Source organism: Phyllostomus hastatus, unplaced genomic scaffold, assembly GCF_019186645.2.
Source record: "Phyllostomus hastatus isolate PE091 unplaced genomic scaffold, TTU_PhHast_1.1 phas_scaffold_78, whole genome shotgun sequence".
NCBI lineage: Eukaryota > Metazoa > Chordata > Mammalia > Chiroptera > Phyllostomidae > Phyllostomus > Phyllostomus hastatus.
The window spans coordinates 34,920,836-35,065,014 of record NW_025334041.1 but is presented as its reverse complement, the minus strand read 5'-3'; the positions used below and the strand labels follow the sequence as shown (position 1 = coordinate 35,065,014).

Here is a 144,179-nt window from a genome sequence, read left to right as displayed (position 1 = left end):
GCCGGCAAGGAGACAAAAGCTTATCTTCCTGGCAGTAATGCTGTTTCTGCTGCTGAACCCCAAAAGCTTGGTCGGTTAGCCAAAGACGGGTAAGATTCCCCACGGGGGAACAACCCAAGCCAGGCACGATCACTTTGGGAGGCCCCCCAAAAAGAAGGACTTGGGGGGGGGGCTGCAGCAAAAGGGGGTGATGGACCCTCACTCCTCGGCTTTGACAAAGTCTGAGTTCTCAGCGTCCGGAAGAAAATCTCCTTATCTCTCGGTGGCCTTAGTTCCCGCGCTCCACATAAGCCTGAAACAATGACGGGGAAGTACAGCTCGGTACTGGGAAGTGCGGATTTCCCGGGGGTGATCAGGCCTAAGAAAGAACATGTAAATTACTGTGAAACCTTCTTTGTTCAAGAATGCTCTCAGTTGAATGAGGAGGGTCTTAGGAGGAAGCTAGTTTGTTCCTCAGCCTTACAGCTCTTTGACCCCCCAACTCAATAGACCGGCAGAGTTCTTTGTTTTATATATTCCTTACTTCCCCTAATGAGTATTGTACGTTACCTGAGTTATTATGCAAAATGAGCCTAATAAAAGCAGGTATGGACGGTAAATCAGCGCGCTCCCCACTAGGGGGGTGGCCATTCTGTCCCTACTTCCCCACAGAAACTGGTTTGTCTCTGTGCATGTGTGTTTTTTCTCGCGTATTGTCGAGCCATCCACAGTGTGCCGTGGTCACTGCTGGCCGGTGACCCACGCGCAACAGTGCCCCAAGTGGTTTTTTATACATGCTAAAATCTACAAATCACCCCTCTAAGTAGCTCAGTGAACTGGCATGTTGACTTGGTGGGTTTATTCATGGGCATTTAAACCCTGGAAAGTTAAAAAAAAAAAAGGCAGTGAGGAACAAATACCATATGATCTCACCTTTAACTGGAACATAATCAACAAAAGAAAAAAGCAAACAAAATATAACCAGAGTTATTGAAATTAAGAACAATCTAACAAGAGCCAGAGGGGAGGGGGGAGGTGACAGTGGAGGGAAGAGTTTCCAGGAACTACTATAACGGACACATGGACAAAACCTAGGGGGAGGGTGGAAGCAAGGGAGAGAGGTGGATTTGAATGGGGTGGGGGGAAGGGGCGGGGAGAAAATGCAGACAACTGTAATTGAACAACAATAAAGTAATGTATGAAACAAAATAAATAAATAAATAAAATAAACCCTGGAAAATGCTCATCAAATTATTTATGCTATTTCTTTAATAATGGTTACTCTTCTTGATGCTCATTAGGCTAATAGTTTCTTTTTTTCCTACAGGATTTTATTTTATTTGCAATGAGTTTTTTGTTTGTTCTGCTTCATCCCCTTGACTTTTTCACCCAGCCTCCCAACCCCCCACCATCTGACAGCTGTCAGTCTGCTCTCTGTATCTCTGAGTCAGTTTCTATTTTGTTTGTTAGATAATGTTGTTCATTAGATTCCACATATGAGTGAAACCATTTGGTATTTTTCTTTCTCTGATCATCTTATCTCTCTTAGCATAATGTTCCACGTCTACCCATGCTGTCACAAAGGAAAGTATTTCCTTCTTTTTTACAGCCAAGAAGTATTCCATTGTGTAAATGTACCACAGCTTTTATCTATACATCTACTGCTGGGCACTTGGGCTGCTTCCAAATCTTGGGGATTGTAAATAAGACTACAATGAACACAGGAGTGCATATATTCTTTTGAATCAGTGTTTTGGGTTTCTTCAGATAAATTCCCAGAAGTGGAATTGTGGGACCATAAAGGCAGTTCCATTTTTAACTTTTTCATGTAACTCCACACTGCTTTCCACAGTGGCTGCACCAATCTGCATTCCCACTAACAGTGCAAAAGGGTTCCCTTTTCTCCACATCCTTACCAGCACTTGTTGTTTATTGATTGATTGATGGTAGCCATTCTGACAGGCATGACCACTTCTACTCTGAGGCAATAAAACCTGGTTGGGTTGGTCATTAGAGTATAGCCTAATTCAGCTAAGTAGTTAAAAATACAAGTTAAAAATAGATTCTTAAGAGGCAAAAAAGTGGGACAATTCAAAATGGTCATCGGTCGTTCAAAGGATAGACAAAATGTATATATCCACTCAATGGGACATCATTGCACCATAAGAAGGAATGATATTCTGATGCATGTGTCAACATGGATGACATAGAAAACATGATACCAAGTAGAGAAGACCAGTAAAAAGACCACATACCATATGATTCCACTGACATGAAATGTCCAGACTAGGCAAGTCTATGGAGACAGAAATTAGATTAGTGGTTGCCAGGGGCTGCGGTAAGAGTGGAATGGTGAGTGACTGCTAATGGGTACAAGGTATCCTTCTGGGATGATAAAAATATTCTGCAATTAGATAGTGGTGATGGTTGCAAAACCTTGTGAATACACTAAAAACCAATGAATTATACATATTAAGAGGGTGAACATCATGGTATGTAAATTATATCTCAAAGTTTTAAAAAAGAGCAGCCATAAAAATTCTGAAAAATTTTGATGAGAGGGGAATATCTCTAAATTAAAATATAAAATGCTACAACAACTAACATAGTAAAATCTGGGGGGAGCTATCACACGAATAGGCAATTTGACCCACAGAACAAAATGGAGTCCAGAAAGAGATATAAAACAATTAAGAATTTGTATATGATAAATACAGCATTATTTATTAATAGGGAAAAGATGGACTATATAATAAATGGTATTGAGCCACTTGTGTAGCCACCTGGAAAAAAATAGTGTGATCTTTCAACTTCAGTCCTTGGTCTAAAATAACTAGATGAATCAACTGTGTTTAAATAAATATAAAAGAGTTAAGCCATAAAAAGGAAGACTGGAGCACAGCTCTACTGGATGTTTTTAAGGCTGTTCTTTGATTGTTAGTATTCAGGTGCCAAAGAAGCATCCATAAGTCTTTAATGATGTGGCTTGGTCCAAAGACATATAGGAAAAAACATGATCATTCTAAATATATTCATGATACTAACAGTGATTAATAAATTTTTAACAGTGGCTATGTTATCATTACGGTAACAGGTTGATGTTATATCAATACCAAAAAACAAAAACAAAAACAAACAGACTGAAATCAGCTTTGTGAGTGACTAACTGGTGTGCCAAATACACAAAGCATATATTTGTGAATTTAAGTTAGTAACTGTCACCCCTGACCAAAAATTTCTGGCCAGAGTAGAGATTTGACACAAAGAGATTTTTTTCCCTGGCTTCTCAGACACCCTAACGATGACAACACATTGGCAAATAAACACCCTAGATTCAAAGACACCCACTATTAAGAGATTTGGACCTTGTACTAGTTTGGGATGTGCAGGTGAAAGGCAGGCCCAAACAAAGGGGGTACTAATCCATTAGCCTTTCTGGAACTTCTGGGAAAAAAAAAGCATAAAATGAAACCTTTTGAAATTGTTTCATAAAATCACCATGGAGGCTAACTGTTGGCTCTTTTCTTACCCCTCCTGCATGGTGACGCTATGAGTAAGAGAATGCATGCAGGTATGAAACTTTGTGGTTATTGATTTACTTGAAAAAATCAAAATATCAAATTTTATGTCTGCTCTTATATTCTTTAAGATCTTATATTTAAAAACTTATTTTTTGACAAATAGTTGCCATCTAGTCAAAGGCTAAGATGGTCATTCATCTTTCTTTTTTACTGCAAACATGAATTATCTTGATGAGCTGGACCATGGTAATATTTATTTAAGCTCTACTATGTGCAAGGCACTGGACTGAGTGTTATAAAGATACAAATATGAACAATTTATTAATTTTGTCCCTTAAGGGGCTTGTTCTTTCTGGGTCATATAAGTAAATAGCTCACTATGGTAAGCTATTGGTATCACATGAGAGGTACTGACTGATATGTAAAGGATCCACAAAAGGAAAATGTTATTTTTCCAGGATAGGTAATCAGAGAAGGATAATGATAGATATAACAGTGATATGTCTTTATACTTCAGAGGAAACATAATAAATTACAAAATTCAACTTTCCAATGTTAAAAGAAAGTTGTTTTGTAACTTAGAATGACTGGCCAATTGACTCACTATAACCATCATGGGGAGTACAGTAGTAAGGATTTCCCTTTCAGAGATACGGTTTATTGTCTGCAGAATACATCAGTTTAATTATCCTGCAAAGCATGGAGTCAGTTAGGTAGATTATAAACTATTCATAGCAACAATGGTAGATTAAACATGGCAACAAACATTTTACAGCTACTCCCATCCAAAGGGAGAGTCTATTTCTCCACCTCCTCAAATCTGGGCAGTCCTTGGGACTTGTTCTGACCAGAGAAGAATGTGAAGGAATTGATGTTTGTTTAATTTCTGGAGCTGAGCCTTCAAGGGGCCTTAGAACTTGTGTGTTTGCCACCTTTGAACACTACCTTGAAACCACAGTGAAAGGAAGCTGGTCTGGTCTACTGGTGGAGGAGAAGCCTCGTGGAGGAGAACCCAGCTGCTTCAGGTGACAGCCATCATCGGCCGGGCACACGCTTGAGGACGTCTTGAACATTGAAGCCCAGCTGACCCTGAGCTGAAAGTAGCTGCCTGAGTGAGATGAGGAAAAAACCAGCAGGGGCACCATACCAGCCAAACCACTAAGTTTTGACTTAAAGAAATGGATATGAAAATGGGTAATTAGATTGGGGCGCTACTATAACAAAAGTCTAAAACACGTAACATTGGCTTTGTGATTGAGATCTGAGTGGTAGGCAGTGGCTGAAAGGAGTTGATGATATTGTTAGCAGAGAAAAGTAAGGAAATTACTATTGGAGGCTGGAAAGAGGGTGGCTTGTGTTATGTAACCTCGGGATAATTGGAAAAATGATTCCAGCAGTACCTTGTAAGAAAAATATTTTATCTCATGAACTTGTACATTTAGCTAAAGAGATTCTAGAGATCTCTAAACAGAATGTTGAAAGTACCAATTGCATTCCACTGGCTGGATACAAGGTATGGGAAGAGAGTGATGAGCTAAAGAAGGAGCTATTTGATTTTCAAGGAGAATTCAGAGACCACATAGAAGACCCAGAGTATTTGCTGGGTAAAACAAAGTATTAATCATCAGTGAAATTAGGTCAAAGATCAATTCAGAGTGTGGATATGAGATTTTTTTTTCTTGTTAAAATCTCTAAAAGATTGAGGGCAGATTGTAGTAGACAGTCTCAGCTTGATAAAAGGGCTTCTACGACTTATAAGTAAGGATTTTCTCAGAGCAGTTTCACATGCAGCCCAAAACAGAGAGAGGCTTGTCTTGAAAAAAATCATGGGTGTAGCGTTACGGGCTTGAGTAAACCATAGTCATATTCTAAGAAAACTGAGTCTTTAAAAGGGTCCATCAGCTTGGACTAAAGGAGACTGATAAAATTAAAAATGTTAACAGGCTTCTGTGTCCCAAATTTCTATGGGCAGAAAGCATGCTGAGAAAACTACTCAGCTACAGACGCAGGTCATTTCTTTTAGAAAAGGCCTCTCAGAAGGAGGATCCAGAGGATGGGGAGCCCAAACTAAGGAGAATAATGGACTAGGGAACCCACTACTGGGGGCAGAATTGGCCTTAATCAAGGAACATTCTCCTTCCCTGGAGAAGTGGGATAATTGCAAATATGTACCCAAAATGCATTTAAGACTTGTTAGGGACCACCAACTGCTATATGTTTCCCATTTTTCTGAAAAGGGAAAATGGTAGTTATGATTATCCTGCCCCTCCATCACCATTATGTGTTGAGCATTTGGGTGGAGTATAACTTGTCTCTTTAGTCTATAGTCTCTGGATCAAAATGAGCTTAACATGAAAAACCTCATCCTTATCAGGACCACATATGGATCTTCAGAAACTAAACTTTTGAGCCTGATGTCATAACTTTGAGCCCAATGTCAAAATGTAAAATTTTGAGGGTTGTGGAAGAGGTCAGTTTATGTTGCATGTGGGAGCAAAACGTAAATAATTGTGGCAGAGGGTGTGCTGTGGAAGATTAAATATGGTCACAGATTCTTTGTTTTTTAAGATTTTATTTATTTATTTTTAGAGAGGGAAGGGAGAGGGAAAGAGAGAGAGAGAGAAACATCAATGTGCGGTTGCTGGGGGCCATGGCCTGCAACCTAAGCATGTGCCCTGACTGGGAATTGAATCTGCGATGCCTGGTTCTCAGCCCGCGCTCAATCCACTGAGCTACACCAGCCAGGGCTTGGTCACAGATTCTTTACAGTTCACCCATCAAGAGGTGGAATCTATTTCCTCCTTTCCTTAAATTGGACTAGCCTTGTGACTTGCTGTGACCAAAAGAATGTAATAAAGTGATATCGTACGAGTTCTGGAGTCTAAGCCTTTAGATATGTTATAGCTTCTGCCTCTGGGGCTCCTGGCCTGAGACTTCTATGTGAGGAAACCAGGAAAGCCTATTAAACGAGTACAAGTATGAGCACGAGAAGCCACATGAGAGGAACTGCCAATAACCAGGCGTGAAGCCATCCTGGACCATTTTATCGACCCTCCAGGACAATGCAGCCATAATGCGCCAGTGAAAACAGCAGATCCACCCAGCCTATCCACAGGTTTACTGGCTTACACCTGAATTTGGAATGGTTTGTTATGTAGCAACAGGTAACCAATTTAGTAATCAATAAAGTTAATAATAATCATAGTAATAGTAATCAACATAACAGCAGCTAACAATATCAAGGGTTTCCCATACGTGAGGCATGTGCTAATAATTTTACATGCAGTATTTCATTTAATCTTTTCAATTGTCATTATTTCTCTTCCCTCCCCAATCACTTCTGTAGTATCTTAGGGTTAGAGAGGTTGATTTGCTCAAGGTCATGCAGCTAAAAGAGAATAAATCCAGAACTCCAACCTCAGCCTGCCTAGCACCAAAGCCTGTGCTCTTAATCACTGCTCCAAGTTGATAATGGCTTTTCTTGGGGGTTTTAAAAAATTATGAATGATTCATCAGCTATTTTTATTTTATATTTTATTTACTTACTTTTACAGAGGGTGGGGGGAGAAAGAAAGGGACAGAAACATTGATGTATGGTTGCCTCTTGTGCAACCCCTCCTGAGGACCTGGCCCCCAGCCCAGGCATGTGCCCTGACTGAGAATCAAACCAGCGATACTTTGGTTCACAGGCGGGCACTCAAACCACTGAGTCACACCAGCCAGGGCTTCATCAGCTATTTTTAAAGTGGATACACAAAAGGTTATTGACTGAGGAGTGGACTATAATCTTACAGAACACAAATTGCTAAAATCGAGTGATGTAACTTGTCCAAATACAAATTAAAACCTGCAAGGCTACATTCAGGATCCAGATAATAAAAAACAACAACTCGAATGATATTTTTCTTTTAGTACAGCAAGGGATAATATACGGAATATCTATATCTTACAAAGTATTAGCACCTAGGCCTTAAGGTTGAATGGGACTATTTTTCCCCCCACAAATATCTCTTATTCTCCTGAATTTATGCTAAAAAGTCTATGTCAATACATGAATGCCTATTTATATATTTTAACTTAAAATTAATTGTTTAATTTATGCATGTTTAAACAATTTCTTGTTTTAAGTCACTTTTAATTAACCAAATACCATTCTCCTATATATTATAGTTTGGTTCCTTAGCAAGACTTTATGTACATGAAAACAATGTAATTCAGTGCAAGAATTTATGAGGAATAATTATCATCTTCTCATTAATTATCATTAAATTCTATAAGATAAGCCAAAATACTAATCTGATAAACCAGGAAGCATTAATTAACTATAGTTTATAGCACACAAGGCAGTTGGGTTTACTTTGGATTCAGGAATAAATTTTCCTGAGAAAGTTAGCTTCCCACAGCTTATTTCTAAAATTGTAGGAGGGACTTCCGGTCAAGATGGAGGCCAGGTAAACAACTAGACTTCCACCAGCAACTATGGCAAAAAATACAACTAGACTACAAAACAAATATGACCCAGAATTTTCAGAAAATCGAGCTGTGCAGAAGTCTAACAACCAAGGATTTAAAGAAGTAACATTCATCCAAATGGGTAGGAGGAGCAAAGACACAGATTAGCACAGAGAGGCATGGAGAGGTTCGGAGAGGTGGAGGGTCATGGAGACACAGAGTGGTGCAGAGAGGTGTAGAGAAAGGAATGGGTGGTCCCACATCCACATGTGCTAGGTAAAAAATGGGAAGGATACCTCAGGAGCAAAGGATCCTAGCCCTAGTCCAGACCACCCTCAGCCCAGGGTTCCACCAGAAACATAAGTACCCATAACTTCTGGCTGTGGAAACCAGTGGGGGTGGGCTGTGGAAGAAACTGGGATTCTCAAGAGACGCCTCTTAGAGGGCCCGCAACAGACTTTGGACTCATGTTGACCCACCTACTCTGGGATTCAGCACCAGGGCAACAGCTAGGAGGGCACCAGTGGCATATGGGGAGAAAGTAAAGTACAAGTGTTGGGAGATAGCTTCCTTTCTGGCAAAGCTGAGGTCAGGCAGCAGCATTGTCCCCTCTTAGAGCCTTTCCCCACACAGAGGACCAGAGAGATGAACAGGTTTCCCCAACCCTGGGACTACCTAAGGCTCCACTCCATACAACTTAACAGGTGTGCTTTTCTACAATAAGCCACCCTACTGAGACAGGGAGTCAAAGCAGCTCTATCTAATACACAGAAAGAACCACAGGGAGGCTGTCAAAATGAGGAAACAAAGAAATATGGCCCAAATGAAAGAACAGAACAAAACTTCAGAAAAAGAACTAAATGAAATGGAGATAAGCAACCTATCAGATGCACAGTTGAAAACACTGGTTATCAAGATCCTCCAGGAAATCATTGGGTACTTTGATGGCATAAAAAAGACCCACGCTGAAATGAAGGTTGTATTAAGTGAAATAAAGAAAAATCTACAAGGAACCAAGAGTGGAGGGGATGAAGATGAGAATCATATCAACAATTTGGAACATAAGGAAGGAAAAAGCATTCAGTCAGAACAGCAGGAAATAAAAAAATTTTCAAAAAAACAAGGATAGGCTGGGGAACCTCTGGGCCATTTTTAAATGTACCAACATCTGAATTATGTGGTGCCAGAAGGAGAAGAGGAAGAGCAAGAAATCGAAAACTTATTTGAAAAAATAATGAAAGAAAACTTCTCTAATTTGGTGAAAGAAATAGACATGCAAGTCCAGACAGACAGAGAGTCCCAAACAAGATGGACACAAAGGGGACCACACAAACACACATTACAATTAAAATGCCAAAGGTTAAAGCTAAAGAGGGAATCTTAAAAGCAGCAAGAGATTTGTAGGTTCGATTCCTAGTCAGGGCACATGCCTGGGTTGCAGGCCATGGCCCCCAGCAACCGCACATTGATGTTTCTCTCTCTCTCTTTCTCCCTCCCTTCCCTCTCTAAAAATAAATAAATAAAATCTTTTAAAAAAAGCAGCAAGAGAAAAGCAGACAGTTACCTACAAAGAACTTCCCATAAGACTGTCAGCTGATTTCTCAAAAGAAACTTTGCAGGCTGTAAGAGATTGCCAGGAGGTATTCAAAGTGATGAAAAGCAAGAACCTATAACCTAGATTACTCTATCCAGCAAAGCTTTCATTTAGAATTGAAGAGCAGATAAAGCGTTTCCCAGACAAGGTAAAACTAAAGGAGTTCATCATCACCAAGCCATTATTATATGAAACATTAAAGGGAATTATATAAGAAAAAGAAGAAGATAAAAAATATGAACATTAAAATGGCAATAACTTGACAATATCAACAATTCAATATAAAAAACAAACTAAGCAAACAAGCAGAACAGGAACAGAATCATAGATATGGAGATCATTTGGAGGGTTATCAGTTTGGGAGAGGGAAGTGGAGACATAGAGGGAAAAGTGCAGGGATTAAGAGGCACAAATTGGTAGATACAAAATAGACAGGAGGATGGCAAGAACAGTATAGGTAATGAAGTAGGCACAGAACTTATATGCATCACCCATGGACATGAACTAAAGGGTGGGATTGCTAGAAGGAATGGGGATATCAGGTGGAGGGGGGCAAAGGGGAAAATTTGGGACAACTGTAATAGCATATAAATACATTTTTAAAAATCAATAAAATGTATTTAAAAAAATAAAATAAAATTGTAGGAGGTAATCTTGATAGAACCTGATATTTGAGCATTTTATCTCTGAACTATCTCAAATCAAATATATTTATGATATTTATGTGTTTGAAACTCATTTATATAGTGTCATCTGACTCTGGTTTTTACACTTTGTTGTTATCACCGATGACATCAGCACTGAAGCCGAAAGTGTCCTAAGATAAGGTTCTTTTTTTTTTAATCCTCACCTGAGAATATGTCCATTGACTTTTTGAGACACAGAGAGAGAGAGAAACATCAGTTGGTTGCCTCCTGCATGCACCCCAATCACGGATCAAACCCACAACCTAGGCATGTGTCCTGACCAGGAATCGAACTGGCAACCTTTTGGTGCACAGAACAATGCCCCAACCAACTGAGCCATGGAGCCAGGGCCTAAGAAAAGGTTCTTCTTGTGAAGTTTCAATTTAAAGATGATAGTGAAAGATTTAGAATACATGAGCCAGGCACATGAGCTCAGCATCCTTAAAATGTGTTGCTTCTTTTTCATGTGCTTAGAAAAAAGAAGTTGAACTTTATTTCTGGAAAATCATCCATTCGCCCTTATGAATAAAGATGATATTCCTACCTACAAAATAAGGAAGTATCCTGACTGTTCTGAAGTGAGACCAGTGTCTAGATAAAATCTACCCAGATTTTTTGGGTAGATTTTTACACAACTACTTTGAATCAAAGTAATGAGCTATCTGCAAAGAAAAAAAGATGAGTCACTCATTGCATAGCCATGGCTTTCAGCTCCCTTCACCTTAGTCAAAGCAAGCCAGTTGATGAAACAGCCACCTCTGCAATTTGACATGATAGGATGGAGAAATCAATAAAGCCCGCAGAGGGAGCTTCATTTGCTCTGTTTTTCAACCTGCACTCACAAAGCATTAGCAAGAATTTTCATGAAGTTTCAATTCGGTGGTTCTTCAGGTGTTTTGTGTCTACTGACCTTATCCAAAGCCGCCTGAACCTCAGCTTCACTCTCAGTGTCCAAGGCAGATGTGGCCTCATCCAGCAGGAGGATCTTGGGGTTGCGGACCAGGGCGCGGGCGATGGCGATTCTCTGTTTCTGTCCACCACTCAGCTGGGCCCCTCTCTCTCCTACCAGGGTGTCAAATTTCTACAACACAGAAAGCATGGAAGAGCTGTTGGAGTATTTCAAATAGAAAAGGCTATGGAGTCTAGAAATTCATGAAGACAACATGAAGCTTCATTATGACTATTGCAATGAGTCAATTATAATAAAATAAATGAATACTGAATCCTAAAAAACTACTAATACACTCTGCATAAAATTTTACACGATTTATGTACCAGGCCGTAGTCCTTAAACCTCCAACTGAATAATTCAAGGGACTTACCTAGCAAAGTTGGACAACCTTGTCTCGCAAACATTATTAGCTTAATCTTTGAAGAAAGAACTTAGTCACATGAGAGGGGACTTTAATTTTGCCAGCAACTACATCAACAAAACTTTACCTGAGGTAACTTCATGATAAAGTCATAGGCGTTGGCTTCTTTGACAGCTTTCTTTATCTCATCCATGGTGACATTTCCACGGCCGTAACGAATGTTTTCAGCAATTGTGGTGGAAAAGAGCACCGGCTCCTGACTCACTACTCCAATTATTTCCCTCAGATACCTTACGTTAAAGGTCCTAATATCCTGCCCATCGATGTTAATCTGAAAAAAACATTGAACACTTTCATCAAACACTTTAAACCATCTGATATCTAAAGCATCAAGGCTCTTTCATGTGTTATGAAAAAAATCTTACATAATATTGAACTTATTTCAGTGGTTAGGAATGAGAATTGGAAATAAAGAGCAATGTGCAAGAATAGAAATAAAAAAGCATATGCTCTTTTTTGATATTTATCACCTTACATATATAGTTTTTTCATGGTTGGATAATTCTACATAACTGATTTGGTTTATATATTTTTGACATATCATTATTTTTTCTTACCATTATAAATTTGAATAAAAATCTACACTTTCCTACTTAGTCTACATATTATTTTGATGGCATTATGGTGTTTAACTTTATGTATTTAATACACCAAAATTTACCTTAGCATTTGCCACCTCCTGGATATTTGATTTCCTTCAAGGACTATGGAAGGAGGATCACTGAAGAAGTAGAGAATTACCAGGATGGTTTATTTTTTCTTTTTTAGTAACAAGTGCTTACCTTTACAATTAGTAGTGTATGTTGGGCATTTGTTATGCGCTGAATAAAAAGGTTGAATAAACAAGCCTCTAAAAAGATTTTAATAATGTCAGCAGGAATATGTAAATGTATTTGCTTCATTATAATTTACTAGCTCTGGGCTTTATCATTTTAATCTGTTTTTTTCTAATTAATAGGTATGAGGTGGTAGCTTATATTTGTTTAAATTTATATATATTTATAGATGAGGATGACCATTTCTTGAAACTTTTTACAAATTTGTATTTATTACGGAAAGATTTGCATGCTCACATCCTATTTTAAATTCTTATTAGAACTGACCTCTGAACAATGTGGGGGTCAGGGGAACCAATCTGCCATGCAGTCAGAAATCCACCAATAACTTTTGACTCCCCCAAACCTTAAATACTCATAGCCTCCCACTGACCAGAAGCCTTCCCCATCACATAAACAGTTGATCAGTACATGTTTTGTATGTTATGTGTGTTATATACTGTATTGTTGTAATAAAGTAAGCCAGAGAAAATAAATTATTATTAGGAAAAGTATAAGGAAGAGAAAATACATTTACAGTGCTCGTTGAAAATTACCTGCCTATAAGTACACCTGCACAGTTCAAACCTTGTTGTCAAAGGTCAACCGTAATTTCTCAAATATTAAATAGTTTTCCCATGATTATATATCATTAATCACTTGTCCCAATTTATTGCTTTCCTTTATTATAGTTTTTGACTTCTATTGGAGAGAGGTTTAAAGAACAAGTGAATTAACTGACTACACCACTGGGCATTTCCTCCACAGTTTCAGTGGCAGAAAACCGTTACATCATGATGTGAACCATGAATTCTCTGAGTTACTGAATTTCTGAGGGCTTTTTTTTTTCTGCTGACATGTGTATTTTCTAAAAATAGATGTAATACTCCAGGAATAATTTTTAAAATAAAATGTTTTCAAATGCTTATCCTCAATGGTTAGTATTTTGCTAACCAAAATACTTTTGGTGCTTTTTCAAAAAATAAAGAAAAATGTTGACACTTGAAACAACTTAGTTTGCTTTAGTAAATGAGGATGGGCCTGTGTTCATCCTTAGTAATATCAGATATTTCCAGGAACATTAATAAAATGTATTAATTTTATTAAATAAATAAGTAATGTATATGTCCTAGAAAAACTTTGTATTAATTCCTATAATCTCTATTTAATGCCTTTTTAATATATTTTTTTGTAACTTGCAATTATCTGTTTCCATAATACACTTTCATAGCACATAAACCCAATGTATTAAAGTTGGTAAAATTTTAATATATACATCGTGGGTTAGTATTATATTAGTGTTAAATTACTACTTTTGATCATTGTTTTGTGGTTATATAAAAGAATGTCCTTCTTTTTATAAAATGTACTCTGAAGTATGTAGGGGTTAAGGGGCATGATGCCCTTACCTTACTTTCAAAGGTTCAGAAAAAAAATACGCATGTGTACGTGCATAATGTGTGTCTATGTTTTCCATGCAAAGAGAGAGAGGACGATAAAGTGAATGGGTCAAAATATAAGCAATTAGTAAATATGGGTGAAGGCTGTAGTGAGTACCCCTACATGCAACTTTTTTGTAGGTTTAAATTTATAATACAATTTTTAAGAGACAAAGAAAAAATATACCCATATACCCTAGGCTATTACTGTCCCCCATGTTCCCAAAATTTCTTATGAGGCTATTCTACTTTCCCCTTTAGACACTCCAGCATTTAAGAAAACTCAACTGTCTTTGTCTTGATTACCAAATTGTCAACAATAGTGATATGAAACATTTTTGGCCAAACCCAATAATTCCTTAAAAATAATTTTCTCAGTGGTTGGAGGATGGTTTCTGGTGATTTAGTGGGTTATGAAGAGCTTAGTTGTAACAGAAAGGAGTGTTGTGTAGATTCTTTGGCTTTTATCATCTTGAATACTCTTGTTAAAGCAGCCCCCAAATTGGAATGTGTTATGCAGATACATTGCAATTCCATAGCCCTTTGACCACAATTTCATTCACGTGCAAATTTGTTACTAAAACACAGTTCCCATGAGCTAAGTGGTACCAAGCTTCCCAGTTTGGAGGACTTGGTTCTTCCCACTTACCATACCCTCATCAGGGTCGTAGAGCCTCTGTATCAGCTGCACCGTCGTGCTCTTCCCACAGCCACTGTTCCCAACCAGGGCCATAGTCTGCCCACTCTGGACCTTCAGGTTGAGGCCCTTCAAGATCTGTGAGGAAAATGGAGAAAAAGAACACTTCACAACAAAATTCTAAAAGGGGAATCATTTGATTCAATTTCAAATGTGACAAACTATCAAATAGGCTCCACCCCCAAGGACCCAGTGTGGCTGAGGAGCTGGGTTGCCACCACCAGGCCACACACTCCTGCTAATGTGGCGCAAGGAGCAGCACAGAGCCACAGAGCCGGTGGACTGCAGCCCTGGGGCCTGAGGGCAGGCGCTGTCAGGAGGCTGCGCCCTGGCCCCCCGCCCCATCTGCTCTCAGGGAGTGACACGAATGGAGAACAACCGATAATGGTATCAGAATAGTGGGAGTCAGCAATTTTGCACAGGAAGCATTGGGAGATGTTTACTGTAGTCTGCCTGAAGTTGGGACAAAATTGAACAAACTAGATAGGTCTGGAGCTTTGGAAAGTGTGGAAGCTGCTGGTGAACACGATTCTCCTCTATCAGAAGTACCTGAAATTAATGAGGCTCTTGCAAAAAATCCAGGACTTAACAAAACTTGTTATGATTCGCTGATCAAGATGACACTGAGTACTCCTACAGAACTAGATGAACTAATGTGTGGAAAGAAGCATGAGAAATACATAAAATCTATTGAGGATTGAAAATGGACAACCTCTGCCCCCCCCCCCCCGCAAAGAAAGTAGTATGAAACAATCTAATCTAGCATAGTTGTCTTAAATTAGTGGAGGATAGAAGATTTAAAATAGCAGCTTTTGGTAATACCAGTGGAAAAAGAAACTGTTTACAGTGCTACTGGAAGAAAATAACCTTAGCTTTTAAACAATTGCAGATAAACACAATATGCACCTTTTTCTAGCACCTTATGATTTTTAGGTTAGGCTACAGTTATAATATTCAGGATTCCTAAAATTATCTGTTGTAAAATTTAGCTGTAGAAGTTATAAAATTCAAAGATAACATTGTTATTATAAGCCTTATATAATACAATGTGGGGCAAAAGTAGGTTTATAGTTGTTCATATGGAAAATAATACAACAATTAATAAATAATAATACAAGAATAAACTCTGTTTTACACACTCATAACTGTACACTTACTTTTGCCTCACCATGTATTATAACTTGCTTACAACTGTCTCTGGATTTGGGTCAAAATACTGAATAATCTCATTGGAAATAATTGGCAGTGAAGAAAAGTTTGTTAAGTGTTACAGTGTCAGATGATTCAACACACCGCCTTAAATTTGCAGTATACTGCTTTTGTTGGTGCGATTTTTATATGGTGAAGCAACAGCTTTATAGGAAAATAAGGAAAACTTGCAACTTCTTCATTAAAAATACTATCAAATAAAGGAATATAACCTCAAAAGGAAAAACCACATAAATATCAGAATATTAGAGTCATTAAATTACTTAAGATGATTAAACAATAAATCTGTTTTGGAAATTCCTATAAATACTATTTACAGTACCTTGACATTAGTGCGAGCTGGGTAAGAAAAGTGAACATTGTTGAACTCCAAATTCCCTTTAATGTTGTCTGGTTTGTGTCCTCTCTCTGAAAAACTGTCAATTTTAGGATTCTAAATAAAACAAAATTCAATGACCATTCTATAACAGAATAAACAATTGCATTTTCTTAGGAATATGATTCAGCAAATCCCAAAAATAAGGCCTGGAATGGTACAATCTCCCTCACAAAATAGAACCCAAGGTAAAGTGTGTGTGTGTGTGTGTGTGTGTGTGTGTGTGTGTGTGTGTGTGTGTTTCAGGAAATGTTCATTCTCAGAAAACAGGCATTTCCTTAAAAGAACGTAAGGGATATACTCATTTTATTTCATACAATATTTCAGTTTAAGATTTTGGCATATCCTTATAAATTTTCTAAGTGGTCAGATATGCATGTTTATATAACTGCAATAACAAAACATACTATAACTGATATAGCCAGGTGTTTCATCATTTAGTGAAAATTAGCTTTTCCTAAAATGTAATGGATTGGCTTGCGAAGACTGACTGAAGAATTGGTTGGAGCCAAGTTATTGAGGGTCAATGTAAACTTTCAATGAATTTGGATTGCTGAGTACTTTCCCATGACTTAGATCAATGAAGCAAGAGGAATCACTTGAATTAAATGATCAAATTTCAGTTATCTTCTGTGGAGTTCGTGCATAAACAGTGACATATTTTAATGCATCAAAACTACTTTCTTTATTCCACTGCAGTCAGTACAACTTATTCAACATAATTGATTCAAAATTATATCAAACATACAGAGATCATTTTCTTTTTATGGCAACCCAGCAAAACATACTGTCGGTTTTGGTCCCACTGATAATTTTTCCACCCACTCATCCTGTATAGAAATCATAATATTCTCATTCTGGCTACAAAATGAAAGAGAGAAGGGAAAAAAAAACTAGGAAGACAAAAATCTTTGCTCTGAACTCTAATAATAACGCAAGTACAGATGTACCTTTCCAGAATGAGGTCAGGATTATTATATTACTTAAAGATAAACTTTTAGAAATATTAATGAACTTTTTATTTCATTCATTACCAAGAAAAGGTTGTTAACTTCACATAATTAACTTTCACTTCATATTTAAACTAAAGCCAGATTTAATTACTCCAACCTCAAGGAATTTCTCAGCGTCAAAATAATCAATAACTCACATTATCTATAATAGCAAAGATCACGTATGCAGCTCCTCTTGCATTGGCAAAAGCATCAACACACGGGGCAGCCTGTCCAACGCTGAAAGCTCCGATCAGAATTGAAAAAAAGACCTGAGCAAAAGAAGGATAGGAAAAGTTAACAGCCCCATGTTGGTCTCCATTATCTCAAATATGATTCATTGGAAGCACATATTATACAAGGGATTGAGTTCAAGTTTAACCTTTCAAATTTTTTTAGCAAAAAAGCAAATTTTTGAAGGTTACTCTAGTATTTCATTGCACAAATGGTTTTCTTTTGTCTAGCTGGCCAAACTATTTGTCTAGCTTGCCAAACTATCTATTCCTCTTCTTCTGAACTTATAGGGTCAGAAAGAGTTTTCAACCCTATTTCCATGATGCTATTTGGATGCTAATGCAACCAGAGGGAAGCATTTTCCATCAGGATTACTATTCTGATATTTTTGAACTATATATAGAATAAATGGAATGCTTAAGATGAAACATGGTAGATATTGACCCCATGGAATTTTCCTGAAAAAGTACCATTTTACATACATATTTTAATAAGCTTTTAAATATAAGAATTAGTCCACATGTTATAAAACACTAAATTACACCTGTGTGCACTGATTAATAATTCCTTTACACAATTATTCTGTACTATACCACACAAAACTTAACACCTTTTCCTTTATATTTTTCTACTAGGAAAATAAATTGATATAGAAAAGCCAAGGATATAGCCTCAGGAATACAGATTATTAGCATAATTCAACTGAGGAAAACAAATGAAGAGAAATTACTCCTGCCTCTCTGGGCATGGTGAAACTTTTACATATAATTTGGCTTTTCTCAGAAGACAATAACAATACTACCCATAACCAGAACTCAAATATCCCTCACTACCTCTCCACTGTCTGCACTATAGATAAGGACCAGTAAGAAAGCAAAAAAGCCTCTGTCAAAATAGATGTTATCAAATCAATGCACTGGAGAAGCACAGGGTGTTGCTGGGCCCCTGCACCATGGAGAGAGAGCACTCTCCAGCGGAGCTGCCACTGCCCACAGGTCGCAGAGGAGGAGACAAGGCCAGAGAGGCACACACATCACCGAAGGTGCACAGCCAAGTCAGGATTCAGTCTCCCTTCTTCATAAAATTTAGAAAGCAAGAAACTGAAGAAAAGTGGAGAGCTTCTAAGCTAACAATCAGAGAAGAAACCAAAATGAGAAAAAAGAAAGGCACAGCAATTCTGAATGTTCATCCAGCCCTCAACAGCTCAATGGAGTCTGGAGCTAGTGGTCCAGGAAACGGTTCAAAGTGATTAATCTTCAGAACGGCCCTGCGTCATCAGCAAAGGGCCTTTCTGTGCTCAGTGTCTTTTGTTTGGAAAAATAGGGAAGTTCAGGTTTTAAAAGATCTCTATTTGAACGGTCACATGTTGTTCTCATTGTCACCGACATGGAAAGATGGTCACAAAATATTTCTAGTTTATAAAAAATGTTACAAAATTATATCCATAATACCATCCCAGTTTTGAAAGAAAAAATTGCATTTACATATAGAAAATGAACTAGAAGATATATAAAAGTTATCATTAACTATATATGAATTATTAGATTATAAGTAATTCTAATTCCTAATTTTTAAAATTCTATATCCTAATCATTTTGTAACTAGTATGTATTATTTTTATAATCCTAAAGTAAAGGTATTTTCATTTTGAAAAAAAGAAGCTAAACTAACTTTTCATCTCATATTTTAGATAGCTTGTGTTTTAGGTTATGTAAACTTAACATTCCCTCACTATATGGCCTATCTATAATAATGTTTACTTTCCCATATAATAAAAACCAAAGGCAGAATGAGGATAATTCCAATTCATATTTGTTCATTCACAAATTTATTCAATTTTCATTTCCTTTTATATGTTGTATATGTTTTTCAATAGGCCTTCCTTCATGCTCTTCTCTTGTCTCCACCCATAATTACACCTTGTGTATTCTAGAAGCCAACTCAGCCCACAGGACAGAGCAAAGATTCACCAAAAGAAAAACTCCTATAATCATGGCTCATCCTTCAAAAAGGAGGAATACGAAAGCAAAGAAAAGGTATAAGAATAAACAATGTTTTCGGATTCCTCATGCACATGGAAACTACTTACTGTCATTGCGTTTCCCAGAGTGTATTCTTTTGATATGACTAGAGTGGATCCGTACCAGAACGCCAGTGCATATGACGCATAGATCAACAGGAAGGCAATGCCCATGGAAATGTTTGCCGAAATAGCTTTTTTAATTCCAATCTTTTTGGCATTTTCTAGATGTTTCTGATACCTACCAGAAAATGAGGGGAAAATGTCATAATAAGTAAACAATCCATAATTTGTGCCACATTCACATCCTGTATAGTTGGAGGTTTGAAAAACAAAGCCATCAAAGTTAAGAAACCCCTAGGGGAGACCCAGCCTCCTAGAATGTGAACTAACTCAGGACCAGACAGATGGGGCTAGACAGGGCTAGAACCTATCTGTGCCTGCTCTTTGCTGGCCTGGACCCATCTCCCTTGGTCCTCACCCATCCAAACAATGTTCCCATAGCTGGGATATGGAAGAGCATCACCATCACCTTCACAGCCAGCATCACACATCAAGGTTAAGGTGGAAGTTGTGAAGCCAAGCCAACTAAGAATCAGAGAAAAATGTAAATACTTTTCAGGACTCCTAAAATAGTTAGATTCTTAATACAACTCAACTTCTCTTCTCTAGAGAAAATAAAGTCCTCCCTCTATTGCCCCAGTGGGTGAGAGACAGGAATTTTACATGTTCTTAAACTTAGGTCTTTATTTTTTGTTATTTTTTGGGGGGATCAATTGACCTTGAAGTGTCAAGCCACAGTACAAGGTTATAAAGTGGTCCTTACTTGCGGGACATAGGTTCTTACTCAATTTTTCAATTTCTTACTCAAATTGATCAAACTAAACTCAATTTTAGTTTGATCGTCTGTAAAATGAAGTTAATAATACCTGCCTTGCAAGATAATTGTGAGAATGACAGGTACTTAGAGGAAGCAGTTAGTATAGTGCTGGCATAGCTGGCAAATGCTGACAATTCCTATCCCCACTATCATTAGCACTATCATTCTTGAGTTTACCTAACCTCTTTCTGGATATTGCTCATTGTATTATTATCATATTTTTGCATAGTAATTAAAATTCATATTACTGGCTTCTAGGATTTGATACTAAGGTACAAATGTCTAGAATGGTTCTGTTAAACTGCAATTTTTTTACATCAATTTAAATTAAATCCACCTCTCTATGCTAGACACAGAGAGTGTGTAAATTTTACTTTTGGCTCCCTAAATTCAGGGGGGAAAAGCACCAATGGATATACAATGAGTCTTTGGGGGAAATATCACATAAAATAGAATGTTTCTGCTTCTAAAAAAAAACAAACATATTTTTTTAGTTAACCAAATGAGATGTTGAAAATTTATTAGTTTGTACAGAATATATGCTGCCACCAAAAAGTGTTTGTCTTTTTAATTACTTGAAGCCCCAACTCTTCAGCGTCCTTTCCTGGGACTGGGTGCTGCCCTCACCCAGCAGAGCCGCGTCCCTGGGGAGACGGGGATCAGGCCAGGCCCAGCACCAGCATTAGTCCTGGGCTGGCCTCCAGGCAATGCAGGCATATTTACATTGGCCCCAGAGTGGCACAAAGCTCCAGTGACAGTGGTGGATACGCTGTAATTACCTTCGCTTAGGCGGCTTGCTTGCTGCAGCTAATGGAGCAGCACTGATTACACTCACATCCTGGGGTCCAACTGAGAGTTAGTGTGGCCTGTGTGGGCTATTGTGTACAGGAAGCAGCAGTAAGAGAGAAAAAGGGAGAAGTTAGAGAACTAGGAACTCGGTGGTTTCAGAGAGGTCTTGAGGGTAGAATAATAGAAAACGACATGGAAGAAACTGGAAAACCTTGGCTTTTAATGCTGGAGAATGTCCAAGATTTCTATCTCAGAAGTGTGGGTATCAGGCATCCCACAGAACAGCAAAAGAAAATACTTTACACAGAATTATACTTTGGCTATATCAGGGGATGCTATTATTTAGAGAGAACTAGTTGGGGACATTTGAGTGAAGTAGAGGGAGTACCCTTTGGCAGTGGCCTTTGTTCTGATATTTAGGTTTTTTATGTATCAAGTTCCTTCAGAGCAGAGGTACTTGACCTGGGAACTTGAATGGGGAAAAAAATTACATCTTTATTATCACTAACCACTAACTGAAATTTAGCATTTCCTTTTATTATCAATGCAGGCAACAAACCACTGTAGAATTAGCAGTAACGGTGACTCTGTTGCCAATAGAAGTCCCAGATCATTTTTATATCATGTTATAATTGCCACAAACATCTTGAAATATCTCTTACCCACATCCTTACTTTAAAAGTACAGTAGCTATGAGAACCATAATTAGCTCTCATTACCTAATATGTCAACAAGAAAGATACATATTTACTATATCACAGTTTAAAAACATTATGATAACTGGACTTCAATACCATTAGTTTCCTTTGTTATCCTATGTATTTTGTTTTATGCATTTGAAATCACTATTCTAAGGAGGGAGACTGCCAAAGGAGTCTGTGGAACATAAGAGGGTCAGAACCTGTTTCAGAGTGACATGAAACTCTAGCCATCAGTGAAGAGTGCCTGTGTTTTGTGGGGGAGTTTTAATATTAGAGAAAGGAAAGTGATGAGCACATACCACAAAAGAATGAGCAACAAAACGTAAAAACAAAATGTGAAAGTGGGCTCTTTGACCAGTGGACAAAGAACCTTCCTGACCTTTCCAGCTCTTTGTTCTGGCCCCCAAAAGCTATCACAGTCCGGATGGCCCCCAGAGCCTCCTCTGCCACAGCGCCTGCTTTCGCATATGCGGCTAGTTCTTTGTCACTGAATGCCGAGAGTATCTGGACAGAAGAGAAACATTCGTGATTTTGTATGGGGAGAAAAGTTAAAAGGCAATCTGGTCAACCCTTAAAGTCACTTTTTCCTGCCCAACCTATCCTGTACTAAACACTGAAGACCTGAAGCAAAGGACACTCGGTGTACCAACTGCAGTGGCTTCTCCCGCCTCTACGCAGGCTGGACCCAATCTGCCCTCGAGACATGCTCCCAGGGGTGCACAGAAAGAGGAAATCCATGCACAATTCTCTAAATGGCATTTTTGGGAACAGTTCAAGCTCCACGTCTACTATGCCTTTTTCTTGGTTGATTGCAAAATGAACAAAAATAAAATTTTCCTGCTTTGAAAGGACTGACCATCCTTCCCTTCACTGTGTCACAATTTGAATTACTGTGAAAAAATATTTCCAGATCTATTCATGGGCATTCTTCTGAATACTAAGATGGTTAAACAAAATGTTGCAAGAGGAAGAATCAAAACAGAAGAGCTACAAGTAGTTTGTTAAGTAAATCATCAACACCAGAGTGAGCAAAAATTGCCAGTAAAATCTCTCAACTCTGCAATGTTGACTGAAGTAGAACTGGTTATATGTATCTTACTTTCAGGCAAAATTGGCAGAGTGCCACTTAACTATCATGGTAACAATTAAAAATAAATAGAATAAACCCCAATTTTTTTATATTCACATGATGGTTAGGAGAAATGACGTATTTTAAAATTGTGTGTTTCCTTAAATACATAACCATATATTTAACTTAAACTATTACGCCAGAAGATTTACCCAAAGAAATAAAAGCAGTGTAAAAAATCTATAACTCAGGTAATAACTGTGATATTTTGAATCACATTTAAAGTAAATTTCCTTATTAAAGCACCATACTAACAATGTGCTTCTGAATGTGGTTTTACCTGACATGCAGCACCGATCTGCACAACTCTAAGTACCAGAATCCTGCATCTTAAAGACAACTCTGCGTATGTGGGTTAGCACACGTGAAAACCCCCGAGTGTCACACACCTTGGCCCACACAGCTGCAGAGAGTCCCAGGATAGGGCTGATGGCCATTATCACAAGGGTGAGCTTCCATCCTCTGATGAACCCCACTATGAATCCTGCAAAAAACGTGGCTACTGCTTGAAAGAACATTCCAACCTTGTCACCAATTCCTTCACTGATTTTGGAGATGTCACTAAAAAAGATCACACCTAAGTGGTTACAGGCAGGAGGTCGTCAGTCAGCAAGGTGAAGCAGACATCAACAAACACATAGACAGACAGGTAAGACTTGTTCATGCACTGCAAGCCTCTTTCAGAGTCTTAGCCTCTGGAGTGATATTTTCCCCATGTAAATACTATACAAAGGAAAACATGGATGCTAATACCATTACAGTTGACTCTATTAAATTTTGTTAACTCTATCAGAGGAGCATTACCATTTCAAGCATGAGTCAATTTGTTTAAAAGCAGAAGCTAGAAAGAAGGGCATTACAGCTGTAACAGGGAAGCGCTCCCTACTTCTGTTGTTGGTCCTTTTCTCAATCTACTCTATACTCAGTATGGCAGCCAAGGTGACCTTTTGAAAACGGAAGTCTGGACAAGCTACTCCTCAGAAGAAAAAATGTGCCATCGCTGCCTATTTCACTCAGAGTGAAGTCCTGACTGAGGCTGACCGGGTCCTAAATGCCTTGACCTTCCCTCATTTTTGACCTTGCTTGCTCACTGCACCCTTGCCAGACACTCCAGTGAGAAAAAGTCCATCATCTAACTCCCCCTGATGGAACATAAGCAACAAAATGACAGAACTCTTTGTCTTGGGCACTGGTGTATCACAAACATCCAGACCAGTGCTTGGCACGTAACAGGCCCTCAAATTGATGAATAAGTGAAGAGTCAGCAATTACTAAGACAAGTCTCATTGTGAATTCATTCAATCATGAATTCATTCATTCAACCATCTTAACTGAGTATACAACATCTGTCAGGCCCTGTGGTAAGCTCCATGAGAGACAAACAAGTGTATTAGATGTGAGCTCAGTCCTCAAATAAACCTACTATATAACTGGGGAGAGAAAGTAACACATAAGAAGATACACTGTGGCAGAGGCTGTAAGTGCTAGAAATGGCTGTCAGATCATCTATTCTCAATACTATCAAACACTTAATCTAGTAACTTTTTCATTTAAAATCCTCCCACTACTAATTTTCACACAGTGGCTAACCTCTTCATCCAAGTGTAACATTAATAATACACTTACTCTGTTAGCCGCGTGTTGAGTTCAGTAGTGTCACTGACGTCAAACCAGCCTATTTCTTGTCGGAGAACAGCATGAAAAAACTCTTTCCTAATTTTCCTAATCTGTCGGCCTGCTGCCAAAGTCCAAAATGAAACTTGTATATAAGCAGCAACAAGAACTCCGGCACCTAATCCTGAGTAATAATATGCATATCTGGAAAACAAATAGAAAGGTTCTTTTATATACTGTCCTTTATTCATCTTTCAGGAATAATCTTCAGAATTGGGAATAAATAAATTTACTGAACTGCTCACAGAGATTGTGTAAAACATTATAACAAATATACATTAAATTCTTTTCTCTTTTCTTAAATTATGAGAAGATGATAGCAAATTGATTTACTTGAATTGGGCCAAAGAACCCAGATAAATTTTTGTGGCTAGCTGCAAAAAATAGTGATGCTAACGAATCATTTTAAAACTGATATTGACAACTTATAGATACAATTTGATTCTTCTTTCATAATTAATATTCTAGACTTGTACATCTTGAATTGAAAGTTTATACTATTCAACATTTTGCAAATATAGGAATAAACAGGTTGAGCATGTTAAATGTTTCTTAGTTAAGTCTCATATTGTTTCTATAAAGAATAAAAAAGCCCTCTTCTTATTTAGCAGAATTTGAAAAAAGTTTAAGTAGTATGCTAAAATTTCATGAATTCAAACTAAGTTGGAGTGAAGATTTAACTAAATTAGAGGAAAGTGAGTATCTTTAAAAATAATAAATTCAGACTTCTGGTCAAGACAGCAGCAAAGGCAGACATGCCTCACCTCTTCACACAACCACATCAAAATTTCAAGTAAAATATAGAACAACCATCTCTCAGAACCATCAGAAATCAAGTTGAATGGAAGTCTAATAACTATGGAATTGAAGGAACCACACCCATGCAGACTGATAGGAGGGGTGAAGATGCGGAATGGGCCAGTCCCACACCCATGTACAGTAGATAGAAATTCGGAAGGGATATCTCAGGAGCAAGGAGTCTCAGCCCCACACCAGGCCCCCAAGCCCAGGGTCCCAGTGCCAGAAGATAAGCTTCACAACTTCTGGCTGCAAAAACCAGTGGGGACTGAGTCATTGGAAGGAACTTCTGGAGGCCCAAACAGTTCCTCTTAAAGAACCCACACATGGACTCACTTACTCAGGCTCACTCCCTCTGAGCTCCAGCACCAAGGCAGTAGCTTGAAAAGCACCGGGGGAAACCAAAATATCCGGCATCAAGGTGAACATAGACCATTGTCCCTTTTCTTAACCCTCCCCCAACAGAGCCAGCAAGCTGGTGCCATATCTGAGAGTCCATCAATCTAGCTAACACTCTTTGACCTGCCTTAGAGATAGATCCCCGGAGACTCAACCCCACCCAACTTACAGGCCCACACAAGCTCCTTTTCCACATGAATGGCTGGTCTTGGCTGTGCTTCACAACTTTGTAAATCCTATTAAACAAGCAACAGCTGGCCTCAGTGAGCCAGGCACTAGCAGCAGCCAGCCTAGATTCACAACTTGTATTCACTTGGGAATCTCTAATTCCAGCACAAGTAGCAGCCATCTCTGATTGCTTTATAGTTCAGGTAGGGTGGCCCCAAGCAAAACACAGGTTGGGGCTGACTTTGGCCTGCACCACCTGGGAAACCCCAGGGCCAGGACACTCAATGGACAGCTACAGACCACATTGGAGCACCACCACCCTGCCCCTGCACAGCTGATCCTTCACGGAGGGTGGAAGTTGGTGGTAAGTGGTCACAGCCAGTCCTTGCAGCTGACTGGCCTGGGTAAATCCTTCCCATTGATCTGTCAAGAGTAACCAAGGCTCAACTACAAAAGGAGGTGTACTCAGCCCACACAATGGGCACACTTTGAGTACCCAGCTTGGGTGACAGGGGAGGCTGTGCCACTGGATGCTATAGGACACCTACTACATTAGGCCATGCTACAAAGACAAGGAGTCATAGCAGCTCTACCTAATACATAGAAGCAAACACAGGGAGACTGCCAAAATGAGGAGATAAGGAAACAAGGCCCAAATGAAAGAACAGATTAAAACTCCAGAAAAAGAATGGAACAAAATGGAGATAAGTAATCTATCAGATGCAGAGTTCAAAATACTGATTATAAGGAGGCTCAAGGAACTTAGTGAGGACCTCAGCAGCATAAAAAAGATCCAGTAGGAAACAAAGAATACACTAATTGAAATAAAGAACAATTTACAGAGAAACAACAGCAGAGTGGATGAAGCCAAGAATAAAATCAATGATTTGGAGGGTAAAGAAAAAAAAAAACAACCAATCAGAACAACAAGAAGAAAGAAGAATAAAAAAATAAGGAAAGTATAAGCAGTCTCTGGGGCAACTTCAAGAGGTTCAACATTCCCATCATAGGGGTGCTAGAAGGAGAAGAGAAGGTGCAAGAAACTGGAAATCTATTTTAAAAAATAATGAAAGAAAATTTCCCTAATTTGGTGAAGGAAATAGATATGCAAGTCCAGGAAGCACAAAGAGTCCCAAACAAGATGGGTGTAAAGTGGCCCACTCCAAGACACATCATAATTAAAATGCCAAAGGTTAAAGATAAAGAGAATCTTAGAAGTAGCTTACTGACAGGGTAAAGAAGTTAGTTTCTGATAGGGGTGTCCCCCTAAGACTATCAGCTGATTTCTCAAAAGAATCTTTGCAGGCCAGAAGGGACTGGCAAGATATATTTAAAGTCATGAAAAGCAGGGGCCTACAGCCAAGATTACTCTAGCCAGCAATGCTGTCACTTAGAATCAAAAGGCAGATAAAGAGCTTCCCAGAGAAGAAAAAACTAAAGGAGTTCATCATCACAAAACCATCATTACATGAAATGTTAAAGGAACTTGTTTAAGAAAAAGAAGAACAAAACTATGAACAATAAAATGGCAAAAAATACTTATCTTTCAACAATTGAATCTAAAAAACAAACTAAGCAAAGAAGAACAGAGACAGAATCATGGATACCGAGAGCATTTTGATGGTTGACAGGTGGGAGGGGAGTTTGGGGATATGGGTAAAGGGGTGAAGGGATTAATAAGTACAAATAGGTAGTTACAGAATAGCCTTGGGGATGTAAAGAACAGTACAGGAAATGGAGTAGACAAAGAACATACACATGACCCACGGACATGAACAACGGTGTGGGGACTGCCTGAGGGAGTGAGGGGTGCTGGGTGGAGTAGGGCAAAGGGGGAAAAATCAGGACAACCATAATAGCATAATGGTAAAATTATAGCAATATAATTCTACAAAAAGAAATAATCCAATGAATTGTGAGGCAGGTCACTGCTGAAAATGAGATGGGGAGGAGGTGTTGGAAAAAATAATAGTAATAAAATCAGTTTCAGTATTTTCAAATATATTTCTATATAAATTTTACAAACTTCCTCTATATAGAAGCCTTTCAGGCCTGCCATAATACACGAATGGTACTCATTTATATCAGCAGTGTTAATTGATATGTAAACATACAAACATTATGTTACAGGCTTTTGAGATTTCCATTAAGGAGGTTAAAGTAGGGGAGAAATGCCATTAATGACTTTATTGGGTCAGCTGACAAAATTGGAATACAGGTGGTAGATTAGGTCAGAGTACTATACAATGTTAAATTTACTGAAGTTGATAACAGTACTGGGGTTTGAAGACAATATCCTATTCTTAAGAACCACACTGAAGTATTTGTTAGTAAAGGGCCATGATGTATGCAACTTACTTTAAATGGTGGGGCTGGAGGTGGTATAAATGATAACAATAGGTTAAAGAGTATAACAAAAGGCAAAGAGTACATATATATTAGCTAATTACCTAGTCATTTCTTCTTCCAGAATTCTGCCTGGATTTAACATTGACAATGAAAAATTCACTAAATAAAAACAAAACAAAACAAAAATAAGACATTTTTGAAAATTTGAACTGTTAATAGACATTACTTGTTTTAAAAATATTTGCTCTTTTCTTTTCAAATTCAAGTGCACTCTTTTCTCTCTACTCAAGTAAAGAACCCAGTGGGTTTAGGTGCAGGACACCTAGGGTCCAGATGGGGGAGGTACTCTCTCTCCGGTTCCTCTCCCATCCTGTTGGTCAGCCAAGCAGCTTCCTAAGGCAGAAGAGAGGAGCTACAGAAAGCAGAGGAGGAAAAAAAGACATTATCCGAATAGAAAATACAGGACTTAGGGGGCACTTTTTTTCAGTGGCTCAAAGTACTAGACAAGACAAGACAGATGCTTGCTTCTGTAAATTTTATTTTAATATCTATGTGTTTTCCTTATGATCTAAGTAATAGAAAGGAAGAAAAGAAAGAAAATAAAAAGGAAGAAAAATTAAAGACAAGGAAGATAACTGAGTTGCTCAGAGGCAAGTCAGTGGATAACTGGCAATTAGTCATCATCCTGAGTTTCAAGTCTTGTTTACTAGCAAAACTCTATCCAGCGCTTTTAAAGCAGTATTAATTGGAAGGAAATATATTACCTATTAATTTGAGCTACCATATTTTTCAGACCATAAGACACACCTAGGTTTTAGAAGAGGAAAATAGGGAAAAAATTTTTGAAGCAAAAAATGTGGTAAAATATTTAATAACATAAATAACATAATATTTCACCAATGTAAATGTAAACAGAACTCAACAGCAGCATTAACAACCATTATTCCTCCCAAATTTCATTGGGGAAATGCATCTTATAGGTCAAAAAATACAGTGATTTAATAAAAATATCAGTGTGCTTTTCCTGGTTTTCATTACAGCTAGCATTTGTTGAGTATTTATTATATGCCAGGCTCTGTTCTGAATGCTTTACAATACATGTATTAATTCATTTAATTTTCACAACAACCCTATGAGGTAGGGCTGTTTTACAAACCCCCATTGTAGTGAGGCACAGTGAGATAACATAACTTACCAAAGTCACACAGCCAGCAAAAGCCTGAAAGTCTTAATACTGTACTGTAAGGCTCCTAACACTATACTATACTGATTGATTCATGTGGTAATCACTTACTTTCAGCTTTCTAAAAAACACAAAGTGAAAAAATAAAAAGGAAACAGCCCATGTCTACTACATTTACAGAATAATAGGATAAAGTATCACTGAGGTATTGGTGAAAAAACATACAACGGGTAGGTATTTCCCATTCACTGTGGTGCAAGGAGAGAAACTAGTTTATCTTTCTTCCTTTATTATGTGTAAATAACCCAGAGGTCCTGTTTTCCAGTGCTGTGTAACTTCCTTATCTTCTTTCAAAGGGAGATAAGGTTGAAATTGATTTAAAACTTAAACTGCTATAAGGATAAATTGCCGGGCATAATTTTCCCTCCAGATTGTAATTTCTGCTGATGCTCACAGTAAAGTGCTTATTAATATAGCTTTTCTCAGCTATCAGATCTTTGAGGAACCAAACACTATTTTACTTCTGTTCTTATCAGTTGAATTCTGTGTGTTCATTTCCTTCCTGAGTTCTTAAATGTGCACCTCTGATATGCCAAATTGGAACTGTTTGGAATTAGAGGCAGACAAGCTATCCTAAAGCTGTGGTATTTGTAGAAATCATTGTTCAAAACCTTGGGAAACCTCGAGATTGATGTGTACAGGGCTAGTTTTTCCTTGAATTTAGAAACCAGGTGAAATCTTAATTAAATGAGTTTTACTCTCCTCCTATACCTACCTCAGACTTCTAAATTCTCTCAGTGAGGATATTATATTTCAGATTGATCTTTCCTCCTAGGAAATAAGAATTTATGGGTATTCCAAATTTGACCTGCTCCTTTCTAAGAGTCCCAGGCCAAGAATGACAACCTAGTTCTGGGTTAGTAACCCCAGGAGCTTCAGAACCCCCTGGAAACCAATTTCTGCTGCCTGGGGACAAAGGTGAGACAAATGTGTTGCTGGGACTGTAGACCTGGACTTCCAGATCTGGAAATATGGGGTTCTAGAGCTGGTGTTCTAGATATAGACCATTCGTGGGATTCTCGATCTGGAAAGGGTGTAATACTGCTCTTCTCAGATGCTACTTCTGCTCCAATATTAACAATCTCCAGAAGGTTATCCTAATGCTATCTGCCTGTTAGAATCACATGGGGAGCCTGAAAAAGCACAGATGTCCAGGCTGCACCCAACACCATAAATTAGAACCTTTGACTGAATGTAGACATATTTCTAAAAATGCCTCAGCTTCATTCTAATGTGCCAAGATGGAGAAGTCCCACTCTCACCTGCCTGCATGCCTCTCACAACAAGGCAACGGGGGAATTCTTGAAGCTGCCTATTCACTTCAGAGAGCTCCCAGAGAATGCATCCCATTTATAGATTATTAAGCAGAATTTTATAGTAGTTGTGTCATTTCCAATTTCTCACAGCTAGTTTTCCCCAATATTTATTGGTGATTTACTATGTTTCAGACACTTTACTTAAATCATCTTATTTAATACTTTATGCAAATCATCTCATTTAATTCTATCAGTAAATCTATGATTACCTTTCAAAGATGAGAACATGAGAACAGTAAAAGTTATAGAGGTTAAGTGACTTTCCCAAGGTCATACAGCTGGTGGGTGAAAGGTATGAATAATAATGGTATACTTGAAGGATTACTTAAGGAGACATTACACAGGGAGCAGCGCTGGATTGTCACGTTTGAGTCTCAAAGTCAAGCAATGTCTGTCTTTCTCCATCCTGTCTAAAATTTCTTTTGTCATATAGAAATACTCAGCACCCCTGGCTGGCATAGCTCAGTGGATTGAGCGCGGGCTGTGAACCAAAGTGTCGCAGGTTCGATTCCCAGTCAGGCCACATACCTGGGTTGCAGGCCACAGCCCCCAGCAACCACACATTGATGTTTCTCTCTCTCTCTCTCTCTCCCGCCCTTCCCTCTCTAAAAATAAATAAATAAAATACTTTTTAAAAAAGAAATACTCAGCACAAAACAATGAGGTGGAGTACAATCTGGGAGCTTAGGCAGCATGGGCAGCCAAATAAGGTAATAGGGGGCTCAAAATGCCTTTTCCTCTCAATCCTAAGACAAGCAAGGACATGCACTGTTTATCAATTTCCCCACAGAATATCCTAGATCATTACAGTCACAGAGACTTGGCATAAAATATATCAAGTGCTTGATACTCTGCAGAAAAACTGTTTTTCATAACTCTGTCCTTAAGGTTTTGGATGCAGAATGTATTATGCATAGTTTCTGCACAACTGAGTCATTGTGAGGGGATGACCTTGTCAGGGAGTAGCTTTGTTCTGTTGACAAGGATGGGTTCTTTTCACAATAAATCATTGTCAGACCCTCTTGTAATTTAAACTGTTTTTTCTTCTAATATTCCCTTCTCATTTAGCTGTCCAAGAATCCAATAGTTCTGAAGAGTGGACTCTAAATAAACATGATCTCTACAAGATGGGCTAGGGAGCTCAGCTAAGTACAGCTTAGTACTCTGTCTTCTCTCAGCTTCCATAACTGCTGCTACCCTCTGCAGCTCTAAACATGCCAATGATCTCTCTGGATTGAGAGTGAGTATGAAATTTAAAGGTTTCACTTTCTCAAAGAGTTATAAGAATATTACTTTTATAAATTGCAAAAGAGTGGACATTAGAAATTAGTAACATTGAAGGGACTTCCCTTTCCAAATCCTCCAAGATAGTCAACAACAAACGTGGCTATCAAAGACCAAGGGTCATATAATTTGGAGGCTACAGAAAATAAGTTGGCAACTCTGGTGAGTTTAGTACTCCAGCAATCACAGGTCTGTAAGTGACTTGCTTGTGACATCCCCCAAAGAGACCTTGAATTTGGCCCTGGGCACAGCACGTGGCACCTGTCTGCCACATCCAGCTTCAAAGCCATTCAGTTGTGTAATTAGAAACAAATAAAAAACAAGCAAACTGCTCCAAATAAGGAAGTTGTAGAATTATTCTGGTATTCTAAAAACAAGGCTAGTAAAATTGGTACAAATGCTAATTTATCTGTGATAAGTGATTTTTTAAAAAAGTTTAGTTGTGATAAAACATACATCACATAAAATTTACCATCTTAACCATCTTTAAGTGTGCAGTTCAGTAGTGTTAAGTATATTCATATTGTTGTACAGTCACACTCCAGAGCTTTTTCGTGTTTCAAAACTGAAACTCAAACAACAGCTCCCCATTTCCTCTTCCCCCGCAGTGCCCAGTAACCCACCACTATGGTTCCACTTTCTGTCTCTATGAATTTGACTACTCTGCATATCTCATATAAGTAGAGCTATACAGTATGTGTCTCTTTGTACCTGGCTTATTTCACTCAGCATCATGTCCTCGAGGTTCATTCATGTTGTAACATGTGTTGGGATTTCCTTCCTCTTTAAGGCTGAATATTATTCCACTGTTAATCTGATTTTTAAAATCCTGAATTGAAATCCATTTTTTATTGGTACATCTGAATATGGGCATCATCTTGCTTTATACATATATAATCAATGCATAATAGACCTATAGAGTTTCTAAAAACTAAAAAGAAAACCAATAGAAAATTCCTACCCCTCATTTGCTTGAAGACTTTTAAAACTATCCTATGTTACTCCAATTTTACCTTTACAGTATTTATATTAAAATTTTGGTCACTGGTTAAACATAAGTAATCCATTTAACTTTCCCAAGCATATTTGTTTTTAAGTAGAAAAATATTTGCATTAGCAATCAAATATATTTATATGGTCATGATGAGTGTGGTTTGAATGGTAGAAGACCTGATTTGAATTCTGTCCTAATGCTCACCAGCTATGTAACTTTGGACAAGTTATGGATCCCCTCTAAGCCTCGGTCTCCTCATATGTCACAGAGGATAATATTACCTATTGTGCAGGATTGTTCTTATGAGGGTTAAGTGAAATAGGACCTGGTAGATATGAATACAATAAAAGATTAGTATTAGGGGTTCTTCTCAGAGACAACAGTACTTGAGAATAAATAAATAAACTAGTATTGTAGGAGCCTTTCTTTTAATTCAAAGCATGCTTTTACTTTCTAAAAGGCATAAATGTTTATCAATATTTATGTAAGTAGCTCTATTTATATAACTCAAGCAATAAAATTTTCTTAAGTAATTATGCTTAAGTCCTACAGTGCTAACCAAATATGTGGAGCTCAATCACTGAACACTGAGAACTCTTACTGAGTGTAATCTAAATGACAGGGTCCACTTTTTCTCAGGTATCTTTGCTATGAAAGCTACCTTTCCTTTATTGGTATTTTTCCTTATATTCTACTGTCTGTGAACCAATAAAGCTCCATTCAGGCTTCTCCAGTCTAGTGCCCACAAGGTCTCTTGGGGGGAGCTAAGTCTCAGGCTTGGTACAAAGCATGGAACTCTTCCTTTCTAAGCAGAGTTGGGCTAATATGAAAATAACTATGTCCACTGGAACCTCCAGTGCTGTTGGCACAGCCCCTCTTTAGGTGACATTAGCTTACGGGACTCCTCTGGCTTCAGTAATTAGAGTTATTTGGGTACGTTTCAAACCACATCATTCTCATGTTAAATCTGTTCCCTCTTTAGTGAAGTGTTCTATCAAGTTTCAGCCCACCTGGTTTATCCAAAAATTAGACACAGAAAATGGCTATCATTTTAACAAAAAGGGAGGGGGAGAGAACAAAGAAAGGCAGAAACAGCTGTAAACTGAGCACAGCTAACAAGTACAGCCATGCTATCTGGTGTACTCTAAACTTCACCAGCAGTCACTAATGGGATGGATGCTGCGGAGAGACACTCTGCTACTGTCCCACTGTCCTCAAATACAGGGACTTCCCTTCTTCACAGGCAAAGCTTTCTGTATCTTTCCTTATCCTCTCAAACAGCAAACAACTATTTCTTGAAATCTAAATGAGTGTTTGAGGAATTTTCTGAGGTTTTACAACTTCTGTGATATCTAAAGTCACCCAGATGTATAAATCATTAAACAAGTACACGGCAAATAGCAAAATCAATTTTCAATCCTTCACCTAGTTAAAGGAGTACTATGCATTAAAAAAAAAAGAAAGTAGAGAAATGCTTACCTGGAAAGGAGATGTTTCCTACAGTATTAACAAATTTGTCTGTCATTTCTCCAAATACTATCATCATGAGGGGCAGGCCTGATCCGTGAGCTATGGCCATGGCTGTGCCCAGGGACATAAATAATTTATCCTGCCAGTCAGAGTATCGAAACTGAAAAAAAAAGAAATAAAATAATATTTATCTTACCTTATGGGACAGAATTTATCTTTTCCAGTTACATGTTCTTTGGATTTTTATTTAAGGTCAGTACATTTGTAGTAGTTGCAAATAAATGTAATGGGGAAGAAGGAGACTTTCAATCCAAATCAGTGACAGATCAATTTTATGATTCCATTTGTTTTGTGTTCTGTGAAGAAATCAATCTGACTCTGTTTAATCAATATCTTATTTGGTTGAATAACTGGAATGGAAGCAGAAGGAATAAAGGTTTAGTTCTACTTCCAGAACTCCTGAGGTAGTGAATTAAGAACAGCTAGGAGTACACACATACACACCACATCCTTTAAAATGTCATTCAGAATCTTTCAGGGGGAGAATTACAAATAGGGGGGGAAGTAGACCCTCTGAGTTTTGAGGATAAGGTCCCTTTAAGAGGTTTAAGTTAGCTATTGATGGACAGCTCAGTAGTGAAGAGCAGCAAACATTATGGAATGCCCATTTGTGTACTTCAGAAAAGTCTTGCTCGTGGAGATGATGTTCGTTACAGGATCATGAAGGATAAGGGGGAGTTAGCTGAAGAAGAACTGGGAATGCAGAGGAAATAGGGGATGTTTAGATTTAGAACAGCAAGGTGACTAGAAGATGTGTGAAGTGCTCAGGTAGCTCCATGGGGTGGAATTCCTGAAGTGCTCAGCACAGAGAGTGGGAGACTCCATTAGAGAGAAGGAGAAAGGCTGTGGGCTACACTAAGGATCTTGGTCTTAGTACTACCCATGGAAAATGTAGTTAGTACTATCACTTAGAGGCGTGATACCCTTTGTCCCAGTACAGTGCTCGACAGCCAAGAACTAAGCACCTGATCCATGCCATAATGTCCCAAAGACTTTTTCCTCATTGTCTATGTAGTCCTCTCCAGTTTCTCACTTTTTCTCCTCATTTTTGATCAACCATTCTATGGCTCTTTGTCTCTCTTTCTTCTTATGCACTTCAGACTACATTTTCATTGTCTTGTCTTTCCATTTCTATACCTTCCCTTCTGTCCCTTGGCTTCTCCCCCTTGTTAATTCTTTTTCCTCTAACCATTTCCCTCAGGTCACCCAACTCCTTTCAGGGACAAGCAACAGTCATCGGGAGAACGGATGATGAGTCGGACTTCACAGAATGGGGTCCTTGAGAGCTAACGCTGAGTCAGACACACATGGAAGTGAGGGGAGATGTGTGCAAGCTGTTTTCAGAGAGTTCCAGAAATTCAGTGAGAGAAGGCAAAACAAAGTCCATCATCTAACACACAGAGCAACCGAGAGTGCCAACAAAATGTCAGAAACCAGGTGGAGCTTGGAATGAAACAGGGAGAGGAGGTAAAGTCAAGAGTAAATGGAGAAGAGTGCCTAACATTCAAATCGGAAAGGAGGAAACAAAACTGTCACTGTTTGCAGATGACATGATAGTATACATAGAAAATCCTATAGACTCTACCAAAAAACTGCTTGACCTAATAAATGAATTTGGCAAAACAGCGGGATACAAAGTCAATATCCAGAAATCAAAGGCATTTCTATACACCAACAATGAAACAGCAGAAGCAGAGATCAAGGAAAAAAATCCCATTTGAAATAGCAAAAAGAAAAAATAAAATATCTAGGAATAAACCTAACCAAAGAGGTAAAAGACCTGTATTCAGAAAACTACACAACACTGAAGAAAGAAATCAAGGAAGACACAAACAAATGGAAACATATACCATGTTCATGGATTGGAAGAATTAATATCATCAAAATGTCCATACTACCAGCCCTGGCTGGCATAGCTCAGTGGATTGAGCGCGGGCTGGGAACCAAAGTGTCCCAGGTTCGATTCCCAGCCAGGGTACATTCCTGGGTTGCAGGCCATAACCCCCAGCAACCGCACATTGATGTTTCTCTCTCTCTCTCTCTCTCTCTCTCTCTCTCTCTCTCTCTCCCTCCCTCCCTTCCCTCTCTAAAAATAAATAAATAAAATCTTTAAAAAAAATGTCCATACTACCCAAAGCAATTTACACATTCCATGCAATTCCTATTAAAGTACCAATGGCATATTTCACAGACATAGAACAAACACTTCAAAAATTTATATGGAATTATAAACGACCCCCGAATAGCTGCTGCAATTTTGAGAAAGAAGAGTAAAGTAGGAGGGATCACAATACCCGACACTAAACTATATTACAAGGCTACTGTAATCAAAACAGCCTGGTACTGGCATAAAAACAGGCACATAGACCAGTGGAACAGAACAGAGAGCCCAGAAATAAGCCCAAGTCTCTATGGTCAATTAATATTTGACAAAGGAGGCAGCAACCTAAAATGGAGTAAAAATAGCCTCTTCAACAAATGGTGTTGGGAGAACTGGACAGCCACGTGCAAAAAAAATGAAACTTGAGCACCAACTTACACCACATACAAAAATAAATTCAAGGTGGATAAAAGACTTAAATATAAAACATGACACCATTAAAGTCCTAGAGGAGAACGTAGGTAGGAAAATCTCAGATATTTCATGCAGAAACTTTTTTACTGACGTGTCCCCTAGAGCAAGGGACATAAAAGGAAAGAATAAACAAATGGGACCTCATCAAAATTAAAATCTTCTGCACAGCTAAAGAAAACAGTATCAAAATTAAAAGAGAACCAACTGTATGGGAAAACATATTTGCCAATGACACCTCAGACAAGGGTTTAATCTCCAAAATACATAGAGAACTTACATGACTGCACTCTAAGAAGACAAGGAATCCAATTAAAAAGTGGGCAAAGGACTTGAACAGACACTTCTCCAAGGAGGACATACATAAAATCCAAAGACACATGAAACGATGTTCAATATTGCTACCTATCAGAGAGATGCAAATTAAAACCACAATGAGATACCACTTCACACCAGACAGAATGGTCATCATAAACAAAGCAACAAACAACAAGTGTTGGAGAGGTTGTGGAGAAAAGGGGACCCTAGTGCACTGCTGGTGGGACTGCAGACTGGTACAACCACTATGGAAAGCAGTATGGAACTTCCTCAGAAAACTAAAAATGGATCTGCCTTTTGACCCTGCAATTCCACTGCTGGGACTCTATCCTAAGAATACTAAAACACCAATTCAAAAGAACCTATGCATCCCAATGTTCATAGCAGCACAATTTACTATAGCTAGATGCTGGAAGCAACCAAGATGCCCATCAGTAAATGAATGGATCAAAAAACTGTGGTACATTTACACAATGGAATTCTATGCAGCAGAAAGAAAGAAGGAGCTCCTACCCTTTGCAACAGCGTGGATGGAGCTGGAAAACATTATGCCAAGCAAAACAAGCCAGGCAGTGAAAGACAAATACCATATGATCTCACCTTTAACAGGAACCTAAATAACAAAACAAAGAAACAAGCAAAATATAACCAAAGACACTGAAATAGAGGACAGGCTGACAGTGACCAGAGGGGAGAGAAAAGGGAATTTCAGGGAACAGAGGGAAGGGTTCACAGGAACAAACTTAAAGGACACATGGTCATAGACTAAGGGGAGGGTGGTAATGGGAGGGAAGTGGGGAGGGTGGGAGGGGGGACTGGATTGGGAGTAAAAAGGAGAAAACCATATTTGAACAATGATTAAAAAATAATAATAATAAAAAAAATAAAAAAAATTAAAATTCACTTGTAAGATTTAGTAATATCTTTTGGGAAACTAAAAATTATGTTTAGTTAGTCACCAATATCTTTGCTTTATCAATTAACCACAGTCTGTTTTATCCCAAGTCAACTTTTTTCATTATCCAGATAACCTTTCCCAATTTGAATGTTTCTGTCAGTTTATGCTTACAAATGCAAGAAAAAAACACATCTTAAGCCAATAGGAAACATAATAAAGAAGGTAAATCTCCAATAAAAGTAATAATATACATTTTAAATGCCAAAAAAGCCTTTATTTAACTGTTTGAAATGCTTGTCTTCATATTGTTACCCTCTATAAATATATATGGCCTAGTGTTAAATCTATGTACTGGCAAGCACAGCCCTCAAAATGTAATTATTTCATGGTAGATTAATATGCTGAGCACACAACATGTACTGTTTGGTTACCACCCCCCCTCACACACACACCTAATTACAATGAGAGCAGCTGAGGGGGAGGGCACAACTGGCCCAAACTGAGACATTTCCTGGGATCCGTGGACCTTTGAAGCAGAAAAGCCAAGTCAAAATCTTTAGTCCTTCAGTGGTAAAGCTTTATTATGTAACACTTAACAGCTGTCAGCAACCATACTTTCCGAATGTAGGAAACCATTCTGCACAGAAAGAGAAAATCCAAATAGACAAAGAAGCCAAAATAAAAATGGCCAGAGTCCAAATCAACAAACAAGTGCTGGAGAGGATGTGGAGAAAAGGGAATCCTAGTACACTTGGTGGGGATGCAGACTGGTACAGCCACTGTGAAAAAACATTATGGAATTTCCTCAGAAAACTAAAAATAGAACTGCCTTTTGATCTGGCAATTCCAATGCTGGGATTATACCCTAAGAATACTGAAACACCAAATGAAAAGAACCTGTGCACCCCAATGTTCATAGCAGCACAATTCACAATAGCCAAGTGCTGGAAGCAGCGTAAGTGCTCATCAGTACATCAGTGGATCAAAAAACTACAGTACTTTTACACAATGGAATACTACACAGCAGAAAGAAAGAAGGAGCTCCCACCCTTCCCGACACCATGAATGGATCTGGAGAACATTGTGCTGAATGAAATAAGCCAGATGGTGAAAAACAAATACCATATCATCTCACCTATAAGTAGAACCTAATCAACAAAACAAACAAGCAAGCAAAATACAACCAGAGACATTGAAATAAGAGCAAACTGATGGTAACCAGAGGGGAGAGCAAAGCAGGTAACAGGGTGAAAGTGGGGAAGGGTCATCAAGGAACATGTATAAAGGACATATGAACAAGGCCAAAAAGGGGTAGGATCAAGGCGGGGGGTAGGGATGGGTAGGGTGAGGGGAAGTGATGGGGGAAAATGGAGACAACTGTACTTGAACAACAATAAAAAAGGGAAAAAATAAAATAAAAATCATATATTAAAAAAAGATATAGTTCAAACAGTAAAAAAAAAAAAAAACAAGAAGAGTGCCTAAAATTACCACAAAAGGGACCTGTGTCCACAAGGTTCAATTCAGCAGTTGCTGGGGAAGGGAGATGGAGCACTTGGGGCCTCTGGCTACAGTTACAAACAAGGCTAAGGTCACCCCATGATGCTCTCTTTCCTGAACATTTACACAAAATTGAAGAATGGTTTAAATGCTTTTCAAATTACTGAATAAAAATTTTTGTCTTTAAGCTTAAATTTGAAATTACATAAATTTCATAGCAATATCCTAAGTAAACCTAGATTTTGTCCTGAATCTCTTTCAGGACAAAACTTATTATCTATTCAGAGTCTGAAAAAGATGACATGTAAACTTCATTTAAATTTTAACTTTTAAATTCACATGAAATTTTCCATGTTCCTACTCTGTGTGGTGTACTTTATTTTCCATAAGAGGCAAACCCATGCATGAAAGCCAGATCTACTTTTACAATTCATTCGCTAAAGTACTAAATTGAAGGGGGAAAAAAAACCCACTGTTCCCAGAACATCGTGAGGACAAGGGAGAAGAGAATGAATAGGGGCTCTGTGGTGCCGGGAGAAATCCACACGGCTGCTGGAGACTGGGGTGCTTCGGTGCCTTTTTGCCCACCTATTATTAAGCTGGAGACTTCAGCTGACATGCCACTTCATGTCAACTTCTTTGCTGTCAAAACATGGCTGTCACAGTTTGAAATACATATTTTTCAAAAGTGGGCAAACATTTTCTTGGGCCACCTCACCGAGACATACTACAAACGAAACACATATATTGGCTTGCTTTGTGCCAGCAGAAAACCACTGAGACTTGTGTCACGCAGAATCTAAATGCCTAATTACTCTATATTTAATAAGGTTTCTTGGATGCCAAATGTGGACATAGATTTCTTAATTATTTTTAAATTTCTATAGTTAACAAGATCACTCTACATGAAAGCTTATTTCTAGCTAAATTTGTGGAGGTTTGTGAAACAAATACAGAGATACATTTTTTTTTCTGAAATGGGTTTGTTTGGTGCTACAAACACAAGTCCAGTTTTCAACGACCCCATGAACCACTTAGCACTGCTCTGTTTCACAGCCAACCTCTCTCCACCTTTTCTATCACCCGGCTTGGGAACGTGAGCCATGGCTACAATGAGCCAGCTGAGGACAGCACAGGTGCAGCAAGGAAAACCTGTTATCGTCTGCAGACAATCATGAAGCACTGGCTCCATCACTACCGATTAAAGACACCAAATCTGAATGAACCAGAGAATCATCACATTTTATTTCATAGCTTACCAATGTTAATGGTCCAATCAAATTCACTTTCTTCATTTTTTTCCTGTCTTGGCTGCTGAAAAAAATATATATAACTGTGTGAATTTAGAACTGTTACCAAATGTTTCCCTGTCAAGTGAATATAAATTTAAGTAGTTATACTATTCAACTATTATAATATTTCAAATATATATAAAACAGTGATGTCCACAAATTGTCAACATTACCCAGTTTAACAAACACTTGAAGGCCAACGCTTAGTAACTCAGGTAACTGTCCAGGGTGCTACAGGAATATCTGGGTAAATGAGAACCGGTCACCTGCCTCACAGAGAGCTCACACCCAGAGGGAGGGGGACGTGTCATCAATGTCTACCGAATCAGTTCCAGTAACCGCCCTTCCCCACCCACGGTTTTGCTTTGCACTGTTTCAGTTACTCACAGTCAACTGTGCACTGAAAACATTAAATGGAAAATTCCAGAAATAAACAATTCATAAGTTTTAAATTGTGTGCCATTCTGACTATTGTGCTGGACTCTCATGCTATCCTGCTGCACCCTGCCCTAGATATGAATCACCCCTGCATATCTATGCTGTACAGGGTCTGGCACAAATAACGCCCTGATTACATAAAAATCTTCTATTACAAAATCATAGGCATGTAATTCCATAACATAACAATATCACACTCAACCACACCATATGGCATTTTAGGTGATATGTTCAAATTGCTTGTGTGAGACATTCACGTACCTACCGACCTCACTGAGTGAATGGCACTACTTCTGCCGGGCCCTGTATATGTCACCCACCTTTTAGTCACTCAGTGGCCATCTTAGTTATCAAATCGACTGTCATGGTATCACAGTGCGTGTGTGCGAGTAACCCTTATTTTACTTAATAATAGCTCCAATATGCAAGAGTACTGATGTTGGCAATTTGGACATGCCAGAGAAAAGCCATAAAGTGCTTCCTTTAAGTGAAAAGGTGAAAGTTTTTGATGGAACTAGGCGTTTATCACCTCACATCATCACAAGAAGAGAAAAGGGGAACACCAGTACAATAAGATATTTTGACAGAAAGAGAGGTATCATTTATACAGTAGGGGCAAAAGTAGATTTACAGTTTTAAGTACTCAAAACAGAGCTCATTCTTGTATTATTATTTATTATTATATTATTTTCCATACAAACAACGGTAAACCTACTTTTGTCCCACTCTGTATAACTTTTATTCCAGTATATTGTTATAATTTTTCTATTTCATTATTAGTTATGGTCATTATGCTCTTACAGCACCTAATTTATAAATTAAACTTTATCATAGGTGTGTATGTTTAGAAAAAAACATTGCATGTATCGGGTTTAGCACTATCGAGGTCTCAGGCATCCACCGGAGGGTCATGGAACACATGCCCTGTGGATAAAGGGGGGCTGCTGTAAGTTCTTCTTTGACTAAAAAAGTTATTCTAAAAATAGTAAAGACCACTCATCTGAAGGGCTGTGGGGAGTGGTGTCAGGAAATCTTGTTTGCTCTACATGCAAAATACATCTAGAATTCGACCAATGCTCTCCACCTTTATTGCTACCCCATTAACCCAGGAGAATGCTGGCCTACTCTCTCTGCTTCCACTTATGCCCACATTAGTCTGTCCTGAACTCAGCAGCCAGAGCAATCGTTTCAAAACTCAAGACACATCATGCCGCTCCTCTGCTCAGAAGCCTACAATGGCTTCCATTTTTCTCAAGTGTAAAATCTAAAATCCTATATTGGCCTCCAGGGCTGTACACAATCTGTTCCCTCATTCCTGCTCTGACCACATTTCCCACTTCCACCTCTGCTTCCGCTGCTCCAGCTGCCCTAGCCTCTGCTGTTCTGTGCACGCATCATTTAGTTTCCTATTGCAGGGTCTTCACATTGTCAGATGCCTGTTGCCAGGAATGCACCCACACTGCTCTCTCCTTTCATTTCTTTCATATCTGTGTTCAGATATTGCCTCCTAAATAACACCTACCTTGACCGCCCTATTTAAAATTGCAAACTATTTCCTCCTTGCATTCTGATTTTCTTAGCCTTGATTAGTGTTTGTCCATAGCATTCAATATCTTCTAGCATTTTCTGTAGTATACTTATTCAGCATGTGTATTATCAATGTCTGTCTACCATACAAAAGTGTAAATTCCATGAGGACAGAGATTTTTTTAACCTAAAATGCATTTATTTAGCTTAAATTTCCAAGTAGGTGATAAAACTGACTCATAAAACTTGATCCCAAATTATTTAGGACATTTACTAAAGTCAAAGAACAGGCATCTGCCACTAAATATATTGAAAAGAACGTGCTACAGGCAACAGCAGCACGAGTGGAATGAGCATATAACTAAGTTTCAGTGTGCCCCACATAACCGAGGTGAGCTCAATGTCCTCTGAATGTACAAGCTTTGGTCTGCTTTTTATAAAAATTAGCCTCATTATATTTAATTTCATAATCCTTCAGTCTTACTGTATTCTTAACTTTGAGTACATCTCTTCTGAACTGCTTTCTTCTTTCCAACATAAGGCTGAGCTCCACCTCTGAGGACTTCTCGGGTTCTGGAGTGTGACTGCATTTTTGTTGTCATTGCAGGGGTAACTCCTTTGTGGGCTCATCAAATGCTCAGCCAAGGCAATGCATAAATAGCCTTCCTGGTGAAAATGCCATCTATTTATAGAGTCACAGTCAATCCCAGACTAAATTGCCAGTTGATGAATACCACATCTTCCTGGTAGAAATACTACCATCTCCCCATTTCCAATTCTATATGGCAAGCTAAATTTTCCCTGAATGAGTGGCATGGTACCCAGAAGTGACAGAACAATATCACCGTAAGGAGTTAACAGACTAGGATAATGCTTTGGTTTAAACACAAGATAGGCACGCTTCAGTTGGCTAATCAGGCCTTGCAGCTTGAAGACACACTACAGAACTTGATAAATTCGTCCCTCTGGGTGATTACTCCATGACACAGGTCAGTCAGTTCTGGATGGCCTGGTGTGAACTCCGAGACCATAACAGCCTCATAAACTATTTGAGGCTAAAGGCGAAAATGATTCACTATCCCCACAGTAAAAGAGGAAACAAAGACAACACACCACTGACGGGTCGCTTCTGCTCCTACTAAGGCCTGTGAAGCGCACTTACAAAGGTCCCACGGGAACCAAGGAGCCTTCGTGGGAGAAAGACGCTCAAGCAAAGAAAGCGTTGAGCTTTCCCCTTTTATTGGAACAAAAACTAATTTGGAAGCGTAGATTACGGAAGAATGAGGCTGCCCAAGGCCCCCTTCCCCACCTCAAGGACCGAGCCAGGACCTACGGAACAGCCCCGGGGGTGGGCGGAGGGGGAGGGGTAAGACTAGGAGGAAGAGGAACAGGGAGGGGGAGAAGGGAGATTTTGCTTCACTGCCCTTGTTCTAAAAGCACAACCATCAACAGCAGTTGAGTATAAGCAGGAAAAAATAAGATGATGTTTTTGAAAGTTGTTTGTAAAAGTTTGGAGTTATATAATACAAGGAAGATTATACAACGCTGATATTCATCGAATCACCCTGCACAAAGGGAAACGGGCACTTTTTTAAAGACAGCCTCTTCTTCCCGAGCCTGTTGCAAGAGGAACCGCATTGACATTCCTTGAGAAAGGTCAGAACCTCAGAAAAGACCCTCCAAAGCAGCTCCAAAACAAAGGCCAAAGGCATCAAACAGATTTTCTCAACTTCTTCCCAAGACCGAATGTGGCCCCCGCCGATTCACGCGTAACAGAAAAGCGGGGGCTGCTGGTGAAGTACCTGCTGCCGCTCAGTTCAAAGTCCCCTTCTGCTCTCCTGGGGCCTCGGACTGTTCCGTTTGTCCCCGCCTCAAGATCCATCACAGCCTGGGGAGAAACCACAGCTTCAGATCCAAATGCACCCGCCTCAGCTCAAGGAGGACAACCAGCCTCCTCCCAGCCCCCACGCTCGCTCGAGGGGTCCCAGCCGGACTCAGGAGTCGCGGGGTCCACGGGCGACGGGTGGAGGTCCTGGGGTTCCTGGTGCACCAGGGCCTCCCTCACCTCAGACCTCGCGCGTTTCTGGCCGAGCCGCTGGGCGCGTGGGCACTGCGACCAGGTGCCTGGACTTTGCTCGAGCAAGTTCGCCCCCGCCCCCCGGCGCGCGTAGGGGGCCAGCTAAGCCTTCCCCCTGCCGTGGGGCTAGGGCCCCGGCCCGCAGGAGCAGCTCCTGCTGCCCGCAGCGCTGGCTCCGTGGCCAGGCTCGGGCAAGGGGCCCAGCGCGCCCCCTCGCCAGGGGCGGGAGCGCCCACGTGGCCACCGCCCACCCGGGCGAGCCGCCAGCCGCAGCCCAGCGCGCCAGCTGTGGCCCGAGATCAGTCTGGTGCCGCAGGGTGCTCGGCGAGCCGCGCCTGCTGAGCCGCTCCTGCGGGCCACTGGAGGCCCCCAAAGTGACTGTTACTCTCTCTCGGAGCTCAGTTTTCTTGTCAAACCGAAATGGGGACACTTCCAAGAGGCTCGACAACCGCAGGAGGGCGGGGGGCGAGGACCTTGAGAGAGAACTAGACTATTCCCATTTCTACATTCCCCAGGTCTGGTCCCGCTGGCAAGGAACCCAACCATCTCCAGGGATGGCTCCGAAGCATCGTGTTATGGAACGTTGTCGGTGCCCTCTCAATACTGAGAGAGACAGAAATTCAGAATTGGAAGGGGCTTTAGAGATACCCTGATTCAAAACACGCCTTTTCTTTTCTTCTTCTTTCTTCTTCTTCTTCTTTTTTTTTTTTTTTTTACAAGAAACCGATGCCCAGAGGTTAAGTCCTGCCTGAGGCTGCACCAGCCAGACCAGGGTCCAGTCTCCAGTGGTCCCCACCCCCACTGGTTTCCTGCTCTGATCTTGGACTTTTCCCTACACTCTTGGCGTCTCTACACCTAGAGCCCACTTGAGTCCCCTGTATGGTTTTCTTGTCCTTTCTGAATAATTTCTCTGCCCTCAGCTGAAAAAGGAAGGGTCTAAAACATTGAGCAATACGTTATCGAGGCTTTGAAGCCAGTGGGATTCAAACTCAGACCTTCACATCTTATTAACTATGTGACCTTGGACACTTAGTTCACTTCCAAAGGCCCCAGTTTCCTCATATGTATTAGGTTACTGTGAGGAATAAACGAATTAAGAAGTTAAAAAAAAAACCCAAACTAGAACTGTGCCCAAAACATAGTAGGTGCTCAACAAATACAACTTTCCATCCTCATCAGGGAGCAGGATTGCTTGCTGGTCCTTGCTCCTGCTCTCTCTGGTAAACACAAAAGTCACCCCAAGGCTTTCCTGGGTTTCCAGAGAACCTTAAAGCAGAGCGTGGTGTAAGAGCAGGTGTTGTGGGGCAGACCCTGGCATGGATCTCACCTCTGCCATTCCCTAGCTGTCTGCCTTTGGGCACTGTAATTCTTGGTTGAGTCTGTAAAACAGGGGTGTTATCAGGATTGGATACAATGTGTGAAAAGTGCCTCCAGCACATAGGAAGCACCTAATAAATGGTAACTAGAACAACAGTTAAAAGATCAGAAGAGGCTGATGAGGAAAGACTGGAATAGGAGCCAGCAGCTCTGCCACTCTCTCTCAAATGTGCCACTTTTCTCCATCTGCTCTGCTTGTTAACCTTGAGCTAGGCAGAACTTGACTTCAAGAATATGAGTATGCTGGCAACTGATTGAAACTATAGCATGTTCTGGAATCATGTGATAGAAATGGATTTACTTAAGTATTTTTCCTCAAAATGTTTTTCCTATCTGGTCCACCAGGACCATGAGGATTCTCTTTGATCACCCAGAATCCCTCTGCTTCAGGAGCTGAACAGGTGGTCAGATCACTAGGGACTAAAGATACTCTGGGAATGAAGCAATTGCAATTGTTTAGTTTGAAAGAAGGTTTGGTGGTGACTGGGGGACATTATGAAACTCAGAGCCTTTGAGGAGATGACAGCCTCTACAGTTTCTATAAAGGAAGTCCTGGGGGGTAAAAAGGCAAATACTTGAGGAAGTAGGAAGCTCTGAGCCAAAAGCGAAAACAAACAAAAAGCACCCAGACATAGGACATGCTTGTTGCCTGTCTGTCTAAGTCAATTCACAGAGATGCCCCTCAAAGAAGTGTTCGCGAGTTCTGCATGTGAGGGCAGAGGAAGACGGTCTGGTCAGGTGGAAGGAGAGGAGCCATGCCCACACACATGCCTGTGTTTGTGTGTTTCCCATGTTAGAGACAAATCTAAGGGCTCTTTTTATATCCGTCTGACAACAATGAAGCAACTCTACATGGTGTGTCCCACCGGGCTGTTCCTTTATTCAGACGCAATATATAAGCCACACTGGGTTTCCCGATGGCATTCAGGCTGTTAGAAAGCTTAGCTTTCTCTTTGTGTTGGGATACTGAGTTACTCATTTGTTCTCACTGACATAGAGTGAATGTCCTTCCACCACTGTGTCATCTTACTTTTTCTATTTCTTCCATCAGTGCTATCTTTCCTTTATAATCTTAACTTTTGCCTTTTTTTAGCTCAATGGAATATTTCTATGATTTAGGTTTCCTCTCTTAGCTTATTAAGTATATATTCTTTTACTATCTATGTAATTGTTTACTCCTTTCTAGAGGTCATGACATGTACCTTTGACTAATCACTGGTACTTTTTCCTCTTCTAGGGCAATGCAAGGATTTTAAAACCCTCAAACATCATTTATCCACCTGACTTAAATATTATTGTTGTCATGCACAGTGCTTTAACTTTCTCTATTTTTGGCTGTTATAATGCTATTATTACTTTATAGAGTTGATTTTCATTTAGATTTATCTCCATGTTTATTGTTTTCTTGCCATTTATTTTTTCTTACATATCAGAGCCACTACCTTGGCTCATTTTCCTTTTATAGGAAGAATACTCTTTCATGTTTCCTTTGGTTGATGATGAATTTTCTCAGTTTTTTTCCACCTGAAAACCTACTCAATCTTCATTTTTTAAAAATTATTTGGAGATTTGTCTTACTGGACATCAAGACTTTTCATTACGAAACTATAGTAATTAATGTGTTTTGGACAGGGGTAAACAAAATTAAATATTAGAGTGGAATGGAATAGAGATGTTGTAAGATACAGAGCTGAATTCTGCTGCAGGTAATGTTCTCAGCCACCACCTTAAATAGGGAAGGAAGCAGGGACATAGGAGGTGGGTCAGATGTATCAGATGGTTGAACACATCCATCTTCAATCCATTGATCTTACCCCCTTTAACTGTTCTTCACTTCCTTGATGTGCTCTCTCCCTCCATAACCCGTCTTGTAAATATCTGCAGCCTCCTTGCCCTCTCTCTTTATCAGGCTTACTTGGTAAAACCACAGCCCTGGCTAATTTAAAATGTTCAGCTCCTGAAAGCCTCTGCTGTGTAGCAGAGCACAGCTAAAGAAAAACATGAACGCCTCTGACTGGTCTCACCATGAAATTAAATGGCCCTTGAGTATATCTTGGATTGGCCAAAAAATTCATTTGTTTTTTTCAATAAGATGGCTGTAGTAGTGCTTAGTTGTCTTTAACTTCATTTGAAACAACTTTGTTAGATTGTATTGTGACACCTGTCATACCAGAGTCCACTTAAACAAACTTATCGAAATTGGTGAATTTTTGTGTAGCCATTTTAATACTGAAGATGGAAGAAAATATGCAACATTTTCAGCACATTATGCTTTCTTATTTTCATAAAGGTAAAAAATGCAACTGAAACACATTTTTTGTGTGTGAAACACACAAGAAAAGATTTGTACAGTGTATGGAGATGGTGCTGTGACTGATTGAATGTGTCAAAAGTAGTCTGAGAGATTTCTGGCTGGACAATGCTCCACAGTCAGGTAGGCAAGCTGAAATTGATAGCCATCAAATTGAGACATTAGCTGAGAACAATCAACGTTCTACCATGCTGGAGATAGCCATCATACTCAAAATATCTAAATGAATAAAGTAATTGGTGAAAATGAAAAACATATCAGTTTTCCCTGAAGAGAATTTAATGGACTTGGTTGTCTCTCCATTTGAGTTTTAGCTTGATGATGATATGCTTTGTGGTTTTTTCCCCATTATATCGTATTTGTGGCTAACAATTCTCCAACTTTTTATCTCTGAAAAGAGACAGTTAGATGCTATCTTCTACTATTACATTTGTGCACGGCCACACCTACATTCTGCTCCCAAATGTCCTGCTCCCAATGCTTTTCAATCTGTCCAAATCTTCCATCCTCTCAGAATTTCTGAATCTTGATTTCTCTTGTCTATATTTCTTTCAAATCATGTAATCTCTTAAGCTTTTCTCCCAAAATTATTTTAAAAATGCTTCTCACTGCTTGAAAAAAAATCCCTCTCCACCTTTGGAGAGGACCTCTTTTCTCGTAAAAAATTATATATATAAAATTTATATATACTTATAATCATATTTATAAAATTTAACTAATTTGGTCCCATCACCTTGGAAGGCATTCATAAAATATTGAAGATGAGGCTAGTGCTGATTCATCGCTCTCTTTTCCGATGATCTCATTCTTATATCCTTTTAAACCAGGGTGGACTTGCAAAGGTGCCATGACCAAATTTAAAGAACCAGTTGGAAAGAGTTTGCCATCAATCACCATGCCACATCATTTCCACCAGCATAGAGTAATGACACATTGAGAGTTCAAAGGTCACATTGCCTAATGGAATTTTTGTGTTGTGAGGATTATGGGAACTGTTGGGTAGATAGGGTGCCAAGGTCAGAGATTAAATGAATAAGCATGAGCTAGGTTCACCATGCTTTAGGTCATGTATGTTGATTTACTCATAAGGTGTTTTTTTTTCAAATTAAAATATTAGTTTTATTCAATTTTCAGGATTGTGTGATTGCAAAGAACACTCCTTTCCTTTCAATTTTATTTTTTTATCATTTCAGGTGTATAGCTTAGTGGTTAGACAATCATATATTGAAATCTTTTAATAGTGTTCCCCTCAATATTCCCAGCACCCCAACTCTCACCATAACACAGTCATTGCAATATTATTGACTATGTTCCCCAGGCTTTACTACATCCCTGTGACTATTTTGTAACTACCAATTTGTGCTTCCTTAATCCCTTCACCTTAAGGCTATTCTAAAATTGTAACTTTTCAAAATATATTATTTTGCTACAGATTTAAATATTTGCTAACACCATACCGAAGTGTCCATAAGTAATATAACAGAAAAGAATAGTAACATCAGGTATGCATTTGGTTTTAGTTCTCAATTACTCATAGCACTATTTCTTAGTTCTAAAATTGGGGCATCCTCAGGGTTCCTCAACCACTTCAAAGGGTGTAGTGAAATGTTTAGGAATCTACTACAGCAAAATTAACTTGGGTTTGTAATCATCTGTCAGTTTTTGAACTCTACTGATATAAGTAAAAATCTATGAAATATAAACATGAAGAGGTGTAGAGAGCGTATGGGAGTTTGTCGCTAACATAGGAGCTTAGCTTTGATATGCAGTGCTAGTATGTAAAATGGTCGGCTAAAGTAGCCTTTCTTGTGTAAATGCAAATTTTGAGAATTTAAAATGTACTTGTAATTTAATATTACCTATTAATAGCCAATAATAACCCATAGTAAAAATTTAGCTGCACAAAGATTTTGATTTTAGAGTGGAAGTATATGCAAAAGACTAATTCATGAGTGCTAAGTTTTGTGAAGCATCCAGTATTTTGTATTTAGCCTTCAATATGATTTTTAATTACAATATTATTGACTATATTCTCTATGATACACTTTTTTTCTTTTAATTTTTTTCAATTACAGTTGACACTCAATATTGTATTAGTTTTGGGTGTACAGCATAGTAGTTAGACATTTTTGTAATTTACAAAATGACCACCCAAGTACCAATCTGGCACCGTACATGGTTTACAATATTATTGTCTCTATTCCCTGTGCTGTACTTTACACTCCTGTCACTATTTTGTAACTTCCAATTTGTACTTTTTAATCCCTTCACCTTTTTCACCCAGCCCTCCAACCTCTTTCCCATCTGGTAACCATCAGTTTATTCTCTGAAACAGACTCATAGATACAGAGTTTGTCTGTTTAGTTTGTTTTTTTTTTATATTCTACATATAAGTGAAATCACATAGTATTTGTCTTTGATTTATTTCACTGAGCATAATACTCACTAGGTCCATGCATGTTGTTGCAAATGGTAATATTTTATTCTTTTTTGTGGCTGAGTAGTATTCCATCGTATATGTGTACCACCCTTCTTTAACTGACTGCTTATTGATGGACAGTTAGATTGCTTCTATATCTTGACTTTTGTAAATAATGCTTCAATGAACACACAGATACATGTATCTTTTTGAATTAGTGTTTTGGATTTGTTTGTATAAATACCCAGGAGTGGAATTGCTAGGTTATAAGATAGTTCTAATTTTAATTTTTTTAGGAACTGCTATACTGTTTTCTACAGTGCTGTACCAATTTGCATTCCCACCAACAGTGCACGAGAGTTCCCTTTTCTCCACATCCTTGCCAACACTTGTTTACTGATTTATTTTTATATATATATTTAAAGATTTTATTTATTTATTTTTAGAGTGGGGGGAAGAGGAGGAGAAAGAGAAGGAGAGAAACATCACTGTGTGGTTGCCTCTCACGTGCCCCCCACTGGGGACCTGCCTGCAACCCAGGCATGTGCCCTAGACTGGGAATCAAACCAGTGACCCTTTGGTTTGCAGGCCTGTGCTCAATCCATTGAGCTATGCCAGCCAGGGCTGTTTATTGATTTAATGATGATAGCCATTCTGACAGCTGTGAGATATCTCACTGTGGTCTTCATTTGCATTTTTCTAATGATTAGTGACTTTGAGTATCTTTTCATATGTCTATAAATAGACATATTCAACCCTCTTAAGCACACTTTTAAGTGTTTGCTCTCACAGAGGAAACCTATACTTTTTCTTTTTTCATTTTTACCCAGCCATGACCATTTTGGCATATTTCTCTTTAGTTGTTTTTTTTTAAGTATTTATGTATTTATTTTTAGACAGGTGGGAAGGAAGGGAGAAAGAGGGGAAGAAACATCGATGTGAAAGGGAAACATAGACAGGTTGCCTCTTGTATGTGCCCAGACTGGGGACCAAACCTCCAGCCCAGCCATGTGCCCAGACCGGAATCAAACCCACGACCTTGCACTTTGCAGGACAACACCCAGCCCATAAGCCACACCAGTCAAGGCCTTTTCAGGTTTTGTCTACATGCACATGTTCCAGACCCAGGCTCCCTGACCCCAAAGAATTTTATACTATTTTTTTGTCTAGGGTGGTACAATATGGTAGCCATAGGATTTTTCAAATAACATAGGTAGTCTCAGCCACTTTCCTAAAGTAATGTAGAAAATCCACGGAGAGATCCTGTCTGAGCCAACTGTGCCAACTCTGTGGCAGTAGGGAGACTATTGCCACTCTGAGAAACGAGTCTTGCATGTGAGAGAATCTAAAAGGAATGCTTTTGGAAATTTAAAAAAATTGTCATATTCAAATTCTGATAGAATAAGAAAGCCTCACCTACAAACTGGTTTGATTATAGAAATAAAATATGAGAACCGTGCCCTTGATAACGTTTAGTTTTCTCTTTCTATCTTTTGGCTAAAAGAGAAAAATCCTCCTTCCCTCACCTTGCCTTTTGCCCACATCCCCAAACAGAATAGTGCGATTTCCTGCCTAAGACGCTAGCACATGGGGACTGTCTCTCATGGTTGAAATGATACAGCCTCAGAAACTATCCTGCAGGTTACCCCTGTGCTCAGGAATTACAAGGCAGGTTTCCAAACTGTCCTTTTCTTCCTTTACTTATGGAGTTTGTAAAAGGGTTATATTTTTATCTTAATAATGAATATCAAAAATGTAAACATGCTTTATTTTATAGAATCTCACTGCACATATATGTTTCTAGGAATGTGTACATTCTGAAGCAAGGTATATCTTGACACTTGCACTATTTCTGATAAACCATTGCAAGAATAAACGTAAGTCTATTCTGGTACCCAGGCCTTTCAGGCCCAGGTCCTACTTGACCTCTCAGACTCATTTCTGTGGCAGCCACCCCCCAACCCTCCCACAGCCAAAGTGAAACTCGGACCACCACCCTGAGTCACTTCTGACTCCAACCTTCTAGACTCTTCTATGCTGCTCTCCACATCCACGTCCTTTCTCTACTGCCCAGCTGACCAGTAGATTCTTGGCTCACATTACTAAACGTGTTTCCTGTCTCCTAAACTGTGAGCTTCTTATCATCTTGCTCCCAGTATGTAGTCCAGTAGGCACTTAAGATAATTGTTAAATGAATAAATACAAAATAAATCTTCCTCTTTATGCAAGAGTACTGGTAACCTACAAGAGCATGAAGAATATGAAGTAAAGGCAATCAACATTTTTTGTTTATATTCAGTGTATTGGGAAGTGCTCTAAAAACTTTTTTATAACATTTAGTACATAAGTAATCCAAAGAGGTAGCTATTGAAATCCCTGAATTGCCAATGAGGAACTAAGGACTTGAAGAGAATAAGTAACTTGCCCAAAGAATCATACATGTTAACAAACCCAAAGCCAAAGAAGAAACCCAGGCGTTTCTGCCTGGAACACCCGAGTGCTTCTCCACACACCAGGCGGCAATCCGTAAGTTCCATTCAGTGTGACTGCCCGGGGGAGAGAATGAAAACGTTCACCTCCTAACTCAAAGGTCACCTTTCCTTATGTCCCAAACTGACTCTTTTGAAAGAATCCAGGTGAAAAGATTTCATCATGTAGCTTTCCCTCTTGCACATATCTGTAAGCATTCCTGCTTTTCTCTTTGATACTTTGATTTTTCCAGAACCAAGGGCAGAGGTTTTTCACCTTGCTGTTAGGAGTTCCAAGTGGAACAAAGGACAACAGTTGCAGAAGTTCCTCCCTGAACATCTTTTATTTAATCTTTTTTAAAAAAGAGCAACAAATCTCTTTTTCTCCATTTAACAAATATTTTTACTGAGGACACTCAATATGCCAGGAATTGATAGAGGTGTTGGGGTACATGATGAACCAGGTGCCCACCAAGCTGTTGTAGCCAGGAGGGATACTTTTGAAGATCAAGTGGGTTAAGGTAAGTGAAATTCTTTTACAAGGTATGGGACTAGGAAGGGGTATTACTTGTTCAAGTTATCAACTGGCTTAAAGCAATGGTTTTTAGGATGCTGTACAGTTCTGTGGATTCACTGGACTCAGCCAGGTGGTTCTCTCTTCATGAGGTATTGCCTGGAACGCAGCCATCTGAGGGCTGGATGTCTGAGATACTCACGTAACTGGCACTGGATGCTGGTCATGAGATGGGGGCTCAGTTGAGTCAAGTCACGTGGTCTTGCCCCCCGCCCCGTGTCTTGGGGTTCTTATAACATGTGGCTGGGTTCTGAGAGAAAGGAGTCATCATAGGTCAGGATCTGGTTCTCAGGTAAAAACTCCTCCACACTCCATTTTGTCAGGCAGGGCTCCCGGAGGAAAGCAAACATCTGTATTCAGCCCACCAGGTGTCTCATGCCCCTCCACCTTGCTCAGCCAGCTCCAACCACAACCTCCTCCTCTCTGCATTTCAAATGCTCTTTGAACAGCCTGTTTCTCCTACCTGAAATGCTGTCCTTCCTTCCCTTCTCACAGCCTGCCTTCCCCACTCCCACCACCTCCTGGGGAACTCCTCATTTGTCAGATTTCAGCCCGAATTATCACCTCAAGAGAAGCAAACATGTTGGTAAAGTTTAACCATTTTTTCTTAACTTTTTGTTGTAAGATACTATAGACTCACAGGAAGTGGCAAAAATCATGGAGTCCTATGTACCCTTCACCCAGCCTCCCTGAATGATGATGTCATAACTGCCGGACAAAAGCAAACCTAGGACATGACATGACTATAGTACTCTTACCAGACTACTCTAGTTTCTTAAGAACAATTTTTTTCTTTAACAAAATTATGGATGCAATTCCTATAAGGCCTTCTCTTTTATTCTGTTGAGTATAAAATGCTGGGTCATAGGTCATGTGGTAATGATGGGTATGTAAAATTATATGGCCTCACATAAGAATCATTTTAATGTATCTTCTACTAACAAAGGACTTTTCACATGTTAATTGGTGGTAAAACAAAATTGATCCAGAGGGAGGTACCCACTAGATCAAAACCTTGGCAAAAAGAATAAACACTTACTGAACCTTTGCTATATGCTAAGGACTTTGCCAAACACAAGAATGCAGTGATACAAAAACACAGGCCTTTCCTCAAACAGTTTACAAATGGGAGCAGGCACCTGAAACAGAGATGTGAGTAAGAAAAATGAATAAAAAAGGATATTATTGAAACCTGGGAACAAATGGCTGCTTTGTGTGTAAGGAACAGATTGAAATACATTTTGGCCTACATTCATAAGTTGATTCTGGTGAATGAAGGAGAAGGGCCATCATTGTTCAGAGTTGGATATAGGTGGATAATCCTAGGATGGAACTAGAAAAACAGAAGGTAGTTGAACTCAAGCAAACAGCACACACTGGGACCCATCTGTGTTTAGCTCGTGCCTGAGACCACACTTTCAAATGCCTTCTACTATAATGCCACCTTCGAGTCATATGAACAAATCATCTTCGTCCTAAGACAGTTCATCTCCATCGTCACAGCAGTTCCCTAGCCAATTTTTGTCATCCTTCCACCCTTCACATCTAAGCTATGGATGCTTCTCACCACCACCTGCTCTTCTCTGGCCTAAGCAGCCCAACTCAGAGCCTCATTATCTTCACACTTAACAAAAAGGAAAAGCACCTTGTGCAGCTTCCCTGATTTGAGGCTTCTACTCTAACAAATTGCCATATATTTGGTGGTTTAACATGATGGAAAACAGAATAGAGGTTGCTAAGAAAATTAAAAAATAGAACTACCTTATCATATAGCAATCCCAATTCTAGGTGTCTATCCAAAGGAAACCGACTTAGCAATACCATGTTCATTGCAGCATTACTCACAAAAGCCAAGATATGCAAACAACCTGTGTCTACTGACAGATGAATGCATACAGATAATGCCACACACACACACACATTGGAATAATACTCAGCCATAAACAGGAAGAAAATCCCTTCATTTGTGACAATGTGGGTGAACCCAGAGAACACCATGCTGAGTGCAATGAGCAGGACAGAGAGGCACACACGCGCACATGATCGAAGCATCTGCCAAGACAATTTTACTTCTTACTTCTTTTCCTTGCCTGATTGCTCCAGCTAGGACTTCCAGTACTATGCTGAATAGGAGAGGTGAGAGCAGAGACTAGACTCTTGTTCCTGATCTTATAGGCAAAGCTTTTAACCTTGCACCACTAAGCATGGTGTTAGCCATGGGCTTGTCTATGTGGCCTTTATTGTGCTGAAGTGTGTCCCCTCTATACCCAACTTCTATACCCATCCTTCGTGAAAGGACATTGTATTTTTGTCGACGACTTTTTCTGTATCTATTGAGACGATCATGTGACTTTTAACTTTCCTTCTATTAACATGGTGTATCACATTTGTTGATTTGCCTATGTTGAACTGCCCTTACATCCCAGGGATAAATCCCCCTCGATCATAGTGTATGTTACTTACAGTGTGCTATTGAATTCAGTTTGCTAGTGTTTTGTCGAGAGTTTTTATACCTATATTCATCAGAAATATTGGTCTGTAGTCTTCTTGCAGTGTCCTTCTCTGGCTTGGGTATCAGGGCAACACTGGTCTCCTAAAAAGACTTTCAAAGTGTGCTCTCCTTTTCGGTTTTTTTGAGGAGTGTGAGAAGGATTGGCATTAATCCTTTGTTAAATGTTTGGTAGAATTCACCAGTGAAACAATCTGCTCCTGGGCTTTTCCTTGTTAGGAGGTTTTTGATGACTGATTCAATGTCCTCACTCATTACTGGTCTGTTCAAGTTTTGTATTTTTTCATGCTTCAGTCTTGGTAGGGTGTATGTGTAACACCCTACTCTTGGTAGGGTGTATGTGTAATTTTATTTATAATTATATAATGATCTTTTTTGTGTCTTTAACCCTTTCTGATGTAAGGTCTGTTTTGTCTGATGTAGGTATCACTGCCCTTGCTCTCTTCTGGTTTCTACTGGCGATACCTCTGTCCATCCCTCGACTCTGGGCCTGTGTGAATCCTGAAAGCTGAAGTGAGTCTCTTGTAGGCAGCACACAGCTGGGCCTTGCTTTGTTATTCTTCCTGTATCTTTAGATCAGAGCGTTTAATCAACTTACACTCAGAGTGAGTATTGAGAGGTAAGGACTGACTCCTGCCATCTTATTCATTGTTCTCTGGCTGTTCTGTCCTTCCCTTGTTTCTTCATTCCTCTCTCACTGTCTTCTTTCATGACTCAATGATTTTCTCCAGTGGTATACTTTGATTCCCTTCTTTTTATTTTGTGAATCTACTGTAGAATTTTGCTTGGTTTATTTTGCTTTAGAATTTTGCTTTAGAATTTTGAAGAGACTTACATAAAACATTTTACAGGCATAACAGTCTATTTTACACTAGCAACGACTTCTATTTCATATAAAAACCCCAACCTTTTATACTTCCCTTGTTTTTAATGTCAAAATTTACCTTTTTTATATTGTGTGTTTATTACTATAGTAATACTTATTTTTAATATTCTTGTCCTTTAAACTTTATACTAAGTGATTAATATACCATCATATTACAGTATTAGAGCATTCTGAATTTGACGACATACTTAGCTTTACCAGTTGTTTATTTCCACGTTTTTAATGGTAGCCATTAGCTTCCTCTCATTTCTGCTTGAGGAACTCCTCTCAGCCATTCTCGTGAGGCAGGTTTAGTGGTAATGAATGCCCTCGGTGTTTGTTCTTCATCTCTCTCCTCCACCACCAGTGGGGGTGCACACAGAGATCCAGCCACAGGGTCAGGGGTGTGATCAGGTCAGGCGCACTGGGCCCTGGGGGTGTTCTCAGCAGCTTGTGGGCAGGCTTCTTGATAGAGCCCATGAGGTAGTTAGTAGGCTCTGCATGCCTTTAATGCCCTCTGGGAGTCCTATCTGCCACTTTCCCAATCTTTTCCCTGCCTCCCAGTCATACAGCTCACAATTTGGTATTCTAGATGGAGTCAGAGGAAAATGCACTTCTTTAGCAGCTGGGGAGGCCAGATGCTCACTCACACACTTCTCCCTGTGAGAGAAACTGCAGGCTGAGATGGCTCTTGGCCCTAAGCTGTGTTGCCTTAGGGGACGAACAGGCAAATCAAACTGTTCCTCTGACCCTCTCCAGAGCTCCAATGGTATGTGGGAACTTTCTTGTGAAACCTGGAGTTTTACACTCTCTCATTCATGGGTGATCCTCTAAGACAGTGAATGCCAGGGGCTCCTAGAGCTAGACCAACACAGGCCAAAGGTAGTTTCCTGGTCACTGAAGGACTCACAGCCAGGACCGAGGTCTATATATGCCCATTACCTGACACATGGTGGACAAGACTCCTCTCAGTGGACGGTGTTGGATCCCACAGTCCCCAAAAAGGCACTTTTGTCTGTGGATGGTTGCCCAGTTGTTGAGCGCAAAACAGGAGATGTCTTATTCCCCCATGAGGCTGATGCTACTCCTAAAGGATATACTGTTTTAATGTGAATTTCTCTGAGATTGTGCACATTTTTGGTCATGCATTTCTTTTTTGGGAGTTACCTGACCATGTTCTTTGTCCACTTTTCCTTGGAGGCTATGGCATTTTTCCATTTTAAATTATTCATTATTTTTAAGGATATCAACTGTTTATAATAAATATGGCAAGTGTTGCTCCCAGCTTCTGCCCTTCAATCTTGTTCATAGTGTTTTCTGGCTTTTTATTCTGTAGTCAGAGTATCATTCTTTGTGATGTTTTCTTTTTTCATAATATTTGCATGATGATGTATTTAAACTTATGCAACATTTAAACATCTGCCATCAAAAGATTAATTACTGGTCAAAGTGGTTCATTATTGAAACAGAAGAAGAATAATTGTAATTTTTAAAGTACAAAAATAGTACAATCCTATAAGAGCCCCGACTGAGTGGCTCGGTTGGTGGGAGTGTTGTCCTGTGTGTCAAGGGTTGTGGGTTCGCTTCCTTTTCAGGGCCCATACGGGAGGCAGCCAACTGATGTTTCTCTCTCACATCAATGTCTGTCTGTCTGTCTGTCTGCCCATCCCTCCCTCCTTCCCTCCCTCTCTAAAATCAATAAACGTATTTTGGGGTAAGGATTAAAAATAAATAAATAAATAAATCCTGTAAGAGTCCCTTATAAGAATAATGCAAAATATTTAATGTACATCAGCTTATACATGCCACAATTGTGCATCCTGTGGCCCACCCTGACCCCCAAATCTTGTATTGATCTGTGTGATCAATTTGAGAGCCACCAGAATATGAAAATGCAAGAATCAACAGGATGAATTCCAAGAATGAAGGCAGATGGTTCTTTAAGACCCAATGTGAAAAGACATGTAGAATAGGAATTATTTACACTATTTAACTAATCCCACAAAAATTAATGGGAGTTTTAAAGGAGTCTTTTTAAAAAATGTAGGTAGGATCTTCAATATTCCAAATGGGATGTAATGTATTTACAGGTAGTTAAGACAAGATGATTGCAGTCACATAAATACTTAGTTTTATTATAGGCACTTCATGCAAACATTCAGCACATTTTGCTTCCTCTATAATACTTTTAGCAAGGCAGTCAGTTACAGTCCAAGTAGGCAATAAAAACAAAAGTTACAGATTTTACTACCAAAATCTACTTTGAATTATTATATAAATTTTTTTTAATTTTAACTATTTTTTATTTTTTTATTATATATTTTTTATTTTAACTATTTTTTATTTTTTTTATATATATTTTTTATTTTAACTATTTTTAATTTATTATATAAATTTCTAATGCAATTAAAATATTTATTCTATTTGATAATGTTTCTTCTAATTTCTTTAATTATAAAATCTTTGAAGAACTTGATGGAATGAACTTTAAATAAGTAACTATACATGATTTTTCCAGTAAGTGTTCCCTTTTTAACTTTGATTAAATGCCATATTTTAATACAAACACTAGAAAATATTTAACAGCTTATCTGGTCACAGTTTACTAGCGCTTGGCTCCAGACTGGACATTGACCATGGAAAAGTAGATGCCCTTCTGCGCAACCAGCTGTTGGTGGGTGCCGTGCTCCTTGACCCTGCCATTCTGAAACACCACGATCAGGTCTGCGTTCTGGATGGTGGACAAGCGGTGGGCAATCACGATGCAGGTGCGGCCTTCTCTGGCTTTGTCCAGGGCTTCTTGGACAACCTATTCAATACCCATGTAAATTAATTCTGATAGAAATAGTCCTCTCCCTTTAATTCCTCTTCCATAATAATCCTCAAAATTAATATATCTAACAATAGGTCCTTCTTTCACAATGATAGCAGTGAAATATACCAGATTTTACAAAGCAAGGGATTTGGCATATCAGAAGATAATTGATCCTAGTTTGGATTAGTTCTGAGGCATGAATTACCTAGTCTCAAAGATATGACAATAAATACAGCCCACCCCATCATTTAAAAACATTTACTGGTGTGCCTGGCCACACAGCATCCCTCAAAGCAGCCCTCTGGGGCCAGCTCGCCAGCAAATTGGGGAAGACTGAGCGCAGAGATAGCTTCCTTGTATTTTGGTATTTTTAAGATAGGAAACATCTCAGAATGAGTTTGTCTTTCTGGTGCCTGAATAGCCAACTTTTTCTCAAACTGGAAATGGTGACTAACTTTATCTTAAGGCCCTGTCAGCTTATATCAGCATGGTGACCTCCCACGTTCTCACACAGTTGCTGGGGAAATGCTGACAGTGGATGTGGAAATTTATCTTTTGAATGCAGCTTCTCAGGACAATACAAAGTCGTCCAGGGCTGTTTTTTTGAAGCATAAATGCTATGAGACTAATTTGCTTTGTTTTATCTTAGCTCTCTTTAATAACAGCTACAGAAAGTGTTCAAAGTCCACTGCAGGGTGACATAAGTAACAATCAACACACATGGCTGAATTCTGTTCTTTATCGCGGAAGATAGAAGCATACATTATACCTTGAGTTCAACTAATTCAAGTGTCAACACGTCCGATGGAAACACTCACCTTTTCACTTTCGGTATCCAGAGCTGACGTGGCTTCATCCAGAAGCAAAATCCGAGGCTTTCTGACGAGGGCACGTGCTATCGCGATGCGCTGCTTCTGGCCACCAGAGAGCTGAGTTCCTTTGTCTCCCACTCTGGTGTTATATTTCTGTAAATAAGAGTTTAGTAATTATGAAAAGTGGAACTCAGATTCTAAAGAGTTTGCTTACAAAAAAATGGATAACCACTTCTACACCTACAACAAAAGTTTAGGTCCAGAATTTAAGAACGAGTTCATAGGGAATTAAACAAACAGATATGCCTCTAAATGGCAGGTTTGATCTGTCTTCTTGAAAATAGATCACTTGTGTCTTAAAAGTTATATTTTAGTATAAACAAGTCAACATATTTATGAGGAAGAATAGTGTTGCAATGTTAGTCTCCTCCAGGCTTCTGGTTTCATTATGTGTGGGACAAAGATTGGCAGGAGGAGGGAAATTTGAAGGGGCTATGCCTAAGAAAATAAATGAAACTTATTTTGTTTACAACCAGCAGGTGGCACTCTCTGCATTATTGTAAAGTGAGGAAGGGAAGAAATTCTTGGGATGCTAGCCTTTGGTGACTGTTTTTATAAAACTATCTCCAGTGTTTCAACAATTTCAATAGATGTTAAGAAATTCTACCTTGATATATAACTTTGAAAGCTGAAATCTACTCTTTTTATTTTTCACGTATCTGTTGTCCACATTAGATAACTGTCACTATTCAGGAGGATGACAAGGACAGGGCATGTGGGGAGAGCTGAATGGGGTGTGGCAGCACACACAAGCTAGAGAACAACACTGTCTTCTAATTGACAGGCCCTAGCCAGGGTAGGATTTTAGTCAGACAGCAGGCTCTGATTCGGACACGCCGAGTTTGTGAAGTTCATGTTCTATACAGTGTTGCCCATTTTTACTTGTTGTATCGGGCAACCCTGGCTCTGTGGCACTCAGACGGAGAACTCCATCTGCAGCTGGAATAAGAGCCTGGGTGAGGTTCCGGCAGCTGTTTGGGACTGGCTCTGCCCCGGGCTACACCTGCCTGGGAGGCAAGCGTCCTCTGTCCCAGCAGAGTGTGGGGTGTGGCCAAACTGCACTGATAACGTTTTGAGCCTACTGAGGCAGGTAAAGGCAGGGCTGTTGCCCTGAAGGAAGCAAGGAACTAGACCAGCCTCCTGCAGGGCGAGGCAAATCCCAGTACAAATCACTCCAGGGAAGAAATGGCTCCTAAGACAGAAAATAGGACTTCAGAGGGTTGCCTCCTCTTGTCTGAGAAAGAGAATCACAAGACCTACAGGTGTGCTCTGTGAGGCAGATGGAGCCCAGGAGCCCAGAAAGGTGGGGTCACGGTGGCAGACAAATGCCAGAGGGGCAAGGCATATTTAAAAGCTAGGTAATAGTTCCTCTCTGTGTTGGTCTTTGTCAACCCCTAACCCAGGGGCTCTCAACCCTCAGCCTGTGTCAGTGTTGCCTGGGCTACTAAAACATCATGGCTGGGTCCCACCTCCAAAGTTTCTCATTCAGCAGGTCTGGGGCAGGGCCTGAAAACCTGCATTTCTTACACGTCCCCAAGGGATGTTGATGTGCTGGTGCACACCCATACATTGAGAACCCTGACCTTGTCATTAGTAAAGGAGACTGAAACTATCTTTTAAAATGTACAAGCCCTGGCAAGGGTCAATTATGCATAGTTGGAGCAAGAAGGTAAAGGGTGGGAGGGGGACAATGACCCTTCCTGGGGTCTATGATGGGGTAGCACCAGTTATCCTAAGATGAGCCTCAGGAAAAGAAAATCTCGGGAAAAAGGGCCACCTGGTATTGCCATCCTTCCCTATGAGGAGGCTGCCTTCCCTGCTGGTTTGCAGATACTGAGCTTTGTTTTAGGGAGTACTTCCATACACAATACAGAACATAACTGGGGAGGGGGAGGGTTAGATGAGTTATGTCAAAACTTACTTGAAAATACAGGACTTAAGGGGCTTAAGAGAGGGTGAGGAGTTCTGTTTATCTAGTTTTTTAGGAGGAATTCAGAGGCCAGCCATTGGACAACAGCCCAGGGGAGGTTTCAGTGACTGGCCCCATAAAGCAGAGTGTGGGGATCGTGAAATATGCAATGGTGACAGAGTACACAACACCACCGCCACCTCAGTGGCTCGGCCCTACTCAGGGAGCCTTCTTTCTGGCATAGGCCCTACAGCCTGGCCTGACTCCACAGGGAAGCTTGAGGCTTGAGGCAAAGCTGCAAGGAGGCAGAAGGGACATTGGGAGAGAACCAGGGAAGGAGGGTCACGCCTGCTTCTGCGGACCCTGAACTTAGACTTGAAGGGAAGGGCCTCTCAGACGTAAGCACTGTTAGATCAGGCTTGTTCACAGGGAAAGTCAGCCATGTGATCTGGTAAACATAACATCAAATGGGGACAGGAAGTGTGTCCAGAAGCTTGTATGGGTGTGTGTGTGTGTGTGTGTGTGTGTGTGTGTGTGTGTGTGTGTGTGTGTGTGTGTGGTGGTGGTGGTGGTGGTGGTGGTGGTGGTGGTGATTGATTTTCCTCCCCTTTGGTAAGCCAGCCCTTTAGAAATCAAACTATGGATCAGGAAGGCTGCCACAGGCTTCTGGACTCCTAATTTGGAGGGAGACTCACATTAGGCAGCGACTCAATGAACTGGTGGATGTTGGCCTCCTTGGCGGCCTGCTCAATCTCCTCCTGGGTCACGACCCGGCTGTTGTCTCCGTAGGCGATGTTCTCACTGATGCTGCAGTCAAACAGGATGGGCTCCTGCGACACGATGCCCATTTGTGCTCGGAGCCACTGGATGTTCAGATGCTTTATTTCTTTTTTGTCAAGGAGCTGAAATCAGGAGTTCACAGGTCAACTTCAGGGCAACCACATTTTGAATTAAGCAAAATTAATATCATTACTTCACACAGTAAAACTGCCAAGTAATGGCTTTTTTGGGGGGATTATCAAGGAAAATTAAATAAGGTTATCATTGTAAGCTCTGAGGGACTGTCATGTCTCTTGTTTTAATACTAGCTTTTGATATAGGCATGTGGTGTGTAAAATAATGCCCTCCCCCCTCCCTGCTGCCCAAACACACACCCCAGATGCCCTTGTTCGAATGCATGAAACCTGTGTCATGTCACACGGCAACGGGGAATTGTGTAACGTTAATCATCAGTTGACCTCAAAAGAGAGATATTATCTTGGATTATCCAGGTGGGCCAATGGAACCATAAGGGTCCCTGACTGTAGAAGAGGGAGGTGGAAGAGCGAGGACAAGAGTAGTGCAATAGGAGGAGGACTCGCCCAGTCACTGCTGGCTTTGAAGATGGAGGAAGGGGCTGGAAGCTAGAAAACGTCAGAAAACAGAGTCTCCCTTGAAGCCCCCAGAAGAAACCCAACCCTGCTGACCCCTTGATTTTAACCCAATGAGATCCATTTTGGACATATGACCTCCAGAATTTGTAAGGTAATAAATTTGTGTTGCTTTTTTTATACCACTCAATTTGCTGAAACTTGCTACAGCAGCCACAGGAAACTAATACAATGCATTATATTTCTGGAATGCTTCCTGAATTCTTATGTATCAGTTTTTCATAAGAAAAGTAGCTGAGATTAGATTGGAAATAACCACTATGACCACATAAGGGATTTACAGGTCAGGTTTCCAATCTGATCTGCATTGATTAGGATCAGGGTTTTGAGGAATGGGGTGTAGCAGTTAAATGGCACAGAAGTGAGTGTGGGAGGAGGGAGACTGCTAGACTCTAAGCAGGTGCTGATGTTGGGAGGTGAAATAATTTCTTGAGAGTTTCTTTATGGGTAAAATGGGAATTGTGGTAGTCCCTAAACCCATAGAATTAAGGGTTAAACAAGATCATGCACGGGCCCCAGCTAGCTGCACAGTTGCTGGGCAGGGTACACATGCCAAGGACTGCCAGCAACCTGTACCTCTCTGTGCTGTGCTTGGAGCTCCAGATGATGGAGAAGTGGTTGATGGATGGACATCTACTATGTTGAGCCAGAGGAGTGGGAAAGGGAGGCTGACCTTTCTCTAGTCACTTGGCTCCCCAAATTATGCTGCAGAAGCCCCCGGTGGTGCTCCTTACAGCCTTGCTGATAAAAATCCTTATTCTCTGATGTGGAAATGTCTGCTCACAACATCTACTGTGCAAGAGAATTCAGTCATTCGAGTGAGAGAGCTGCTCATTCCCTCTAAAGATGTGAGTTACTCAGCCTCAAGCTTTTCTAACAGTGGTGATGAGCATATCCTGAGCCCTACAGATGCTCTGTATCCTGGGTGCCTGGCTGGGTGCCCCTGGGAGACAGCTGGCCAGGGGTAGGGTACAAGTCTCTGCTGCAGGAAGGCAGCTTCTGTTTGTGAAGCTTGCAGATACAAATGGTAACATGGCCATGACCTTGCTGATGGCAGACCCAGTTTCCATGGAAACTGTTCTGAGCATCTATGCCTCAGGCTTCTTTACAGTATGAAGTGAAGATGGAGAGGGGCAGGAAAACCGGGACGGACACACGTGTGGTGAAACAGTGGATCTTGTTAACGGGAACAGTGTACTTGAGAGATAGAAATTTGAGGAAAGAAGGAGTAGTTATGTGTTTTTAAAAAAAATTTCCAGGTGTACGCCTCTGGCAGGAAAACAGACACTACCTAGCTATTACAAGCACATTTGAACGATCCCGGTAAGTTTAAATGAGCTTCTCCATTGCACTGGACACGTTAACACTCTGCTTCCTCATCCCCACACGGTGCACCGGAGTGGCAAACTATTAAAAATCTGTGTTAGCTGAAGAATCCTTTCTCAGGGAAGACGTGTTTAGAAACCCAAATGTAAAACATGAAGGCAGAGCTCCTTTGGCTGAGGCCTGGGAGATGGTCTGAGGACGGACCAAGGCACTCTGGCCCTGGAATCAGTGGGTACTCTTCAAAAGATACAGCCTACACAACTTAATTAAGGAATTAAACATGGTGGTAATCATAATGTAAGGCCTAATTAAAATGACCAGCTATCTCTATTCTAGATTGTTAAATCTACTCCTTGCTTTCATTTCATATGTACTATTCTATGTATTCACTCGGAAATACTATTATGGATAAAATACTGACCACTGACTGTACCATAGCTCCTGTGATTAGCAGGTCTCATGAATTCTCTTGTTAATCTTCACGACAACTCCTATGAGGGGAGTATGATTTTAATCCCCATTTTACAGACTAGGAAATGAGCAAAGACACGTAACCTGTACAAGGTCCCTTAGTTAGTTACTGGGGGAGCTAGGATCGGATCTACGTACCACAGGCTGGGTTTTAGTAACACAAGTGTCTCATAGTTGAAAGATAGTTCCTGTCCCACCTCAAAAGAGCACTGTCCCCATCTTAGCTCAGGCAGCCACTGGGTCATGCTCAGATAATGACAAAGGCATCTAGCTGTATCCTCAGAGGGACAGAGGATGCTGGCGGTGGTGTGTGGGATGCACCAGGGAGAGGAGAAGGGAAAGATCAGGGAAGACTCAAACCAGAGGCAATTTAACAGTGAAGCTAATGGACTTAAGCTTCAACTGCAGGTGAAGGCTGGGTCCTGAACAGTGTTCTGGGTGAGAGGAGGGGCTGGGTGTAGTCAGGAAGCTTTTCTGGCTAAGTACCGTATGCACAGTAACTTGCCTAAAGTAGAAAGGAACAAGAATCTTTAAGTTTTCAATATTTGGTTGTGATATTTTCATTCCAGGCAAATATTTACTTTTGTACCTAATTTTGTATACACCTTTGCATTCTTTTAAGTAGAGTCCATAAAATTGTGTAACGCTCCACAAAACTTGGAACCCCCTCTCCGCACAATTCCTTAGCTTGACTTTTCAACCCTCTCCACAATTTACCCCAAACCTTTCAAATGTATCAGTTTAGTGGTCCCCAAACTGTAACTGGCATCAGAGTCACCTGGGAAGATTGCAGAAATTAAAAGGCCAAGCCCCACCCCACTTGAACGAGCCAGGGTGGCTGCACCCTTCATTAGGTCCCCCGGCCGTTCTGATATGCGACAGTTTGAGGACCACCACTCAGGTTAGTATTTCCAAAAAAACACTTCAATGCCCACTGATGGTAATGAGGATATCCTGACCTTGGGGTCAAGTCCTTTTTTAAAAAATTTCTTCTGATCAACTGATGTTTAAACCCACATACTCATTTTTACAAGGTAATAAGAAGCAATTATTAGCAACCTACTGAGTTATTAATGGCTACTAACTGATCTTCATAAACAAAACTTGGTACATTTCCTAGTGTTTACTGGTGACACTTGCACTAAGTCTGGCTGCTATGCACCACTTCGCAGGAATTCTAGTGCAAATGCCCAGGAGCAGATAACAGGATTCCTACAACAGACGAGAACACTTTGTTTTCGGTGCACTATCCGTGTTTTCTTGAGATGGTTACTGTCCTATGTACTCAGCATCCATTGCCATACTATGCCCTTCCATAAACAAGGGACTGGAAGGCTAGAAATTATTTCCCAGATTTTGTTCTGGTTCTGAAAGTAACTAAGGTTCTGTCAGTGAGATGCCCAGTGCAAAATCTGGAAGGCAGGGGCCAGTTATCTTCAGCAGCAGTGTTAAGCCAACACACGTGTTCCAGCAGACGGGAGGTTTTGCAAAAGCCATGCTCTGACCTTACATCTTCAAGTTTGTGGCAGCTGTGACATCAGCCTACTTTTCTGCAACTTCCTGGCCATAGCATCTCAGCTGCAGTGCTGTGATTTGACTGTCTTGGAGCATTTGCTTTCTTTCACTTTTTACTTTCACTCTTCCCATGACTTTTTTCTTATTGTACTTTTCCAATCTTCCAAAGACTTTGCAGGCACCTAATTCCCTTGACCACTTACCTACTTGAAACACCTAGAGCAGTTTCTGTTTCTTCCATTGAAACATCACTGATAGGGTCCATGTTTTTAATTGTGCCCCCGTCTGTTTCTGCATGTGTAGAATAATTATTAATATTTTTTCTTTCTTCTTGTTTAATTATTCTACTGTTCACCATCATTGTTGTTTTCAACTCAACTCTGTTATCAAGTGCTTCTCCCAGTAAAGAGACCGTGAGTGTGGTGGGGAGGCCACAAAAACGTGTTCGTCCTTCCCAGATGGGTCACGATCAAAAAGCGTGAGAACCACGACCCTGGGTTAAGTCCACTGTTTCAGCCAAACTGGCTGAAATGGACGTTGGGAACAGATCACTCATCGAACACAGATCACATGATCTGTATTTTTTCACATGACCTCTCGCATCAGGAGGCATCTTGACTGACTGCTTACCCCCACACCCTTATGCAACCAGCTCTACTTATCCCTTAAGAAGCAACTTAAACCTATCTTCTTCTTTAATCCACCTAATTGAAGTATAATCCGCATCTCCTTGGCGAGGGCAGACACCATGCGCTATCACTCATTAGAGTTCAACACGCTGCCTAGTAAATGTCCATCAAGGACCACGATCAGTGCTTGAGAGCCAACGATCCCTCCTGTTTCCCCTCCTAGCCGTACCTTAGCCACACTGAACCACTTTCTATCACCACCTCTTCACTGAGAATACCTTGGAATGCCAGCAGTAGCCCATTAATTGCAAAATCCTATCATGATTTTTAGTCTTCACCTGACCCTCCATAGCCTTTGTCATTGCTGACTACCTGCCTCTCCTTGAAACACCCCCACCCCATCCTTAGCTCCCATATCGTCTCTCCTACACCCCTCCTCTACCTTTATGGTTACTTAAATTTTTTGCTGGGTCTTTTTATATAGCTGAAACCCAATTAAGGGAAGGGAGGAGGGGAATGTCAAGAGAGAGGCTGGAGGTGTTCGCTGAAGCAGATAACACAGCTTGGAGACCATATCTAGATGTCAAAATTTTAAGTGGGACTGCTGTTTAAAGGCTCATAGTGAAGAATTAAATACATGCAGGCTTTAAGATGGTGAAAAACTTCAAGTGAGCTGAATAAGAAAGGGTGCTCACCACTGATCCGGCCACTGGGTCGTAGAACCGCTCCAGAAGCTGGACCACCGTGCTCTTCCCACAGCCGCTGCTGCCCACCAGGGCCAGCGTCTGGCCCTTCTTCACCTCCAGGCTCAGCCCCTGAAGCACGGGCACGTCTGGCCGGGTCGGGTAGTTGAACACGACTTCGTTAAATGTCACATTTCCTTCTAACGTGTTCTAAAATCAGAACAGTATCAATAAATTTCATTACATACAATATGTAATCCTGGAAACATATTGTATAGCTAACACTCTCTGGTGCCAGGTGTCAAAGGTAGTGAACTTATATTATAATTGGCTTTCATTTGTAACCGCTAGCATTTAATATATAAAATCTCAGAGTCAATGTTTTTATAGCCTGTATTGTAAATACAAAACAAATGTGATAACTCAATCTGTTCCCCAGGAATAATCTACATATTCCCCAGGAATAAGCTACATAAAATAGATCAGTGGATAAAACAACTATGGGACATTTACACAATGGAATTCTACTCAGCTGTAAAAAAATATTTTACTCTTTGCAACAGTATGGATGGACATGGAGAACATTATGCTAAGTGAAATAAACCAGTCAGGGGAAGGAAAATCCCATATGAGTTAACTCATATGTGGAATCTAACGAATAAACTGAACTAAGAAAATGAGGACAGACTCACAGATGGACAGCAAGATGATGGGTGACAGCTAGTGGGTGGGTGAGTTTAGGGGGTGGAGGGACTGAGCCAAAAGAAAAAAGGACTCATGGACACAGACAACAGTGTGGTGATTACAGGGGGAAGGGCGTATAAGGGGACTAAATGGTAATGGAAAAGATACAATAAAGATTTTTAAAAACCTGATTACAGGATTTGCTTATAAAGTGGGCAATATTCCTATCTCCCTGTAACTTTGTCATACAAAAAGGTACTGGATATTAATACATATTATTAACATTTGTTAAAATGAACCCATGATCTAGAAAGTTTCATTTTATCACCAGTGAATTTTAAAAAGCACAGATTTTATACTTTCATTCGTCAGTTGGGAGCAGGTCATACAATCAAAACATGCTTCTCACCAGCGTTTGGCCCTCTGTGCTATAGCTGTCTATCAGAGGGGTTTTTTCGATGATCATGATGATGTGGGCCGCTGACACTTTGGCTTTGGCATAATCAGGAGCAAATGAACTCGCCTGTCCCATTGCCATGGCACCGAAGACAATAGCTGAGAACACCCTATAAAAAAACAAAGACAAACCGTGTGCAAAGAATGTTAACCTCAATGCTTGAAGCTGGCATTTCCACAGCCAGAGAGCATTGCATCAAACAATTATAAAACAGAAGCTGAAAATCACTTTATAAATTCATGAAGGTGTACCAGATTGACTGTAAAAGGACCCCATTTTTTCATCTCTTTCTGTATCTTCACCTTCTTGCATTGTGACTTTGCAGCTCCTCCATTTAAGAAGTAGAATTTGTTTTCCTACACTTTGAATCCGGACTGGGCTTACAACTTGCTTTGATCAACAGGATATGGTGGAAGTGACTGTTGCCAGTTCCAGGTCTGACTCAGGGGGCCTTGAATGACTCTCTCTCTCCCCTCCCTGCCTGCCTCCCTCTGAACTCAGCCACTACCACAAGCCCAGCTAGCCTGCTGGAGGACAAGGCACAGATGGAGGGGAGCTGTGTGGGTCCCAGCTAACTAGCTCATAGCTCACTGCAGACACATGTGTGAGCCTAACTGAGCTTCATTATGCCTCACCTAGATCAGCAGAACTGCCTGACTGACCCATAGACTTATAGGAGAAAATAATGTTTATCATTGTATGCTACTGTAGTGGCTGGTTGTTATGCAGCATTTTTGTGAATCAATAATGTATATAGGCACTGATGCTGGAATTACATCAGAGTCTTAGAAAATCTATGAGCTATATGGTAAAGAGTTCCTTACAGACCCAGATGAATCAACCTTCTTAATCTATGACATGGGAACTACAGCAGACTTCACAGGAAATCAAGCCCAACTCCCAATGTTTATGCCCAGACACTTCCTCTAAAAGGGCTTCTCTCCTCTATTTTAGGAAGTAGCAAATTTGATTAAGTCTACTGTTAACAATTTCTTCAGACTGAAGAAATATATCTTTTTGCTTAAGACAGCTCTTCAAATATTGGGATATTGTGAACAATCAGAGCATAGAAGGTAAGAGCTGAAGAATTTCAGAAATGACAAAGGAAAGCGAGACTAGGATTCCTGCAACATCACAGGTACGATGTAGACAATTTGCTTCTCTGCAAACTCCTTTCACTCTCGGCATTCCAGCGGCTTTCCTCTGGACACACTTATCCACACACCTTTTTAAACAGTGCACCTGGAATTGATCTAAAACTTGGGAGCCCTTGCAGATAATACCTCGAGTACATTGCTTCCTTTCCACCAGAGTCCAGACTCTATGTCTGTGTAAATGTAGCACATGGGGTCTTTTTAAAAAAGCTCTAAATGAATCACACAGATGGGTAATCTTAGGCTTGTTCTCACTAAGACTTGGGCATCTTTTCAAAACAGTCTGCTCCCTGATCAGATAGGTCTCCTCTTTCCTTGGCCTGGACAACAGATTTTCTGGATCTAAACGTCCAACTGTCAGCAAGTTTACTCAGGTCAATACTTTCCTGTGGAGGGAAGCACCATATCAAATAGTTGTCTAGTCAAAGCACAATGCTAATGATGCCCAGTCTTGATCTTTTGGTCATGGTTAGAAATAGCACCTGTATTTGTCAGAAAGAGATATTGAGTGGAAATTTTCAGTCTGTTGGGGTCGTGCCGAGAAAACTAATGCATCCTCATATCCATGTCTAAAGAGGATGACGATATTATACTAACACATTATGCTGCCAGGCTCAGATGATTCTGGCTTAAACATGAAACGATATTACTACTAGTGATGATATGTATCAAAGGGCAGACCCTTACCCAGCACCAAATCTAGACACTCAGAAAGATCACACACACTTTCAATACCCAACTGTGTATCTGACTAATTTGGAAGTATACTGAAGATCAGGTCTTGTCCCCCTGACCTAGGTACAATCTTCTGCACTCACAGAGATGCAGCAAGAAGCCCAATCTAGATTGCCTCTGCCATTTTTGAAACTCTCCAGCTCTTACCTTCTAGCGTCTAGTTACCTTCTTTTGTCAAAGAGACCAAGTTTATCCTGGACTCTGGCAGGGCCTGCAGAGCTCCATGCTCCACAGCTGCCCTGTTTAGAGTCCTTCAAAAGGAGCCAGGTACCTGGATCAGGCTTAGGCTTCTTCCTAAATGCCAAGGCCTTCTGAAAACCTCTTACTGAATCACCACCCCAACTAGCCACAGACCTGAAAGGTCAAGTGTGAGTCAGCACTGGGGTGAGAAAGTCACTGAGTTCCCAAATGAACCAGAGGGCTTCAGTGCCATTGCACGAAGACTCAGAGGCAAACTGACACGTTGTGAATCGTTGAAATCTCTTCCTGAAGCTTCACAGTGCAGGTTTCCCATGCAGGCATCAGGCATGCTCACCTGTTTTATTTCTAGAGTTTAAGTGTAAATATTAACCCGGTACTTACAAGAGAACATCCTCAAACCTCATGAAGTTATTTGCCACCAAGTAGGCACCAAACCGGAAACAGGCAGCATAGGAAAAATACATCATCGCCTGGCTGAAGGAAAATGTGAGTCCAAAGATGTGTGCTTTCCTCAACGAGTTTCTGAAAAGAAGACATTTTGCAACTTACTTGGCTTTCTTTTCTCAGCCCTTAAAATATAACCTTTGATCAGTTAGTGGTGGTACACGGAGGCATGGCAGACAAAAATGGGTTTAGTTTGGTCCTCACTTTGCCACTTGTGAGAATTTAGGAAACTGCCACATCTCTGAACCTCAGTGTCTTTTATCTTTAATGAAGGATTAACCACACTTCAAAGTACTGGGGCAATTAAAAAAAGCCAAGGAAAACATGAAGAGCCTGTAAAGGATTCATACATGGAAGTCCCTTCCCCTTCCCCCCCACCCTTGGATGTACAGCATATGTACTCTATGGTAAATGCTCACTCAGCACACATTTATCCAACACCTGCAAGCTGCAGGGACCACGCTGGGCAACAGAAGAATGAGGCATGTTCTTGCCGTCAGGGGCCCAGGAGTCAAGTTGGATTAGAGTATACACAATGGAGGTACCTTATGAATAATGTTTGGGGGAGCTAGAGAAGGTTTCATGAAGGAGTTGACACTCACAGATTTTCTGAGCCACTCGGAAGTCGGCAACGTGATGGGAAAAGCAGGCTGATGGGGGGGCAGCCCTCTGGGCCTTTTACTCCTGCTTCAACAAGGTCAGCCCTGTTTCCATCTACTTCATACAATGGGGTTTCAAATGAAATTTTTTCCCCAGAAAAAAAGGCTCTACTCTCATAAAAAAAAGTTTGAAAGCCCACTGATAACCCACTGAAAACACATCTTTTACCATAAAAGAAACTGAGACTCAGAGATTGGGCTTATGCTCAGATCACTGCTCAGAGCTCTCACTGGGTGAGTTCAGTACAGGAAGGGCAGAAGGCTTCTTCCCCTGGGGACGGGCACAGAGTGGGAGAGAAGGCATACTGCAAGAAGCACCACCCTCAGGTCCACCAATACCCGAATTTCATGTTCCACAAAACTAATTTCCAATAAGAGCAAATAATAGCGTCACTATCCAAACTTGGCAGTGGAGTCATTCTTAACATCCTTTCTCCCACTCCTTCCCATCAGTCATCTGTTCTTACAGGTTCTACCTCAGAGATGCCCCTGTCTTAGGTCAGGGTCTTGTCATTCCTCTCCCGGATAATTACAAGAACTTGCCCAATGGTTCCCTTCTAGTAGTATCTCCACTTGTTCCCTACCTTCCGGGAAAAGTGATATTCCTGAAAACCAATCTGGTGCTTGAAAAACTCCCAGTCCCCTCCCACTCTGCAGGGGTTATTACCTGTATGGTACCTGCAAACCCTGTCCATACATATGTTCAAACTTCTTTTCCCGAGTTAAGGAGACAACGGTCCGGAAGTTTTCAATTGCTTCGGTAGCGATCTGCAACAGAGAGCACTCAGTCACTCAGAGGCACAAAGACAAACAATGGCAATTAGTTTGAATTCCATAAAAGAGATAAATAATATGTATTAATAAATTAATATTATTAACTTACTATGACTTCTTTGCTATGAAAAAGGATACTAAGTAATTTATCAAATCAAGTTTTAGATCTGGGAGGAAGATCAATTAATTCAATGTCCTCTTTACAGAAAGAGAAGCTATGGCTTAAATAGATAAAGGCACTGACCTAAAGCCGCACAGCTTTCCAGTGGCAAAATTAACCTGAGAACTCAGTATTTCATATCTATTGCAGTGCCATTTCTTCTATGATGGTCACATAGTTTAAGTTTACAGTTTTTTATATTTTTAAATGTGATGTTTATATTATTCTCTTTATAACTATCATTCATGACAACTAATATTTGGAAAACATTAAAAGGTACATAAAGTAATACAGAGTTATGTGCTGGAATACTTGACATATTTGCTTACATGTTGTTTTCCTATCATACACATATTTAACAAAATCAGGATACAATTCCATATTTGGATTTATATCATTATTTTTTACCTTAAAAAATATCAAGAGTACTTTTTTTATAAATTGTTACAAATATACCACTCTTTTTTAAAAATTTTATTTATTTATTTTTAGAGAGGGAAGGGAGGGGGAGAGAGAGAGAGAGAGAGAGAGAGAGAGAGAGAGAGAGAGAGAGAAACATCAATGTGCGGTTGCTGGGTGTCATGGCCTGCAACCCAGGTAGGTACCCTGACTGGGAATCGAACCTGCGACATTTTGGTTCGTAGCCTGCGCTCAATCCACTGAGCTACGCCAGCCAGGGCTTCAAGAGTACTTTTTAAGGTCATTAAATATACATTAATAATGGGATGTATAATGGGCCACTTAATATCCCAGCCACTTAAGCATTCCTTTATTAATGAACAAGGTTTTCAGGTTTTTTTTTAATTAAAAATAATGCTGTGATAATCATCCTTCTACAAAAACATTGTCAATGTTGAATTATTTTCTTAGGAGAAGTTTCTTCAAAGTGAAATTCCTAGGTCAAAGAGAATAAACTAACTTTATGAAACATGGCATATACTACCGATTTGTTCTCCAGAGAGTTTCTATCATTTAATCATTGAACATTTTTAAAAATTTTTCAATTCCAGTTGGCATACATTATACTAGTTTCAGGTGTATGATGTAGTGACTAGACATTTATGTAACTTAGTAAGTGACCACCCTGATCCTTCTAGTACTTACCTGATGCCATGCATAGTTTTTATAGTTTGTCGACTATATTCCCCAGGCCGTACTTTACATCCCCGTGATTGTTCTCGTAACTGGTAACCTGTACTTCTTAATACTTCACCTTTTTCACCCATTCCCCCACCTCCCTCCCTTCTAGCAACCATCAATTTGTTTGTTCTCTATATTTGAGTTTGTTTCTATTGTGTTTGTTCATTTATTTTGTTTTTTCAATTCCACATACATGTGAAATCACACGGTATTTGTCTAACATTTCACTTAGCATACTATCCTCTAGTCCATCCATACTGTCACAAATGGAAAGATTTCTTTTTTATGGCCAATGTTCCACTGAATATATGTACCACCTCTTCTGTATCTATTTGTCTATTGAGATGAACACTTTGGTTGCTTCCATATCTTGGCTATTGCAAAAATGCTGCAATGAACACAGAAATGCACATATCTTTCTGAATTGGTGTATTGGATTACTTTGGATAAACACCCAGGAGTAGAATTACTGGGTGTTTATCCAAAGTCATATGGTAGTTGTGTTTTTAATCTGTTGAGAACCCCCCATACTGTTTTCTATAGTGGCTGCACCACTTTACATTCCCATCAACAGTGCATGAGGCTGACAGGTGCAAGGTGGTAACTCATACTATGGTTTCAATTTGCATCTCCATGATGGTGCTGAGCAGCCTCTTTTCATATGTCTGTTGGCCATCTGTATGTCCTCTCTGGAGAAAAATGTCTTTTCATGTCCTCTGCCCATTTTTGATCAGATTTTTTTTGTTATTTATTAGTAAGATTGCTTTGAGAAATGGTTTTAAAGACATTCTTTGGGCCTCTAAGTAGTAGTAAGTTACAGTAACAGAACACTGATTAGAACATTTTACTCTACTTAGGTTAGCAAGTAAGTTAGTTTGACTCACCCTCCCAGCACCTTCTAGCTCTTTCTTGTCTTTTAGTGCATTTCCAGCCAACATCTTCACTTGGATAAGCCCTGCTATTGCAATGATGGGCACAATGGCTAAGAGTAAAAGTGTCAACTGCCAGCCGTAGATTAAGGATATAACGAGGCCTGTCCCAAGATTTGCTATGTTCTGGACAATCACAGCAAGTCTCGAGCCTGTTGCCTACAAAACAAACAAAACAAATTAGACACTTTTACATTACCTTTAAAATCTACGTTTACATTTTCTTAAGGATTGTGACAATTCAGCCTCATGAAAATCTATTACATATCTTCTCATAATAAGATAAAAATAAATGTTTACTTGTTGGGTTTATTTGGTTTGTAAAATGAAGACTTTCATGACTTCAGAATAACTACTGAGAATACAAGGTCGATGGTGCAGAATTCAATTGCATATTTTTATCTCTTCTGATTTTTTAAAACCAAGAAAATATTCATGAATCAAACCATGATCACTAAAGTGAGCTCTGAAAATTAGTAAGATAAAAGAGTCTGACAAATAGTAAACTGGGAATGTTGGAAATTTCCAGTGTTAGATGCAGAACTACTTATAATTCAAGCCTAATATTTGTCATTAAGGATATTCAAATGTATCTTGGCATCTTTGAGATCTTATCATGTTTAATTTAACCTGCATTTGATTTGGAAAAAACACAGAGAGCTGACAGTTATGGAATTTAATGAAGGAGAGTGAGTAGGCATCAGATCCTTCGGTGTGAATGCCAGAGGGAGCCCGGAGCACGACTTTCCACAGCATGCAGTGATTTCCAACTCTAAAACTGAAGTCAAACAATAAAGTCCATCTGGTCCACCACTTCCTTTCCTCTACCCTGGAAACACTCTGTGCCCACAAGCCACTCCAAATTCTTCCTCTGGCCTTCAGATCTGTTTTGTCTGCCAATGACCCATGTTCTCTTCTACTCCCAGAATTTCCTTTGCTTGAGTGGGGCTGGTCTCAGGTAAAGATTAGGGAGGTCACTGCAACCTCTGTGACTTGGGACAACTTTCTCCCAATTCCTGAAATGAGCAGGTACACTGATTAATAATTAAGCTTCTCTCAGCTCTGCATTCCAGAATAGACTCTTTTACAACATTCCCTTCCCCAATATCAACCCTCTAAACTCATTCCACACTTATGTGATACAAACAACAGACCAGTAATTAGGAGAAAGGGTGCTGTAACTCCCGCTAGCCTCTCTATATTAAATTCTCTCCCAAAGACCTGCACCAGGGCTGAAATAGAAAGCATAAATAACAGAACATTTGTTTTTATTTAGGGAGTCACTGAGCTTCTATCAAAGAGGCACTTAGCTAAATTTGGCATAAGTCAAAGAATGCAGTGGCCTTCAAAGGCAACTAGCTGTCTGTATTTACACATTTTCAATAGAAAATTGAGTTACAACCTGGAGAGATTCTGCAGCACAGGGAAGATGCAGACTGCTCCTATTCTCAGCATCTACAAGTTCTATCAGAACTCATTTCCCACAGCAACCAAGAGAAGCACTCAGAACATCCCCCAAGACTTCTGGTCAAGACAGAAGCATAGACAAATATGTTTCACCTCCTTGCATAACCATGAAAAGGATTACAACTAATCTCAAAACAAAAAACACTCAGAACTGCCTTAAAATCAAACTGTATGGAAGTCTGGCAACCAAGGATTTAAAGAAGACGCATTCATCCAGATGGATAGGAGGAGTGGATATCAGGAGCCAGTGCAGACAGGAAGTGGTGTGCTGGCAGTGAGCGGCAGCAGTGGTGGATGGCAGAACAGGTGGTCCCACATTAGGGGTACCTGGGGAGTGAGCCCCAGGCCAGACCACACACCCCAGGGTTCCAGCACCAGGAAAATAAAGCCTCATAACTACTGGCTATAAAAACTGAAGGAGGTTAGGGCAGTGGAAGAAACTGCTGGTCTCTCAGGAGAGTCCATTTAAAGGGCCCACAGGGTCCTAGAATGTATGCAAGACCACCCACTCTGGCAATTACCACCAGGGCAACAGCTAGAGGGGCACCAGTCACATAAGTGACTAAAAGCCAGGCGAGTGCCAAACATGCTTCCAGCAGTCAGGCAATGGCATTGCCCCTTCTCTGACCCCTCCCCTACATACAAAGCCACAAAGCAGTACAGTGGATGCCCCTGCCCTGGCAATTGCCTAAGGCTCCACCCCATACAATGTAACAGGTGCACCAAGACAAAGAGTCAAAGCAGCTCTACCCAATGCACAGAAACAAAAACAGGGAGGCTGCCAAATTGAGGAGACAAAGAAATATGGTACAAACGAAAAAATGGAACAAAACCCCAGTAAAAGAACTAAGCAAAACGGGGATAGACAACCTATCAGATGCAGAGTTTAAAACACTAGTGATAAGGATGCTTAGATATTCATTGAGTACTGCAAAAGCATAAGGGAAGTAATGAAGGCTATGCTAAGTGAAATAATGAAAAATCTATGGGGAACCAGCACTGAAGGGGAGGAAGCCAGGGTTCAAATCAATGAGTTGGAACATAAGGAAGAAATAAAGTCAACCAGAAAAGAATGAAGAAATAAAAATTCAGAAAAACAAGGAGAGAGTAAGAAAACTCTGGGACATCTCCACACTCGCCAACATCTGAATCATAGGGATGCTAGAAGGAAAAGAGGAAGAACAAGAAATTGAAAACTTATTTAAAAAATAATGAAAGAAAACTTCCATAATTTGGTGAAGGAAACAGACATTCAAGTCTAGGAAGCACAGAATCCCAAACAAGTTGGACCCAAAGAGGACCACACCAAGACACATCATAATTAATATGCCAAAGGTTGAAGTTAAAGAGAGAATCTTAGAAGTAACAAGCAGAGAGTTACCCACAAAAGAGTTCCCATAAGATTATCAGAAGGAGCTGACAAGAAGTATTCAAAGTCATGAAAAGCAAGGATCTACAACTTAGATTACTGTATCCAGCAAAGCTATCATTTAAAATTGAAGGGCAGATAAAATTCTTCCCAGACAAGGTAAAGCCAAAGGAAGTCATCATCACCAAGTCCTTATTATATGAAATGTTCAAGGAACTTATTTAAGAAAAAGAAGATCAAAACTATGAACATAAAAATGACAACAAACTCACAACTATCAACAAATGAATCTAAAAAACAAAAACAAAACATAGCAAACAACCAGAACAGGATCAGAATCATATATATAGAGATCACATGGAGGGTTATCAGTGGGGAGGGAGAGAATTGGGGAAAAGGTACAGGGGTTAAAAAGCATAATTGGTAGGTACAAAATAGATAGGGGCAAGTTAAGAACAGTACAGGAAATGGAGAAGCCAAAGAACTTACATGCACGACCCATGGACATGAACTAAGGGGTGGGGACTGTTGGAGGGAAGGGAGATACTGAGCAGAGAGGGGCAAAGGGGGAAAACTGGGACAACTGTAACAGCATAATTAATAAAACATACTTAAAAAAGAAAAGAACATTCCCCAAGTTCGGGGCAGATGAGTCATGAGGGCACATAACCTTTCACATATATAAATATTAGCCTTAGATGTTAGTCAAGGTCACAGAAGTGAGTGAAAATGGATTAAAGATGACAAGTTCTTTTATGTACATGAAATATGAACTAAAAGATTTAGAACCATCAGTTGGGGTGGGAAGAAATTAAGCCCTTGGTTAATTTAATTTAATTTCAAAAAGTAGGGCTGAGAGAAGGTAACACTCTAAACACCACAGCCCAAGTGTGAAGCAAGTAAGACAAAAACGCTTTCTCACTTGAAACCCTCAAAACCCCTCACAATCTCTCCACCGCACTCAGAGGTATTTATGTCTCACTTCCTCTCCCACTCATTTTTTCCATCTTCTTTCCCTGTTCTCCCTCTCCTGCTATCTATTTCCTCCTCAAAACACCACCACATTGCTTGAAACATGATTTTAAAATATTTGTGCTTCCTGAATAAAAGTGTATTTCCTGGACCTCCTTTTGAAGTTAGAAATATTTAATTTTATCTTTCCCTCAACCACCTTCTCACCCTCTCAAAATTTTTAAAAACACATAGTTGCTTTTGATTTCTATATGGCTCTCCTTTAATTTTTCTCTCTGAAGGAATCTAGTCATAATACCAAAATAAATAAAATTTACCAGCCCACCATTTCATGTTGGCTTATAGGCAAATATTGAGATCTATTTTCTTCTGATTTATGTTTAGCAGAATCAAGCTACTGACTCAAAGATATATTTGAGAAAATGCATCACTAATGGTGAAGTAAAATATGAAAAACAATTTAACCTCAATAAGCATCATTGCTAATTCCATATACACAAACCTGAGTTAGCCTGCCTCGGGTGGCAGTGACTGGAGACAGCACTGCTTGTCCCAGGGGGGTGTACACACAAACAATTAGTTGCACTACTCCCCACTGTGGAACAGACAGATACGGACATATGTATGTGTACATATGCACGTGTCTGTGTGTGTATATACTTATACACACATACACACAGACCTCCATCACACATGGGTCAGCTAGTGGCATAAGGTGGACACAAGTACGGTCTCCCAGCCAGCTTGAGACAACAGCCGCACCGTGCTTTGCTTTCCTAGTTCAGCCAGCACTCACCGATCCACTTGCCCCCTCTTCCCTGGTCTGTCGTTTTTAGCGCTGATTTAAGAGCTGGATGGCTGCCCTGGCTCACTGTGGCTTACACAGGTATGCAGGTGTTCCTACCAGTGAGGTTATGAGAGTGCAAGTTTGAGACACCTTTGAGTGAAAAGAAGACACTAACACCAGTGGGAAATGGACTCGGGAACTCCTGGGAGTGGCCAAGGGCCTCACAAACAACACTGTCAAGGGAAAGAACCGACTGCCACTTTACGGATAAAGGAGATCCCTGTGGGCTACAGCAGGCCCTCGCCCGGAGGCCACAGCAGAATGCCCAGACTGCATCTTCTCAGGGTTCGGCCGGACTGAGTGACCTAGTGTCTCCCTGGGACCGTGCCCTCAACACCGAATGGGGCACGGGATGTGTGCAACTCTGAAAGGTGGACTATAGTCATGGCAGCCACACTCAGCTAAGGAGCACGGGACTTAGAAAACATTAAGACAACAGTGTGCACAGTGACTGCTATCCCTCAGAACAGCTCCTCCAGGAAGCCAGCAAAACAGATTTACTCCCAAGCTCATTGATTCCTATGTCAATTCAAGTGAAAAATAGAACAGAGGTGGATACTTCACAAACTCCTCCTGATACTCCACTCCTCTGCCCCAGAGGTTTACCAGGAAGTCCTCTAATGATCTGTACACCTGTCTCCTGTTCATCTTTCTCCTTTTCTCCGGAGTCCGCTCTCATCATCACGCTCTGTTCCCACCATACCCCTGCAACAGTTCTTGTGAGAACCACACCCCCACCCCCATCATGAACACCATAAGCACTGTGAAATGTTTGGGTCATCTCACAAGCTTATGAATAACATTTGATATCCTAGGCTGCTCCCTCCTTAAATGTTTTCTTCATTTTGTTTCTTGAATACTGCTTTTCTCCCTCACTTCCACTTCTCGCTCTTCCCTGCTGGTTCATCCTTACCCCAAGCCTTGTCACCTTCTCTAGCTACACATTTCCTTGGCCATCTCCAGTACTGGTGGCTTCAAAAGCCACCAATGCATGAAAAGTTCCCAAATGTATATTTCCAGACCAGACTTCTCTGATAGACTCAAGATTTGCAAATCCACCCACCTTAACATCTGCAGGTAGACATCTAATGTTGGCATCTCAAACTCACCATGTTCCAAACAGAACTCTTGATGCTCCCGCTTAAACCTGCTTTTCCAATGGCTTCCCAGTTTCATTAAGAAGAAACTGCACTTTTTTTTTCAATTGTGCAGGTCAGACATTTGGAGTCATTCTCCATTATTTCATATCCCCGTTATTTCATATCCCAACCAAGCAACCAATTCTTTTGGCTGTGCCCTCAGAATATATCCAGAATCTACTTATTCTGTATCACCTTCACTATGGACACTCTATTCTAAAACACCATCATCCCTCCCCTGGATTACTGCAGTGGACTCCCTGCCTACAGCCAGGTCCCCTTCAGCCTATTCATGCAGCAGACTTTACAAGTTTCAGATCATGTCACTCCGGTATTCGAAACCCTACAATGGTTTCCCATCCAATCCCATATACTGCTGACTTCAACTCTTATGACTCTTCCTTTCACTCACTCTGCTGCTGCCACACTATCCTCCTTCTGCGGTGGAAATGCTCCAGCCTCAGGGCCTTTGCACTTGTTGATCGTTGTGTTTAAAATACTCCCCTCTAGATACCTACAGGGCTGGCACTTTTCCTTCCTTCAGGCCTCTTGTGTACATCAACATATCATTGAGGCCTTCTTTCCCTGACAACCAGCAAGCGCCTACCCCCCTATCCTGATGCCACTTCCCCGCCAGAGCACTTAATGATGCTCTGACATGCCATGTAGACTCCATAAGGTCAGGGTTGTTGTCCATTTTAGAAGTTCAAAGGTGTTTCAAGTGGTGCGCATTGTGCTCTGCTAGGTTTTACAATTTGATCTAAACCCTAGTTTTTGTTGATTTGTTTGCTTTAAACAAAGAAATCTGTATGAAAACAATTCCTAAGATTTATATTGCAATTTTATAACTCTCAGTATGTTAGTTTATTCTTACAGAAGCCCCATATATTTATAACTTAATTCATTCTTGCAGAAGCCCCATATATTAGGTAAAACAAATGTTATTATAATACTACCTTACAGAAAGAGTTAAAGGCTAAAGATTGATAACATTCAAGGGAGAGAAAGGTAGCAGAAATCACATACTTCTTTCAAATTTGTCACCATCTTGTGGATTTTTGTATAAGCAGTAGTAGTTGTAGAAGAAATTGTCGATTCACCCACAGGTCAAACACGTGCTGGTTTGACATTTTCTAGTTATATCAATTAGAGAGAGTCATATTCAGGGTCTGGCAGAAGTGACACCTGCTTGAGTGTGGCTGGTAGGACAGTAATATGGGTATAATAATGCACAGTTTTAATTTGAACATCTCACCTAAAATGCCGTATGGTGTACTTGAGTGTGATATTGTTGTGTTACAGAATTACATGCTTATGATTTTGTAATAAAAGATTTTGTATTAAAAAGGGGGCATTATTTGTGCCAGGTCCTGTAGTAGCAAAATTTAAGCTTTTTCGTCTGTTACTGTTTCTTTTACCTTTGCTTTAATTTTTTACTGAGCTTCACATTCATTTCTTTCAACATTTGTTTCAAGGTTTTCTCCCCTCCCCACTGAACTTTCTTACAGCAACTTGCACATTCCTTTTTCTGGAGGCAATTAAAATTCTGTTAATTAACTTAATGTTAAAATAGACTGATCCTGCATAATATGCTGATAAATACTTCCTCTGCTAAATAATTATCTTTCTGCCTGTGTTGTTAATTATATAAACAAGATAGCAAATAACAAGAGAAAACTTGGAAGTCTTCTACACATTAAACAATATATGTTTAAATAGTTAACATTTTTGGTACAAGGCACATGACATACTGTGTTGGTTAACTGTTTACTTAAGATTTTGTTAGATATGATGGGAACTAACACCTGTAATGAGATCATTAGTTTCATGCTGAGATTCAAAATATCTAATTAAGACACACACCAAAGAAAGGAGGCACGTACCCCTTTAACTTGAGCCGCGTCGTTGGCAAGCCTGGTCGTCAAAGCTCCAGTGGTATTTTTAGGGTCATCAAACCAGCTCATATCCTGTAGCACAGAAAACAATTTCATTACCTGACAGTCCTATTTATAAGACTCTTAGCTCTGAAGAACAATGACAGGGTCAGTTTTGTTTATCATTTATAGCTCCCGCACTTAGCACTCAGAATTTGACACTCAGCAGAGAAGAAAAGGAACCTAATAGACAAACACATAAATTTGTCAATTTTTTTTGAATCTCCACTTTGTTCCAAACATGATTTTTAAGTGTTCAATCTATACAACAGTGACCAAAAACCCCAGGATTTTAGAGATGAAAGCCACAAATAACTAAATATATATGATGCCAGGAAGTAATAATGCTATGAAGAAAAACAGAGCCCTGGCCAGGTTGCTCAGTTGGTTGGAGCATTGTCCTACACATCAAAATGTTGCAGGTTCAATCCCCGATCAGGGCATGTGCGAGAGGCAGTTGCTTCAGTGTTTCTCTTTCACACTGGTATTTCTCTCCCTCTCTCTCTCCCTCCCTCTCTCCTTCTCCCTCTCTTTCTAAAATCAATAAACACATCATCAGGTGAGGATTAAAAAAAAGAATAGAAAAAGAAAAATAGAGCAGGTTAAGGAAAAAAAGTGAGGAAAGGTGCTATTTTTCTAGACTAGAGAGGTAACAGAGAAGGCCTCTCTAAGGTGACATTTGAGAAGATATCTGAATGAAGAGAAGAATGAGAATATGTGAGAGAAGATAGAATAGCATGTACAAAGGCCCTGTGGCAAAGGCATACTCGATCTGTTCATGCACTAGCAAGAATGTCTTCAGAGCTACCATTAGCCTTAAAAGCATCTTTGTAACTCATGAATTTGCAAACTTGCCTCTTCCTCTAGACAGATTTCCTTTCTTATGTATCTCTCCCACTCCTTCTATCTCATGGCTTTATTCAGAGACTCTGTGCATATATTGACCATGTATTGAAAAATGGGTGAAGCTGTGGGTGATAGATCTGAAAGGTAATGGGAGCCACACCATGTACGACTTTACAGGCAACTGTAAAGGTTGCAGATTTTTAGCCTGAAGGATATGGGTAGCTTTCAGCAGGTTTGGGGCAGAGGCTGTAATCTGACTTCCATTTTCGGAGAATGACTCTGGCTCTTGGGAGATGAATCTACTGGATTAAGATAAGGATGGAGGCAGTGAGACCAGTTAGGAGGATCTTATAATATTAAACAAAAAGAAAGGAGTCAAGAATGACCCTAAAGTTTTCATCCTGAACAACTGGTGGCATGGAGTTCCCATTTACTATATGGGGGAAAACTATGCAGGGAATTAATCCTGTGAGGAGAGGAGAGTCTGAAGCTCAATTTGGGAAATGCTAAGTAGGAAATGTTTATTAGGTGTCCAAATAGAGAAGCTGAATAGCAGCTAGATAACTGTAGCTCAGAGTAGAATAAATGAATTTAGTTCAAAAAATTCATTGAAAGAAATCTAGATTATAATTTCATATTCAACATAAAGTAGGATTTTCTTTATAAAAATGCTTAGGTTTTAAAATATAGAAATATTGAAAAGATTATATGGTTGAGGTGTAAATTTATATCTATTACAAAAATAACTATGATCCTAAAAATGTATCTGAGCTGGTGATTTGCATTAAAGCAGCATCTATCATTTTCCCCAAAATTATTTAAGAAAAAAATAGCATTAAATTAAAAATGGATCTGCCTTTGACCCAGAGATCCCACTCCTGGGAATGTAACTGAAGGAACCCAAAACGCTAATACAAAAGAACATAAGCACCCCTGTACTCACTGCAGCGTTATTTATAGTCACTAAGATACAGAAGGAGCCCAAGTGCCCATCAGTAGATGAGTGGATAAAACAGCTATTGGACATTTACACAATGGCATACTACTCAGCCATAAAAAAGAAGAAAATTTTATCTTTTGTGACAGTATGGATGGACCTGGAAAATGTTATGCTAAGTGAAATAAGCCAGTCAGAGAAAGACAAATACCATATGGTTTCCCTCATATGTGGAATCTAATGAACACACTGAACTAACAAGCAAAATAGAGACAGACTCATAGATGGAGAGCAGGAGGATAGCTAAGGCAGGAGAACGTTAGGGTGGGGAGTGATTGAGCAAAAAGGAAAAAGGACTCACAGAAATGGACAACAGCGTGGTGATTGTGGATGGAAGGAATATATGGGGACTAAGTGGTAATGGAAAAAAAACACAATAAAAATTCTTTTAAAAAGAAAAAAAAACAGCATTGTAACTTATTATAGTATATATCAATTTGTTCTTTAAAACTGTTAAGTCCCTGAGTGCCGCTCCCACTGGAATATAACTTTCTTGATGACAGGGTCCATTCAGGTTTGAATGTCTTATAATACTTAGTATAATGACTGGTAAGCAGAAGGCACTTAAATGTAGCATGACTGGACTTAATTTATGGAAAGGACATTATGAAACCATCAGCTCAGCTTCCAAAATGTAGTGGACCTAGGGCCTGGCCTGGGGACTGCTGGGTAGTGAGGCATTTGGTCCTGGACCAAGGTCAGCTGCGAGCCTAAGAGGAATCTCAGCTACCAAAATTTGACTGAGTTCTAGGACAGGGCCCTCCATCAAACAGTGCCCTGTCACTTGCCCTGTCACTTGCTAAATTCAGTCCTGCTCTGTGGATCACGAGCTAGCAATTCTGATGACTATGTTTTCTTTTAAAGTGGTATTGAGTGGTAGGAGTGGAAAAGAACTGAGGAACCAAAGACATCGAAGAAACTGTGAATGCCATTCAGAAATCCTAACACTGCAAACTGATGCTTCTCAGCAAGGGCTCAAGTCCATGTCTGGAGCAATCTTTGGAGCATCATTTTATTCACTAGCAAGGGATTAGTGGAAAATTACATTACAAAGTCACAAAATTTTCATGTTGTTAAAGAAACTTTCCTGTTTGAACTGGGCTACTTTGGGCTACATTCCCTGAATCTCCTCTCCCCCTTCCCCCAGGAAAACATCACATCTGTCCATGAGGGTTTTGAAGGTCTAAAATGTGAGCAGCATTAGATTATGTCATTTTCAGCTAGTTACACTGCAGCTTTGAGTTAGTCCATTGGTCTAGCCCCAGCAAAGAAAATGGGTGGTGAAGACATGGACTGTGGGGATGAATTTTGATTGTGGTAGGAAAGGGACAAGAGGACATCTCTTGGTGGGAAGAAACAAAGGCATCCTGGGTTTCCCAGGGGAAAAAAGGAAGAGAGAAAGAGGATGAGGGGCACTGAAGATCACTGGCGCCTACTCTGCCTACAGCATCTGAGACAAAGGCTGGAGGTGAACCTGCTCTGGAGACTGTCTCGCAGCCATCCTGTGCCCACCCACAGCAGACAGACGGCAGGGCCCCTGAGCCTGCACCTGGGCGGCATGCAGCCTTATCTGCAAGACGAGAGCCAGGGAAGAACAATGTTGGAGCTTCTCTGAGTAACCTGACAATGCTCCCACTTCCTGAGTCCACAGGGCCCAGGAGGGGACCCAGGAGGTCTGCCCATCCCGGGGCACAATCCTCAACAGAAATACCTGTCTCAGCATGGATCTGAAAACCATGTATCGAAGCCGCTTAGTGAGGATCTCTCCGGCTTTGCCAAATGTGTAGCCCTGTGAAGAGTAAGAACACACTGTAAGGAAGGGGACTTGTCAGAGACCAAGGCATTGATTACACAAAAGGAGGGGGACCTGATGTCACCACTAAAGAGGACACAAGACAAAGTCAGAAAGCTTGATTTCTAGAGCTGACTATGTTTTAGTGACGGTATATATGGTGGCATAGACAGGGCAGCCCAGTTTTCATGTTGACACTGCCACTTCCCAGCTAGCTGGCATGCCACCCCTCCTTATTTCCCCAGTGAACCAGGGTCTGTCACAGGAAGCTAGAGTTGTTCCCAAGGCAAGAGACACTATAAATAGGGTGGCTATGTAATGTATCATGCAAACCAGGACACTTTTGAAAGTAAAAAGGGGTACTATTAATAATTATACCAGGACCTGAGGTGTAATCTGGGAAAACAGAAATATATGGTCATGTCAGCCACAGAAGATGCAGAAAACAAAGATATCAAAATGAAATTCTTAGTTTTTAGTTTACAAAAAGCCAGACCTAGAAGAAAAATAGGTTGGGGAAGGACGGTCACTGAGAATTTTCTATACTACTTTTCTCCATCCACCAAGGATACAACCTTCTGTATCGGGAGGAAGGAAGTTAGTTACTGGGCAAGAACAGAGTAAGCTGTGATTGTGTGCCCATGTCGGGCTACTTCTAGCGGGAAAGGGCAACAGAACTCTCACTCCAGTGAGTTTGGGGGTACAGGACTGAAGGAAGCAGTGCTCCTCTTTCTGGAGAGCTGGGAAGTGGCAGGTTGCAGATGACACCTGCCACATAATGACATTGGCAAAAGCAGAGTGGAAATGGCTTGATGGTGCATCAGGACAGGAGGGGCCTTTCTAACAGCCCGAGTCCCCTGCAGAATCAGAGAAGTGGGGGAAGGCAACCACATCCCCACTGTGCTCCAAGTAGCATGTTGGACATTATGGAAAGAGAGGGAAGAAACGGATGCAAAGAGCACAAGTGAAGAAAGACCCAGTTCTTCTACATGGACCTGATAAAGGGGGACAGCCAGGTGGGGCCATGAAACTGAAGGCAGATGGGGCCACGCACCCCTCCGGCTGCCAGCATGACGCAGACCATCACCCTCCACCCTGCGCTGCAATGTTGCACAACTCCTCTGCTACCACATGCCAACCCAGGGAGGAGGAGGACAGGGAAGATTAGATTATTTGAGCTTATGCCCGAAATTACTAAAATGGTTATATTTACTTGGAAATGGCCAGGTTAAGGTCTCTGCTATCAAGCTGAATGAAATGTGAAATACCTCACCCACTACAGAAGATGGCTGTTCTTATACTGGAGGGAATATAACAATGAAGAGCCCCTGTTGTTAAGTGCTTCCTCTGATACTATACCTATGTTAGCTCATTAAGTCTTCATGACAACCCTGTAAGCACCACTTTACAGAAGAAACAGATTTGGAGAGGCAGCTAAGTTGCCATAGGCTGCAGTTCTAAGGTGGCACAGTTGAAATCAGAATTTGGATCTCTGAGAATCCTTGCCAGAGTGGGAACCCAGAGCCTGAGAATTCATCACCCACTAAGTGCCCTCCTTATGTTTCTAAACGAGGGGCTGGGCATTCTAACATCAGGCTTGGCGCCATATCTACACTTCTGGGGCCTTAGCATTCAGAGCCTTCACATTCAGAACCTTCATTCTTTGCTCCCCAGGCAAACCAGGCTCTGGTCTCCCATGTATCACTATGGTACAAAGGTATTGCTTTAACTGCCTTGGCTTCACCAATCCCAATCTCTCAAGTTTGAGAGACCAGCTCCAAGCCTACTTCCCTCTAAGTTCTTTAACCAACTTCACCCTCAGCAATCTTTACCTTCTTCCAACTTCTGTGGCATTAAGATTGGCAGGGAAATCTTGGATACAGTTAGAAGGTCACATCTACTTTACAGTATGGTCAAATTCCCCAAAGAGACTCTAAGTACTTAGTAATGACAGGGTTCAGTATTTTTTCTTTTGTGCCTCCTATACAATGCCCATAAAAATGTTCTATTAAAAATATTAATAGATAGCCCTGGCTGGTGTGGCTCAGTGGATTGAATACCAGCCTGTGAACTGAAGGGTTACTGGTCTGATTCCCAGTTGGGGTACATGCCTGGGTTGTAGGCCAGGTCCCCAGTGGGGAGCAAGTGAGAGGCAACCACACACTGATGTTTTTCTCCCTCTCTTTCTCCTTCCCTTCCCCTCTTTCTAAAAATAAATAAAATCTGAAAAAAAAACCCTAGACTCTCATTTTAACAGAAATTAAAAATATATATTAATAGATGTTTACAACATGTTAAATAAGGAGACCTATTCAGAATTCTGTCTTTAAAAAAATTGTATGTCTTTAATAATCTACCCATTGATTGAGTGAATAAGTATTTGCAACTGCCTCACACAGGCCTAGAAACTTAGTCACATTATCTCTTTTAATCACCTAGAGGCAGTTAACCCCTACATCACAGATGAGGAAATTAGGCTGAGACCATTTAAATTACTTATTTGCCCTAACATATGAAATTGAAAACTGGTTCAACTTCTACTCTACCTAGGTCTAACACCAAAACCCATAGTGCCTTACCATACTAATCTCTTAGAGCATTTATTTCCTTTGCTCTGTTCCCTCTGGTTTCATTAATATTTCAGTGGGTGGGCAGAGTGGTGGGGAGGTAGGAGTAAAGAGAAGAACGTAAGCCAGGGAGTCAGAGGAAGCAAAACACCTTTTTTTAAAAAAAAAAAAACAGAAAAAAAACCTGGCTGCTAAGAGCCCAGTTAATATAGAAGCAATTCTACTAAAAAGCAAATTATATAGATGTTTACAAATTCCCACAAGTGAGTAATGATGAATTTCTCAAAATCAATCAAGTGAAAATGTAGACATTTACCTGAAGAAAAAATGTAATGAAAGAAATCATTCCAAGGACTAGAAACAACAGTGAGAACAAGTTACTGTTTTGTCGTTTTGTTTCCGGATCATCATCTCTGGTAAAAACCTGTTAAGAAAATAATGAAAATGCTTTCAAATCAATCACTGAAGGAGTCACTCGGGGTCAAATGCATTTCCCATCTAGCACAGTGTCCAGGGAGTCAAGAGAGCCTTTGGTAATGGAGGTTGGGGTTGGCTTCCTTAACCCCAAACTTAAAGGTGGACATACATTCCCTTCCTTAGAGGCCACCAGAGAATCTGTCACTCCCAAAGCAACCCATCACTTTTTCTATTCATACTTTCTCTTGGAGCAACAGCACCACACCTACAATGGAAAGGAGAATTGAGAACAAATGAACACTATCTTCCTCCTCTGGTGGAAAACTGCCTTGTATGGCAATTCACTGTTTTATAATTTGGACACTTCAAACTGTCTTAAGGTGTCTGGAGACAAATCTGCTGATGTAACTTGGTAAATCAGAGAAGTGGTCATTCCCTCAGCGCAAAAAAAGAAAGGCATTTCCTTGACCCTGCCCTCTTTGCAGGATGGCCAGTTAGAAAGCCAGTGAGAACTATAGCCAGCTGACCCTGCGCCACACTTGGAGACATTTCCAGAGATGGTCAGAAGAGCTAGAAGGGCGTTTGGGGCTCTGGGAGCACAGACAGTAACCACTCCACAGGGAAAGAACAGGAACACAGCCCTAAACAATGGGCCCAAATCAGTACTGCAACAGAGCCAGATTCCTAACCCAACCCAGCCAACCTTATTCTTTGTAAAGGAAAAATAACTTTTTAGAAAAAAATAATTTTTCTTGATTAGTCATTGCAACAAAAATGGTAGCTACCAATCAGTGCGCTCTCACTCTGTGCCAGGCATTATTCTAAGCAAATTCATGTACACTATTCCTTTTATCCTTGCAATCACCTCCTGAGGTTTGTTATGTTATCATCACTATTTCACACAGAGGAAAACTGAAGCACGGAGAGGTTAATTAACTTGTTCAAGCAAGTAACTCAGCCAAGCAAGTGATGATCCAAGGATACAAACCCAAGCAATCTAACTCGGAGCTCATAACTGTACACTCGGTGTCACAAACCTTCAACGAGGCAGATGGCTGGCTGCCTGCCTAATATTTTAGGAGCTACTATGTCAGTCCTGCACTGCTTGTTTTCTGCCTATTGTTACATAAGCAAAAAAAATTCTTAAGTTGAGGTTTTTTATACACAGCTAAACCCTTCCCTAACTAATCTAATTCCATTTGTTTCTAATGATACCACTGCCTACCTCTCTGCCTGCAAGACAAATGTCAGAAGAATTGGCAAAGTATGGGCCACCAGCCAAAGGTTTATGTAAAGTTTAACCTATTTTTGGCACTACAATGGCAAGGGTGAGTATTTGCCACAGAGGTCATTTGGTCTAGAAAGCCTAAAATATTTACTATCTCATCCTTTATAAAAGTTTTACTAACTTCAGCCTGGAACATATGCTCCACGCAGTTGGATACCATCTCCTTCTTACTACTCTTCCCGCCCCTAGAACAGTAGCTGGCACAAGGCAGACACCAAAAAAATATTTTGTGAATGAATACATTAAACATATGAATGTCAGCCTGAAATAAGTTAGCCAGACATGGAGAGACCTGAATATTGACAGTAGTTTTTTGACATGATCATGTTTGGCCTAAGTTTTATGTAGTGATCAACTTCTGTTTCCACCCTGTTTCCAGAAGTTAGAGCAAGGGGCCCTCGGCTTGAAGTTTGACTTTCTGTCACTAAACAAAAAGCATTCCTGCCTGGACTGTAACTTTATTGTTGAAAATGCCATCGTTAAGGGCAGGCGATGTATGACCATCTTGATCTTTTGAAAGCTGTTCCATTTGCTTGCATCTTCACAAGCGGGATGGACACCTTACAGAGGCAACAAGCAGAGCCTGCTCATATCCTGAAGAGTGTGTGTGCCAGAGAACAGCTGCCTCTCCAGCCAGTCAGACAAACACATGAGGAACTCTCTGAAAAGTGGTGATATGACAGTTTGTGAGGTTTACTCAGAGCCCAGTGATGGCAGGTAGGGGACAGTCACCTAGTCAGTTTCAGAGACTACTTCAGGGATCTGCTATGCTGGGCCCTGGTAGAAACCTATTGCCAGGACAAAGGGAGATTCAGAAGATCAGTTTTGTGATCCCAAACCAGACTTTTACTTTTACATCTTCAAGCTGCATAGTTTCATATGGGGGTCCATGTCTTTTGTAGCTTTTGTATACCGTCAGAAACACAAACAGTTCATTCTTTAGTCAGGACGCACAGGTAAACATAAACACTTACCCCTACGATCTTTGAAAATACAACTGAAAATGCTGGTTGCAGGCCTCCATTTATAATGGCACAAAATATACCTACTGCAAAATAAGGCCATTCAGGTGCATTCAGCTTCATAACCCTCCAAAAGCCAACTGAAGGCATATTTTCACTCTAGAAAAACAAAAAATTACAAAAGCCTAGTTAGAAAAAAATTGATACTTAATTGGTTTAATGATGAACAGTTCTACCATATGCACAAAAAATTTTAATGAATATATCTAATTCTTGTTTCATATCAAATGATTGCTCTTCAGCTTTAAAAAAGCAGCGACAAATTCTGTTAAATTACTCCTCTATTTTTAAAGAAATAAATGATGTTCCCAAAAACATATAATATTTAAAACACAACAATATCTGCAAGTAGGGATCAAAGAATAGAAATGTTTATATTTGAAGACCCCTGAAAATTTGTTTCTTTACATTATAAATTTTAATTCTAAAACTCTCGACGTATAAATTATCACTGATAAATTTTCATTCGAGTCTAAAATGTGGACATTTTGGTTTGGGGAACACTCTGGGGGATAGGACAAGAAGATTCCAGATGACCCTTTCTGGTTCCCACTCCTCCCCAGCCCTAGCCCCCAATCCTCTGTACCAGGCCCTCTTTCTCATTAGGCTTTTTCTCTTGGCCTTGTGTTGCATGGACACTCCTGTGAGTTGACTTTTGTCTTAATAGACTGGATCCTGAATCTTTTGGAGACACTTCCGAGGCATCCATCTCATTTCTGGCTTCACCAGCTGCATTTTCTAATTCAATTTCATTTCCTTTTGTCTAAAATAAACAAGATATATGCATAGGCTGGTTAGGTGCTGTTAACCAATGAAAATTAATCACTGCATATCAGATATCAAGGAAAATAATAATCTGAGTAGATATACAGGAAAGGGTAAAGTTAAACTGCTATTTCTTTTTTGTGATACATTTGAAAATCAAAACCACTAAACAAGAAGGACTCTCACTGAACATGCTGAAATAACATGGCACCTACTCCACGTGGTACATTAGTTGTCTCCGTTTTGGGTGTTTTGGGCTCAACCATGTTTATTGTGGGCCAGTCCTGTCCACAGCAACACACGGCACAAGCCATACAGTGAGCCACAGCTGTCCTTTTAAATTTTCTCAGCAGCCACATTAAAAAGTGTGAGAGAAGTAAAATCAATTTTAATTATATATTTTATTGAATCTAATGTATTCAAGATATTTACACATGTAATCAACACAAAAATGTACTGAAACATTTTGCACTCTTTTCGTGTACTAAGTCTTCAGAATCTGGTATGCACTTTCTACCTACAAACACTTTGATCAGATTAGCCACTGTTCTGCTCAACAGCCTTTTGTGGCTACAACAGTGCGTGTTTAAACTTTTCTTTAACTTTCTAAGTATCCTTCTTTATTTTCCCTCCTTTAAAGAGAAAATAAAATACCTAAAACACTGGTCTAATCCTGAATCCCTCAAGTATTTTTTTCCCCACATCTCATGATAATCAAATCTATTAACATTTATTAATAGCAACCAACACAGCAAAATCAGCATATTCCTGAGATACTTTAGGAAAATTTTAGAGTTAGACGATACCTGCATTGTGACAAGTTTGAAGTAAACGCCTTTCTCTTTCATGAGTTCCTCATGAGTCCCTTTCTCCACAATGACTCCGTTCTCAAAACCAGCAATGACATCAGCATTACGGATTGTAGACAACCGATGAGCTATCACAATGGTGGTCCGGCCTCTTCTGGCCTAAACAGATAAAAATTTCACCTTTGACTGCGAGAACAATTTTATGCAAAAATTCATTCATTCATTACAGTTTGTATGTAATGAGTTATCAATGCCTCGGACGTTGTAAAACCATCCAAGCTATATAAGGTAGCCTTCTGGCTTTAATAAATGTATAGTCAATTGATAACAGTTTAAATGATATTTTTTATGACAAAGATGGGTACAAATATGATAGTCACATATTATGTACACCTCTAAGTGTTTCAGTTAACCTCTATCAGCCTAAGTTTACAGTAATAATTGGGGGTTCATACAAAGTGAAAAACCCTAGAGCCTAGGCATTGGGTCAAATCAGAGCAGACAGAGACCACCGCATGCACACCAGCCAGGGACCAGGCCTGGGAATCACAATGTGCTACTTCACAGAATATCTGGATGATCAAGATGGACAGTAAGTAGGAGGCAACAGGGTTGGACTTCAGTGTCAAATGGATTTGAGCTCAGAGTTAGTTCTGCTATTTATGAATTCCAGGATTTTATCCAAATCTTTTCACCTGTGAGGCTCACTCTATTTATGCACAAAATGGGGATAATAATACTCCTTTTTTTAGAGTAATTGTGATGACTAAATGAAACAATGCACATGAAGCTCTGGGACATAGACAGGAAGTACTAAATAAATGACACACATACTAGGTGGGAGTGATATGGAAATACTGGAGAGCTTTGTAAACATTTTTAAATGCCAATCTCACTTTTATTTTAATATGAGACACAGCCAGATAACCAGAACTTGTCTGAGATTTCTTTAGGCTTTGTAACTTTCCCAATGCTTGTGATTTTTGTTATTCTGTATTTCTCACCAGGAACTCGCAATAAAATTCTCAAAACAAAGTGACAAAAAAAAAGTCATCAGGATCAATGTCAGAAGGAGAAGTGGAAAACTGAGGAAAAAAAAATACCTGTAGAAAAAGTAGGTGGTGGTAACCAGAAAGTAGAGAATAAAATGGCTCAATTCTCTGGATGTTTTTAATAAAAGCGGGGAGGCATGTGAATTCCTCCCCCAAATTTACATTCTAACAAAAAGTATTTTTAAAAGCAACCTTTAAAAATGGTTTCTATTTATAATTTAACATAGTTCTATTGTAGAATAATAAGAAAACACAGATGTGAAATTACAGATAAGTATAGTGAAGAAGGAAAAAAACATAATTTTGGATCACAAAATTTTTATAACCTGCTTTTTCCTCCCTCCACAATCTATTAAGCACAATGACAGGATGTTTAAAGGAACGCACAGTGTGTTTTATTATTAGAGAGAGGAAGAGTTGGAACAAATATGAGTTCATCTTTGAATTCTACTGTGACACCTCGACTCAGAGCACTTTTGGGTTAAAAGGTCTCCGCATTCCTTGTCCTCACAGAGCCTGGTCACCATTATACACCAGAGACTGACGCAGCACGCCGCCCCTATCCGCTCAGAGAAAATAAGCACTCAAGTCTGATTTGGAGAATGAGTCACATGGACTCCAGAACTGCAGGAAGGTCAAACCCTGTTGATAATCAAGGACATTTCATGGCTCAGGTAAGTTTCAATATCATCATCTCTCTGCCCCTCTCCTGCGAATAAGGGCTTTCTCATTTCCCATAGCATCTTCATCAGGCATTTGACATACTGGCAATTAAATGTGAACCTTCAGATTATATTTTCCTCTTGTCAACAAAAGTAAAAACTCACAAAACCTCAATAACAGAGCTATCTCTAAAGCTATCTTTTCAAGATTACAATGAAGACCGGTTTTCCTGTAAGTCTGTCTTCTTCATTGTTTAATTAAAAAAAAATGGTAAATAGCTTTCAATGCAAGTTTATTTATTTCTACTTTAAAAAAAAGAAATAAGTAGAAATTAAATAAACAGACCCAAAAGCCTGATGATTTTGTTTTGATAGTGGAAGAGATCACTTTAAAAGTGACTAGAAATTTCCTTTGAAAAGAATAATACTAAGAATAGCCCTGGCTGGTGTGGCACAGTTGGTTGGAGTGTCGGCCATGGACCAAAATGTAACAGATTCAATTCCCAGTAGTGCACATACCCAAGTTGAGGGTTCAATTCTCAATTAGGGAACACACGAGAAGGCAACCAATTGACACTTCTCTCTCACATTGATGTCTCTCTCTCCCCCCTCTTCCCTTCCTCTCTCTCTAAAAGCAATGAAAAAAATGTCCTCAGGTGAGGATGAAAAAAATGAAAATAATACTAAGAATAATTTAGGATGACATGTTCTTAGGCTTATAAATCAGGCTGGATTGAATTGAGGCTCACAGACCTTATCCAGGGCCGCCTGAACCACTGCTTCACTCTCAGTGTCCAAGGCTGACGTGGCCTCATCCAGCAGGAGGATCTTGGGGTTGCGGACCAGGGCGCGGGCGATGGCGATTCTCTGTTTCTGTCCGCCACTCAGCTGGGCCCCTCTCTCTCCAACCAGGGTGTCAAATTTCTACAACAGAGAAAACACAGGAGGACTTAGCAAAAGAGCAAGTTATCTCAGCTCCCATTTTAAGATGCTAGCTTCACAAGCAACACAATCCAGTTCCTTACAACTTAGCAAATAACCAATCCTAACTTTTAAAAATATGCCTAATACTAGTTGATGCTGCTAGAGCTTTAAAATCTGAAGTAATCTTGTTTTCCCTTCTTAGGGGTTTCCTCCAGATTATAGTCTCCTAACTCATTATGCATTAGGTCAGCATTCTATTCATTGACCCTCTAGCATGACAAAGATGAAGAAAGACTTACATTAGGCAGTTTCATGATAAAGTCATAGGCATTGGCTTCCTTGACAGCTTTCTTAATCTCATCCATGGTGACATCTTCACGGCCATAACGAATGTTTTCGGCTATTGTGGTGGCAAACAACACAGGTTCCTGACTTACCACACCGATAATTTCCCGCAGATACCTTACATTTATGGTCCTAATGTCCTGTCCATCAATAGTGACCTGAAATAAAAAGTAAGTGTGAATTTCATACATGGCAGAGTTGTAGTGTGTGCTCTGCAATGGTACTAATGATTGCTATAGCATCTAGCTCAGCAAGCGCCATCTCACCTCGCCTTCTGTGGGGTCGTAGAGCCTCTGCATCAGCTGCACCGTCGTGCTCTTCCCACAGCCACTGTTCCCAACCAGGGCCACCGTCTGCCCACTCTGGACCTCCAGGTTGAGGCCCTTCAAGATCTACCAGAATGAATGAGAAATAAACTTAAAAGCAATACACAGCTAGTGGGATGAATTGACAGCTGAATTTAAGAGGAGGTTTAAATATCCATATTCTTTTACAATCTCTGAAGGAAAGTATCAGAAACCCTTTATTCAATGCATCACTGAATAATTGATTAGTCATTTATCACTGTACCTTAACTTCTTTTCGAGACGGGTAACTGAAGTGAATATTTTTGAATTCCAGATTTCCCTTAATATTATCTGGTTTGTGTCCATTGTTCGAATAGCTGTCAATGTTTGGCTTCTAAACAGAATAAAATATCAGAAGATTACTAGGTTACAACAACTACTTTTAGTGACATTTGTGGAAAGCTGGGACAAGTGATAAATAAATCTACTTTTAACTAGCAAAACTTTCAAATAGTTGTATAAACAGCCAGCCCAGACTTACATGATCAATTATCTTGAAGACTTCAAAAGCTGCTCCTCTTGCATTTGCAAATGCTTCGATGCTTGGAGATGTGTTTCCAATACTAAAAGCCCCAATTAAGACAGAAAAGAAGACCTGAGGAATGTGAAGGAAAACGATTAAGTTTTTCAGTACTGTTTAATACAAATTTTTAATACTTTTTTCTTGTTTTCATGCAACTGATTAAATTTTAAAATGGCAAGGCAATATACATATGGAAACTGGGCATTAAAAGTATTTTTTTAAAGTATAAGTACTTTTTAATTTAGAATGCAAAATTAATCTCACTTGCTCAGTGAAACAATGGGGTACATTCTATAGGACCAGGACATTATAATAGACTGTTTTAATATTTCTTGGATGGCCAAGAATTTTGGTTTAGATCATCAGCAGAGAATAGTGGAAATACACCTCAGTAGGAGACACAGAAGGGCCCGGTCTGAGCCCTGATTAAGCACTAACTGGCTATGCATCTTCAGGCAATTCTAGAGTTCCTGGGCTTCAATTTCCTCATTTGCAAAAATAGGCAAGATTCTGTTTTCCCTATCTGGCAACCTTTTACAATATATATTTATTTATGTATATTAACATAGCAACATATTATGCTAACATTAACTGTTAATATAGTAATGTGTTAATATCAATATAGTAATATTATTTACATATAATATATTATACTATGTATTTACTGTATATAGTAAAAGGTATATTTATATATAATTACTTTGTATATACATAAATACTAGATATACAAATACTTGGTAAATTATAAAGCACGCAGACCTACAGCATGATTCTTTATCAAGTTATCTTTTGTTTTCCTCTGCTAAACTGTGTTCTTTGAGGTATGATAAACAGGTTGTTTTTTCCATTTTGCCCAAATAAGTTTCTTATTGATAAAGACCTGACTTTGTTTCTCATCAGGGTTAAAGAGAACTAATGTCACTATTCATTTCTTTCTAAATCACACAATAATTCTAGTCCCCAATAACATACATAGAAAGAATTTTGCTAAGTGATTCCATACTCATTTTATCAGTTAGTCCTTACAACAGTCATGTCATCTCCGTTTGGGAAAAGAGGTACAAAGGCGTGAAAAATCTAGAATGGCTGCCCAAAACCGTATAGCTAAAAGTTGTGTACCTAGAATTTGAACCAAGTTGGCCTCATATCAAATCTTGTGCTTTTACTTGCTATTCTGGATGCTTCCAGTTTGTAAGGCAGATCTGAGATCAGTGAATGCTGGATTTCCAACTGCTTGTCTACATCACAGTGAAACAGAATACTTCTCTTATCACAACCTAGGTTCATCCACAGTATCACTATCCTAAAACAAACTTTTTGGTTAAAACGATTCTCAACTGAATAGCCACATATATTTTGGGTGAGACACCAGTCTAAAAAAACAAGACACATGATTATCATATCCATGTTACCAGTCTGTTTCCTGACAGAGGGAACTGTTTTAAGGGACTCAACAAAATTTGGTCTGTCATTAACTGAATATATTTATGCTTCACCTAGGAAAACGGAACTGAGTGACACTGCTGACAATATGTACTTTATTAGATCAAGATGCAGACTGAGCCCTGACCAGGTGGCTCGGTTGGTTGGAGCATCTCCCATACCCCAAAAGGTTTTGGGTTTGATTCCCTAGTCAGGGCATATCCCAGGTTGTGGAATCCCTGGTCCAGGCGTGTATGGGAGGCAACCAACCGACTGATGTTTCTCTCCGTCTCTCTCTAAAAATCAACAGACATATCCTCAGGTAAGGATTTTTTTTTTTAAAGACAGAGATAGAGCTTGGTCAGTGAGTTATTTCATTGTCTTTAACTACAAAAGGATAGTATCAAAGGGCAAGTCTTCAACACTTGTACAAAGACCTGTAAGGGAGAGAACCTCCAAACAGCACATTCTTTTAGAAAGAGTAACACTTTGTACTTCCATAAATTGGTGAGGTATACTAGATGTCATTCAAAAGATTTTGAAAAGAAGTTGAAGTGTATTTTGCCATATGCAGTTATGAACAGCAAAGCAGAAAATAAAAGTAAAGTGTTTAGCATAGTGTCTGACACAATGAAATAATCTCAGCCAGTGAAAAGTTCATGCTATAGAGAACGGTGATGTTTTATTATTTAGGTCACAGGACTGACTGTGCAAAGGGGGGTTCCAAAAAAGACAAAACTGGTTGTTAAATACATCTAATTTCCCTTTCACTTGTTAGCCTAGCAGTGCACATCTCTTTGTGTTATTCAATCATCCTTCAAAATGTATTCTCCAACAGTCAAGACAACACCGCACTGCAATTTCACTGGATTTTCAATAGTGAATCTTTTCTTAATACGACACCACTTACAGTGAGGACTTCTCCAATAGTATATTCTCCTGAGATGACCAAGCTGGTCCCGTACCAGAATGCCAGAGCATATGATGCATAGATGAGCAGGAAAGCACCACCCATAGAAATGTTGGCTGTAATAGCTTTCCTTATGCCAATTCTTTTAGCTTCTTCCAAATTTCTGTTGTACCTAGGAGGAGTCACAAAAACGATCACATATACTTATAAATCTTATAAATGGATCAATACAGCATGATGCTTACTGAGGACTTAGAATGCGCCCAACCCTGTGGAGGTGCTTTATACACATTTTCTCCTTTGGTCATACATTGACCCTATGATGTTAGTACTATTTAACCCCTTCTTGTGGGAAAGGAAACGGAGGCTTAGAGGTCAAGTGACTTGTGGGAAGGCCTTCTAAAAGCCTCTTCTCTGGCCTTAGCAAAAGCGAAACAAGTGGAGTAAAAATTTTTTTTAAATTTTATTTTAATCATTGTTCAAGTACAGTTTTAGTGGAGTAAAATTTAACAAATGTTTAGAACTAGCATGGTTTCATACACAAGACAAAAGAGATGCTATGAACACTGTGTTTTCCCTTTAAAATCTGTGTGCTTTTTAAATTTATTAATAAAATGAAGATATAGGGCTACAAAATGTTCAACATAAGTCGGTCCCTTAGTCTCTGAATATTACAGAAGCTTTGGAGACATTCTGCACCCCATCCTGCATCCCTCTGGGACCCCTGGAAGGACTGACGGAAAGAATACAAGTGAGGAAAACAGTGAAGAACTAAAATGGAGTCAATGCAGTCAAGCTGCTATATTACTCAAATCAAGAAGGCTGAGGCATGAGGAAGAGTTTCTATTCTTGCTTTAACTAGCCAAGAAATAAACTTTCGAACTTTCCAGTCTTTTCTCAATGCCCAGACATTTATTTACCTGTAGATAACCCCCTGACTATCCCCTAAAGAACTCAGGACTAGCCTCCGAGTGCCCATCCTCCACACCACCGGGCATCCAGCAGCCAGACCACCTGACATCTGACTGAAAACTATTCTGGACCAATCCCAGGGCTCAGAAGGCATCACTGATTCTTCTCAAGGTTGTGACTTTTATTGTAAGAACTCTTAACTTTTCTTTCCTCTTTGGAACACTTCTGGGTTTTTGCCTAGCTATGTTTTCAGTTTGCATACTCTAAGAGCCTTGAATAAACCTTTGTCATTTATTTCTAGAAAAGCCCCCATTTTTCAGTTTGATTGACTCATGTGTAGGGGCATTTTGAGAGCTATGAATTGTGATGTAATGCAATACATTTAATATTTAAATAAACCGTATAGTTTATCTTATTTCCATAAATGTTCATTTTCAAAAAATCATTGACCTGAAAAAAATTACTGGGCTTAAAAATATATAATAATCCTTCATTATGTACCAGTGTGCCCTTCCTTAGTGGTTCTACACATTGTCCACATCCTGTTCCCTCTGTCAGAGCCTCCCAACATAGTCCTGTCACGGCTGCCCACCGTGGAAGAAGGGACTCTGGCCTGGTGGCTCGGCTGCCCGAGGCCATCTGGCTGCCTCAGGGACCTGGGAGAATGAAAGTCTCAGCACATCTAGAACCCTGTAACCTGTTTACAATCTCTACTATGTTAGCCAAACTTGAAGAATACCCATTAAAAACTTCTCACAGAAAATACAGCAAATTCAGCATATTTCAAGTCAGTGATTTCTAAAATAAACATCTATGGAAATAAGATAAGCTACCCAGTTTACGTCAGTGTAAAAAGTATTACACAGCACCTCAAATCACACAAAAGAGGGCAAAAGCAAGTGTACAAAAAAACCCAAAAAATATGTTGGAGTCCCCTGACAGATTTTCTCTCTCCAGTTCTAATGACTTAAGCTCACTCCCAAATGTTAGTTCCAGTACTTTTTAAACTCTCAGAGAACAGTTAATTTCTGATGTTAAGGATAAAGGAGATGGTACCTGTAACTTGATCTTCCTGTGAAAGGAACACGGCAGACTATTAAGCTCAAGAAGAGAGATGTGGAGATACGATAATGGGGCCCAAATTTAAAGAAGGAGGATCTCGAAAATGTAGAATCAAGGTGATATTATTGAGTATTAGGGAAACAGACCAGATTATAATTAAGCTTTACATCTGTCTTTATCCTGTTACTCACATCTCCCTGCAGAACTTAGAACACTGACTTACAGAAAGGAGTTCACAACTGTTGAAATAAAAGGACTCAGTTCCACATAGAATTTACACTTTGAGGTCTTTAATCCACAAAGACATGAATATATAAATACTGTATGAGCATGCATTCTTTCTTGACTTCAGAACTTTTTAAATTGGCTACTTTATTAGTTATGAAAGTGTGCCAATGAAATTTGCATGGCCCCCACGTTCACTAAAGACCAAATTTACACAGAACTTTATAGTGATAAAATAGTAACATATTATTAGTTTCTTCTTCCAAAAATATCAATCTCCAACTTGCCAGTTATAATCCTTGAACAAAAACAATTATCTTTAAGAAACGTTTCAATGGTTGATACATATACATGTACACACACACACAAATACCTATGGGTGTGTTTGTATATCTTCCACTTTAGGAGCTGGCCCGAGGTGAAAAGTACTACTAGGCATAACTTACACACGATGACACAGGAACTTTAACAGTTATGACTCACACCCTGTTATCTCCTTTATTTCAGTTCTTGCTTACCGAGACTAATGTAGAAATCATTTCACTGATAAGCTGTTGTTGCATGCAGCCAGAGGAAACATTTGCACAGGAAGAAGCAACAATAAGGAAGAAAATCATTTAGATGCCAGAAGAGATAAATGATGAAAGGAAGGGATAAGGAGGGAGGAGACATAAACAATACTTTTACTTTTTGATTAGCATTTCAATAAAAAATCACAATACAAAATCAACTACTACTATCATCCATCCACTAAAATCATGTAATTGATAAAATGGTAGGTAATTAAAACAAGAGTTCCTAAAATGGACTGAAGTCACATAACCAAAACACTGATATTTAGAAAAGATTATTCTTCTTAAATATTATAAAAATATTTATCAGTGATGAAATAGCCATTTACAAGAGCAAGGAATAATTTTAATTAAGCAAACAGAAATCAATACTACTAGGTAAACACTTGTGACACAAAGAGAAAAACTTTTTTTAATTAAGGAAAATAAAACAATTTTCTACTGTTAATTAAATTCATTTTAAATTCTGGTTAATTTCATTTAAGAGAGCCAGTTTCCTCCTGCACCTGCTAAACTGAAGGGAAAGACTGAGACCTTAGTGACTTGTCTATTTGGAAGCAGAGGAGGGAAGGGGGAGAAGGAGCTGGAAAGAAAACTGAAGGGTTATATTTGGTTTCAGAATAGTTTTACCAATTCTACTTCCAAATTATATCCCAAATCTATGTACTTGTCACCCCTCCTGCCAGCAGTCTAGATCAGGCCATGATAAGCCCTCTCACCTGGACTACCTGTCTCTGCATTTTAACTGCTCTCACCTATTCACCAAACCACTTACAGACAGAGAAATAATCTTAAACATAATGTGGATAGTCATTCCCTTATTTAAGACCCTCAACCCTTTCCCTATGACCTTGATGTAAAATCCTAACTCCTCACCATAGCCTGCAATTCCCCATATTATGGCCCCACCTTTGACAGCCTGTCTTCCCCTCCATCCCCTTCACTGTGTGAACTCCAGTCACACTAGCCTTACATTTCCTAGAAAACTCCAGAGTCATTGGCACCTCAGGAAATCTGGAAGACTCTTGTATCTTTTCCCACAGCCCGGAAGGCCATGTCTCATCCCTCTTGTCTCAGCCTAGATGAAACCTCCCGGGATGCCTTCCATACCAACACAGTTAAAGTACATTTGCCTTCCTCACCTTCATCAGCACACTCTTTGATTCTTCCACAGCACTTTTTAAAGATCTATAATTAATTCATTTCTTTAATTTCTTTCTTACACTCCTTCTTACTTTCCTCCCATCCCTTTTTTCCTACCTCACTACTTTGACTAAGGATCACATGAGGGCAAATATCCGCTACTTCTGTTTCACTGAAACCCCAGAGCCTCGCACAGTGCCTGGCACTTGGTGGGTGCTGGTGACATTTGTTGAATGAATGAACTTTCAAGAAATGGCCAGGCTGGAAAGAACCTTAGGCCATCAGGTTGTCGTCCTAAATTGCCTCTTAATCTCCAGGCAAAACTAGTTTCCAATTTTCCAGGGGAGGCTTTCCTTTCAAAGATACATCCCAGTAACTATTGTTATCTGAAGAAATGTTTCCACACATAGAATGAATCTTTGAGTAGAGTTACGTAAGCCCATTTGCTTATTCTTATAGTAAAAAGTTGATCACCACCTTTTCTAGGAAAAAAAATCTTCTGTAGTGCTAATTAAAGCACTCCATTTAAAAATATTTTGCCCTGGCTGGTGTAGCTCAGTGGATTGAGCACTGGCCTGCGAACAGAAAGTTTGCCAGTTGGATTCCCAGTCAGGGCACATGCCTGGGTTGCAGGCCAGGTCCCCAGTAGGGGGCATGCAACAGGCAACCACACATTGATGTTTCTCTCCCTCTCTCCCTCCCTTCCCCTTTCTCTAAAAAATAAATAAAATCTTTTAAAATATATGTCTTAATTCCTTTATACTTTTAGTGAACTAAAATGATCAGATTCATCTAAGTTCTGAATATTGGACTTGACTCTCACAGTGCCCTTCCCTTCTACCCAGGTTACCTCCCATCTCTCACTATGGTTTTGTTGCTAATAATAATATCTTTCAAAAGTATCATCTTTATGACACATAGACACATATGACAGCAGGAAAACCTGGGTGTTTCAACCTTAGCAAAAGGTAAAGGCAAGGAAAAAAAAACCTCCCCTGGGCATTTGAACCACAAGGCAGTATCATGCAGGTCTGAAGTGTTAATTCATACTAGAAGTGTAGACAAAGAATTTAATGTAAGGGGGTCTCAGGTTAGTAGTGCCCCCAGTGAATAGTGTAAACCCAAATCCTGCCTGGAAGAATCGATTTCCATCCAGATCCATAGCAATTGTAAGAAGGCAATGATTGTAGGATTTATCTCAATGCTGAAGATGAAGAACTGTGACAGAAAAATGTGCATCTTAGAAATGATGCAATACTATGTATTCTGTAACTGTTCACTGCTGGCCCACGGAATGCCTTTTTTTCTGAATGGTGATCAGGTACTCAGAACTTATTTGACATTGTTGGCCTACAGAGTCTACAGGATTTCTATACATATAATCATAGCATCTGCAAATAATGAAAATTTTGCTTCTTATGTTCCAACCATTATAGCTTTGATTTCTTTTGTTATCCTGACTCTTTGTTTCTTTGGCCTACAGAATACTATAAATTCAAAGCCTTAATGCCCATGAGGTGTGGGCCTGATATTTTGACTTCTGCAGGGAGATGCTTTCCCCAACTCAGAAACCAGGTTGAAGCAGGTGAAATTTGCTTGTCTCCCTTTGCTGGTGGACACATCATTTTTTCTGGTTCACCTTTCCACTAAGAAAAAATGGAAAGAATCACGAGTTCAAAACTTCATTCTGCATCTGCTGAAGCATCAACTAACCAGAAAGGACTTTCTGAATAATCTCTCTGCATAGGAAGCCCTATGACTCTAAAAAGTATTTTATTTCCCAATAATGTTTACCCCAATTGGTACATTAGGCATTTTGTTTTTTGTGGTTGTCTATACCCTTCCTCTGCCCCATTATAATTTAAGCTCAAGGGGAGGAGTGGCTTATCTGACTGGGTGTTTGCCTGGTCCCTAAGGAAGATGGCTCAGGTTAATAGTCAGACATATTTGAAGGGAAAAGTAAAAACCTTAGCAAAAAATCGAGATAGGTCTTTCCTTCGGACTAGTGCACTACATCATCACAGATAATTCTCAGAGGGCATCTTTGCAGGGTAAAATGTATCACATGAACAAAAGAGGACTCCAAACACATCTGTACAGTTTAAAGAACAATTGTATTGTGAACGATCATGTAACCACAGCTGAAGTCAGGACACAGAACACCGCCAGGACCACAAACCCCCACAGCCTGCCCCACTTGGAACCCATCGCCCCTCATTTCCAGAGTGGGGGTCATTCTTCTGACTCACAGACTTCACTGGGTTTTCTTTACAGCTTTACCAAACAATTACAACCCTCCAATCAATATAGTTCAGTTTTTCCTATATTCAATGTATATATTCCTAACCTAAAATACTGTAACATCAGACATATTTTAAGTAAATTCTGCTGCTGCTCAGAAATCAATGATTCTAATACTATATATTTCAATAAATTACCATTTAATACTCTAAGAAATCTATTAAAAGGGACTAGTTGCAAGAAAATTATTAAACAACACAGTAAAAAAGATGCTGAGCTTTTGTACAAATGTGCTTTTTAGTTATATTTTTGTCTTCCAAATCATGGAGCATAGCTACTGACCAGGGGCTGGGCCGTAGGGGAAAAATGAACCACAGATTAAGCTGTCCCCATAGATCTTACACTAAACACTCATTCAATCTTAGAGAATGAAGGATGGTATATTTCAATTATATCAAATGAATAAGAATTTACTATTAGAAAAAAATTATATCATCAGGGATATAAAATATGTTTGAGCCCTAAGAAACTATTTTATGTCACTACCTACCTATGAGACTAGATAATGCTTTGAATTAGCAAATATAAGAAAAGACTCACAGATACAGAGAGCAGGTTGTTGGTTACCAGAGTTGGGGGGGGTTGGGGGCTGGATGAAGAAGGTGGAAGGATTAAGAAGTACAAATTGGTAGTTACAGAACAGTCAAAAGGATGTAAATTACAGCATAGGAATACAGTCACTAATATTGTAATAACTACATGTGAGGCCAGGTATTTCCTTGAAATATCAGCAGCAGGGGCTGGGGGGCAGGTGAGCGGAGAACACCTTGTAAAGCATATAATTGTCTAACCACTTCACTGTACACCTGAAACTATTACAGAATAACATTATTGAATGTAAACTGTAATCAAAAACTTAAAAATGGTTAAAAAAACAAGTACATAACATTTACCAAAAAAAGGAGTACAACTGGAATTACTACTTCCCTGGAATATTAGGCATGCTGTAATATGGATGAAGCTATTTAAAGACACATATATATTTGAGAGAACCCTTATAATCAACACTGTCAACCCAAAGGGCAGGAAAGATGACACAGAATTTAACATTTCTCTCAACTTAAAAAAGGAGATTCAAACCTTTCCAGCTCTTTCTTCTGTCCTCCAAATGCGATCACGGTTCGAATGGCCGCTAAGACCTCCTCAGCTACCGCTCCAGCTTTTGCATATGCACAGAGTTCTTTATTAGTAAATGAAGAGAGTAGCTGTTTAAAAATATAATTTCAGATCATGTAAATTTTCAACGGGTTAATTTTATCATTTGTAAAAATAAATACTTACACATGCTGCTTGTATATGTTAATATATGCATAAAACAAAATCCTTTATTTGTGTTGGTCACAATGTTCTAATTCTTAGTACAGATATATTCACTCTGTAAGCCACCGAGCTGATATACAATAAATTCAATTAAAAATTTTATTTTCTCACTGAATGCTTTGTGGATCCTCATCTAAATAAATAAAACTAGGAATGTGGGGTGATCTTCAATTACACAAAAGAAGGCATATACTATAGTTATAAACAAATGCAGGAGAAAGAGGCACTACACCAAGGCAACAGAGCAATTGCTAATGGCACTCTGGTTCAGAAGTGTCGTGTCGGTGTGGAGGCCAGCAGAATGCTGGGAACCAGAAGCACTGTGTGGTGACAGAACTTCAAGGTTTCACAGGCCAGGGGAAGCTGGCTCTTCTGAGCAAAACAATACACGCAGCCACCAGGGAGGGCTTTGTTTCATGAATGCTCTTTGATCCTTCTGTTTGGTTCCTGAGCATTTACTCTGTGGAAGAAACAGTACTGGGTACTTTATATACACAGGATCTCATTTATTCTTCTCAACTGTACAGTGAAGTAGGTACTATTTTCCCCACTTTACATGTGAGGAAATGGAAGGATGAAAAGGTTACATAATTTTACAAATAAATGAAATATCCAGGGTTCAAGCCTAACTCCCTATGACTTTGGCACCTGAATGAACAGCCACTGGAGTGCCTTTCTCTCTGAAACCAGCCAAAGACATGTGAACTCAGGTCCCAGAAAGCCTGTTACAAAAATGGAATCAACAGGAATGGGCAAAGAACTAAGGTTACTATTTATATACCCAGAATGCTTGAGTAGTCAACCTAACTAAAGATTACACACCAGCTAAGAACAAAATAAATAGAAACAGAGCATAGACACATGGAACAGAATGACAGCTGTCAAAGGAGAAGGAGGAGGGAGGACTAGATGACATAAGGTGAAAAGATGAGCCAAAGAACATACATGCATAACTCAGACACAGCACTGTGGTGATGGCTGGGGGAAGGGAGGTGGGGGCTGGGTGGAGGTGGGTAAAGAGGGGGAAAATGGGACATCTGTCTGCAATAGTGTCAGCAATAAAAAGAAAAAAATTAAAATACAAGAAGTAATATACTATACAGAGTGGGCAAAAGTAGGTTTACAGAAGGTGACAAATAATACAATAATTAATAATAATAATACAAGAATAACAGACAACTGTAACTGAACAATAATTTTAAAAAGAAAAAAATAATAACACAAGAACAAACCCTGTGTTTCATGTACTCACAACTGTGGGTCTACTTTTGCTCACCCTGTATATCATTCCATGACTTGCTTTTAAAAAAATAATAATAAAATAAAAAGATTACACACAAGCAATTCATAATATAATACTGATTAACAGTATTATACCATTTTATAAATAATTTCAAACTAATATATTCAGAAGCAATTTTTTTTTTACTACTTGGAGAGTTTGACCTTCATCTTTGTTCTATTTTTTCATTTCTCAATGTAGGTTTTAGATTTGAGATAATTTGTACATATTTTCTTAAATTTTTTTAATATAACTGTAGATTCACATGCAGTAAGAAACAAGTCAATGAGATTTCATATGCCCTTCATGTAGTGTTCCCAATAGTAACATCTGGAACATTTCAGAACAATCTCCCAACCAGGAATTTAACACTGGTAAAATACATCAATGTTACTCAGATTTACCAGTTTTACATGCATAGGTGTGTGTATTTAGATCTATGCAATGTTATCATCTGTGTAGAGTCATGTAACTACAGTCATGACACAGAACAATTTCATCACAAGGAGCCCTTATGCTAGTTTCTATAGCCATAGCTGCCTCCTCCCTTCCCCTGCACCTCAACCCCAGGAAACCACTGATGTGTTTGTTCTGTCTGTAATTCTGTCATTCCAAGAATGTTATATACATGGAACCACATGATAGATAACCTTTTCAAATTGGCTTTTTCGTACGCAGTAGAATTCCCTGGAGATTCCTCTAGGTCATCAAGTGTATCAAGAGGAGGAGGGTCTAGGAGGATAAATGGTGATGGAAGGAGACTTGACTTGGGGCGGTGAACACACATTATAGTGCACAGATGATGTGTTGTGGAACTGTGTGCCTCAAAACTGTATAATTTTGTTAACCAGTGTTACCCCAATAGACTCAATAAAAAGGAAAGATAAATAAAATAAGTAACAGAATGAGGTATAAAACATAACTTATAGAAAATAAAAATATATACACATTAAACAGGTAAAAAATAAAATTAAATTTAAAAAAAGAGTTCTTTCCATTTTACTGGTGGGTGGTACTCCACATAACCACGCGCCAGTTCGTTTCAACATTCCGTTGTTGAAGGATATAGCCCAGTGTCGTCAGGTCAACATTTTCACATTATTTCTTCCAAGACTCCTTCAGTCCAAACTCTTTCTCCTCCTGTTTTGGGATTCCAATGGCAACAAATACTAATGTCTTCTGGATCTTTTGTTATTGTCCCACAGGTCCCTGAGTCTGCATTTTCTCTACGTTCCAGAACAGATGAATTCTATTGTTCCATCTCTAAATGTGCTGATCCTACCCTATTATCTCCACTCATAAGACAGAATCATCCATCACAACTTTTATTTCTGCTGTTGTATCTTTCAGTTCTCTAATTTCATTTTGTTCTCTTTTTATGACTATTTCATTGCTAATATTTTCTATATTTTCTTTTGTTTCAAGAGAACCTGTAATTGCTTAGTGAAGCATTTTTATGATAGCTACTTTAAAATTTGTGTCAAATCATTCTGACATCTGACTTATACCAATATTGGTGCCAGCTAATTCAGTTTTCTTCCCCCTCATTCAAGTTGTGGTTTTCTTAGTCCTTATGTGACAAGTAACTTTTTATTGTATCCTGGACATTTTGTCTATTATGTTAGGAGACTCTGAGTCCTATTTAAACCTTTACTTTAGCAAGCAGTAACTCTCTTTGGGTTTAGCATGCAATTTTTGGCCTACTATTTTTAAAAAAGAACTTTCAATTACAGTTCACAGTCAACATTATTTTGTATCAGTTTTGGCCTCCTTTTGTGAGCTGTGGTTCTAGTGGCGGTTTAATATTTGGAGGCTTTGTGGCACTATTTTGGTCAGAGTGGTTACCTGGAGTTGCTGGGGCTCCTACTAGCCTCTGCCTCAGTTGCCTAAGGGAGTAGAAGTGGTTGCTCAAGGTCAGGCCACTGGGTATCTCTTGTTGGGGGCAGAGGACTGTGGTTTCTCCTTCCTGTGTCCTCTAGCTGCTCCAGTCTCTGGGCAGTGGCAAAAGACACCAGCACACATCTGAAAGGCTTCCTGGACCAGGGGGTTTGCTAGGACTGCGTGCCCTTCCATTCTGCCTTCTTGCCTTGGTGCCTCTGGGTTGGGTAGGAGAACCTCAGGCTCACAGGAACAAAGAAACTTCCCAGATGGGACCACATTTCTTTTAAAATGGCTGACAACCAGAACATTTAAGAAATTTGTTTGAAGTCATATCAAAGTTTATAGTAGAATGAGGATTTAAACTTATGTCTCCAGTAATAAGCCTAAGGCTCCATTTATTACACAAATAGTACCTGAAGCAAGGCATAACTAATTAACAAAAGGTTAATTTACTGTTTTCCTAACTTACCTGGAACAGACATCATACATTTTAAATAGTTTATCGACAAATACTGATATCAGACTTGGCCACCTGATTTGCTTAATATTCTAATAAATAGAAAAATTGATTCACACAGAAAGTTTTTACAAATGTTTCAGCCCAATGAAACAGAGATGCAACTTAACTACCAAGAACACCATTTAAACCCTGTGTTACTCTGAGCAAAAAAATGAACAGATGCCTCAAAACTTCAGTTTTGACTTCCGGCCAAGATGGAGGCATAGGTGGATGCACCATACCTCCACACACAATCAAAATAAGGACAACAACAATTTAGAAACAGAATAACATCCAGAAATGACAGAAAATTGATCTGAATGGAAGTCAGACAACCAAGAAGTTGAATTAGACCTGCGCATCCAGACCGGTAGGAGGGGTAGAGACAAGCAGCCAGGCTCGGGTCTGGCGTGGAGAGCAGAGAGAGCTGGGACCGGGTGTGTAAGGCATCTGGGGCATGCAATACCGCAGCGGGTAGACCCTGAGTGTGCAGGCGGCAGCTGGCAGACCCCGGCCCAGGGGTGGCAACTAGCAATTCGCAGACCCAGTGAGGCGGCAATTGTAAAGCAAGGCAGTGCACGCAACCCAGGATCACAGCGCTAGGAAATAGAGCCTTGGGACACTGATTGAGGACACCTGTGGGAGTTGAGGCACAGGGAGAGACACCCAGTCTCACAGGGGAGATTCTTGGAGGGTCCCACAGTGTGCACAAGCCCACCCACATGGGAATTGGCACCAGAGGGGCCCAGTTTGCTTGGAGGAAGCAGCAGAGGGGACTGAGGTCCCACAGAGAATGGAGCAACTGCCATTGTTTCCTCTTAGACCGCACCCCCACATACAATGTCACAACCCAGTGACTGGGGTGCCCTGCCCTGGTGAACACCTAAGGTTAAGGCTCCACCCCTTACTGTAACAGGTGCAACCAGACAAAAAAAAAAACAAACAACAAAAAACCAGAGAGATGGCTCAAACAGAAGAACAAATCAAAGCCCCAGAACCCATCCTTTTAAGCGACTGAGAAATAACCAACCTATCCGATGCACAGTTCAAAACACTGGTGATCAGGAAGCTCACAGAATTGGTTGATTTTGGTCACAAATTAGATGAACAAATGCAGGCTACAATAAGAGAAATGAAGGGAAATGCACAGGGAACCAAGGGTGATGGGAAGGAAACTGGGACTCAAAACAATACAGTGGACCAGAAGGAAGAAAGAAACATCCAAACAGGAATGAATGGAGAAATAAGAATTCAAAAAAATGAGGAGAAGCTTAGGAACCTCCAAGACATCTTTAAACATTCCAACATCTGAATTATAGGGGTGCCAGAAGGAGAAGAGGAAGAGCAACAAGTGGAAAAGTTATTTGAACAAATAATAAAGGAGAACTTCCCCATTCTGGCAAAGGAAATGGACTTCCAGGAAGTACAGGAAGCTCAGAGTCCCAAAGAAGTTGGACCCAAGAAGAAACACACCAAGGTACATCATAATTACATTAGCCAAGGTAAAAATGAAGGAGAGAATCTTAGAAGCAGTAAGAGATAAGGAGACAGTAACCTACAAATGAGTTCCCATCAGACTGTCAACTGATTTCTCAAAAGAGACCTTACAGACAAGAAGGGGCTAGAAAGAAGTATTCCAAGTCATGAAAGGCAAGGACCTACATCCCAGATTGCTCTGTCCAGCAAAGCTTTCATTTAGAATGGAAGGGCAGAGAAAGTGCTTCTCAGATAAGGTCAAGTTAAAGGAGTTCATCATCACCAAGCCCTTATTTTATGAAATGTTGAAGGGACTTATCTAAGAAAAAGCAGATAAAAAAACATGTATAGTAAAATGACAGCAAACTCACAATTATTAACAACCACACCTAAAACAAAACCAAAAGAAACTAAGCAAACAACTAGAAGAGGAACAGAGCCACAGAAATGGAGATCACATGGAGGGTTAGCAACAGGGGAGTGAGAGGAGGAGAGAGGGGGAAAAGGTATGGAGAATAAGTAGAATAGATGGTAGGTAGAAAATAGACAGGGGTAGGGCAAGAATAGTATGGGAAATGTAGAAGCTAAAGAATTTATGACCCATGGACATGAACTAAAGGGGGGGAACGTGGGTGGGAGAGGGTATACAGGGTGGAGGGGAGTGAAGGGGGGAAATGGGACAACTGTAATAGCATAATCAATAAAATATATTAAAAAATAAATAAAATCTTTAAAAAAAACAAAAAGAAAAAACTTCAGTTTCTTCTTCTGTAAAATGACCTAATAGCTATACTTAGAAAGAGAACTCATGTATTTGCCTAACATAGTAGATGCTCAATAAATGGTAGTTACTGTTTGTAAAAACAAAACAATATCCACCCTATAAAGTCTAAAACTTCTTAATACTTATAGCCTGATTAATTTTATGTTAGCTTTGGCTTTGATTGGCCCTCCTTTATTTGATATCCTTTGGCACAAGAATTTGTAGTACCTTCTTTAAGTTGTGTTGTATCCAACAGAAATTACATACTAGGCCAATCTCTCCACCACAGCCTGCACTTACATCAGATAAGTTGAAGTGAATACCATGCCCAGCCTTAAGAGGGGAAATACGTTTTACTCTGCCTTTATGACTGTAAGAGAGAACTGCAGGTTTAGGATTCACATGCATGTGGGACTAGGAAGTATTTTTAAAAATTATTTTCGTGCCAATGGATTTAAATATATATAAACATAGAACCATTTACAATGCTGACAAAACTGTAACACTGATTTACAAATTAAGCAAAAATCTCCAAAACCAATAAGGTTAATTGAATGGGACAAGTGTGTTGTTCACTGAACTTGAATCTGTTTGCTGTGTGAATATGGAATTGTCACCTAGAGAACACAGCTCTTTAAGAGTTGAGCATGCCTTTTTTAACAAGGCAGAGGATGAGCCCTGGCTGGTGTGGTTCAGTGGACTGAGTGTCAGCCTGTAAAGCAAAAGGTCATGGTTTCAGTTCTCGGTCGGACCACATGCCTGGGTTGCAGGCCAAGGCCCCAGTAGGGGCATGTGAGAGGCAACCAAACATTGATGTTACTCTCCTTTTTCCTTCCCTTCCCCTCTCTCTAAAAATAAATAAATAAATAAAATCTTTAAAAAATAAAGGCAGAGGTTGAGATCTGAGAGCTATTCCTTGCTTTCTCATTTCATCCCCCAAATAACCCCTTGGCCAGGACAGCACAGAGTCCTGGTGAGGGTAGAACTCAGTGAAGTGGCATCTGCTTACTCCCACTGAATCTGAACAGAGGATTTAAAACCCAGTATCAAGTGCAGAGTCAGTGTGGCCATCTGGTAAAAGCAGCCTTCCATGGGGGGACTGGGGTAGGAACAGCTGAGAGCTTGGGGCCACAGGTTTCACCTACCTTTGCCCAGATGGCAGCAGACATACCAAGAACAGGACTAATGGCCAAAATCACAAGGGTTAGCTTCCAACCACGTGTAAATCCTACTATGAAGCCGGTGAAAAACGTTGCCATTGACTGAAAGAACGTTCCAATTTTGTCACCAATTCCTTCATTAATTTTGGAGACATCACTAAAAGAACAGATAGTGTTAGAGATAAATATCAGAACTATGAACACACAACTTTTCCCCTCAATCCAGTTGGTTTTTTGTTTGTTTGTTTGAGTAGAGAGTAAATTAGTTTACATCTAGGATCTTGCTCAGATATACCACCAGAAAGTCTCACATTTGCTCTACTGTACACTCTCAGAGGATTTTCTTTTTTTTTTCCTGGTCATTCAGTGCTACTCATGCAGGTCCCCTCATGTCCTGCCTCATGTTATCGGAACAAAAAGATGTATAAGACATGGTCACTGCTCAGAAGGAATTTAGTCTCCTAATTACTTACAAGTGATGTATTAAGATCAAACAGATCTCATACCATCTCTTCATCTTAATAAGAATAAGAACCACCCTGGCCAGGTTTGATCCCTGGTCAGGTTAGGGCATGTAAGGGAGGTAACCAGTCAATGTTTCTCTCTCTCTCCCCCTCCCCCTCCCTCCCTCCCCCCACTTCCTTTCTTCCCACTCTAAAATCAATTAAAAAAAAAAGGCATGTCCTGGAGCAAGGATTAAAAAAAATTAAGAACCACATCTGAGTTCAACATAAAACTAGGTACTTACTCTATGAGCCTAGTGTTAAGCTCCCCAACATCATGCACATCAAACCAGCCAATCTCCTGTCGCATTATGGCATGAAAAAATTGTTTTCTGATTTTATATATTTGTCTTCCAGCTGCCAGGCACCAGAATGAAACCTGAATATAAGCAGCAACAAGCACACCAGCACCGATTGCAGAGTAATAATAGGCATACCTGAAAAACAACAAAAATACCACATATACAAAAAATAAGAGGCTGTCATGAGCAGAACTGATAGTACACATCCAACTATGTCTATGCCAGTGTAGTGTGTGACGGCTAACAGTGTGCTTTCTGCTTTGGCCCAGTTACCTGTTGTGTACTCATAGGCAAGCTGCTTAACCTTTCTATGTTTCGGTTTTCTAATTGGTAAAATGGAGATAGAATAGCAATGCAGTAATGCACATAATACACTTGGGCCAGTTCCCGGCACACAGAGGATGCCAGTTGTTGTGAAAGACATGCATGTCACTTTGGAGCATCACAGCATCAGGTAAGCTTGGCCACTGTTGTCCTATATACTTGATGAGCACTATGAGGTATTTTCTGCACATTGGCAAATGGAAAGAAGTGACAGACTTGCCAGAAAGTGGAACCAAGAGACAGAAATGGTCCCCTGGCCTTTTTGCTATTAATCTAACAGACTAGGATGCCAAGAGACACCTGAAAATAAAAAGTATTTTATATTATCTGCCCAACTGGTCATCATGAGTCATCCTAAAATGCTGAATGAATCAAAGAGAAGTCCTGCCAGCTTAAATTCTAACAATAAAAAACCTGAGCATCTTCTAGAATCAGACCCTTGATCACCCAGAAATGTTGAATTCATGTTTCCTTGCTCTGAGTTTTCCTGTTTAAGAATGCAATTACACCAGGTTTTACTAAGCAATTAATTTTTAAGTTAAAGACAAACATCCTAAAGTGAAATATAATGTATTGATGTTCCCATTTTATTCATTATTTGCCCTCTTCAAATAAAAATGTTTATATAAACCATATAAAAGCTTTAAAAAACGGTTACATAATAATTGGGTAGTAGTCTCGGATCTTACTGCTCCCAACTTAGTGTTCAACTCAGCAGGAATCCTGGTAAAGATATCATCTCAGACCTACGCCTTGTAATTTACAATGTTTATCAAGGAACATGTAATTCAATATTAAATTGCAGTTAATAGACAACTCAACATTTAATTACTATCCAAGTGTTAATAATCTAGCACAACACAGCTACAAAGAAATCCTATTTAACAAGTAGAATTCATGCTTTGAGAATCAGTTGATGTATTTTTAGACATCAGTTTACATTTACTCAAAATATATTTATGTTTAAGCATTTATAAGATGATTAGAGGGTAATTTTATTTCCCCCAATATTAAAAACAAGCCTTTTCATATGACTATTGGAAGCACTTGCTTCTCATTTTTCAGAAAATGATCAAGTGTCTCCATTCTCTTCCAAATCTACCAGGGGACTCACAGGAAAAGGCGGAATCATTACCTTCTGATTCAGCAAGTCATACCTTTGGGCATCTTTTATAAACTATTCTTGGGTACAAAGTTCAAAATACGTAAGTCATTAACGAAAGGTTCCCTGAGGTGAGTTAAGGTTACAGTGACTAATATTTATTCTGGGATGTTTTGTTTCATTGTTTAAAATTACATGCTGTGTTAAAAAAAATCCTGTTGATTGATCTCATTATCGTATCATCACTGAAAACATCCAGGAAGCAAACTAATAATAACAAAACCATTGAAAATAATGTGATTCTTAATTAATTTCACATTTTATAAAGCTACTTTGAAACCTAATTTCCCTGTGTATGATATTCTAGATTGACCAACACATACACAAATTGAATCTAGGCTTAACCCTAACTTAAATACATCTTATGTAGCAAATTATTTTCTTAAAAAACTTCTGCATTATATTCTCCATAAAACTTCTGCATTATAAACTTCTGCATATAAAATTTTGCATTATATGCAAAATTTTAAACATTGCCACAATCAATCTAGAGACAGAAAAGCTTGACAACAGTTAGGAAGATGTCACATTACGTGGTCATGTCCTTCTCCAGCTGGATGAAGACATCTGTGCGGTTGAACATACCTAGACAGCAAAAAACAAAAACAAAAAGACATGTACCATTACGTCTCTTTGTTCTCCATTACAAATAAGCATATAAAAATGAACCAAGTTTGTGTCACTGAACAATTTACTCAAAAAGAGCTCAAACTGCTTCCGTTTTAATTGTGTGTAAACATTACAGCAACCATTCAAATCCTTCACTGTAGCCAAGTGCAACCAGCCCCTCGCACACTAACTTCAATGAAGTTGATTTGCAAGAACACACCCACATTTACTGAGAAGCAGGACTATTGACATCCTTGAATTAAAATAATGTATGAAGTATCACTCAAAGATAACAGAGAAAAATCTTTTCTAGGGTCTCTATCCTGGAAAATAAATATTAGTGCAGACCCCACATTAAAGCACAGTATTTAAAATCTAACACTGCATTTCTCCAGCTTTTATTTTTATTTAAAATAAACAATACAAAGAATAATGTAATCAACACATTAGTCAATGTTAACATTATTAGACAAGGCACATTGACACTTTAATACCCCTCCTCCACCAACACACACAATAATCACTGTTCAATATTGTGGTGTGTATGTTTCATTTTCTCTTTTCTGTATACATGTATATAAATACATACATACATGCTTATTTTAAAAAATAAAATTACAGCCCATATTCAGTGGCCAATTTTCCATGTCAGTATGTATCCTTTTATATGTGTATCTCTATTTTTTGAAAATCACATCTATTTCAGTTGTTTCCAATATTTTAGTTACAAGCAATGCTGTATTAAACATATGTATATACATATATATGAATATATGGGAAAGATTATCATACTCAAGGTTGATGGATCATTGGGGAGGCACACACTCAATCTTGTAATCATTTAAAATGTTACATTAAAATGTAATGTGAGAGGGCCTAGTTCTGATGAGTCTGATTTTGACAGGTGTGGGGAAGGGGAGAAAAACTTCTGGCAAAGGGAACAACATGAGCAAAAGTCAATGGCAAGTCTGAAGAATGAGTAAGCCAATTCATCTGGGATGTGGGTTGCGTTGTGAGTATGAGAAGAGGTGAGTATGTAGCTGGAAAGATAATTCAGGCCTCACAGGTATGATGTGTAAAAACCAGTAGTCAGTGGGTTGAGTATGGGATGACTTAGCTGCCAGCAAAGTATAAGATTAATTAAAACAGGCAGAAACTGAGACTTGAGCTACTGCAATTAATAGGAATTGCATTGAATCAGTATATTTCTTTAGGTAGTAAGGACATTTAAACAATATTAATCCTTTCAATCCATGAGCAAGTTATACCCTTCCATTTATTTCCATTTTCTTCAATGTCTTATAGTTTTCAGAATACAGGTCTTTGACCTCTTTGTAAACTCTATCCTTATAGATTAAAATATTTTCCACATACTGAGAGGAAATGGAGTAGAGCTGATGACAGCTTTCTTCCTCCAAGCATTAATTCATTCTTCTCTCTCTCCCTGGAGCACCTTTATGATATTTCTTCTGGAAAGACTCCTCCCCTTCCATGAATAGGTTCAAATATGACCTACCCTCAAATGGCTTACCTCTAGCAAAGGGACTAAACTTACCATAGAATTCCATCATAACTGACTCATGATTCAATGTACCAAGTCAGTACTAGAATGGAAGCATGATGGCTTGTACCTGGCTCCTCCCCCTACTCTCACTGGTGTGAGCTCAGAGAGAACTGACTGTCTTAGTTTCTTTGTATCCTCAGTGCCCAGCCTGCTCTCTCTACTGTAACCTAGGCTGTCCCAAAGATTTATAGGTGCTTTCACAGAGCCACCATCCATGTGCACCATATATCAAAATATTCCAACCACTCTCCTATTTTGCATGTAAGTGCCTCACAAATTTAAGGCTGAAAAAAGATATAGTGACCACTATCTTACTACCTGGTAAGGAGAGTCTTTTCTAAACCCAAGCAAGACTTCAAATAAACCTACAACTAAACAGTGCCCATCATTATGACTAAAGAGTCCACACCATTTATAGATCACTTTACATTACACTTTTATCTGACCAAAATACTTCCTTATGTCTAGGAGTTTTAACTACTGAACACCTAAGAACAGTACAAATAGAATGTGACATGGATACATTTGTGATTTCCTAATCAGTAGCAAGAGATTTCTTATCAAGGTAGGTTTCAAACCATCTTCCACAGTGACTTTGTGCTAGGAACTGTTCTGAACAGAGGGAGTAAAACTTAATATTTTTCTCATCTCATTAGATTTCTGTGCAAGAAGGAAATCCTTTTGACTTTCAGGCCCCAAACCTCATATGAAACAGTACCACTGCTGAAATACCTAAGTTTTCCCCAGGAAATATCTTTATTTCCCCTTTATGCCTTTCTGCCCATTTGAGAAGCTGTATGCAAACCAATAAATTAACAAGGTGATAGTAAAAAGATAAGAGTAATAACTCCTAGTAGGTAAATCAAACAGCATGCTACAGTGACTTTGGGGTAGGTAGGGAACAAAAAGTCATTCTGAAGGAGAAAGTCTCTCTGAGGGAGAAAGAACTGATTGGAGAGAGGCAGGCAGGTTTTGCATGGCCCCAAGGCAGGAAGGAGAAGGGAGTGTGGGTGGGCTGTACTGAGTAGGTGTTAAACAATGAGATTGACAGGAATGGGGACGTAGATCCTGTGGGCCACATAGGCCAAGGGAAAGGAATCTGTATTGATTCCATACTATGAAACATGACCTGTATTTTTTTAATGCTCAGTGGGACAGTGTGTGGAGAATTACATACAGGTGGGTAAGAGTGAAGCCCTGAGTCAGGAAATCAGAGTGGTGGAGGCAAGATGTGAAGCGGGCCCCAGGTGCAGGCTGTAGCTGGGTACAGTGTACAGTGTACAGTGTACAGTGTAGCGGGTACGTGAGGTGCGCTAGTGAGGAGTGAGCTCCACACTGCCAGGGGGCAGGAGAGCACACTATCAGTGATGACCCTGGCTCTGGGCAGCCCCTCTCACTTTCGGCCGGAGAAGATTCTCTTTCCGATATTTTATCTGGTGAGCCTCCGTGACTAATTTATTTTTAGCTGAAAAAGCACTCCCTCAAGAGCAACCAAAAAACAAAAACCAAACCAAACCTGGCTATATGACACTAATTCTAGAAAAATCAGTTATATTTTAACTCGAATTTAAAAAATAAACTGCCACACTAAACAATACACTTGGAAGTATGGGTATACTGATATTACTTGGTATTCAATTTTCCAGAAATCTCTAAGAATTTTTTTTAATGAAATGGTCAGCAGCAGAGGAAAGCCTTGAACAAGTAAAAACAAAACAGATCCCACATGGAAATTTTTAGAAAGCATGTACTTAGAATTGAAATACTAGCTAGCATTCTAGTTGGCAGCCTACTCATAATGCTGGCCTTGAGGACACAGACGGCAATGTCTTCTCTGTTTACAACACCAAAGTCTTACTATACACATTCAAAGGCTGCACTTGATCTATGCACTCATAGTTTAAGCAGCAAAATATAGATGCTATTTTTGAGAACTGGCATTTTACAAATACTTTTCTTATTCCTCATAGGAGTTTTAGACCAGTGAGGGAAGAAATTATAATGATAAATATAAAATAAATTATTTTCACTTTATCCCTTTTAATCTGAATTATTAACTCCTATTAAAATTTGGGTGTCTCATTTCCTCCCTTCCTCAGCCCACAATCTGGTAGGAGGCTGAAGAGAAACAACCAGAATACAGTTGTGGAAAAAGAGAAAGGCCATCGATGTGGATATACCATAAACTGAATCACTAGAGTCAAAAAATAATCAAGAACTTATATACAGTGAATCTCTGGCTCCTAACCACTATGAGACTTGGCAAATTTCCCCCATGTCCTTTGATTTCTGGATTAGCATGTTATCCTTAGTGCATCCTTTCTGGGATCCCTCTGTTTCCTTCAGCATGTGGACTTCGGGCCTGTCTGTGTTGATTCAAATAATCGCTAACTTTATGACCTCAGGCAATTTAAATTTACTCAACCACCTGGGCCCAATTTCCTCATCCTTAAAGTACAGATAATGTTGCCATCTTCACGTGCACAGAAGGAATAAAGGTGTTAATACATGTGTAGCACTAAGAACAGTGCTCAGCCCATGTTTAATGCTCAGCAAATGTTAGCCTCAGTTATTGTTAACTGAGCTTTTCCTCAAGGCTTAGGGCTCCCTAATTCTTCCTACTTTTCTGTATATCTTATTCCTGGAGATTTACTATCCCTTCAAAGCAAATGTCGCCAAGACTCTAGTCCTAATTTTTATACCCAGGTTCAGTCTCGTTTCTTTAACAGCCTGAACATCATTTATGCTTGCATCAACCTGTCACCTTCAACAAAAATACCTGAAATCACAATTGCCTTTATCTTGGCTCATTTCCAAGACACTGGACAGTTTCATAAGGAAGATGAGAATCCTACAGAAGTTCAGCAATGGTCAATCCTTGTTCACACAAACTCATCCCTAGGCCCAAGTCATTGGAGATTTTGAGGCAAAGGCAAATGCTGGCAACAAGGTGGAAAGAGCCGGGAGCCAGGTATCACAAAATCAAGTCCACGGCAGACAAAAAGAGGAAGACGAAGGCTGGTGTCCGACAACCAGGGTGAGGCAGCAGACGGGAGCGCTAAGGAGGGGTCTAGTGCGCACAGGCAAGGATCTGCTCTCAAAAAGTTCAGAGCAGTCTAGTTAAACCCCATGGTTAGCTTAACACTCTCAGGCTTTCAAGAGCCTTAGCAAATCCAAATCTCCTTAAGGAAGGAATACTTCTTATCCAACAAGAAGGCTCTGATACCTAAACTACCCTCATGGAAAAATTATGAGGTTCCACCTGGGGAAGGTCAAGAAGAAAAAAGGTCTGAGAGTCTGGAGCCTCAGCAGTTCAGTAGGCTGGTTCTCCCTCCAGAAGCATCAGAGAATTCATTTGCCCTCCTTTCCAGGACCAGCATCGAAATCTTTGATTCTATCCTCCCTTTTGATGAATAGTATAAAAAAAGGTGCCAATTCAAAGGTGGCACAACTCTTTTGGCAGGTCCCTTTAAATATCATGAAGGGATGAATAAATGCATAAGGATTTTACACAGCTCAAACATACAATGAAATTTTCTGGCTTAACTCATTACCTGCATTCACAGTATTGAAGTAGTCCTGCCTTAGGGTAAACAGTATGCTCTTCAGGATCACAGAGAAGGGGTTCTTAGGATCCACAGAAAGATATGAAAGGTATAAATACCCCAAACTGTTATGAATATTTATGTGCTTGTTTCTGGGGAAAGGATTCATGGCACCCACCATAGACAAAGGCTGAAGGGCCATTGTAAAAGCTACATGGGATCACTGTATTTGCAAGTGTATTTTCAAATAGGCATTTTAAACATTTTTAGCACTTGAGTATACTCCAGGTTTTAAGTCTTTGAGTAGCTTAGTGTAAATCAATACATCCTTGACCGAAGTTGACGTGCAAGCTCCGAGCTAGGAGCCAGCCCCTCCTAAATCAGGTGTGAGGAATGTATAGGTTGACACCCAAAGTATTCTAACAGCCCATTTGCTTTCCCATTCTCCTGGAGGACTGCATTAGATCTCCCTTCTTTATCAGACAAATGCCTTGCTTCCTACTGGACTCAGCAAAGTGAAATAATCAAAAGGCGACATTCACAAATTCTCACCTCCTCTTCTACCCACTTTTGGGCACTGATACTCAAATACTTTGTCTTCCTACCTGTTATTGTACATGAACTACCCGTGCTCCTACCTAAAGTGAATATTTCTTCTTGAGCATTAGATCCCATCCTTTCTCATGGATAACACTGAAGCAAGCAAATCTCTTCCCTCTCTCTCAAAACATCACCTTCTCCTCTCTTAGGATACTTTTCATTAGCACACAAACAAAGTTTTTTTCTCCCATCCTAAATATATATGTGTGCACAAGCACACACACCCCTTCTCTTGGCCTCATCTCTCCATGTTAGCATCTGTTTCCAAAGAGCCCAACTTGTGACATGGCCCAAATTAAATTTCTGATATTAGCTGTTCACCTACTCTACTTTCCCCCTTCTTCATCTTACTTGATGGTTAACTGCATCCAGTTTATCAGGCTATAAATTCCAGAAACATCCTGGACTGCTGTCTCTTACACCCACATCCAATACGGCAGAGAGTTCCACTGATTCCTAACTATCATTCAAGGTCCAGATTAGGTTCCTGTACCTCTTCCTGAAATGTCCTGGGATATTTCTGATTTCATAGAGCTCTCACTTTTTCTACATATCTCTGCCAGTACTTCCACTGTGCATTCTAATGCTCATCAATATTATCTTATCAAACTTATTAAAAATGTGAACTATAGCTCAGACCCCTCCACACACTAAACACACTAGCGCATATTTAGCAATATCACTTCTAAGTGATTGATTTTTCTTCAAGCTTTCATTAAAATTGGTACCACCAGCAATACTTACTTTGATTAGTTATGTTTGTAAAAGTCATGTTTTTGAACGTTTCTGCATTTGCAAAGCTATCCGTCATATCTCCAAAGATCAGCATGGTGAGGGGGAGCCCAGCTCCATGGATGATGGCGGATACAGTTCCCAGCAACATATACAACCTATCAAGCCAATTTGAATAGCGAAACTAAAAAAAAAGAGAGAGAGAGAGAAATGTAGAGAATAGGGACAATTAGCACAGTTTCATGGATAGTTTGCATTACCTTCCATATATACCCCAAATCCAACCATTTTTCAGACCTACTACTGCTACCACAGTGGTCCAAGCCAAGCTACTGCAATAACCTAATTAGAAATGGGTGCTTGATTGTTCTTTAGTTCTGACTTACTTGCTCATATTAAATTCAGCATGTCTTCTTTTCTTATGCATGAAGTTTGATGAGAGGGATGGAACATTCCCCTGAGAAACTGTAAAAGTCTTTAATGGTATAGAAATAGAAATATAGTATTTGTTGCTCTGATTTCCAAAAATAGAAGCCACTTTTCATCTCAAGATGTTTTAGTCAAGAAAAATATTGATTGCCAAAGGTCTCTCTGAGGACCCCATTGAACATACACACTTGGTTGCTCTAAGAAATTGGCTCAGGTCACAGATCTGCTGCATAATAGCATTAGCATAAATGTAAAATGATTTTAATGTAATTAGGCCTCAATAGTGAGGAGGAGGAAAGTAATGAATTAAGATCCGTGTTTGTTGCCCTGGCTGGGTGGCTCAGTTGGTTGGAGAGTCATCCTGTAAACCAAGAGATTGTGGGTTTGATTCCTAGTCAGGGCACATGCCTAGGTGTGGATCCGATCCCTGATCAGGGCCCATATGGGAGACAACATTGATGTTTCTCTCTCATGTCAATGTTTCTCCCTTTCTTTCTCCCTTTCTCTCTCCCTCCTTCTCCCTCTCCTTCTCTCCCTCCCCTTTCCTCTCTCTCTAAAATCAAGAAACATATGCTCAGGTAAGGATTTAAAAAAATGAAATAAAGAAAAAGGTACATGCTTATCAAAAAACAGATTTCTTGAGAATATAGAATTTGGCCACAATGACTGTCAAGTGTAGACCTGCACAATCTATTTAATTATAGGCCAGTCATGAGGAGAAAATATTTCTCTAGATCTAAAAGGAGACAAAAACAGAGCACAGTAAGGGTAACTGGCTTGGGACTCTCTGAAAGGCCCACTTGGGGAACAATGGCTACTTCGCCTGTACAATTTAAGGAACCAGGTAAGAACTGAAAGAAAAACCAATGAAAGAAAACAAAAACAGAAACAGGACGAAGCCAGCTCCAGCTGTGGGTGTTTACCACGGTGGTTGTGTGGATTCAAGACGCAGACACAGTGAGCAGATCTTTAGGGAGGAAACTGGGTAAAAAGTCAGAGGTCAGGGCAGGTCACATAAACCAAAAGAAAGATTATGACCAAGATAAAAGGCACAGCAGAAGAAAGCAAAATTTTAGAACTAACGTATACTCCACAAAGAGAGAAACCAATCAAGTTAGCTAACAAGGAACTTACAGAAGTAAGGAGTGGGAGTAAGTGTTGAGTTGACAAATGGAGAAATAAACAGAACAGTTTTTGAAGGTCCATCAAGTAGAAAAGAAAAAGTGAAGCTGAGTTATAAAAATCACTGGATTGGAGTCTAGTGTAAGAATATCTAATATATACTTAGGTATTCACATTTAAAATTTTTCTTGCTCTTAAAATGTAACCAAGTAAGGTTAAGTTTGGGTTAATGACATATACTCTACATAATTTAAAAACACTGTCCACTTTACAAATTAAAACCTTTATGAGACATTGTTTGGGGCATTTTTTTCATATTTCATTGAACCCCAGCTACATTTTACCATTATTTTGTCTTAACTAAGCATTCATCTACCTCTAACACACACACACGAAGGAAGAGATGGACAGAGACCATTTATCTTCTCTCAGATACTTCATTAAAGTGGATAAAATATCAAATTCCCCAATAGAGGCAGAGAAAAGATAGTTGTCATGCAAGGATTTCTGTCAGCAAGATCCCCACAAGACATTTTAACTCCAAAGCTAATCATTGAACGTAATAAACACAAGCAGACCAAGTAAATGCCTACTCCATGATGGATACAAGCCAAAGGTAAAGAGAAAAGACAGAGCTCTTGCCTTCAGTGTTTAAACAGAAGGAGGAAGGCAAAGAAAAAAGTAAACACAATGTATGTTCCACGTGATTTGACAGCATAGTGTACAGAATAGAGCAGATACAAAATCAAGCAAATGGTCATTCCCTCTTTTGTGGAAAAGCTGCTTCCTCCCAGCTTTGAAAGTTCGGCAAGGGTTTAGAAGCAAGAAGGAAGGCATTTCAACTGGAAAGAACAGCAAGCAGACAGGGCCAACAACAATCTGCATAAAGAGCCCTGTGGTCTCCCAAACTTGAGGTCTGAGGGTAGAAGCAGCAAGAAAAAGCTGCCCAAGAAGCACCCTTCACTGAATTAGGGCAAATGAGAAGAGGCAGGATGTTGGGGAAAGGAGGGCAGAGAAATCTCATTTAGTCCTGTTTGACTGCCTATCCTGGGAGTTCTACCCAGCAAGTATGAGAGAAAGAATTTAGAGATTGAGATGTAGTTTTGTCACACTACTAAGTGTATGTAACAGAAGACATGGGAGTAGATAAAATCATATAGGAGCAAATAAAGACTGAGTGGGATTAAGAATAATTTGTATCCCTGGCTAGTAGGGCTCAGCTGGTTGGAGCATCATCCCACACGCCAGATGGTTCGATTCCCAGTCAGGGGACAGGCCTACGTTGCAGGTTCCATCCCCAGGAGGCGTGTATACAGAAAGCAGCCAATTGATGTGTCTCGATGACTCTCTCTCATGTCTGTCTGTCTGTCTGTCTGTCTATCTATCTCTCCCCTTCTCTCAAATACACACACACTCATATACAAAGAATAATTTGTAGATGAAGAGAGACAGCATGCTGAATATCCTTTTGGTGATCTTGGGGGAAGAGGAAGAAGAGAGAGGATGGCTACTAAATGGATTTGCAATGCCCAGGGCTATTTAATTGTTACCATATTTATAGGTAAATCATCCAAAGAGATGATTGGTGAAAATACAAGAAGGAAACTGAGATGAAGCAATGTTCTAGAGAATAAAGGAAACGATTGTTTCAAGTACCCAAGGCAAAGGATCATCAGTAAATTCTAAAACTATTACATGAAATGAGATCTCCCATTGTTGGGACCTGCCCTGCCTGGTTTCAGAAGCTATAACCCCCCATGGCTAAGGCTGAGTAAAAAGGCCTTGGGACCATAAGCCACTGAGGAGACAAAACTTATCCTCCTGGCAGGGGCACAGCCTCTGCCCATTTACTTCACCCTGTCTGGCCCCAGGTGGATGGCTGTTTAGCCAATTACAAGTAAGATTCCTCAAGGGAGGGACAACCTAAGACAGGCATGGTCACAAAGGGGCCCTCAGGGAAGGACTTGGGGGCTATAGAGAAAGGGGTGATGGAACTTCACCCCTCTGCTTTGTCATAGCCTGAGTCCTCATTCTTTCTGTAAAGTCTCCTAATCTCTTGGCTGCCTGAATCCCCCATCTGATTTTAATCCCCCACCTGAAATAATGCTGGAGGTGGGTATGGCCCTATGCTGGAATGTGCAGTTTCCAGGGTTAATAAGGCCAAAGAAAGAATGCATAAAATTCTGTGAAACCTGCTTTGTTAAGAATGCCTGCGATTTAAATTATAAGGTCCAAGCATAAAATGAGTTTGTTTTCCAAAGTTTTATAGCCCTTTGATGTCATTCTATCTGACCCTGACTCAGAATAAGCCCTCAGAGTTCTTTGAATGTTATCTATTGTTTGATCATTACTGCCTGACAATGACTGATGAGCTTTACCTATGTGCCCTGTATTCCTGTGCAAATTAAACCCAACAAAAGCCCAATGAGGAACAGGCTCAAGGCCTTTCCCCTCTGAGAGACCAGCCACCTTTCCTCCCTTTCCTACCAAGCAGATCATGTCTTGGTAGATTTATTCTCATCTGCGGCAGCCCAGAGGAGCTCTGCCGGATGAAGCTCCCCCACATCCCATGATGCCTCAAATTCCCTCACCGCTGCAAGGAGGTAGAGATACCTCTACAATGGAGGGATCCAATCTGTCATCATCTAAACTAAGTGATCAAGCTTAACACCGTAAAAAAGTAGAATTCCCTGACATTTGATGTTTTTAGATGTGATGAGACATGAAGTAAATAGCACCCCAATACAATTTTCTTAACCAAAATATTTCCCATGAATGTCTCAAAATCTTTAGAACTAATTGTCAGGATATAAGAAATGCAAAGCATGGAAGAACAAGTTAAATGACACCATAAGGAAGCAATGAAAACAGTCCAGAAGGTGAGACAGTCTGTACAGGGCAATAGGTACAGTCTTCTCGACATGTCGATGACATTTTAAAAGAGGAGAAAACTGTCTATACTCAGGAGACACAATATCCAAATGTCATCACTGACTGGGTCCTGTTTTGAACAAATCAATTGTAAGGCTTTTGGGGGGATATAATTGGAAAAATTTGCCTATGCACTGAGCATGACATACTTCAAGGAGTTATGTTTATTTTGTCAAATATGATCACTGTGTTATGTTTTATAAGAAAATGTTTTGTAGGAAATTTTTAAGAGGTATAAACTGAGATAGTTACATATGAAACATCATAAAATCTATAAATTCAGGTGAAACGTAGTAAAATGTTAACAACTATTAGGTATAGACAATGGGCATGTAAAAGTGAATTTTACTATTCTACTTTTGTATATGTTGGGAAATTTTCATAATAAAACTTGGTGAAGGAAGGAGGATTCTCAAGCAGGCAAAGGTATGTATCTCTTCATCTCAAGCTAGAAGGTAACAAGTTAGGAATGGGCACAGACGCAAACAAGTTTCCAAGAATTTTAAAAATTTGGGACAAAGTTAAGAGAGTTCAGAATGTCCTATTTCTTCGTGGCTTGAGGCAAGATTGGTTTCTGGAGCGTTGGTTGGTTGGAGGATCCCTGGCCAGGTGGCTCAGTTGGTCAGAGCTCAGCTGGTACACTAAAAGGTTGAGGGTTTGATCCCTGGTCAGGGCACATATGGGAGGCAACCAATTGATGTTTCTCTCACATCAACATCTCTCTCTCTCTCTCTTTTTCTCTCTCTCTCCTTGATTTCTTTCTAAAATCAATAAACATATCCTCAAGTCAGGATTTAAAAAAAGGGGAGAGAGAGAAGATCTGAGGAAGGTGGTAGCACAATGCCGAGTAGGACAAAAGCCTCAGTGGAATGTCCTAGCTCTGTCACTTGCAAGGGAGGAGACTTTGGGAAAAAAGTCTCTTAATAACCTTCAGCCTCAGTATCTACTTGTAAAAAAGAAGGACAACATTCATATATACAGTAAGGCTCACAGAGTTGTTATGAGGATAAAAATAAGACTTAATAAAAGAAGCTTTAATTAAGCATTTAATATAACATACTGTATATAAGTAAATATTGTTATTGGTTTTAGAAATGTAAAAATTAATGACTTTCCAGGAGCTTATAATGAAGGAGCAGCTTGACAAAAAAAAAGTGTAACATATCAGATGAAATGTAAGATGGAGGCATAAATTAATTATAATTGGAGCCCTTTAAATACAAGGAAATGGAAAATATATAGTTAGGTGCTGAATGGGAAGAGAGAGGGGGTGAACCAGAACCACAAGTAAGAAAGGTTCATCAACACTGAAAGACAGGGTTGGGCTTCCCGGAGGGGATGGGGAGAGGAATAGAAAGTGCTGGCAGGAGAGTGGTTTAGATAACATTCAGCAGCCTAGATGGCGAATATGACCTAACCATGGTGTCTGGTTGCAGAGGGTAAATCCATTCATTCATTCACTTATTCATTTAACATCCAAAAGATATTTATTAAGCACCTACTAAGGATTATGTTTGGTTGTAGGTACTGGCAACAACAGTGAATAAGACAAGATACCTCGCCTCATAAATCTTGCATTCTAGTACAAATAGTAAAATATCCAAGTACCTACTAAAGTTCCAGGCACTGTTCTAGGTACTTGGAGTATATCAATGAACAAAACATACAAAACCTCTGCTGTCATGGAGCCTGAGCCACAGTGACAGGCAGGGTCAGCTGGCTTAGACTGGCTAATAAGGGATATCTCTCTGAGAAGGCAATATCTAAGCTGAGACCACAGTGACAAGAAGGCTATAAATTAGTCAGTCATGTGACAATCTGGAGACAGAGCATTCCAGACGGGAAGAGCAAATGCAAAGCTTTGTCCTGGGATGAATATAAGTTTGGTGTGTCTCAAGGACCAAACAGAATTACCACTGTGGCAAGAGCAGAGTGAAGGAGAAGAGTCTGAAGTGAAGTCAGAGATGAGACAGGTCAGAGGGAGGGCCTTTTATACCCGTGGGAAGGAGTCTGGGGTCTACTCTACACTTCCCATCTAAGTGTAAAGGAAAGGAACTAGAGAGTTTTAAGGACAGAACTGAGGTTATCTGATGTGGCTCCTATGGATAAAATAGTTTTTAGAAGAGCAGAAATGGAGGAAGACTAGTAGCAAAGAGAGTGATGAAGACAGCAAACAAAGCTCTAGCTGGGTAGCTCCACTGGTTATAGTGCCATCCTGATGTGCCAAGGTTGCGGGATCCCCAGTCTGGGCACATACAAGAATCAACCCATGAATGAGTGGAACGACAAACCTCTCTCTCTCTCATCAATAAAAAAATCAATCAATCAATCAAAGTCTTGACCAGGTGTGGAATGCAGAATAATGCCCTCCTCCTCTCAAATATGTCCACACCCTTATCCCAGGAACCTACAAATATGTTTCCTTACATGGTAAAAGGAACTTTGCATATGTTAGGATTTTAAATTGGGGAGAGTATCTTGGATTACCCAGGTGGGCCTAATGCAATCACAAGGGTCCTTATAAGAGGGAGCCAAGGGGACCAAAGTCAGGAGCAGGAGAAATGAATGAAGACTTAAGAGGTTAGAGTGATGCAAGGAAGGGGCCATGCAGGCAGCCTCTGGAAGCTAAAAAAGGGAAGGGAACAGGTTCTCTCTTGGAGCCTGCAGCAGGAATTCAGCCCTGCAAGCACCTTGATTTTAGCCCAGTGAGACTTCTGGCCCCAGAGCTGTAAGGTTATAAACCTGCATTGTTTTAAGTCATTAAGTTAGTGGTATTTTGTTACAGCAGTTCTTAGAAATGAATGCACATTGTCAAAGAGAAAAAGGATAGTAAAGAGGAACGGCTAAGCTAGAAGGAATCAGGAATTGAGGGTGAAGATATCCATTTGAGTTTACAGCTTCAGAGATGGGAGTCTACCCAGATGCTAAGTCCATGGTTCTCGTCCCCAAATGTAACTTAACTAAGATAAAGTAGGGGTGAAGATTGTTGGAACCGAAGAAGTCAAAGAATGTTGAGGCGAGGAGTCATTAATAAAGTTACCAAAAATAAAAGAATAATGAGAGCACAGGTAAATGAAGCAGAGGTAATCACGTGCCAGTGTTCTTCATGGAGGAACAAAAGTAACTAGAAATCAGTAGGATACCACTAAAACCAGACAGAAGACACTATAGTTGTGCAGGGGGTTTGCATAAAAAACAATTAGGAAACAGCTGCATGAAACTAGAGAAATGCCAGCATCATCACTGACTCCTGGAAGATGGGGTTGTGGAACTCGAACTTCACGGGCAAAAGTGACACAAGAAAAAATCAAGGAGCTGAGAGGAAAGTCAACAGACTGCAGCATTACAGAAGCAAACAGAAGAAAGATTATGGTGGAGAGTGTCAAGTGCTTACTGGTCAGCATAGAATCAAAACATGTCTGCTGAATTTGGTGAGTGGTAGAGACAAAGCCAAATTATAATATGTTAAGAAGTGACTGGCTCTGGCCGGGTGGCTCAGTTGGTTGGAGCAGCATCCCATGCACCAAAAGTTTGCAGGTTCAATCCCGGGTCAGGGCAGGTACAGGAGGTAACCAACTGATGTTCATCTCTTACATCGATGTTTCTCTCTCTATCTCTCCCTTCCTCTCTAAAATCAATAAATATATCCTTGGATGGGGATTAAAAAAATAATCTTAAACCCTGGCTGGAGTAGCTCAGTGGATTGAGCGTGGGCTGTGAACCAAAGTGTCTCAGGTTCGATTCCCAGCCAGGGTACATGCCTGGGTTGCAGGCCATAACCCCCAGCAACTGCACATTGATGTTACTCTCTCTCTATCTCCCTCCCTTCCCTCTCTAAAAATAAATAAATAAAATCTTTAAAAAAAACTAAAAAAAAAAAAAGAAGTGACTGCAAGGTGAAACTGAAACAGAAAGCCAAGCCAACTTTTGTGTGGGAAGCAAGCTAGAGGAGAATGATGATTAAAATCCGCAAAGAATGACACTAATAAAATTAAAGACACCTGATGTGTAAATGCCAATGGAAAGACCCAGTTCAGGGGGAAATACTGAAGATGCAGAAAAGAAATGATAATAAATAAGGTTCTTGAGAAGGCAGATTACATGGGAGCCAAAGTACAAGTAAGTAATGACTTTTAAGGACCAGATGCTGCCTCTGTTGTAACAAAAGGGAAGGAAGAGGGGACTAACTCAGGTACAGGTAGGTATGTCTGTAGAATGGAAGAAAAGAGTGAAAAACTTGTCAGGTGGCTTTTATTTTGTTTATATAATAAAAGATGAGGTTATCTGCCAAGAACAAGAGGTGTTGAGGGTGAGGGGAGCAGAAGTGGGGAAATTGGAAGAGCAGAGGTTTGACACAGTGAAAAGAACAGTAGAATAGTACCCAGGCTGTGCTGGGTGCACCCCGCTGTGAGATTTTCCCCAGCACCAGTCAGATGTAAGGACTCAGGCACCAAGAAGGCAGATGGCTGATTTTGCCTGGGCTGTATATGACTAGTGACAGGTAAAAGGAAGTTTCTAGCTTGGGCAAGTGAATAACGAAAGAGATGGCCATTACTTTAAGCAGGATTAGGAGGAGAAAGAAGACTGGAAGGGGCTGAGGCCTAACGATCCAGAGAGGACAGTGAACAGACTGAAAAGAGAAGACAGTTGGCTGCCTAATTCAGGCAGGCCGCTTCAACTGGTCACTTTGCAGACAGAAGTTTCAAACAACAAAAGCCAGGTTGTGGGTATATGAGTGGCTGGCTGGGGTGAAGGAGGGGGAAAGATTATCGCAGCCATGAAGGTCAAGGAGTAGTTATCCATAACACCATAAAGGCTACTCAGAATAGTAGGGGCACCAGGGGTGAAAAGGGAGACACTGAACCAGGTGGTCCTCAATGACTCAGAAATGACCAAGTGATCAGAAGATAACTATCAACAAAGGACTCTTCAATTCTAGGCAGATAAAAGCTTACCCAGTCAAACTGTCATAAATCAAGTTGTGAAAAGCCCTGGCTATCTAGACTATGCTGATCTGGGCAAAATTCTTGACTTGACTTCTTATTCGTTTTGTGATTTGGTGACTTTGAATGTACTGCTTACCTTTTCTGAGTCCTTTTCATCATCTGGATCATAAGGATAACCCAAGTGCCTACATCAGCAAGTTATCATGAATATTAAGTTAAAAAACCATATATGGAGTGCTTAACAAATGCCTGGCAGAGAGGAAGCAGGTAACATTGCTAGCTATTAGCTATCTGGAAAAAAAACTGTTTCAACAAGATACATAAAGTAGAAAGCTGAGAGTTCAATCCACAGCATAATCCTGGCAAGTGTGTACAATCTTTCAGGAGTGCTTTGTATAGGAATTGCAGCCTAACTTGCATTTTTCCTGCCCATAATTCCATTGGTCCCCATTTCCTCACGAGCCTTCAACTGTTTTCTACTTACATGTTTCTGTAAGTGTTGAAATAAGGCCTTATATATATAAAGTAAAGGCTAGTAGAAAAAATTGAATCTATTCCTTATCTTTTTTATCACTTTCTCAAGATTGCCAAGAAGTCTCATAGTAGAAATAAGGGAACAGGGATGGTATGCAGAAAACAGTTAATACTGTGAGCCTCAGAGGGCCAAGTTTAGAAAGGCCTGCATACAAGGCTGAAATCTAGAACCTGGATTTGGGGAGGGTTATGGCCATCCTAACTGATAAAGAAGCTAGAACTATTTGCACAATGTGGTTTATCCTGAAAACCTGCCTTCCTTCTGCAAGTCTGGAATTTTGGTATGTGCTGGGCCTATAGTATCAGCCCCAGTAAAAACCTTGCACACCCAGCCTCAGAGTTCCTCTGATAGACAACCTTTTACACGTGTTGCCACAACTCATCACCTGGGGAATAACGTGTGACTCCACTGGGAGAGGACTTGGGGAACTTGTGCCTGGTTTCTCCTGAATGTCCCTCTTTGTGCCTTTTCCCATGGCTGATTCTACTTTGTACCCTTCTAACCATAACACACCTTAACCATACTGAGTCCTGGGGGTTCCTCTACTGAATCATCAAACCTGGGTTCTTGGAAACCACCAACACACATGAGTTTTTGTCTTAGCTGGACACTGTTATTAATTAAGCCATCTAGTAACATTAGCATTTTATTGTTAAACTTTCTTAATGTGTCCTTGTGTTTTAGCTTTTACATACAAGTTCACTGTTTTCCATGTCAACTCTTCAGGAAAAGGACACATTTGTAGTATAGTACTCTGTCAAAAGGCCTAGAATATATTCTTTCTATGCCATCCTGAGCACTGTGATTTAGAATGTGAAGTTCCCCAGTCTGAATCCTGGCCCCACTGTGTATTCTTGGGCAGGTTTATATGTCTGCCCTCAGTTTCTTCATCTGCAAAATTAGAATAACAATAGTATTTATCTCAGAGGAATATTGGGATAAACCAAACCAAAAAGTTTGTTCTGTTTTCTTCCATATGATAGCTCTAGCAGTGCTTAGTTGTCTTTAACTCCAGTTGAAATAATTTCATTAGATTGTATTGTAACAGCTGCCATATCAGCGTGTATTTAAAAAAACTTATCAAAACTGGTGAATTTTTGTGTAGCCAGTTTTAATATTGAAGATGGAAGAAAATAAGCAACATTTCTGGCATATTATGCTTTATTATTTCAAGAAAGGTAAAAGCACAACTGAAATGCAGAAAAAGATTGGTGTAGTGTATGGAGAAGGTGCTGTGACTGATCAAACATTTCAATAGTGGTTTGCAAAGTTTCATGGTAGAGATTTCTTGCTGGATGATGCTCCATGGTCATGTAGACCAGTTGATTTGATAGCAATCAAATCGAGATATTAATTGAGAACAATCAACATTCTACCATGTGGGAGATAGCCAACATACTCAAAATATCCAAATCAATAAAGTTATTGGTGAAAACAAAAAAAATGTATCTTTTATTTTACAAGAAAAACTGAGCAAACTTTTGGCCAACCCAATAGTATCTATCTCTGGTAAGGAACAAAATGAGGCATATATAAGATACTTAGAACAATACATGGCATATAGAGCTACATGTGTGTTATTATCTCACATTGTAGTTCCAGATTTTCATTCTTTTGTGGCTTGAATTGTATTGATAGTGTTATCTCAGTGTATTAGGTCTGTTAAATTTTCTAAAATATAAGATTTTCTTTAAAATTTAAGCTACAAAGCCCTGACTGGTATAGCTCAGTGGGTTGGGCATCGTCCCACAAACTTAAAAGTCGCCTGTTTGATTCCTGGCCAAGTCTCATCATGCCTGGATTGCAGGCCAGGTCCCTGGCTGGGGACATGAGAAAGGCAATGGATCAATGTTTCTCTCACACATCAATGTTTCTCCCCCTCTCTTTCTCCCTCCCTTCCCCTCTCCCTAAAAATAAATAAATAAAAATTAAGCTGCAAATAATAAAAACTACAAAAGACAGAAATGTTTTGGCTTCAAAATGAATTTCAGTTCAATTCAGGCAGAGAGAGACCAACAACCAGCCATATCTATAAAGCACCTGTCTTATTCCCAATTGATTAAAGAGAACCACTGTGCCAACAGAAAATGAGATCAAGAATTATATTAAGGTTTTCAAATTCTAGATTATCAGCTACTGAGCACAAAGGATATTACATGTACTAAGTCACAGTAATAAAACAATTCATTGTAAACCATTATATAAGGACCTGGGACTTTGATTCAAAACCGACATTTCAGAGTCATTGAAAACAGGGAACCTGGTGTCTTATTTGAACCACACCTCACGTGGCTGGTCTCATCCAGGTAGCTGAGAGATCTGTTATCTATGGGAGAGGTGCTTGCCATAGATCACTGGAGACAAAACTAATAAGGAGGATACTGAAATCTAACACAGGAAGGATGGCTACTGAGACTCAATTCACATGGCAAATTAAAATCAGTACTTATCTGAAAATAAGCTAAATCAAACCAATACATTTTACTTCTCCATTAACATGCCCTCCAAGAAATAATTGTATGAGGTGAAATATCTCTTCTCCAGGTAAGGAGAAGTCAATTTCCTAAGTATTCTGTATAGTAAGTAAATTCAAAACTCACCATTGTAAATATACTGACAGTTGGTTTCTTTTCTTTCTTCTCATTTTTTTTACTGAAAAACATAGGAATAGAATTACAATGAAAAAAACTATAAATTTTAAATTATCAAGCTAACATAGAGCTTATAACATGCCTACAATGTATTATTCAATTAAAAAAAACAGGTTACTCTATATGATCCCATTTATGAAGTTTAAACATGTTTACATGTATCTTGGAAATCTATATGTGTGGTTATCACTGGGGTTTGAGATTTTTATCAAAATATTTTCTTCCTTATGCCTTTATATTTCCTAATTTTCTATGATAAACACACACACAGACACATTACTTTTGCAATTAGAAAAAAAATAACAGAAAAGAGAGCTTTCTGTTTTTACTCTAATTAGAAAATCATTCATCCTCTCCCAAACTAATGCCCTTATCATCTAAGTAATTCTAGAAGTAGAGAGGATATCTACTACCCAGATTAACCTTAATCATTCCCTCTACCAGTGGAGGGTAGTGGCAATCAGATGCTGGGCATCAACCAACCTAGAAAGAAAAGTAATTAAATCACTACATGCAAATCTAATTCTGAAATGATGTTTGGAGTCCTAAATAGACCCTTATGACAATAAATGCAACCTAGAAACACTGCAGACAAAGTCAAGGAAGACCGTCCGTAAACTGCAAAAACAGCTGCCCTCTGGCATAACAAGAAAGTCGATTATTATTCTGAGACTAGATTCAAATGAATCTAACCGCAACCCGTTTTCCACTCTATGGAACTGCCACCTAGGTCATGAAGAAAAACCAACCATTACCCTCCTCCGCATCCCTATTTTCAAATGTACAAAAGAAAGACAATTTCAGAGAACCACTTCATTTTTACACAGGTTTTCAAGTTTAAAAAGTAAACTCTGCTTTGTCATTGTTCTTTGCACTAACATGGTCAGAGCTGAAGAGACTTCTAAAGAAAAAAACCCAGAGTTACCCCATATTTCGCTTTGGAGTGATGTTAGACAGACATAAACACACACAATATACAAACATTACTCTTCAAACGTGGTCCCACCCTATTCTGAGTAAACGCCTGGTTTCAGTAACCCTGGAACCAGAATGAGAGGAGAAAAATAGCTACACATAATTGAGTTTTAGCTCCAAGCTTTTTATTTACTTTTTTCCTTCTCTAAAACTGCTGCTACTTTGGAAATGTTATAATGTTCCTGAGTCACTGGCTAAGTAAACACTTCCCATACATGATCTCATTTAACACTTTTTAATTGTATTAAATTTATTGGGGTGATATTAGTTAATAAAATTATATAGGTTTCAAGCATACATTTCTATAACACATGATCTGTATATTGCATTGAGCATTCACCATCCAAAGTTATTTAATTTTAATCTCTGTAAAGCAGGCACATTTTTGTCTTTTTAGAGATAAGAAAACTGCAGGTGACAGAAGCTAACTAGCTTATCCAAGGTCACACAGCTCAGAACAAAGTCAAGATTTAAATTAAAAAGTCTATCCCCTCAACACCAGATATTCAGTGCAACCTGGGCCTTCTGAGTCACTGCACTGTAAGGATGTGCACTTCTACAAGGACTCCCACCCCTGCTTGATTGCTCACTTCCCCCGTCAGCTTGAAACACAGAGCTGACCAGAGGGAAGTCACTCATCAAACCTCATTTTAATTAAGAATCTTGCCCTAGCTGGCGTAGCTCAGTGGATTGAACACGGGCTGCGAACCAAAGTGTCGCAGGTTCGATTCCCAGCCAGGGTACATGCCTGGGTTGCAGGCTATAACCCCCAGCAACCGCACATTGATGTTTCCCTCTCTCTCTCTCTATCTTCCTCCCTTTCCTCTCTAAAAATAAATAAATAAAATCTTAAAAAAAAGAATCTTTATAAATACAGATATTCCTAGTGGTACAGTCATCTAGCCATCATACCTATAAACAAAACATATGCTTCCTTACAATTATAAACCAGAATACATAGTTTTTTTTAAAAAAAACCGAGCCCTGACCAGTGTGGCTCGGTTGGTTGGGCACCATCCTGCAAAGTGAAATGTTGCTGGTTCAACTCCCAGTCAGGGTACGTGCCTAGGTTGTGGGTTCATCCTGGCTGGGGCGTATACCAGAGGCAGCTAATAGATGTTTCTCTCTCACATCGATGTGTCCCTCTTTTTTTTTTATTTATTCTTTCTTTCTTTATTTATTTATTTATGTCCCTCTTTTCATTTAATTATTGTGGTAATCATTTTCCTCTCTCTAAAAATAAATACAAATCTTTAAAATAAAAAATAAATTTAAAAAACCCTGCAAACTCATAGACAAAGAGATCAGATTTATGGTTACTGGGATGGGGAGTGGGGTTAAGGAAGGCGGTCTGAAGGCACAAACTTCTAGCTATAAGCTTAAATACAAGGGGTTTAGTAATGCACACCATGTTGGCTATAGTTAACAATACTCTATGGCACATGGGAAAGTTGTTTAGAAAGTAGATCCTAAGCGCTCTTGTCGAAAGGAAAAAATATGTTTTGTTTTTCTCTTTTTATTGTATGTGTATGAGATGGATATTAACTAAAATTATTGTGGTAATCATTTAATTAAACATGGAAGTCAAACCATTATGCTTTATACCTTATACAGGACTGTATATTAATTATATCTCAATAAAACTGGGGGGAAGAACATATAGGTTTATTAAGAACAGATTAATATCAACGATGATGAGCACAATGAGAAATACTTAACTGAAAAAAATCTCTAGTTTGAAACAAGTCTGTAGGCCATAATAAGAAGGAACACTAAAATGAAGTCATGTGCCGGCTTGAACTGACTTCTTTACCACTTCCCTATACAAACTCTCAATATTTCTTACCCCAACATCACCATTTGCGTCCTAATTTCTTTAAAGTACCAAGAGGTTTTTTTAGATTGAAAACAAAAGGAAGTGATCTACTTTCTACCTTGTGAAGTCTTTTTGTTTACAGGAAAATTTTTTATTATAAAAATTTTAAATAAGCAGAAACATTGAAGTGGTAATAATAACATTCACCTAGATTTGACAATTATTAACATTTTTACCATATTTTCTTCAGTTTTCAACTGAAATATACATTGTCACTGTTAATATTTTATTGAACCATTTTAAAGTTGCAAATATCATTGCTAATGCTTTCCTACCATTATCGCATCTAAAAAGAGAGCAAGTTTTCTATAGGTTTTTTCTTTTTGAACTCTGATGTAATCGAGGTCCACACATTATTTTTGGTGGTTATGTCTCTTTGGTCTCTTTCTTAAATCTAGAAGCCCTTCTGCTCCTCACCCCGCTGACTTTTTGTAGGAACAAGAACAGATGTCTTACAGAATGTTTCACACCTTGGATATGTCTGTTTCATACTGAATTCAAATAGAGATATGCGATAAGTATAAATACACAGCAGATTTGAAAACTTGGTAGTCGCCCCATATCTGTAGTTCCTCTTTCCATGGTTTCAGTTACCTGTGGTCAACTGTGGTCCAAAGGTACTAAATGGAAAATTCCAGAAACAAACAATTTATAAGTTTTAAATTGTGCGCCACTTTGGGTAGAGTGATGAAATTTAGCACCCACCCCCTGGAGACACGGATCATCCCTCTGACCAGCATTCCCATGCTCTACAGCTCCCTGCCTCTTAGTTCCTTAGCAGCTATCTATCAGGTCTACTGTCAGGGGAGTGCAGTGCCAGTGTTCAAGTAACCCTTACTTTATTAATGGTTCCAAAGCCACTCAGATAGCTCTTATTACAGAATATTGTTACAACTGTTCTATTTTTAGTTATTATCATTAATCTCTTACTGTGCCTAACATATACATTAAACTTTATCACAGGTATGTATATATAGGAAAACTAACTAGTATATATATGCAACTAACCCTTAAAAAAACTCAGGAGGGTTAAGGAAGCTGGCTGCCTGTATAGAACTTTAGTTAGCCCTCTGCACACTCAGATTCCCAATTATCAGATGATCCTTGAACAACAAATGTTGGGACTGTGGGTCAACTGAAAAAAAGTGAGCATAAGTAGGCCTGTGTAGTTCAAACCTGTGCTGTTCAAGGGTCTACTGTGTATGTAGCGTTAGGAACTATCCTTGGTTTCAGGCATTCACCAGGGGTCTTAGAACACACCCCTGCAGTTAAGAGGGCATCAGTGTATGAAAAAGAGGATGTAAAGTATCTGATTAATAATTCTGATTACAGGTAGAAACAATATTTTGGATATACTGGGTTCCTTAAAATATATTTTCAAAATTAATTTCTCCTGTTTCCTTTTACTTCTCTTAATGTTGCTACTAAAAATTAATGGTCACAAATGTGACTCACATTATATTTCTATTGGAGAACATCAGTCTAGAAGCTTGGTTGGATTCAGACTAAATGCTTTTGCTAACACGTTTCCTAGGTGGTGTCACTAACACAGTGTATTCCACCATGAATAGGGTCAGGTCTGATCTCTGGTTCAAGTACTAACTGCAGAATCTCTCCACTGGAAAAGCCCAGTTTTCTTTTTCTAATTAGTGAGAATTTTGGATAATTCTTAGATACAACTTTTCCATTAACAATCCTTGCCTGAACCAATCATAACAATGCAGGTTCAAAAATGGTAATCGGCATTTTTCTGTACAGAATGTTCCTTTGTTCTTTCTCCTCCTCACCCTTTCAGTTTTTCTCCTCCTCTCAGAATTTTATTATGGATTCATGGATTATATTCAGTATTTTACAATCAGGTTTTGTCATTATTCTTTTTGTTTCTCATACTGTCCTATCTGTGGTCAGTGGAAACCCCTTCAGGCAAATTCCTGTGTCCTTTGATAACTTAACTCCACTTCCTTGTTCGGACATAGCAAAGTATACTCTTTTCACCTGCCCAGACCTGCCTGGAATTAGCCATTTCTCCACAGGGTTCACAGTCCTTCTAGTGAAGAGTGGTATTTAGAAACCAAGGTCTGGCACTCAGTGTGCTCATTGCTACTGTCCCTTTCCCTGGTCAGAAATTGATCTATTAAAAAACCATGAGTTCATATGAAAATTTCCAATTTAATTTTAACTCTATATATTTATACAGATATGTAAATATATAGAGTATATATATCTCCACTCCCTGAGTGGTTAGACATTGGGATAATTTCACATCATGCTAACAGCTGTTTTGGTACTAGTCTCTGTTCACAAATTCTACAAATGTCAGATATCATTGCCTTTTTAAAGACATCAACACCTAAATGTAGTTTTGGCCATGGTGCCACCTACCATACCATCAACAATGCAAAGTTTGGGACTGTTTTACCAGAAGCACGAGACTGGACCATGGAGCAGAGCAAAAACAGCAAGCAGGAAGACGATCAACAAAGTCTGTAAAGCTGAAAAGGATGTCGCCCAAATGATTCAGGCAATGTAAAGTATGAAAGTGAAACAAACTGGCTACCTTTTTTTGTTCATTTTCAAGAATTTTTCCCCTGTTTCTCCACGGCCGCCTTCTTCAACATCCATCCCCACCTGAGGAGAAACCACAGCAGAAGAGCCGAAGGTGTGATCACAGGGGGCCCAGGTGAGACTGAACCCCAGGAGCGGAGCCCGCGAGCTGCAGGGCGGAGCGCTCCTGCTGATGCTCCCAGCCCAGAGGCACGCCCGCAAGGACAGGCCACCAGACTCTGCACTCGGACTTTGCCCGCCGCCGCCGCCAAGGAGGATCCTCCTGCCAGTTACCCCGGCTGCAGCGGACAGTGCTTCCTCCGCCCACCCACCTACCTCCCGCTCAGGGACCCATCTTCCCTGCCCCCGTAGTTCCACGCGCTCACCGACTACGTAATCCAGTACACGCGGCTAGCGCCGGAAACTCTGGGCTGGGGGTGCTGCGGGAGCTCCCTGAGTGCCATTAGGTCGCACCCCAACTAGGTCCCCGTGGGCTTCTCTAGTTGGAAGCTCCCCTTCCATCCCCCTCCGAAGCCGCCTCCCACAGGGAGCCAACTCAAGAAACTTCCCTAACCTTCCCGAGAACTCTCCCTATCCAGTAACAACTTCGCGTGTGCCTACCTCGGGCTTTCCTCCGACCGTCCACCAAGACTCGAATTTTGATAGTAAAGACAGATTTAACTGGGAGAGCTTCGGCAGATGCTGGAAGTCCGGGCTCCCGCGAGCTAGGCAGGGGGTGGGGGGGGGGAGCTCAAGTGCGCCCGCTTCTCGCCGCGGCGAGCGGAATGAGCCGGGAGCAAACGGTATGAGCCAGGACTGCACGCCCGCATCCTGGGGCTCTGCGGCCCAGCCAATCAGAATTTCTCGCCGCCCACCTGATTGAATGTCAATTGCCCGACGCATTACGAAACAGGTTGAATTTCCAGGAGGGGTGCCCTTACCCAAGCCGTAGCCCATCAGCAAAAGGGCGAGTAGAGAAATACTTACCAGCTGAATCATCGGGAGCGCTTCCATTTATAGAGTTGTCTCTACAAGTCCATAAAA

The 144,179-nt window shown here is 39.8% G+C and overlaps 2 protein-coding genes across 5 annotated transcripts in view; both read right to left on the bottom strand.

Moving 5' to 3' along the window:
• Positions 1-45,469, bottom strand: part of ABCB4 (ATP binding cassette subfamily B member 4) — an 82,849-nt gene extending 37,380 nt beyond the window's left edge. The window contains exons 1-14 of one of the 4 annotated variants that reach the window (XM_045827435.1): positions 45,252-45,469; positions 44,989-45,074; positions 41,189-41,240; positions 34,591-34,741; positions 28,376-28,433; positions 24,513-24,704; positions 23,276-23,447; positions 22,137-22,261; positions 19,457-19,628; positions 17,292-17,405; positions 16,088-16,198; positions 14,509-14,634; positions 11,673-11,876; positions 11,143-11,313 (exon numbers count right to left, since the gene is read on the bottom strand). In XM_045827435.1, the coding sequence (XP_045683391.1) occupies positions 11,143-11,313; positions 11,673-11,876; positions 14,509-14,634; positions 16,088-16,198; positions 17,292-17,405; positions 19,457-19,628; positions 22,137-22,261; positions 23,276-23,447; positions 24,513-24,704; positions 28,376-28,433; positions 34,591-34,741; positions 41,189-41,240; positions 44,989-45,068 (1,728 nt within the window). In that variant the 5' untranslated portion in view covers positions 45,069-45,074; positions 45,252-45,469. The other 3 variants (XM_045827433.1, XM_045827436.1, XM_045827437.1) reach the window with 3 other exon arrangements.
• A 14,425-nt stretch (positions 45,470-59,894) lies between these two features.
• On the bottom strand, positions 59,895-143,923 carry ABCB1 (ATP binding cassette subfamily B member 1). Its single transcript, XM_045827989.1, has 28 exons — positions 143,757-143,923; positions 143,149-143,219; positions 137,690-137,741; positions 125,139-125,310; positions 118,610-118,661; positions 116,534-116,725; positions 115,771-115,942; positions 108,485-108,609; positions 101,190-101,361; positions 98,816-98,929; positions 98,558-98,668; positions 98,254-98,379; positions 97,942-98,145; positions 97,472-97,642; positions 95,002-95,163; positions 94,017-94,193; positions 93,383-93,529; positions 91,020-91,127; positions 88,056-88,133; positions 84,451-84,534; positions 76,729-76,932; positions 74,438-74,538; positions 73,049-73,189; positions 70,530-70,686; positions 69,449-69,646; positions 64,078-64,284; positions 61,420-61,566; positions 59,895-60,595 (listed from the first exon to the last, which is right to left on the bottom strand). Exons 2-28 carry the CDS (start codon positions 143,211-143,213, stop codon positions 60,392-60,394), a joined length of 3,843 nt encoding a protein of 1,280 aa, XP_045683945.1. The 5' UTR covers positions 143,214-143,219; positions 143,757-143,923; the 3' UTR covers positions 59,895-60,391.
• Between the last annotated feature and the right edge of the window lie 256 nt (positions 143,924-144,179).

Excerpts from the sequence above, each read along its gene's own strand:
- ABCB1 (XM_045827989.1), bottom strand. The coding sequence starts at position 143,213 with ATGGATGTTGAAGAAGGCGGCCGTGGAGAAACAGGGGAAAAATTCTTG. Across the intron at positions 101,362-108,484 it reads CAGAAGAAAGAGCTGGAAAG|GTACAACAGAAATTTGGAAG; the intron begins GTTTGAATCTCC and ends GACTCCTCCTAG. Across the intron at positions 95,164-97,471 it reads TTCAGGCGGCCCTGGATAAG|GCCAGAAGAGGCCGGACCAC; the intron begins GTCTGTGAGCCT and ends TTATCTGTTTAG.